This window comes from Balaenoptera physalus (genome assembly GCF_965194825.1).
Source record: "Balaenoptera physalus genome assembly, chromosome: 7".
In the NCBI taxonomy this organism is placed as follows: Eukaryota; Metazoa; Chordata; class Mammalia; order Artiodactyla; family Balaenopteridae; genus Balaenoptera; species Balaenoptera physalus.
Genome location: NC_138886.1, coordinates 20,726,886 through 20,835,890, shown reverse-complemented (window position 1 = coordinate 20,835,890; position 109,005 = coordinate 20,726,886). Strand labels below are relative to the sequence as shown.

The 109,005-nt window shown below is 41.4% G+C and overlaps 3 protein-coding genes across 19 annotated transcripts; 2 read left to right on the top strand and 1 right to left on the bottom strand.

Annotated features, from left to right (window-relative positions):
* The first annotated feature begins 3,973 nt into the window (after positions 1–3,973).
* SLC31A2 (solute carrier family 31 member 2) lies at positions 3,974–13,916 on the top strand. Of its 2 annotated transcripts, XM_082469246.1 has the most exons (5): positions 4,022–4,090; positions 5,143–5,341; positions 7,928–7,994; positions 10,900–11,089; positions 12,183–13,916. In XM_082469246.1, the coding sequence occupies exons 3-5, from the start codon at positions 7,928–7,930 to the stop codon at positions 12,349–12,351; spliced, it is 426 nt and encodes a 141-aa protein (XP_082325372.1). In that variant the 5' UTR covers positions 4,022–4,090; positions 5,143–5,341; the 3' UTR covers positions 12,352–13,916. The 2 variants fall into 2 exon arrangements, with proteins under 2 accessions (XP_082325371.1, XP_082325372.1); XM_082469245.1 differs by lacking the exon at positions 5,143–5,341 and having other exon boundaries at positions 3,974–4,090.
* Positions 13,917–15,612: 1,696 nt separating this feature from the next.
* Positions 15,613–77,346, bottom strand: FKBP15 (FKBP prolyl isomerase family member 15). 12 transcript variants are annotated; one of them, XM_082469126.1, is made up of 28 exons: positions 77,215–77,346; positions 68,706–68,821; positions 63,858–63,942; positions 63,342–63,411; positions 59,832–59,906; positions 59,257–59,355; positions 57,560–57,709; positions 56,602–56,670; positions 55,132–55,278; positions 52,530–52,672; positions 51,989–52,046; positions 40,514–40,621; positions 37,704–37,806; positions 37,112–37,218; positions 35,533–35,647; positions 34,027–34,136; positions 33,611–33,718; positions 32,992–33,086; positions 32,035–32,137; positions 28,478–28,649; positions 26,427–26,590; positions 22,900–23,091; positions 21,998–22,150; positions 20,886–21,026; positions 20,160–20,267; positions 19,204–19,847; positions 17,710–17,806; positions 15,613–16,253 (listed from the first exon to the last, which is right to left on the bottom strand). In XM_082469126.1, exons 1-28 carry the CDS (start codon positions 77,265–77,267, stop codon positions 16,176–16,178), a joined length of 3,663 nt encoding a protein of 1,220 aa, XP_082325252.1. In that variant the 5' UTR covers positions 77,268–77,346; the 3' UTR covers positions 15,613–16,175. The 12 variants fall into 12 exon arrangements, with proteins under 12 accessions (XP_082325252.1, XP_082325243.1, XP_082325245.1 ...); XM_082469117.1 differs by having other exon boundaries at positions 20,886–21,014; positions 26,427–26,563; XM_082469119.1 differs by having other exon boundaries at positions 20,886–21,014; positions 22,900–23,055; positions 26,427–26,563.
* Positions 77,266–107,803, top strand: SLC31A1 (solute carrier family 31 member 1). Of its 5 annotated transcripts, XM_082469248.1 has the most exons (7): positions 77,563–77,705; positions 80,225–80,342; positions 81,751–81,795; positions 100,719–100,882; positions 101,390–101,462; positions 102,832–103,000; positions 104,481–107,803. In XM_082469248.1, exons 4-7 carry the CDS (start codon positions 100,751–100,753, stop codon positions 104,680–104,682), a joined length of 576 nt encoding a protein of 191 aa, XP_082325374.1. In that variant the 5' UTR covers positions 77,563–77,705; positions 80,225–80,342; positions 81,751–81,795; positions 100,719–100,750; the 3' UTR covers positions 104,683–107,803. The 5 variants fall into 5 exon arrangements, with proteins under 5 accessions (XP_082325377.1, XP_082325373.1, XP_082325374.1 ...); XM_082469251.1 differs by lacking the exons at positions 77,563–77,705; positions 80,225–80,342; positions 81,751–81,795 and adding an exon at positions 77,266–77,386; XM_082469247.1 differs by lacking the exons at positions 80,225–80,342; positions 81,751–81,795 and having other exon boundaries at positions 77,548–77,705.
* The last annotated feature ends 1,202 nt before the right edge of the window (positions 107,804–109,005 follow it).

Genomic DNA, 109,005 nt, shown 5'->3' with positions numbered 1-109,005 from the left:
CACTCTCATGGAAATAAAACCATCACATCTCAGAGGCTGCCTCTGTTACTGCCACTTCCTTCCTCTGAAGCAATGAAGCACAGAGCGTGTGCCTGCTGGGGTTCATTCACTCATTCAACGATTGTTAATGGACAGTCTGTGTTGTGACATGAACTATTTAAGGGACTGGGAGTGCCTTCTTGAATAAAAACACAGAAATCCCTGTTTTCCTTGAACTTCCATATGAGTGCAGAGAAAGGAAGAATGAATAACCAAATTAAACAGGATGCTACACAGTGATGCATACCATGGAAAAACAACAAAGGAGAGTAAGCAGGGCGAAGGATACAAGAGGGATTGTAGTTTTAAATCAGGTGGTCAGGGTAGACCTCACTAAGAGAGTGACATTTGGGAAAGAAAAGGGAAACTGCAGGGAGAAAAACATACATTAAAAACACTTTGGGGCTTCCCTGGTGGCGCAGTGGTTGAGAATCTGCCTGCCAATGCAGGGGACACGGGTTCGAGCCCTGGTCTGGGAAGATCCCACATGCCGTGGAGCAACTGGGCCCGTGAGCCACAACTACTGAGCCTGAGTGTCTGGAGCCTCTGCTCCGCAACAAGAGAGGCCGCGATAGTGAGAGGCCCGCGCACCGCGATGAAGAGTGGCCCCCGCTCGCCGCAACTGGAGAAAGCCCTCGCACAGAAACGAAGACCCAACACAGCCAAAAATAAACATAATAAATAAATAATAAATAAAAATTAAAAAAAAACAAAAAACAAAAAACACTTTGGTGATTCTCTGTCCCAGAATAAGTTCCTCACTTTACACATGGCCTTCAGGTTGTCAGTGGCCTGGCTCCTGCTTTTCCCAACCTCACAAAGTCCATGCCACACACACACACACACACACACACACACACACACACACACACACTCTGTCTCCACACTCTGATCAGCCTCTGATGTGCATACTCTTCCTGTGCCACACACACCAGATGCATAATGCTGTGTTATGTATTATGTATGTATTATACATTATGCTACTCATAGCATAAATATAAAATAGTAGAGGTTTGGAACTTCCCTGGTGTTCCAGTGGTTAGGGCTCCACGCTTCCAATGTAGGGGGTGCGGGTTCGATCCCTGGTCGGGGAGGTAGGGATGCCACGCGGCACAGCCACCCCACACAAAAAAATAAATAAATAAAATAAAAAAGTAAAATAAAATAAAATAAAACAAAATAAAATAAAGTAAAATAAAATACTAGAGGTTTGTGGAAGAATGAGAGAGGTTAGCTGAATGGAGCTACATGGAAAACATGCAAAAATCCTAGCCATAGAGTGTTTAACCCCAAACTCAAGCTCACTTATAACTGCAGATCATCAGCATGTGAAGGGGCAGTTAGAGGTCATCCATTCCAGAGAGGCCCAGAGAGGGATAGCGGTGCCCATGGGGTCATACGGCCTTATCTGTGCACCAAGGCCAGATATTCTGCACAAGTAATATTTTGTGCATATAGGCTTTTCATGAGACCTCAAGTTCCGCTACTGAGCCTCAAAAGGAGAAATGACTAGTTGGATTTCCCCTCCACCAACCGACCACGCATGAGCTGAGCACCCAATTTAAAGGGCCCCTGGCTGATCTCTGTGGCACCTGAGGCAGCACCATCTTTTCTGGCTGGGGATTCTGTTCTGTCCCAGGGCTCTGGGTGTGCACTGGAAAGACAAGGGCAGACTCTGTTGCTCCTCGGGAGGAGGGGAGTCTACAGGTTGTCAAGTACGGAATCTGGAAAGAATCTCTTGCCATGGACCAAGGCTTGGCCATCTGTGGTGTTATCTTATGAGCTGGGATTCTGTTCTCTGCCTGGGAGCCAGAGGAGGGGAGTCTCTGGTGGCTCAGAAAGAAAAGGGGCACTTTAGAACTTTAGGACTGTTAGAATCGTAACACACACGAGGAAGTGAGAACAAGTGTGAAGGTCATCGGATTGTAACAAAGCCAACAAAAATAGTAAATGAATAAAGCTTTGTTGAAAATCCTTTGATGGGGGTTGGGGGAGTGGGGGAGTGCATAGTGTGAAGGTCAAGTCTTCTTATTTCTGTTGCCCAGGTAAGACCCAGAGGGGTGAGAAATTACACCCAAATCACCAAGCCCTTGGAGTCCAGATGCTTCAAGAATACGTCTTCTCCCCATTGCTTTCTCCATGGAGCCTGGCACATCCCTGACAGCAGCGGCCCTCCCTCCCAGACCTCCTCACAGTGCTGGCCCTGTACTCTTTCCCTGAGGCTGCCCCAATCCCTGATTTCCCTCAACCCTCACTGTCTTTCAGATTGAGGCCCTTAGAAGCTGTGTGACCTTGAGCAAGTGGCTTGACCGTTGAAGTGGCTTCCTCTCTTAGTGTTGTTGAACCCAAGTTCGTGTGCCTGACGCACAGTGAGGCCAAACAAACCAAAACGTCGGAGTTTGGAGCAGACATAAGTTTATTGCAGGGCCGAGCAAGAAGAACAGGGCAACTCATGCTCAAAAGACCCAAAATACCCGATGGGCTTCTGGGAAGCAGTTTTAAAGGCAAGGTGAGGGAGGGGCATCGCAGGGTGTGTGATCAGCTGGTGCACAGTTCTCTGATTGGTTGATGGTGAGGTAACAGGTTGGTGTCACAGGGGTCAACATTATTAATCCTCAGGCTCCAGTGGGTCTGGGGGTTACATGCTCATGATCATCTAGTAGTTAACTTCTACCGTTTGGTGGGGTTTTAGCATCTGTAAAACAACTCAGGAAATTTGCATCAGATACTGTTATCTAGGTACTCAGGGAGGAATTAAAAAGACTCTGTGACTGGCACATGGCTGATTTACTGTTTAAATTCTTACCTGTTTCTCCTGGCCCAACTGCTATTTTTGTCACTACATGTTCACCCTTTCAATCACTAATTCTTGAGTCAGGGGAGGCTTAGGAGACTACAGCTTTTCTACAAAGAAGAGGCAGGCAGAGGACATGCTGGGAAGGGTCTGTCCCGGGAAGGCCCCATAGGGTCCTGCTCAGTTACGACAGAACAGAAATATTTGCTGCTAACGATGACAATGGCTACCATTTTTTGAGCAAGCTCCCACTGCCAGGTTCTATGCTCATAATTTAACACACAAGACTTCATTTAAGCCTTACAATACCTCTATGACATAGATTCTACTATTCTTTCCATTTTACTGACTGACCAGGAAACCAAGGCTCAAAATATAAAGCCATTTGCTGGAGGTCCCATAGCCAGTTCTTGCTGGCTCAGGATTTGAACTGAGGTCACATCCAGGTTCAATGTCTGCTAGTAAGGTTCAAGGTCTCTGGAAAGGTTTCTCTAAGAAGCCACTTTCCTCATAGAAGGACTGGAAAAGAGTTCTTCTAAATATATTTAGGATACTAAATATATTTTAAATTAAATACTGTTAAAAGTCCCTCATCCCCTATAAAACTTCCCCCAAAAAACTGGATGGGTGAAATGGAAAAACAATACAGAAAAATAGAAATACCAATAAGAAAAAAGTTTCCCATCCTAGTAATCAAAGCAATACAAATTAAATTTACAACCGTGTATTGCTTTTCACTTATCAGATTGGAAAAGAAAAAAAAGAAGAAGAAGAATGGCTACATTAAAAGCCTAGGGCATAATTTCTTTAATTTATTTCTAATTTGTTTCTATTAAGTCCATAGGATGGACTCTTCAATATATAACTCAACATGTGTTAAGCTTCGCACGGTTTATTATAACAAGCAACAAATCTTTTTATGATAATTGCGAAGACAAGTCAAGTGCAAAACAGAAAGGGGCCAAACGGAAGGCAGGAGGGAGTCCGCTGTGCTGGCGGCTCTGGCCCAGCGACTCGCTTGGCATGGGACCTGGGGCTAGGCAGGGGGTCCGGCACGTGGGTGCGCCCGAGGACGCGCTGAGTGGGGCGCGCCGTGGGGACCACAACTCCCAGGCGCCCGCGCGCGACTGGCCCCGACCACGTGACCGCGCGGCCTCTGCTGCGATCCCGGCGGCTGCGGGCGGGACTTGGAGCCCGGAGACCCGAGCGAGCAGACGCGGCCCCGGAGCCCGGCCGCCAAGCCTGCTCACCATGGCGGTGAGTCCGGGCGTCGCCGAGAGGAGCGGACGCGGGGTGGGCGCTGGGGCGGGGTCCCAGGAGCAGCCGACCTCTGGCATCCCGAGGTGCCCGCCGCCCCTGGCTGAGGGCTGGTGAGGGGGTGTGTTGGCAGCCTTGTCAACAGCGGGAACAGGGCTGGGGGCACGTGAGAGGCAGAGCCGGCCGCGTTTTTGGGGTTTCCTTTTTATTTGTCCCTCCTGCTGGGAGCCAGTCCGGCTCGACGAGCAGTCATTACGCGCAGCCGTGGGGCGGCTGAGGGTCGGGGCGCGGTGGGTGAAGGCGGAGTCGAGGGTCCCCTGCTTTGGGCGCAGTGACTTGGGAGAGATTCTGGGAAGGCTCCCACGAAGAGGGAATGCCCGGAGCATTTCAGCCTGAGGCCGGGCGCGCACACCCCCCCGGGCCGGTTCCCTGTTTTGGCAAGTTCGTGGTCTGATTCTTTTGGGGAAAAAAAAAACCAGACCCAGCTGCTTTCCATCCTCCCTACACTTGGGTTAGAAATAGCGTTTCAGATAAACTAGTTTTCTTGGTAGAGTTCACCTGGGCTGGAGAGAATGACAGCTTGCAAACCTCTTTGGTCTTTGAATAAATCATATACGCAATTTTCTTCATCCCATGGAGAATGTCGTAGAATTGAAGATTCAGGAAGCCAACGCAGGTCATTTAGTCAAACGCACACACCCACCTCCTGCCGGTCCTCTAAAAGGGGAAACGGATGGGAAAAGCTTATGTGAAAAGTTACCCAGGGACTTCCCTGGTGGTCCAGTGGTTGAGACTCTGCGCTTCCAATGCGGAGGACGTGGGTTCCGTCCCTGGTCGGGGAACTGAGATCCCACATACCACTCTGCGCGGCCAAATAATTAAAAAAAAAAAAAAAAAAAAAATTCCCTAGTCAGCGGCAGGACAGCGACCTTAATCTTCCCCTAAACTCTTCGGGTTGTAACTGAGGGCACTTTTCTCAAAAGTGTAAGTAACCCCAAATGAGAAAATAAAGAAGAAAGCAAGTCCCACGATTGCTGTCTTCTTCACCACAGCCCCTCCCTAGCAGGGTGGGGCCCTGAACAAGGCGCAGATAACTCAGCTACTGGAGGCCCGGATTTATCCTAAGCAGGGAAACAGAATGAGAGGCCCGCCCCTTGCATATCTGACCATGGGACTATTTAACTGAAAACTGCAGCTCCAAGTCAGGGTGTGCTGATTTGAATCTTTGTCTGCTGTGAAAAGGCAAGAGAGGTGAGTCTTTGTCCCTTCCTGGCTACTTACTCCCCAGTGGGGTGGACACTCTATATGGACACTTTCAGCTTGGAAATGCTGGACTGTCCGTCTTCCCCTAGCTGCCTCCTGCTTCTCCTTCTTCAGAAGATGTCCTAGCCACCTGCCTCACCGGATAGGTTAGGTGTCCCCCAGGGGTCTTCATTCCCAGTACCCCAGCTGGCTCCCCTGTGCCTCTCCCCCTTGCTGAATACATACACCCCGCTGTAATATCTGTTCACTCCCTCTCCCCTAACAGATGTTAGCTCCTTGGGGGCCAAGGACTTGTCTCCTTTATCTCTCTATCTCCAGCACCTGCACCCCCAGCACAGCAATGCTTATTGATTGAATTAATTGTACTGTTTGGCGGGTGTTCAGGTCTATTGCAAAAACTGTTTGGGGCCCCAGAGATAGCTGGCCCAGGACCAAGGATGACAGAAGGAACCCAGTTATGGAACCTCTCTGGTTAATTAGCCACAGGGGACATTCCAGTCATGTCAACTGCTTTATCAGGTGAACTCAGAGAAGGGGTAGGCGCCTTTAGGCGCCACACCTCCCTCCACCCCACCTGCAGAGATGGTGCCAGAGGCTTCTGAAATTGAATGAGCGCAATTCCAGTATAAATGGAATTTCACAGGATTATTTGTACCCGTTTGTTTTTGCATATTAATCTTTTGTGAACATTTTGCCACCTCAACTGATATTCTCTTTGAAATCTTAACACGGGATGTCTCTGGGTAGTAGGACTCAAAATGATTTTTACTTTCTTTTTGGTATTGTTTCAGCTTTCTACATTGAGCAAGTACCACTTTCATACTAGGGAGATAAAAAGCTATTTTTATTTTAAAATTATTCAACATGATTTTTAAAAGACTTCCATTTTCCATTTTCGTCTTATGAGGTCTTGGACAAATCCATTCCCCTCTTGGGACTCCTTTTCCCCATCTGCAAATGAGAAGGGGTTAGAAAGGGACTAGAATTGGACCAGATCAATGTTTTCCACACTGAATTTCAGCAGAGCTCACACGTCTCTCCCCTCTTCACCCAGTGCCCTGCGTTTTATATAGTGGAGTTACAAGGAAGATTTTATTTGCTGGTGTTCCGTGGAAAAAAAGTGAAAACCAGGGGACTAACAGTTCTCTGAGAAAATAATTAAGTCCTGGAGATATAATGTAACAGCATGGTGACTAGTTAATAATACTGTATATTTGAAAGTTGCTGAGAGTAGATCTTCAAAGTTTTCATCACAAGGAAGAAAAATTGTAACTGTCTTGATGGATGTTAACTAGACTTCTTGTGGTGATCATTTTGCAATATATACATATATCGAATCATGTTGTACACCTGAAACTAATATGTTATTTGTCAATTATATCTTAATTAAAAAAAAACTTTCTGAGGACACTTCTAGCTCTGGCGTTTGAGGATTCTAATATTTGGCCATTGTCTTTGAAGACAAAGGCTTCCACCAACTGATCCCAACTCAGCCAGGATCTCCTCAGCTGGGTGAGCACTGACAGTGTTTCTAGAGCTGCTTCTGCTGGCTGAGGTCTTACCCTGTGACAAGAGGGAAACTTCCGTTCCTTGAGAGGGTGAACTAACTGATTGATCTCTCTGGCTTTAATCTTGCCAAACATAGTCATTAAGCCTGATGCGGGCATTTAGAATCATCATTCAGTTCCCATCTTGTTCTCCTTTCTTGGTCACTGAGAGGCAGCATAGATGGATAGGGCTTTGGCATCTAACTAGGCTCGAGTTTGAATCCCAGTTCTGCAAACTTGTTAGCTTTGTTACCTTCAGCAAATTACTTTTCAGAGCCTGGTTCTCCGTTTTCCTTCCTGTAAGCTGGGTCTAATTGGCCCTGTCACACAGAAGACTGTGGTGAAATGAGATAATATATGAAAAGCCCTTGATGCTACCCTGAACACAGGGTGGACCAGCTGCTTTTCGAGAAGAGCCTTCAGACAGGTGCTGTGTGCTCATTGCTTCTACCTTCATTCTTTCTATAAGACTGTGCGTTCATCAAGGGCAGAGACATTAACCTTTGTCCATAATGTTGGGCACACAATTGGGCTCAGCAAATGTTTAGTGAATTTCAAGTGAACAGGTGGGCGGTACAGACTGAAGACAGCTGTCCCTGGGCCCTTCCATGATAAACACTGCTGGAGCAGAACAGCTGGGGCCCAGGGGGTAAGAAGAGGCAGTCATTCCTCAGCCTAGTGCTTCTCCCATTGGCTTTGGAGGGCACAGGGGAGTCATCTCAGCATGACCTGAGAGCACTGTGACCCAGTTGGCCCAGTGAGGATGGGGAACTCCCCACCAACACCTTACTTCTACCTGGAACAGGGCCAACTCAACTGTAGCTGTACTGCTGACCCACTGTGGGACCCTGGGCAAGTCCCTGCCTTGTCTGGCCTCATTTGGCCCTGATGACCCCTAATGGCCCTTCCAGCACTTAAGTCCAGTGACCTCATTTTCCTGGGCCTTTACAAGAGGTTGCTGGAGAGCATTAGGGAACACAATTTCCACTGCCCTAAGCCCCCTGTGATGCAATCCCTTCTCTTTCAGATGCATTTCATCTTCTCAGATGAGGTAGTGCTTCTCTTTGATTTCTGGAGTGTCCACAGTCCTGCAGGTAAGAATTGGGAAGCCTTGTACCTCCAGGCAGTGGGAACCTGGGTTCTCGTTATTGTTATTCTCGGTGGACATTTTAGCGAGCCTGACTCCTCTTGCATAAACATTGAGCGGGAACTTTGCATTTATAATTCCATTTGGAACCACTGCCCTTCAGATTGCAAAGGGTTCTGTTATCTCACTGATGCTCACAAAGGCCCAGAGAGAGGCTAGGGGGTGCAGCTTTCCCCTCTATTACAGGGGAGGGAACTGAAGCCCAGAGAGGGGAAAAGACTCATCCAGGGTCACACAGAGTAAGCATCAGAGCCAGAACTAGATCAAGGCCTCTTGTTACCTCTTAGCACCTCCCTTATACAGGGTTCACTGTCCAGCATCAGATCAGAAGCCCAGAGCAGCTGCTGCAGCCGTTGACCTCAAATGAGAAGAGTATTCCTTTAACTTGAAAAGGCAGAGTCGGGCACTAATTCATGATGGAGTTATATTTCCACTTAAGTACTTGCATTTTAAAAATAGACTGGTGAGATGAGAGCTTTCACTCCCATGATCCAGTTGTCTCTGTTAGGAGCCCACATCTCCCATTTGCCCATTCTCTCCAATCCTTCTATCTCTTTCTAGCTCTTTATACTTTCTCCTCCTATATACCTTTAGACCCGATTCATATTTGTGTTCTTCCACCTGTCGCCATTTTTACTTTCTGGTTTTATAATCTCTGCTGGCAACCTATGGATGGAAATTGCATTGATCACAATATTCAGTACACATCAGCCACCTACCAGGATCTCTCTGAAACCTGGGAATGGACTATGAAAGGCATTGTAACATAGTAGAAGGAACACAGGCATTAGAAACAGAGTAGGATATGTTATTTCCTAGCTGAGTAGCTTTATTCAGTTACTTAGTGCATTGAAGTCTGTTATTACATCTGTTAATAGAAATAATACATGTTTCTCAAAAGTTATTTGGAAATAGTATATGTGATTTTGTTAACTATAGCTTGCTAGGCAAATTGTAAAATACAAGTGACTACAAGAGGACTGTTCTTAGATCAGTGATAGTGGCAAAGGCAAAGATTATGAATAATCCAATTCTACACAGCTGAGGTCCATTTAAAACAATTTTAAAGACTGCAGTGTTTTGGAAGTGTCAATTCTTAGTTCTTAATTTATTCATTCAATAAATTTTGTTGAGTACCTTCAAAAAAATAAAATAAATAAAAATAGACTGGAAGCAGCCCAAATGTCCATCATTGCAGATACTGATCAAATAAATTATGGCCCTCCCTACAATGTGTTACCATTCCAGTAATCTACTGTGGGGTAGACCTAGTGGCTTAAAACAACAGCAGTCATTTTATTATTCTTTCTCAAGGTTCTGAGTTGACTGGGCTCAGCTAAGCAGGCCTCACTCAAAGTCTCTCATGCAGGTATAATCAGACAGTGGCTGGAACTGGAGTCATCTTGAAGAGTTACTCTCATGTCCACTGATTGATGCTGGTTGTTAGCTGGGACTCTCAGCAGGGGTTGTTAGCTGAGGTCCTTGTGGCAGGGCGGCTAGGTTCCAAGAGTGAATGAGTGTCCCAAGAGAAAAAGGTAGGGGAGAAAAAAAAGAGAGAGAACAAGGTAAAAAAAAAAAAAAAAAAAAAAAAGAACTCATGCCTAGTTTTTAAGACCTAGCCTTGGAAATCAGAGAACATCACTTCCATCTTTACTGCTTGAGGCAGTCACAGAGGTCTTCTCAGGCTAAACGGGAGGGAACGTGGACCACACCACTTGATGGCAGGAGTGTTGACACTGTAGGATGAGCATGTGGGGTAAGATATAGTGAGGTAGCCATCTTTGGAGAATCTAATCTATCACAGATGTTATGAAGCCAGAGAAATAAGGTAGATCTGTGTGAACTAAGGGGAACCCATGCACAATGTACAGTTGGATGACAGTGTCAGATGCTGAAGAGTATGCACAGATAGGGTGCTGTCATTTAGACAAAGGTTTATATATACATTGAGTATCCCTGGAAAGCTATATACACAGAGGCTGCTTTAGACAGGGGCATTGGGGTTTTGGGAGACTAGGTTGGGAAGAATACTTATTTTCACTGTATACCCTTTTGTACTGTTTGAATTTGTACCATGTGCATGCAATTACCTGTAATTTTATATTTCAAAAACCTGCATCTTTTGCAGATGATTTCCTCCTGGAGGCCCCCCAAAATACTATAGCTGGACCATTTAGTATCCCTCCACTTGTAAAAGAGAAGTAGCAATTAACAGTTAATTTTACACAGCAGTTCTAGTAAGCACTTAATGTTTTCTGTAAAATAGCTGATTGGTTTTTTCCCACTATTACGAAAGTAGTACACAGTAGAAACTTAGGGAAGTTCGGTGAACAGAAAATGAAAAACTGTATCCTAATTTGCTGAGATAATTATGACTCCTTCATCGTATCTCCTTCCTCCCAGACTTTTCTGTATATGCACACGTAAACAGGAACTTGCTATGCATGCTCCTCGATTAACAAGAAGTCAGCACAGAGACTTGGGCTGCCTGCTGGGGCGCAGCTGGGGCAGCGGGGCACAGATGGCTTCTCCCCCCACCAAGCCCCTCACCATGCCCCCGCCGATCCCCCCGCCCCCACCGGCCCCTGGCTTTGCCGGGCAGCTTCTCTTTCTGATCTCAAAGCCACACTCCAGTAGGCCACCCCCATCAAGAAAGGGCTGGAGGGGGAGAGGGACAGGAAGTTCTGAGCCCAGCAAGGGTGGGGAAGATGAGAGAGGGAGGGAGAAGGAATGGATTCAGAGTGGCTGGGGGAGGTGCCCTTTTGCCTCCTGTGCCAGGTCCCCGGGGAAGCTGCCAGAAGAGGAGCAGTGCTTGCCTGGCTGGGCCTCTGTAACTCAGCCTCCTTTGACAGGCATGGCCCTTTCGGTGTTGGTCATCTTGCTCCTGGCTGTGTTGTATGAAGGCATCAAGGTTGGCAAAGCCAGGCTGCTCCACCAGGCCCTGATGAGCCTGTCCATCTCCACCAGCCAGCAGCTCATCGAAGAGACAGACCAGAATTCTTCAAGCTCAGACCCACCCCCAGTCAGCAGAACCCACCTCAGGTAACAGGCTCAGGACGGCGGGGGTTGGGAGGGGGGAGGGCAGAGTCCTCACATTCACCCTGAGAGCTAGCCTGGGCCCACAGGGCACTTAGCCCCACTTCCCAGAAAGGAAATTGAGGCCCAGGGAAGGACCAGGACTTGCTGAAGTGCTTACGGTTAGTAAGTAGTGACGTGAACTAGAGCCCAGGTCTCCTAATGCCCAGGCTGGAGCTCTCTGAACGGCCACATGGGAGGCTCCAATCTTCAGGACTCTGGTGCAGGCCTCAGTCTAGCAACAGCGGTGTCCACCCAGCCCTCCCCCAAATCTCAGCAGGCTTCCTTAGGTCACTAAGGCTTCCAAACCCAAGATGGGACCTGTGGCTGTCCCCACACAAATGATAAGAATCGCTGTCAGCAACGTATCCAGCTTGGTGGCGGTGGGGGGGGGGGGGGCGGCTTCTCTCTCCTTTCTTCCCTTCCTGTTCTGATAGGACAGCCACTTAGGATCCCCTTTCTGCCCTCTCTGCAGCTCCAGCTGTGCTTAATGGGCCTGCCTGTTTCTTACATGAGTGCCTCAAATAGTTGTGACAACCCCGCTGCAAGGGAGGTATTTTCATACCTGTTTTACTTATATATGTTTTACTGATGAGGAAATTTAAGTTCAAATAGGTTAAGACATTTGTGCTAAGCCACAGTTAGTAAGTGGCAGAGCTAGGAACTAATCTGTCAACAAAGTCCATGCTCTTTCCATTGTAATACTGCCTCTCACAGTAGATTCAGGAAAAAAAAAATCTGCCTTACTGATGATTTTGTATTATCCCTTGTCAGATGTGACAGATTACATATCTCATTTTTCCTTTTTGCCCTGGATACCAGGAAGCTCAGAGCCAAATGTGGTGGAGAAGTGATTATCCTAAACTCCTTGTACAGGTCCCTCTTCCCCTCTCAATCACTGGTTTCTGATATGTCTCTTTAAAAAGAAATCTCTCCTGGGTTAAGCATACAAATTATAAATAAGCTAGTCCTGTAACTCAGTTGCTCTTTCTACTCCCTGACACCAACTCCTAGCTTCCAGCTCATTACCAACATTAACTTGGCTCTCCTTTTAATCTAGGTGGTTCTTGTGTCACTTCGGCCAGTCTCTACTTCATGTCGCTCAGGTGGTCATCGGCTACTTCGTGATGCTGGCTGTTATGTCCTACAACACCTGGATTTTCTTCGGCGTGGTCCTGGGCTCAGGTGTGGGCTACTACCTAGCCTATCCACTTCTCAGCATGACTTAGCTGGTGACAGCTGTGCAGGCTCTGGGGCCTGGAGAGAGCTGGGGCCCCTCCTTCCAGACATTGAACTTCCAGCCCCACGTCTCCTTTTTCTTCTGTTGGCTGTTCTCACGGCATCCCCAGCTCCTGGACACTTTCAGCTGAAGCCAGCACTTGCTCCCTGGAGTTCAGGGGCCACTGCAGCTCCTCAGCCAGGCTGCAGAGGGCCCAGGCATAGTCTTTCTGTGCCTTAAGAAGGGTGCTGTGACCAGAGGGTGGATGGAGAGACCAGAACCCGGGGGGCAGGTTTCATGATGATGGCAGCATCTGCTGGGACCTGTCTCCCTTTCTTGGCGGGAGAGTGACAGCAGACTAAAGGCAGAGAAGCAGGACTGTCAGCAAGGCTTTGACCTATCCTCCAAATAGAGTGAGCTCCTCCCATCAGACAGCACTGCCTGCAGGAAGATGATACTATAATGGCTTTAGGTGTCAGGGAGCTCTTCATGGCCTTAATGCCCCCCTCTTATCCTGATCCTCCTTCTATGCAAAACCAAGAACTGCACTGAATAACATTCAATACAAATGTTCTTTATTTATTATTGCTCACCCATAATGATCTGGTAGGGAAACATGATTCATCCATTTAAAATACTGAGTAAGCCACAGTGGGTACTGACTGAAGATGCAATAAGCAGTCAAACCAAAGGATTACACTAGTAGAGTTAGGTGGGGCTCTTCAGATATTTGAACCTTTTCACTTTAAAGAAAAGGAAAGAATAGACCCAGGGAGAGAAAATCACTGCTGTATACTGTAATGTCTACACTCAAGTACCTCATGGGCTAGATGAAAGATGGTCTGAAGCTTTGAGAATTTAAAAAATATATTTTAATAAATATATATTTTTAAATAGTCTGTGACTGTTTTTCTGTTTCTCCTCATTCACACAGCAAGCTCATGTAACCCTGATAACAAATGCAGGAGCTGAGTGGGGCCAGTGGAGCTGGTAGTGCTGGCAGTAGGGCTGTCCAAGGACTGAGTCTGTCTGTCTGCTAAGAGGACAACTCTGTGCTCAGCGAAACCCAGTCCTGAAACACCATTCCCTCAGGCAGACACCCCCAGTGCCAGCCTAGTCAACAAACCATTCTCTTGTGCATGTAACAGACATTGATGGTGAACCTGCTATGAGAAAAATAGTTGTCACATGGACTATAAACGCCCATGTCAGCACAATTATTAGCACCTTCTCTCCCTGAGGGCAGAAGCAAAAATATATCAAAACCACTTTTAAAAATTTACAATAAGAAGTAGCTGTAACAGAAAGTATAGCATGTGACGCCTTCAGTATTGATCAGTGCATTCTCCCCACATAAGCAGGGAGTTAGTTAGAAAGCTGCTCAGCGTCACAACAAGTATAAGATTTCTTGTCTTGCTGATGGAGGCTCCGGCATCCACTTATGTGTCCTGACCAGCTAAGGTTCCACCCCTGCCCTGGGGCACTGCTGAGATAAGACTTTCCATAGGTGACCAGCAACCTCTTCAGTTTGAGTCTCTTTATTTTTATTTTTAAAAATAAATTTATTTAATTTTGGCTGCGTTGGGTCTTTGTTGCTGTGTGCCGGCTTTCTCTAGTTGTAGTGAGCAGGGGCTGCTCTTCGCTGCGGGTGTGCGGGCTTCTCGTTGCAGTGGCTTCTCTTGTTGCAGAGCACGGGCTCTAGGCGCACGGGCTTCAGTAGTTGCGCCCGCGCTTAGTTGCTCCGCGGCATGTGGGATCTTCCCGGACCAGGGCTCAAACCCATGTTCCCTGCGTTGGCAGGTGGAGTCTTAACAACTGCGCCACCAGGGAAGTCCCTGATAGTCTCTTTAAATGTGGTTATACATCTGAGGCTTTCACAGCATGAAGGGCTTTTTAAAAAAATCTATGCTCTAGAGAAATGGACTATATGGTCAAGTTAAGTAGGCACTTCAACGTTCTTCAGAGCCAAATCACAAAAGGTGGTATTTTCTCTACTTGAATTTTTTTTTTTTTTAATTAAACACCTATATAGTGCATATTATGTGCCAGGCAGTGTTCTAAGCACTTTACAATATTAACTCATTTAATCCCCACAATAAGGTAGAAACTATTTCTGTCCTTGTCTTACAGATGAGGAAGCTTAGGCACACAGAAGTTAAATAAAGTCGCCCAGCTAATAAGCGGCAGAGCTAGGATGCAGAGCCAGGCAGCCTGGCCTGCAGTCTGTTCATCAACTCAGATGAGGGTTGAGGCTGAGAGAGTAACTGGCTACGGCAGTGGAGACCGAAAAGTCTACGCTGTTTACCCTAATGGGGCAGCAATTCTGTTTCAGGAGAGCTGGGGTGAGGCCCAGGAGCCTATATTTCTGAGAAACATCACTGCCCTCCTCCCTCAATCCAAGATGAATGCTGCTGGGGTGGCCAAAAGCCCTGGCTCTGGAATCCAATGACCAGGATTTGAATTCTTGTTCTGCTGCTTACTAGCTATGTAACTTTGGACAGGTTACTTTATCTCTCTAAGCCTCAGTCTCTCCTCTATAAAACAAGAACAGTGTCTCCTGCAAGGGTTGCTGGGGGTGAGACAGTCTGGGTAAAGTACTCCACAACAGTGCCTATTTGTTGAACAACAAAGTTTAGTAAATGGTAGTTTTTACTGCCTCCCAGGCCCACAAATGGGAGACAGGCTCAAACCTGTCATCAAAAAGGATGATATCAGATCAGATGGAGTGGAATTCAGGTTCCTATCTTATAAACATTTTAAATCAGGGAACATTTTTATTAAAATTATTCTCCTTTTTGAAGACTGGCTGCATGGTCTTTAGAAAATCCTGGAATAAGTAAAATGACCACAGATATTTTCTCACTATTCCCTACATTAGTCCTGGGCCTAAACTCAGAGGAAATGGAAGCTGCTCTCAAAGCGAAGACTCAATCTCTCAGGTGCCATCATGGATGACAAGAGAACACAGGGACCCTCCCACCTTCTCTGCATGGCTTCCTAGGGTGTAGGACTACACCTGCAGGAGCCAGTGGATGACAGGACTGGTCCTCAGACAACCCTGCTGCCCTGAGCCTTAGAGTAGCTGGGATGAGCTGGGATAGCAGAGTGGTGACCTTCTATGAAAGCCTAAAAGTTCCAAGGTTAAGTACCAAAGGGAACATGTCACAATGCTTTCACGCATGTTAACAAACCCAGATCTGTTACAACTCCTACCCTTAGATTCCCAGAGAGCACAGACTGCCCTCAGAACCAAATTCGATTTCATCCTGAGTCAAGTTTCACTGCAAACATTTATTTTAGTTTTGTTAATTTCAAATATTCATTGACCTCTTATATCAGCTTTAAGGCAGAGAAAAGATATATGTCCCAGGACTGCAGGCAAGGCTGTTAACTGAACCAGGTTTAGATGGTATACTCCACCCTCGGTTCTACCAGGGAGACCTCACCCCAGGTGACAGTCCTGTTGCTGGGACACAGTTGAGTACTGAGAGGCAGATCAGTCTGAGAGTTCAGAGAATAAAAAGCTTGGGAGTGGGCAGGGCTCTCGTAGGGACTGGCTGAAGGGGAGCCCCCCGGCCCTTCTTCCATGGGGGACTCTGAGGCAGGACCATGGCGGGCTGCTGACAACCCCAGCGTTCTGCAGACAGGTTCACACTCTGCTTCACCTGGCCAGGCGGGGGCTCGGAAATTGGCTAACTCAGATATCTGAACTACTGTCCTCAGGATGCTCACCTTCACCTCACCTTGTGGCTCGTCTAAACCCAGGGCTGGCTGTGCAAAATCATGCTTAGGGAAAGGTTGGTAGAGAAACCTTTGCACCAGTTTCCTGGGTCTTCATCCCAGCCAGTCAATGTCATCGTCATCATCATCATCTCCAAAAAGGGGTGTTGGGGGCGGGCGTCCCTTCATGCTCTGACAAAACAGGAAAGAGTAGTCAGTCCTCACTTGTCCCTGCACCAGATGGACTTCCCGCCTGGGCAAGGTGAAGCGACCAGCATCTGTTCCCGGCTCCAGGTTGGAAAGGAGGTTGCTGGTTAGGGTTTTACTGGAAGGACTAACCCTGAGGCCAGCGAACCGTAGGCTTCCAGAAATGCTGAGACAAGCAGTCAGAGAAGGGAGGCAATCTTTCAACACAGAGACAAGAAGACCAACTTTGTTTGGCTAATTTTGTCATTTATTTGAGAAACATGTGTACTGATTGGACAGGTCTCCTCTCATGTGGTAACTTACACATTTAGTGTCAGAAAAGAAGGGTCGAAGGGGAAAGTGGGAGTAGGATGAAACAGAGAAGCAGAGCAGCCCGCAGGGAAGAGGACGCAGGAGGATGAAGGGAAGCAGGGAAGAATACAATCACATTTGAAAAAACGACGCTGTGGCCTGAGGCGGTCTGTCTGACTCTGGATGCGGCCCCACCATCTGAGAGAGAGTTGAGCTTAGAGGCTTGGCCACACGACCAAGTGGAGAATCCCGAGATGAAGAAACCCCAGGAACACAGGGCCAGAGCCTCCTACCCCTGGTCTCCCTCCCTCCCTCACACCCTCCAATCAGGTAGGAGGATAAGGGGGATTAGCAGGCCTCTGAGGAAACTCTACCCACTTCTCATGACTTGAGCCCCTGGCCTTTTTCTTCCGGGTTGGCAGGGAACAGGTCCCATGGGGGCAGCGGGGATTGATGCTGGACATAGGCACACTGAGTGTCCTCTACCAAGGTACCTTCTGCTCTGGTGGCCTTCCCTTTGGATGGTCCTGTGAAGACTGATCATGGGCCAGAGTAGTTCCCAAGAAGTGAGGCTACGCTATCAGGGCTTAACCCATTTTCCGCCCAGGGATGTTGTGACAAAACAAGGCAGCTGATTGGAAAGCAGGCTGATGAAGCAGAAAATGCTTAGAAACAGGTGGTCTTAGTAGGAGCCTGGGGTTGTAGTCCTAGCTCTGCCATTAACTCGCTCTGTGGCTTTAGGTAAATCATCCTTCTGAGCCTCAGTCTGTTTATGAATGAGGATGCCAGACAAGAAGATCATCAACGTCCTTTCCAATTCTAAAATATAATCCCTTAGCAGAGCTGAGGAAACCTGAGGCTTTAGCACTCTAATACAGGACTAAGCAGCCCAACTTTCTTTACTTAAAGTAGAAACCACTGCTGCATGAATGGAGACTGTGGTCCTTTGTCAAGAATAAAGTGGTACCTGACCATCCCCACCATGCTTACAGAGCTGCCCCCTCCCAACCCCAAGCCTGCTCCCACAGGGCCCTGAGCACAGAGCCCAGGGAGAGGGCCACCAACAGACTCCATTCCTCTTCTCACAGCCAGCAGGGAAGGGCCCCCAGGGAGCAGTGTGAGGACCTGGCAGCGCCTGGGACTTCCTTACCACCTCGTCTTCATCCTCCTCCTCAGCCTGTGCTTTGGGCCTCGGAACTTTCAGAGCTGTCCCTTTAAACAGTTCATCCTCTTCATCCTCAGAGAGACTGAAAGAAAAATCAGGAAAATCAAGTCATAGCAAAACGTTGTTTCTGCTCCAGGCTACAATGCCCACAGGCTCTGGGGTAAGAATGCAACAGAATCCTGGGGTAATCACCCAGGAATTCCTCCCTCTCCACACTGGCCTCCCAGCACTCTTGACTTCCTCCATAACCTACAGAGTGATCTTTTTTTTTTTTATAATTTTAAAATAGATTTATTTATTTTTATTATTTATTTTTGGCTGTAGTGGGTTTTCGTTGCGGCACGCAGGCTTCTCATTGGGGTGGCTTCTCTTGCTGCAGAGCACAGGCTTTACGGGTGCGGGCTTCAGTAGTTGTGGCATGCGGGCTCAGTGGTTGTGGCTCTTGGGCTTAGTTGCTCCGTGGCATGTGGGATCTTCCTGGACCAGGGCTCGAAACTGTCCCCTGCACTGGCAGGTGGATTCTTAACCACTGCGCCACCAGGGAAGTCCCCAGAGTGATCTTTTATAGCCAGTAAATCAGACCACGGCACCCTTCTGCTTAAATCCCTTTAATAGCTTTTCACTGCACTTAAAGTCCAAACTTCTAACAGTGACAACAAAATCTCACATGACTTGGCTCCTACTGAGTTTTCCAACCTCAGCATAACACCACTCTCCTCCCACTCACTGTGCCTTCTTCCTTGATTGTGTCATGTCCCTCCTACCGCAGGGCCTTGCACGTGCTGTTCTTGCTTTCTGCAAATGCTTCTTCCCACTCTTGGCAGGGAAGGCTTCTATCCATCCTTCAGGTCTCAGCTTAAATGTTACCTTCTCAGAATCCTTCCCTAATCACTCTACCTAAAGTAGAATAATTCCTTCTAATCACTCTATCTAAAGTAGAATAAGCCCCTCTTATCACTCTGATGTAGAATAACTCCCCCTTTATTCTCTATTAGACACCCTGTGTTTTTTTTTTTATGAAGCATGTCATGCATTTATAACATACAGTTGACCCTTGAAGAATACAGGTTTGAACTGTGCAGGCCCACTTATATGTAGACTTTTTTCAATGAATATATACTAAAGTACTACATGACCCACAGTTGGCTGAATCTGGGGATGAGCCAACTATAAAGTTACACACAGAGGGTCAGCACCCTTCACCCCTGCGCTGTTCGAGCTCAACTGTGTAAGAGTCTGTCTGTCTTGTCCACCAGACTGTAAGCTCCTCAGCTCAGGAACAACTCTGCCTTGCCTCCCACACTACCACAGTGCCTGCCACAGAGCCTGTTACGAATAGATGTATGAATGAATGAATGAATGAACGAGTAAGTGAATCGGCCAGCCAGGCTTTGAGGATGAGTCACCAGCCCTGGAAAAACCAGAGACAACCTCCACACGCAGCCGCCTTGTTCCTGCAACTCTGCCCAGGGGACACACCTGGGATGCTGAGAACGGTGTTCGGATCCAGGCACTGCTCCTACGGCCGCAGACGCTGCCTCTGTGCCGTGCGGCTCCTGGGAGGGAGCAGCGGAGCTAGTGCCATCCTCGTCTTTCTGGAGCTCTGGAGCCTGAGGCTCTCCTCCTGGACTTTCAGGCCCCACAGCCAGCGGGTCCACCTTCTCGGGGTCTGAAGTCAGGGGCAGTCTCGTGGAGCTCTCTTGCTCCCCGACACAGGCATCTCCCAGTGGGCTGGCTGCCAGCGCCTCCTCACCCTCAGAGTCCACAGTCACAGGGCCTGGAGGCGCAGGGGGAATTGAAGCTGGGGGCCCCAGGGCTCTTCGGGAGGGGAGGCAAGCCGGTTCTTTTATCTCTGAGTGCGCCTCTGCTTCCGAGGGCTCCCCTTCCCTTCTCTGTGCATCATCCTGGGGAGCGGGGAGGGCCTGAGGAGGCAGTGGGGCAGCTTTCTGGACCACCTGCTCTGACGGCACCATGGCGGGCTCCCGCCTCTCCCTGTTCAAGGGTGCCTGAGACTGTCCGGAAGCACTCTGAGGTCGCTCCTCTTCTTCTTCCTCTTCCTCTTCTTCATTGCTGCTCTCTCCCTTCTCTCGCTCGTGTTGGTTTAACAGCCGAAGAGTCACCATCTGTTCAAAAGCCAAGAAAGAGGAGAGGATCACTGACCGGAAACAGAGGCATTCCTAGGCACTCCTAGTTCTCCTATTAACACAATTGGTCATCTAGTTCAAGTGACTTTGTTTTTCAGTTAGTTTTTTCCGTTCAAATGACTTTGTTTCTTCCTCTCAAAGGAGGCTGTCCTTATCTGTGCAGGTAAGTCATTCCAGGCATCCTAGTTACTGATGAACAGCCTTGAATCATTTTTTTTACTCAGGATCCCTTAGACAGTACTTAAGCAAGAAGATACCCATCTCAGTGAAACAATCGAGAGCCAGCTGTACCTTGATAGTGTTCATGATGGTCCCCAGAATGGTCCTGCCATTGTAAGACTCCTCCAGCTCAAACTCTCCCCGCAAGGACTGAAACACCTGGTTCATGATCTTCTTGACCTGCATGACGACATGAAGAGAGAAAAACAGTATCAAAATGTACACTGCCAAAATCAAGCGACTAAGGGATGCATGTAACTTCCAGAGAGAGGTTGGAAGGCTAAAATGAAGCCCTCTTAGAACTCTACAGTGGGACACAGCTGGTCAATGACTGAGACACCTAAGGCTGTCACTGTGGAGGGGACAATGTTAAATAATGAGCAGCACTTGAGAGGAGGGCTGTGAAGGATGGGTAAGCTGTGGCCTGTGTGCCCAAGACTGCTCAAAGACCATTCACTGCTGCTTTCCTCTCACCGTGGCCACCGCTAGAGCTGTCATGGGCTACGAGGATTAGTGGCTAGAAGATGCTGGGCACACTTCCCAGTCCTCTCCTGTGATTTAGAAACATTTCCCTTATCTGTCAAAACCTCAGGATAAGGCCCTTTGGGGGTTGCCACCAAAGAGATAGGTTCCAATGGGTTAACTGTGACTTAAGTCAGGTAAGTGGGAGATCGATAAAGTTAGGAAAAAAGCTAACAACACAACAAACTGACAAACAAAAGTTCTTTCTGAACGCCTGATGTGCACATTTAATCCCCTGACACGACATGGCTCACTTCTCCGAAATCTCCAGCTCACCTTCTCTGAGGGGTCAGCGGCAGCAGCAGCAGCTTCAACCCCAGACATCTGGGACTTGCTCTCCAGGTCCTTGATGCGCTGTGCATTTTGCTCTGTCAGGGCTGTGACTTGGGCCTGGAGGGCTAAACACTGCAAAACAGACTGCAGCTGAGGCCTTGGAACCTGGACTTCCAGGTGAAGGTCAGGAAACCCAGGAGGAAGAGACCCATCCTAAGCTTCAAGTGTCAACCTCACATCGGTCTGCTGACATCCACATCCTCCGCCCCCGCCCACAGGCCTGCTGACTCAGGGCACTCCATTTCCTCATCACTCAATCTCAACTCACAACTTCATCTCCTCTTTACCAACAAGGTCACTAGCCTTGTTCCTAATCAGGTCAAGAATAAAATAAAAAGGCGGGGGGTAGTGGTGGCAGGGTCTGATAACCCTAGTCACACAGACATATGAACAGTGGACGTTAGAAGCAACCTATTCACCTACAAGATTGCCTTCCTCATCTCTGAGTCAGATTTTCAACTGGGTACTTTAAGAAACTGACCTCCAGATATGAGGACTTCGGTGCTAAGCCATCCCTCTCTCTCTCTCGTTTTTATGCCAGATGATCCCACCACACCTGTGCTCCAGCCCACCTCAGGGCCTCTGCCCAGAGCCTCTGCCGCCTTCCCCACCTGACCGAAGCTCCTTGTCCTTCTTGGCTCTGCTCCCCTAGGCACTTCCTCTTCTGGGTCTCACAGCATTTAATGCTTATCTCTGTTCCTCAGTCTCCTTTTCTTGATTGTGAGATTCTTGAGGAGAGTTCTTTGTAAGCCCTTTCCCTAACACAGTGTCTGGAACCCAACCGGCACTCAATAAATATTTTCTTAATAAATGAAGGATCAGATTATAATGGAAAACACGTTCCAGATCATAAATGCTGCTTTTTCTTTTTCTAGGTCACTGACCTGTCATCCCAAATGAGTATGTGAAAGATTACTGATAAACTGCAGAGCTAAACAAGTCTGATTCTGTTTTCAAGCTATTAACATCTTTCAGGTACAAAAGGATCTGCAAGACTTGAACAACCTGTTTGCCTCAAATTAACAGGGCTGTCTAAGCCCAGGGAAAACACCCACCTTCTCCTCAAGATGGAGCAGCTTCTGCTGCCTGGCATCTCTCTGTGCACACGCCTCCTGGTACTGCTGCAGGTGTTCATTCTTGGCAGAGGCCAACAGATGTTCACACTTGGCTTCCCACTGGGTCTGCAGCTCAGCCTGTACTAGAGACAGCTGCCAAGAGAAAGTAATCCCCGTATGCTGGGGGGTCTAGTCACATCTAAGGAAGCCCGTCTTCAACAAGGCAAAAACAATTAGCTAAGAGCCCAGATTTAGCAAGGAAACAACTGTTTGGAAGACCTTGGTTGCTAGGACTCTACAAGGTACTCCAACCAGGTAAAGGTGTGACTGTCTAGAGAGGTCCCAGGAAGCCAGGGCCCTAGTATCATCATACTTTTCAGGATCTGGGCCCTTAAACTTTATGGGTTCAGAAGAAACTTATTTTTGTCCAAATTCCCATAGGTGATCAAATTGAGGGCACCAATTCACTCTAATTAAAGAACATACAAACATGAATTTAGGAACTTACAAAAAGAAAGGCTGCTGTCAAATGGACTAGAGATCCAGCTGTGTCCTGCCACTATCCCTGGTTTGCCTGCCTAATTACCTAAATAAGTCCCTTCTTTTCAAGGACGATAATGTGCCTGAAGGATGGTGTCTGGTGGGTGAGGACGTTGGCCTTATGTTTGGAATGTTTTTATAAAGACTTTTTTCCTTCATGTTTTACTTATAGTAAAATTCTCACTAAGCTTTAAAAAAGGAAGAAGATTCTCCATTCGATTCCTGGCTCTTCTTCCACCTTTGTCCAAAGTTAGACCATCAACTACGAGAAATCTCATCCTAAAGGATAAAGAAGAAACTAGAAACTTTTCTGAGTCCTCATGCCGTCCTTTTATTTCCAAAGTGCTTCAGCTTCCCATTACCTGCTCTGCAGCTGCTTGGTCCGTGGACACCCGAGCCTTTTTCAAGAGCTGTCGAAGTTTGTCCAGTTCCTCCTGGTGTGATTTACGAATTTCATCTATCTCCTCCTCAGCCTGACAGCGCTCTTGAGCTGACTTCTTTTTCCTTTCTGAGAGGTTCTTAGGAACAAGAGAACCATCATCAGCTCCAGTTGTCTGATAGAGGATAAATGGAGATGGCGATGGTTGGTGGTGGTAGTTATTAACGTCACTGGGTCCTTACTTCGTTTCTGGAAACAATTCATTTTTTCAATTTAATTTCCCCTATATATTTAACATTCTTGGCTACTGGCAGAAAAAAATTGTGACACGAAGAAGGAAAACAAGAAGAGCTTTATCTACCATTCTACGAAGAGATGGGGAATATCTTAACAGTGGTTAGGGTACAGGGAAGTAGATACTTTCACAATCTACTGGTAGGAAAATCACAATCCTGTGAAAGGACCTTCAAAATACGCACACACACCCAGAATTTACACAAATTATAATTTAAGGAAGCAATAGATCATGTTCATAAAGATAATGTGCTACAAGGATGGTCACTGCAGTAGTATCTAGAACAATGAAAAACTGAAACAGCCCCCCAAATCAGAAAGAACTGGTTTTTAAAAAACCTGATAAAATCATAGAAGAAACTGAAAATATAGACCAAGATTTATCCCCTAAAAAGGCACTAGGCCAAAAGGACTTTACTAGAGTTTTATTAAAACCTCAGAAAGGTTGTTCTTTTCATATTTAAACTGTTTCAGAGCATAGAAAAAGACAGAACTGTTCCCAATCCATTCAGTGGGGCTAGTATTACCCTGATATTAAATTTATAAAACATCAAAAGATACTATTAAATAAAGTTAAAAAACAGCAAACTAGAAAAATATTTGTAACATCTATGACTGACAAAGGATTAGCACCTTTAATAGTGTTTCTAAATCAAACTAATATTACAATAGATAAAATAGCAAAGGACATTAAAAAGAATTCACAGAAGAAATACAAATAGGCATTAAATATATGAAAGCTTTAATACTACCAAAAACATATATTAAGACAAGATAGTATATTTCACCTATCAGACTATAAAGATTAGAAAAATTGATACGTGCAGAGTTGGAAAAAGTATGGAGAAATGGGCTTGTTCACACGGTGCTGGAAATGCAAGCTAACAAACTCTTCAAGCATAATCTGGCAATATTTATTTCAAAAATTTAGATGTTAAGCATTCTTCTCTGATGCAGCAATTCTAATTCGAGTGATCCATTTTATGGAAATGCTCAAACGAATTTGCAAAAATAGTTATATAGTACAAAGATGTCCACAACAGCAATGCTTGAAATAGTGAAAAAAGGGAAACATAAATATCCATCAACAGGTGAATAGTTAAATAAACTATGGTACAGCCTCACAGTAGACTACTATGTAGTAGTTATAAAGAATGAAAATTAAAAATTAAAGACCTAAATGTAAGACCGGACACTATAAAACTCTTAGAGGAAAACATAAGAAGAACACTCTTTGACATAAATCACAGATCTTTTTTGACCCAACTCCTAGAGTAATGGAAATTAAAACAAAAATAAACAAATGGGACCTGATTAAACTTAAAAGCTTTCGCACAGCAAAGAAAACCATAAACAAGATGAAAAGACAACACTCAGAATGGGAGAAAATATTTGCAAATGAAGCAATTGACAAGGGATTAATCTCCAAAATATACAAACAGCTCATGCACCTCAATATCAAAAAAACAAACAAGCCAATCAAAAAATGGGCAGAAGACCTAAATAGACATTTCTCCAAAGAAGACATACAGATGGCCAACAGGCACATGAAAAGACGCTTAACATCACAAATAATCAGAGAAATGCAGATCAAAACTACAATGAGGTATCATCTCACACTGGTCAGAATGGCCATTATCAAAAAATCTACAAACAATAAATGTTGGAGAGGGTGTTCAGAAAAGGAACCTTCTTGCACTGTTGGTGGGAATGTAAATTGATACAGCCACTATGGAGGTTCTTTAGAAAACTAAAAATAGAACTACCATACGACCCAGGAATCTCACTACTGGGCATATACCCTGAGAAAATGATAATTCAAAAAAGACACATGCACCCCAATGTTCACAGCAGCACTATTTACAATAGCCAGGACGTGGAAGCAACCTAAACGTCCAATGACAGATGAATGGATAAAGAAGATGTGGTACATATATACAATGGAATATTACTCAGTCATAAAAAGGAATGAAATTGGGTCATTTGCAGATACGTGGATGGACCTAGAGACTGTCATAAAGAGTGAAGTAAGTCAGAAAGAGAAAAACAAATACTGTATATTAACGTATATATGTGGAATCTAGAAAAATGGTACAGATGAACCTATTTTCAGGGCAGGAATAGAGATGCAGATGCAGAGAACAGCCATGTGGACACAGGGCTGGGGGAGTGGGTGGGAGATTGGGACTGACATATATACACTACCATGTGTAAAGTGGATAGCTAGTGGGAACCTGCTGTATAGCACAGGGAGCTCAGCTCGGTGCTCTGTGGTGAACTAGACGGGTGGGATGGGGGTGGGTGGTGGGAGGTCCAGGAGGGAGGGGGTATATGTACACATACAGCTGATTCACTTCCTGTACAGCAGAAACTAACACACCACTGTAAAGCAACTATACCCCAATTTAAATAAATAAATAAATAAAAATAAAAATAATCAACACTGCAAAAAAAAAAAAAGAATGAGGAAGTTCTCATTCTTATTAGTATAATGGCCACAATACAACTTTTTTTTTAAAGTATTAAATATGATCCCAGGGGCTTCCCTGGTGGTGCAGTGGTTAAGAATCCGCTTGCCAGTGCAGGGGACACAGGTTCAAGCCCTGGTCCAGGAAGATCCCACATGCCACGGAGCAACTAAGCCCGTGCACCACAACTACTGAGCCTGCACTCTAGAGCCCGCAATCCACAACTACCGAGCCCACATGCCTAGAGCCCGTGCTCCGCAACAAGAGAAGCCACCGCAATGAGAAGCCCGCGCACCGCAATGAGGAGTAGCCCCCACTCGCCACAACTAGAGAAAGCCTGCGCACAGCAACAAAGACCCAACGCAGCCAAAAATAAAAAATTAATTAATTAATATAAATAAATAAATAAATAAATACAATCTCATTACTGTTAAAAATGTTATCAGCATACATATATGGATGTACATTTATTTTATACATACATGTATATATGTATGTGTGTGCATATATTATATACACAGAAAACAATCTGGAAGAATAATCATATATCTTTTATAGTTGTTGCCTCTAGTGTATGAGAGGGGGAAAAGATAAATTTTATTTTTTATTTTATACTTTTCTGTATTATTTGTATTTGTTACAATGAGCACATGCAACTGTAATTTTTCAAAGGAAAATAAAAATGTTTATTAAACAGCTAACCCTGGCCACTTGGGCCCAACCGAGAAACTTCAGATGTAGAACTTACCTTTTCCAGAGACTCCTTCTCAGCTCGAAGGTCAGTCAGCTCCTCCTCCAAGGACGTCACCCTGAGTTCCAGTTGTCTCCGGCTTTGCTTTTCACTCTTGAATTTGGACTGTGCTTGCTCAGAGGTTTCTTGGAGCTCTGGGATATGACAGCACAGAGACTTGGCTGCAGAACCAGAGCTGCAGTGGGTTGTATGGCATCCCAGCACCGCCTTCAAAGCTGCATTCCATCATCTCCCAACACTACCACACGAGCCTCTTCCACTCACTTCCTCCAGCATCACCTCACTGACCAAGAGCAGGTTTATAAAGCCATAAACTGACTCCCCCATCCATCCATATTTATCTCTGCACCTACATGTCACGTTCGACACATACGAAATGGAAGAGAAATGTTCCAAGTGGTCAGAGACCACCTTTGGAATATTACCACTCCCACAATTCCATTTCAGTCACCATCTCAACACACTGGACTCAACACATTGAGATCTTTGTTTAGTAGTGGTCCAGGCCCTTTCTCACTGCCTGGGTAAGATATTCTCAACTCTCTTGGTAGCTGGGACATTCTACCAAGAGTCTGCTTTCAAAACATTCCTTCTCAAATAAAGCTATTTGGAATATTTCTTAAAAATGTAATGCATCAAACAACAAGGTCCTACTGTATAATATAGAGAACTACATTCAATATCCTATGATGAACCATAATGGAAAAGAATATTAAAAAAAGAATCTATATATATGTATAACTGAATCACTTTGCTATACAGTAGTAATTAACACAACATTGTAATCAACTATACATCAATAAAAAATAATAATAAAAAAATTAAAATGTAATGCATCAAAATTAATTTTGTTGGAAAACTTTTGAGATCCTTATGGTGCCCTTAAGGTAACTGTCACAGGGCACCACAAAAACAGGAAAGAGGATATCTGTATGACATTCAAGTCTAAGATTTTCCCTCAAGTGCGCCCAAGTGATGCTCTAAAAAGGAAGGGATTTATCTTCAAGGTATCACTTCACCAACTGACATCAGTGTTTTTTAGCTTTCTTTTTGGGCAAGTTAATTTTGCTTTTTCCTAACTCTGCTGCTATTCCAGCCACACCCCACCCACTGGTCCCATCTGTGCTTTCCACATGTCTTTATACAAAGTGGTGGATGAATCAACATGCCAGTCTCCACAAATCTGCTTTTCAAGTCACCATGTCTTGAGCAGCACCACTGTGCCAGGCACTAAACTAATACTAAGGGAAGGACTTTACAAAGATGAGCAAGACACCATCCTTGCCCTTGAGAGGCTTGCATTCTAGAAGGGAAAACACATATAAGTAGTGCTGATCAAAGGCTATCTCTGATAATGGGCATAATAATGCACTCGGAGATGAAGGATTTTAAAGGAGATCAAATATTCTAGGAAAGAAAAAGGGAAAGTTTCTGAAAGAGGCAGTTTTTGGAGAGAACTGGAGGCAAATCTTGGCGATGGTGGGCACACCAAGTCCAGAGAATAGCATGGATAAAAAGCAAGGCAAGAAATACAGGATGTGTTGAAGCAGCAGGCTGGCTAGTATGTCCAGAGCTACGTTGAATTGGGCAACATACAGGAAATAAGCCAAGGTGGAGGGGCCTTGTGTGCCAGGCTGAAGGACTGCAATCCATGCTCTAGGAAAGAGGCAACTGCAGCAGGAAGCACCTGCTTCTTAAGCTTCTACTGAGTCACAAGTTAAAGGAACCCTTCAGTTAGATTAGTCAGTCACAAGTTAGATTAACTCTTCAAGGCCTATGAGGCCAATCCTAAGTACCAAGGATACTCAACACTCGCCCAAACAAAGCAGAACTGTGGCCACTGATCAACTCTAAATGGAAAGTCAGTTCTTCTGTTGTCCTTTATGCCAAACAATCATGTAATAGGTTTATACTGGTTCACCTTAACCTTTGGCTCTGTCCTTCACAAACTTCATTAGCATTATGCCAAATGGACTGGGAGGAAGGAAACAGTATAATTCTTTATGTTTACATTGTCAAAATCCCAGCCCCCCCCAGCAAGGGCATACCTGAGAGCTCTGCCTGCAGTTTGGCGAGTTGGCCCCTAAGGAGATCCGCCTCCTTCATGCTTTCTGTCAGCTGTACCTGCAGCTCCGTTTCTTTCTTTTGGTGGGCGGTCATTTTCAGGTGTAGATGAGAGACCTGTGCAGTGGCTGCTGCTAACTCTTCCGTCACCTTGGCCTGAACAGTAACAAAGTACGATGTCACTTTAAACATGGTGATGGCCCAACCTCACATACTCTGTGCTGGCTGAACTGGTAAGAAGATAGCTAAGGCCACCTTCAACCTGAATTAAGCCCACATCAAGCCCTCAAATGTGCCAGGTCTCTGACTCAGGAATGCCCTTGCAAAACTTGGTCCTTAGGAAATACTATGCAAGAACACAAAAATTTTGCTACAAGGATGACTGATGCAGCACTGTTTATAGTTGCCAAACAATGGAAACACAAAATAATTTAAAAAATGAGCTTAAGCAAATTGATATATCTATCCTGTATGCAACTATTAAGAATAGTGTTATGAAAAAATACTCAGTGGCTTGGTATACAGTCACCACCTATTGTTAAATCTCACCAATCTGATACATGAGAAATGGTATTCCTGCCATTTTCTAAGTTTCCTATAATGAACAAGCATTTTTTTTTAACAAGAAAAGGGTATTTTAAATTTTAAATTGAATGCCTTTGATGGCAATCCACTTCTCAGTCTACAACTTCTCCCTAGCACTACTGTACTAATATTGGGTTGGCCAAAGAGTTCACTTGGGAACGAACTCTTTGGTCAACCCACAGTAGTACTATAAAGATCGGTCACGTGAGAGTAACTGCTTTGTGGGTTCTTTGAAGAACAGTGGTAATAAAAGAAAGGAACACTCCAACTTCTTTGACTGCTCAATGCATTTTAAATGGTGCTCTGTACTGGCCAAACAGGAGCTAAATATTCTCAAGTAACATCCGATGAAGTCAAAAAGACCACCCTGGAAAACTGTCTACAGATATTCTGTTTATGAAGGGCGATGATGAAAATGATAATTAAAAGGATGGTCAATGAAAAGGAATGGTAAACAAATGACAAATATTACATTCATTTCACCTGAATTGATGTGCTCCTGTAAAAAATAGGAGAAATCAGATGACAGGAAAGGCAGTGAGTGACTGCTCCGCTGGTTTTGATTTTTGGGCAGCAGTGTATTTACGGGGTTGGACCATCTCTCCTATACTATTAAACTACTACTACCATTACTCCTCCTATACCACTATACTTTACATGCATTCTTACTGCTGTCTACTTTCTTATTATCACTTGTCCCTTCTTAGGGTATTCACTGCGCCTACCTCAGTTTTAAACATTTATTCCAAAGCCTTAATCAGTTTTCTAGCTTACATTTAAAATCTGATATTTTGGCTCTCTTAAAGGTGGGGGAAATAAAACAAATTGTATACAAAATAAAAAGAAATAAGCTATGAATGAGTATCTGAGTGTACACTGGCAAAGGCTCTCTCCTTGACCACACTTCAAGTTAGGCTCCTCTAAGCCCATGACCTTGTTCTCCCCTCCTGTCTTTGGCCAGACCAGCCCAGTTTTAGCAAGAATCCCTGCTAAGTCAGTTTAGAGTGAATCTCTACCCTTGATATCTGATCAAAGTTCTCCATCCCAACCTTTGCTGTCTAAGTCCTTGGCCTGTCGTTAGCAAGAATCCCCCTACCCAGGATGTCTCCTCTTAGTAATTTTCCATCCACTGACCCCCCTCACTCTGCTCCTTGGCTGTAAATTCCCCACTTGCCCTCTTGCCCTTAACTGTATTTGGAGTTGAGCTCAACATTTCTTCCCTATTGCAATAGTCTTTTTATTTTATTTATTTTTTTTGCCACACCGTGTGGCTTGCGGGATCTCAGTTTCCCAACCAGGGATTGAACCCAGGCCACAGCAGTGAAAGTCCGGAATCCTAACCACTAAGCCACCAGGGAACTCCCATCTATTGGAATAGTCTTGAATAAAATCTTCCTTACTGTTATAATAAGTGTCAGAATAAATTTTTTAGTAACATGTGACCTTTAGAGTGAGCTCTAAGGTACTTATTTTTGCTGTTCAGCAGGCTTAGGTTTTCATCTGTTAAACTCAGAGGACAATGACAGTTTGGACTTCCAGACAGAAGAGGAGTTTTCACCTGCCGTAAGTAGAATCAAAGTTTTACTCACTGTCCTGCCTCAACTGGCCTAACAGAAACTGAACTAACACAACGCTCAGAGGGCTTTGCATCTATCGTGGCTCCAGAGTTCACTGATATCAGAGGGAAGACCACTTGCACAGGGCCTTGCAGCAGCTAAGACCACTGGAGGAGATGAATTCCAGAGGAGAGGCAGTGGGGCGGATGGTCACTCTCACCAAAGAACAAGCAGAGTGGAAAATCACTCAAAAGCTCTTATCTCAAGTTATAAAGTGCATTCCATTCAATTTTCATGTTTTCAAAAAACTTCAAATACAAAATATAAAACACTTCTTAAATCTGAGAAAATAACAGATGAAAGGGTTACGATCTCCCAGCTGATGAGGGGGAGCCCAAACAAGAAGAAACTCATTTCAGAAAAACAGTGTCACTGGAGAAAAGACAGGAGGAGTGGGGCTTCCAAATCAGTCATCTCAACCCAAGACCCACAACAGTCTTCCTTCCTTATAGCTACTTCAGAAACAGGTCAAAATACCTAATTCTGAACTGACTGAAGTCAAACAGCAATGCTTTAAAATGCTTTGGCAGGGCTTCCCTGGTGGCGCAGTGGTTGAGAATCTGCCTGCCAATGCAGGGAACACGGGTTCGAGCCCTGGTCTGGGAAGATCCCACATGCCGCAGAGCGACTAGGCCCGTGAGCCACAATTGCTGAGCCTGCGCATCTGGAGCCTGTGCTCCGCAACAAGAGAGGCCGCGACAGTGAGAGGCCCGCGCACCGCGATGAAGAGTGGCCCCCGCTTGCCACGGCTGGAGAAAGCCCTCGCACAGAAATGAAGACCCAACACAGCCATAAATATAATTAATTAATTAATTAATTAAAAAAAAAAAGAGTAATGAGAAAATAAAGAGAAAAAAAAAAAAAAGAGTGGCCCCTGCTTGCCGCAACTAGAGAAAGCCCTCGCACAGAAACGAAGACCCAACACAGCCATAAATAAATAAATAAATAAATAAATAAAAAATTTAAAATGCTTTGGCAGACACAGATGAAGGAGCAAACTAAACAATCTCAAACTTCACAACAGATATTTGTTATGTGGCATAACAGAAATCGTCTGTTGATTTTTTCAGCAGAATAGGATTAGTTTCTAATAAACTGTATAATCCTCACCTTAACCAGATTACTAACATCAGTGATTATTTTTGAGTCAACTTATTGTAATACATTTATACAACAGAAATGTGGATGTTGGATATATTAAAAATCTGTTGGAAGATTTCTAGTTCTCTTCTCAATGATGGCAAAAATTCTGCTGAAAAGCAAACTGGTAAGGACGTACAGAGGACACTCCTTGGCTCTACACATCCTGACTTGGGCTTTTCTCTCCCCAGTTACTTTACCTTCTCTTGCTCAGCATGCAAAACTCTTGCCTGTGTGTTTTCTGTGGCAGTCTGAAGTGAGTTGTTCCTCTTCTCCATCATCAGGTTACTCTGCTCAACATACCTGTGAAATAAACAGGGAAAAAGAAAACATTTATCAAGCACTCAATGCATACCAGGTATAACCCAATGTATCAATACATTCAGTCGTTAGAGCATTGCTCTATACCTTCATCAGGAACAATCTGAAAGCATTTTGTTTTCTGAAGATCTGCAGTAACCAAGTTTGGAGGCAGGAACCTGGGCCTGGGTGAATTGCTTTTAATTTGCAGAATGAAGAGGAGAGGAATTTGAACATGTGTGGTGAGGGGAAATAAGAGAGGAAAGAGACAGGAGTATGAAGGCTGCAAGGAGGGAAGAAAAGAAAGCCACTCCCCTTCCCCTTTCCATGTGGGAGACAAGAGACACTGGAGAAGAGAAATATGGGAGGATGATATTTTAAAGTGAAATGCTATATGCTGTAACATGTTCCCCTGACCCCTCCCCACACAAAAAATTTTCAGAAGGATCTAGAAAAATTATACAATGCTTGGGTTTTATATGGAAATCAGTGAAGTTCTGGTTGATAAAATAAGAGTCAGCCCACACAGAAGAGAGAAGAGTTGACATCAGGAGTTTTCTAGGCACTAACACTGCTTTTACAGATGAGGAAACTAGAGCCGGCGGGAATAAATAAAATGCCCGAAGCCACACAACAAATGAGGAGCAGAGCCAGGATTCAAACACAGGTGTGCATTACATCACAGCCTCCTGAAATCCCGCTCAATCAACAAGCAGTAATTCACATGACAGGCAGGAAACAGAAAAGAGCAGAAATACACATAAACTTCTGTAAACAAACATGCTTATTTAACTTGGGTATTTACAAACTAAACCCTTTTTTGTCCATCCTAGCCAGTGCCCCGTACCTGTCATTACCTCTGATTTCGTTCAATTAGTTCACTAATCTTGTCATTCTGTTCTTCTATCCGACTGCTCTTTTCAAGGATCTCTTGCTTCAATCTTTCATTTTCCTAATTCGAAATATATGATGTTTAACTTAAGTTTTTTAAGAGAAAAGCACCAGATAAAAGGGAATCAACTTGAACTGACAGGTGATACTGTTACATATCTGAGAGAAAAATCTAGAACTTATGTCCACATAAATATAATACTTAAAACAATGTATCAAATTCTACCTGATGGATACAAATCACTACATCCAATAGACTAAATGTATAAATGGCTATAAAATGAAGCAGAAACTTTGGAATATGGTCAAAAAAGAAATGTTTCCTTCTGATAATAGAGTGATAAGTCACTTGGAGTAATTAAGCCATAATGGATTTTCCAGAATTTCCCAACTCCGTGTAGCATTTGTCACATGCTCTTATTCCTGGAGTGGAGGTTTCAAACAGTAGTACATCTCCAGAGAGAGCAGGGGCAAGATCTCCAGGCTGAGTGCTCCGTTCTTTTTTTTTGTTAAATGATATTCTTTTTTTTTTATTAGTTATCTATTTTATACATATTAGAGTGCTCTGTTCTTGATCCCTCTCACCTGAATAATTCGTTGAATATTGCTCATAATCATGCTTGTTTCCATTGTCACCGACATGCTAGGAATGAGCAGGGAATTGCCAGTGCTACGTTTCTGTAACTCTTCAACCTACAAAAGGAGTGTCAGAAAGACTTTTCATGAAATTTTTAAAAGGAGAAATACAATTTACCCAAGGTCTGACTACTTTTTTGAGGGGGTTAATAAGTTTCTGAGACAATCTCCAATGTAAGCAGGAGTTTTCTTCTGCTAACTGGATCCCCAAATAAAACGAACCTTCTAGGGAAATAACTACTAACTACTATGAGTACAGGAAACCAGGAAGAGTTTACCTATAGCCCTGGTTGCTCCCTGTTTGTATCCCCTCTTTATACCCCCACTTTCAGCACAGCCCCTTAGTCATGAGATGACTCAGTCACCTTAGTCATGAGATGATCCATTTTATCAGCCACTTTGCTGACTGCCATTCGAATTTCAGTGTTATGCTGCCGGGCTTCAGTCATGAGAAATGAAGCCATGTCACCTGATCCTGAACAGACATAAGCCAAAAAGAAACTTATGAAACTGTAGCAGAGGATACTGTATGAGGAAAAGCCAACAGCTCTATCAGCAGAGGAAAAAAAGAAACGAACATTTCCAAATACTGGAAAATGCTGTAGGTGATTTACACTGTCAGGAGAAGATGGAGAGGGGTTAAAGGCAAAATGCTCCAAAGCTAACAATAACTAGCTATCCTCCTGCAAAATGCATCAAGTGATACAGTCTGGTTCAAGGGCACAAGTAGTGCACTAGCAACTCAGATTGCTTCTCCATTCACCCAACTGCATGCCAGGTATTGGACCAGGTACCAAGGATACAGCAAGGAATGAAACACGGTTCCTGCCCTTGGCAAGGTCAGTCTGGTGAGGAGACTCACGTGTAAACAGATCATTATAACAGAGTGTTGTAAGTGCAAAGAATGAACCATGTACGAGGTTACAAGGTACAAAAGAAGCACAGAGAAAAGCAAGATTAACTCTTTGGTGACACACGTATACAGTTATGTCTCTGGAAGGAGAGGAGAGAGGGATGGTACCAGGAAGGCTTCACAGAGGAGATAACAGATTCAATGGTTTCCCAGATGGAGAAGGGCAGGGCCTCCAGACAAAGGATGCACTCAGGAAACCCTTACCACTCCAGGACCACAAATTTCACTGTGGGATATACTTGCTTCTTCCTACCACTGTCCTAATACCCAAAGTGATTACTGTACAAAAGACAAGCTGCAGAACAAGAAGGCAGGATACCACCCCAGCTGTGTGCATTTTATTTTGCTTTGTTTTTTACACTAGGCAACCACACTTGCACACGTATACAAGATATCTGAAAAGTTACCCAAGTGACTGTTTCCTAAGGTCAGGGGGGTTTAATGATGGAAAACAGTAACTTCACTTCACACCTTTTTGTGTTGTTTGACCTTTTTATAAAAGTATATTCTTTTCACAACTTTAAAATTTTAACAAAATAGCTTTCATCTGAGATACTGAACAGTCATCATGTTTTCTCCCAATTTCCTCCAATGTTTTACTCTTTTACTATTAACTATGAACTCTACAGAGCAACTCTGAGAGAGGAATTAAAAAGGGCTGGCAGGAGAAAATGCAAGAAACAAAACACAGAAAGTGGCCATGAGGGTTTTTGTGGGGATGATGTAAATGTTCTAAAGCTGGATTATGGTGATAGTTGCACAACTCCGTAAACATACTAAAAAAACCCATTGAATTGTACACTTAAAACGAGTGAATTTCATGGTATGTAAGTCATACCTCAACTAACTTGTTTAAAAAAAAGACAAGAAAAAAAGGGCAGAGATCTACTGGAGTCAAAATGAAAAAGGGATGGGAGGGAGGAAAGCACAGCAAGAGCAGAAGATGAGAAACTCCTACCTTGAAAATGAGGAGACTGAGAGAGCGGTGCGGGGTACAAGGGCCGAACGGGCTGCAGCTGGGAAGCAACAGCTGGTGCCTGAGGATAAGCGTAGGCTTGCATACCTGTATAGGGCTGAGAAAATGCCAAGTTACAGATGGCTCATAAAACCATCATATCTCTGTTTTCTGCTTAATTTGTCTTGGATGGAATAAAGTAGATAAACTGGAAGGAGACTCAAACTTATTGAAGCTGAAGATGTATGAGACCAGGGTTTGATATTGGGTAATAATTGCAGCAGGAGAGTCATGTATGTAATCCAGTGATGCCTGGTCACTAAAGTCATACCTAGAGAGTGAGGGAAGCATGTCTCAGGTCACTCCCCAGTCCTCTTGTGATGATTTAATTAAGTAGGAACTCATCCCTCGGCCATTGGGCCTATTGATGGTCTAAAAAATTTTAAAACTAAGCAAACGATGTTTGGCTTCATTAAGGTAAAAGAAGAGGTGTTCACTGCGATTCCAAACTAAAGCCACCAGTTTCCAAAGGATGCCTCTCCCCTTCTAGATTCTGATGCTTATCTGCATGACCAAGAGCTCTCATTTTCCTCTGAGCCTCAGCCACCTCAACTATAAAATGAAATAATAATACCATTTCTTAGGGTTGTTGTGTGGATTAAATGAAGCGATATATAGGTAAAGTTCCTAACAGCTGGTAAGTAAGTGCCTGGAAGACAATAAATGCTCAATAAACAGCAGCTATCATTTTAGTGATGATGGTTATTCTTCCTTGAATTAAGGAAATCCAGCTCATTTCCAGGGATTGGTATAACCACCCATCCATTACTAAAAAAGAATCTTAGTCTATAGGCTATAACTCTCCATTAGGTCCATTCAGGAGTGGGGAGAGGGCCAGGTAGGACTTTTCTCAATTCTGATACACCCCTTCCTAATGGGGCATAGCTTGGCCACCATCACTCTGATCCCTCTATCAAGAATCACCAAGGAAGTGAGGGAGTGAAGTCTTAACCATCAAATGTGTCAGGGCAAAAGAAAGAGTCCACTGTCCAGGCAAACAGTCAGCAGAGGCAGACAGGCTGTTGCCACTGCCTTCTGTGAAAACAGAAAAAAACCTACTTTTAAGAGCTCACTTTTGGAGGATAACTAGACAAAGAGTTCAGCTGTATTTTCATACAGCCTCCATCCACTGACCCTCCACCACAGCCGTTCTGCTGAGTGGAGTGCGGAATCTTGGCCTATCAGCTGTTTGACAGAAGAGAGCACAGAAGACTTGAATCTATAGCCCTCAATTAGACATGTGTGAAAAGGAAAACAAGCAAACATTGCTTGGGCTTTTACTATGTACCAGGCCTTGTGCCAGGTGCTTTGCTTGTTCTTGCACGAAATCTTTACAACCACCTATAAGGTAGATAATCCTTTGCTTGTTTGGACATGAGAAAGTAGGGGTTCAGGAAGGAGAAAAATTATAAACTCTGTGAGGAACTGGTACAGTACAAATCGTGCAAGAAGAAGAAAAGAGACGGACGAGAACCATAATCAATGATAGCTTATAACTGATATGGTTTAAAAATGTCATTACCTGAAAGGACTGGGCGTTTCCAGATACAGCTGCGTGGGAATCATGAGATGCAACTTGCATCAAGGCAGCAGACGGTGTTTGGAGCCCAGAAACAGATGGCTGAGGTGCTAAGATAAAGCAAGAAGTTTTCACTGTTATCCATCCCTTGCTTCTTGGTACAAGTCTGGACTATCACCTTTCACACCATCACCCTTCAGACTTGACCACTTCTCTCACTTAGGCTCCTAAAATCAGCTCTACTGGAGTCTCAGCAATGGGCTAGTGGAAGGAAATTGGGCATGCTCAGGTGCACGTGACTCAGACCTACGATGCCATCAGCTGACAGAAAGTGCAGAGTTACACACAGGGAGATGGCTCATTAGCTGAGTACCGGTTTCCAAAACTGACAATGCAACACAGCAGAAGACACAGCAAGCAGACCAACTACATCTCCAGGTCTGAAAATGCCCTACCCAGGGACAAACTGACAAGTTTTATACTCTAGTTCAGTTCTCAATACTAAAACAATGCAGCCTAACATTTTAAGGAACAATGATGACAACTTCGGTACCGACCCAATTCAAGGTCACAGAGCCTCAGAGACGTTCCTTACCTTGTGAGGTCATCTGTGGTAGCACTGGATGGGCTGGCTGAAGAGAGGGCTGGATGGACGGAGTCACCACAGGCTGCCCAGCTCCTCGAAGACCATTCACGTCCTGCAACAGCATGAGCATTTTGGTTACTGTGTCTATGGGTCCTTAATTGAAGACTGAGGGTGACTGTCCACCCTAAACCTGCTTACAACCAGTGCTTTTAGGCAAAGAAGAGGAAGGAAAGGCAAGCAGAAAGGCAAGAGTTTAAGGTATGGGCTATGGGAAGAAAGCACTCTATTATATACTGGAGTAGGATCCCTTCTCCCTGTAAATTGTATCAAATAATCATAGTTAATTTCCAGTATAAGTTGTTGATGTTATTTTGTCTGAAGCAGCTAGAGTGACTGCTCCCCATAATGTATCATTTTGCAAACCAGCAGCTAGCTACCTTAAGACTGACCTAGTCTGTTTCCAAAGAATTAGGGCCCCTTACAAGGAAACCCAGGGAATAATGCAGCCTTTCTCTTCTGCCAAATAATATACACAGACCTCAAGGTACTCACAGGAAATCAGATAGAGTAGGATTCACTGTGCCTCACTACGATGCTGTTTTTGACAATATAGTTTTAGAGTGTTTTCCCCTCATTCTTTCTCTTCATAAAAGCAAAGCAATGTTGGTCCCTACTATAATTCTAAACAAAGTTAACATCTTCCTGATTCATTCAAGGAAAAGAAAAACTTGAGGCACAATATACAGTGACTGTGATCTGCTATGCTACAGTTCAAGGGCTGAAATCTCTTTGACATTCTTTTACTTCAGAACTTCCTCTTGTTTTCCAATATTCTCAGAAATGTATTATGCATTTCTGGAAAAGCATCCCAGTTTTACATCATTACATAAATCAACCTAAATGTCTAACAACAGAGTAAAAGGAATCATGATAAATCAATGTAACAGAGCACTGGGTTATCTTTAAAGGTGATAAAGCTTTGTTTTATTTATTTACTTTTTTTATATTACTGATATTAACATAAATGTTCATGATATAACATTAAGTTAAAAAATCAGATTATGAAACAACATATAAAGAATGTCCTTTTTGTTAAATATGTTTCTTCTTTTTAATTTATATTACTCTACAATGAATAATTAGCACCTAGAAATTTTAATAATATTATCTTATCCAAATTTCATTTCCAGAAACCAGATAAAAATCAATCCTATAACAGGTCCCAGAAATCCTATCTTCCTTTAAAATGTTAAATCTACACAGAGCTTTTCCATGAAGAAATAAAACAAAATTGTGAAAAAACAAAAGCCTATTTTGAAAATTTTTTTCCTCAAAAGCATCACGCTTGCTTTGTTTTACATCAATATCAAAGAATCCTAAAAATTAATCACTGTTAAGTGTTTCAACTCAGTTGAGAAAGAATTATTTTATTCAATAAGGAACTAACCAATGGGAAAAGAACTTAGTTGGAATTAAGTTACTTCTCACCATTCACCAAATTCCAGATGGATTAAATATGAAATAATAGATCTAAACATATAATAATAAATATTTTTAAAAGACGTGTGATGTTTACAGTATCTGAAAGTGGGAAGGCTTTCTAAGCATAATGTCAAAAGCAAAAAACAAAGGGAAAAATTGATCGATCTGATGGCAATAAAATTTTTGAACTTCAAAAAAACCATGCCGGGCTTCCCTGGTGGCGCAGTGGTTGAGAACCCGCCTGCCAATGCAGGGGACATGGGTTTCAGCCCTGGTCTGGGAAGATCCCACATGCCGCGGAGCAACTGGGCCCGTGAGCCACAACTACTGAGCCTGCGCGTCTGGAGCCTGTGCTCCGCAACAAAGAGGCCGCGACAGTGAGAGGCCCGTGCACCGCGATGAAGAGTGGCCCCCGCTTGCCGCAACTAAAGAAAGCCCTCGCACAGAAACGAAGACCCAACACAGCCAAAAAAAAAAAAAAAAAAAAAAAAAAAAAATCATGCCACAGGGGACTTCCCTGGTGGTCCAGTGGTTAAGAATCCACCTTCCAATGCAGGGGACATGGGTTTGATCCCTGGTCGGGGAACTAAGATCCCACATGCCGTGGGGCAACTAAGCCTGTGCGCCCCGACTGCTGAGCCCACGCGCTCCAACTACTGAGCCTACGCGCTCTGGAGCCCGCGCCACAACTAGAGAGAAGCCTGTGCGCTGAAATGAGAGATCCCGCACGCCGCAACTAAGACCCAACGCAGTCAAAAAAAAATTAATTAAAAAAAAAATCATGCCACATACAAAGCCAAAAGATACAACAGTGGTTTTTTTTGGCTGCACCTCATGGCTTGTGGGATCTTAGTTCCCCAACCAGGGATTGAACCCGTGCCCTTGGCAGTGAAAGTGCTGAGTCCTAACCACTGGACTGCCAGGGAATTCCTACAACAGTGTGATCTCCATATTAAATTACATCAGTGGAAAAATCAACATTTCTCAAGAGAATCTAAACATTCAATCAACAAATATGAATTCGTTCTTTTATGGGTCGGGCATCGTGCTGCCTAAAGGCTGATGTTTGCTGACAACAGGGATTCTAGTAGAAAGCTAAATTAACTACTTAAAACTGCCCAGTTCTTGTGGCAGATATACAGAATTGCTTCCATTTCTCAGGGGAAGTGATAATTACAGCAGAAACACATGTACCAATACCAACCTGTATCATTTTGAATATAAGCTCTCTAAATAATGATTCTGGGTTAGAGGCAGAAAAAGCAATAATTTCAGTTAAAAGAACAGAAGACAGCAACATCTGCACTATTCATTCTAAGACAGCCAGTGGGACATACTTCAATTTCTGAATCATTGGAATCCAGCTGTGGTGGAAGAATGGGCAGCATGGGCTGGCCCATTTTAGCCATCCGAGAGATCAACTTGGCCTTGACTGTATCAGGATTCTAAAAAGAGAGGAAAGTCACAAAAATCACTGTAATCAAGGTTCATTACCGTCAGTCAACTCTACGTCTTTTGGCTCTTATATCAAATCTTTCAGTAAGTTCCCCCTGCCTTATCTATTCGAAACTATCTTCTAGAAAATGAGAATTAAAGATTTCTTGCCTAGACGCATACATGGGTCACAATTAATAACAGTAGGAAAAATAATTCCCTATATGTTGGAATGGACAAAGTGGTTTCATCTGTATTCCTTCACTGCAATCAAGTCTCCCTACCAGGCATAAGTATTCTCATTTTACAGATAAAAAAACTAAAGTATAGATTAAGGGAGGGAGGCATTTTAGATAATAGTAACCTCTCAAAAGCCCAAGAGCAACTCAGCAGATAAATATTCAGAAGAGATTTAGGGCGAAAAGAGAACAGGAGCTCTGTGTTCTAAATTCAGGTTCATTTAACACTGACTTGGCACCGATGACATACTAGTCCCTGAGCTAGACACCTCTGTATGCATTAACTGGTTCAAAGTGCAGCCTTCAGAGCAGAGTGTATACTCCTAAGGGTGCACAAGATGATCTAATGAGTGTAAAAAGAAATGACCATAACCTCTATTTTAAAATTATTTTTAAGCTACAGTAAACATCAGACATTAAACTTGTTTACAGGGATGGAGAGTACTTTATGTATATAATTTGTAAACAGACATATACTGAGAGGGTGTATCATTTTTTCTTAACTAATGGAGACACAATCAAAAAAAGTTGGGTCTATCAAAAGAGGACTAGTTAGATAAACCAATATTCACACAATGGAATCTTGAGATCTAAAGATAAAAAAAAATGAGGAAGCTTTCTATATACTAACATAGAAAGATACTGTTATTATAAAAAGGCAGATAATATATATAATATGCTATTTTTTTGTGAAGGAGGGAGAATAAAATATACATTCCTATTTGCTTACATCTGCATAAAGAAACATTGAATACATAAGAAACTAATAAAAGCAGTTACCCAAGGTTGGGGATGAGATAATATAGGGTACATGGGGGCAGAGGTAGGAATGAGTCTTCTCAATGTATATCTTGCTATATTGTTTTGCTAACTGTGCCATATGAATGCAATTACCTATTCAAAACAAAAAATAAAAACTTAAATGTAAAAAGAACAAAAAGATGGTTAATTTTATATTCTGTTAACTTTGCCTCAAAAAACAAAACTGTAAAAAAAGAAAAGAAAGAAAAAAAAAGGTTGGAGAGCACTAGTCTACCAAAAGTTACTGAAGCTTAGAAATAGGTGACAAAAGTAGCTGTGTCTCGAGACTACAAAAGAACTAATACTGAACAATTGTGGCTATTCAAAGATCTGAGATTATAAACTGTTTTTCAATTTTCTTGATTCTCTGGCTTAACCTTCTGGGTTTAGATCACTTTTTACACATATCAGATTAATTATTTGCTTAATTAATTCCTGCTTTGGACTGAATATAAGCAAGTAAACTAGTGTTGGAGAGAAATTAATCATCAATTTCACTCCATACAATTATCCTGTTTCCCAATGTGGCAGGTGAAAGCCACAGAGCTTTAGAACTTGAAGCACTTCAGCTATCATCTCATCCACATGTAGCAAACTCAGATGCCTTCACGGACCAGGCAGAGCAGCAGCAAACACAGTGTACATCCTCCTAAAGGTCTTCAAATCCAAACTTTACCACAACAGTATGCTAGTCTTCTCATGTTACAGTTGGGGAAACACAGAGGCCCAGAAACCTGATAGAAGTCAACTAATTGGTGAATTAGTGTAGAATTCCTCTGAGAGAATGAAAGTATGAAGATATGTAGCATTAGCAGTAATTATGATAACGGAGCTAATGTTAATTGAGCTCTTACAATATGCCAGACACAATACTAAAAACTCTATAGGCATCATTTCATTTAAACCTCATAAAAATCTCGAGAGATTACTGAAGACAAGCTCTATGTAGGCTTTGAGCTTAGTGCTTTATAAACGTATCACAAGAACACTTAGAGGGGCTGTGAGAATTATTTCCATTTTTTTGTTTTTTATTTATTTTTTTAATAGATCTTTATTGGAGTATAATTGCTTCACAATACTGTGTTACTTTCTGTTGTACACCAAAGTGAATCAGCCATATGCATACATATGTCCCCATATCCCCTCCCTCGAGACTCCCTCCCATCCTCCCTATCCCACCCCTCTAGGTCATGGCAAAGCACCGAGCTGATCTCCCTGTGCTATGCTTCTGCTTCCCACTAGCTAATTATTTTACATTTGGTAGTGTATATATGCTGATGCTACTCTCACTTTGCCCCAGCTTTCCCATTCCACCCCGTGTCCTCAAGTCCATTCTCTATGTCTACATCTTTATTCCTGCCCTGCAACTAGGTTCATCAGTACCATTTTTTTTTTTTTAGATTCCATGTATATGCGTTAGCATATGGTATGTGTTTTTCTCTTTCTGACTTACTTCACTATGTATAACAGACTCTAGGTCCATCCACCTCACTACAAATAATTCAGTTTCCTTTTTTTATGGCTGAGTAATATTCCATTGTATATATGTGCCATATCTTCTTTATCCATTCATCTGTTGACGGACACTTAGGTTGCTTCCATGTCCTGGCTATTGTAAATAGAGCTGCAATGAATACTGTGGTACATGACTCTTCTTGAATTATGGTTTTCTCAGGGTATATGCCCAGTAGTGGGATTGCTGGGTCATATGGTAGTTCTATTTTTAGTTTTTTAAGGAACCTCCATACTGTTTTCCATAGTGGTTGTATCAATTTAGATTCCCACCAACAGTGCAGGAGGGTTCCCTTTTCACCACACCCTTTCCAGCATTTATTGTTTCTAGATTTTTTTGATAATGGCCATTCTGACCGGCGTGAGGTGATACCTCATTGTAGTTCTGATTTGCATTTCTCTAATAATTAGTGATGTTGAGCATCTTTTAATGTGCCTCTTGCCCATCTGTATGTATTCCTTGGTGAAATGTCTATTTAGGTCTTCTGTCCATTTTTTAATTGGATTGTGTATGGTGTTACGTAGTGTTCTAATTTCATTCTTTTACATGTAGCTGTCCAGTTTTCCCAGCACCACTTATTGAAGAGGCTGTCTTGGGCTTCCCTGGTGGCGCAGTGGTTGAGAATCTGCCTGCCAATGCAGGGGACACGGGTTCGAGCCCTGGTCCGGGAAGATCCCACATGCCACGGAGCAACTGGGCCCGTGAGCCACAATTACTGAGCCTGCGCGTCTGGAGCCTGTGCTCCGCAACAAGAGAGGCCGCGACAGTGAGAGGCCCGCGCACCGCGATGAAGAGTGGCCCCCGCTCGCCGCAACTAGAGAAAGCCCTCGCACAGAAACGAAGACCCAACACAGCCATAAATTAATTAATTAATTAATTTTAAAAAAAATATTAAAAAAAAAAAAAAGAGGCTGTCTTTTCTCCATTGTATGTTCTTGCCTCCTTTGTCGTAAATTAGGTGACCATATGTGCATGGGTTTATCTCTGGGCATTCTATCCTGTACCACTGATCTATATTTCTGTTTTTGTGCCAGTACCATACTGTCTTGATTACTGTAGCTTTGTAGTATAGTTTGAAGTTAGGGAACCTGATTCCTCCAACTCCGTTTTTCTTTCTCAAGATTGCTTTGGCTATTCGGGGTCTTTTGTGTTTCCATATGAATTGTAAAATTTTTTGTTCTAATTCTGTGAAGAATGGCATTGGTAGTTTGACATGGATTGCATTGAATCTATACATTGCTTTGGGTAGTATAGTCATTTTCACAATATTGATTCTTCCAATCCAAGAACATGGTATATTTCTCCATCTGTTTATGTCATCTTTGATTTCTTTCATCAGTGTTTTATAGTTTTCTGAGTACAAGTCTTTTGCCTCCTTAGGCAGGTTTATTCCTAGGTATTTTATTCTTTTTGTTGCAATGGTAAATGGGAGTGTTTCCTTAATTTCTCTTTCTGATTTTTTGTTGTTAGTGTATAAGAATGCCAGAGGGGGAGATTAACCAAGATGGCGGAGTAGAAGGACTTGCTCTCACTCCCTCTTGCGAGAGCACCAGAATCAAAACTGGCTGCTGGACAATCATTGACAGGAAGACCCTGGACTTCACCAAGGAGGATACCCCACGTCCAAGGACAGAGGAGAAGCCACAGTGAGACGGTAGGAGGGGCGCAATCAGAGTAAAATCAAATCCCATAACTGCTGGGTGGGTGACTCACAGACTGGCGAACACTTATACCACAGAAGTCCACCCACTGGAGTGAAGGTTCTGAGCCCCGCGTCAGGCTTCCCAACCTGGGGGTCCGGCTACGGGAGGAGGAATTCCTAGAGAATCAGACCTTGAAGCCTAGTGGGAATTGATTGCAGGACTTTGACAGGACTGGGGGAAACAGAGACCACACTCTTGGAGGGCACACACAAAGTAATGTGTGCATCGGGACTCAGGGGAAGGAGCAGTGACCCTGGGGGAGACTGAACCAGACCTACCTGATGGTGTTGGGGTGTCTCCTGCAGAGGCGAGTGGTGACTCTGTTTCACCGTGGGGATAAGGACACTGGCAGCCGAGGTTCTGGGAAGTTCTCCTTGGCGTGAGCCCTCCCAGAGTCTGCCATTAACCCCACCAAAGAGCACGGGTAGGCTCCAGTGTTGGGTTGCCTCAGGCAAAACAACCAACAGGGAGGGAACCCAGCCCCACCCATCAACAGTCAAATGGATTAAGGTTTTACTGAGCTCTGACCGCCACAGCAACAGGGAGGGAACCCAGCCCTACCCATCAACAATCAAGTGGATTAAGGTTTTACTGAGCTCTGACCGCCACAGCAACAGTCAGCTCTACCCACCACCAGAGCCTCCCATCAAGCCTCTTAGATAGCCTCAACCACCAGAGGGCAGACAACAGAAGCAAGAAAAACTACAATCCTGCAGCCTGTGGACCAAAAACCACAGTTACAGAAAGATAGAGAAGATGAAAAGGCAGAGAGCTATGTACCAGATGAAGGAACAAGAAAAAACCCCAGAAAAACAACTAAATGAAGTGGAGATAGGCAACCTTCCAGAGAAAGAATTCAGAATAATGATAGTGAAGATGATCCAGGACCTCGGAATAAGAATGGAGGCAAAGATTGAGAAGATGCAAGAAATGATTAACAAAGACCTAGAAGAATTAAAGAACAAACAGAGATGACCAATACAATAACTGAAATGAAAACTACACTAGAAGGAATCAATAGCAGAATAACTGAGGCAGAAGAACGGATAAGTGACCTGGAAGACAGAATGGTGGAATTCACTGCTGCGGAACAGACTAAAGAAAAAAGAATGAAAAGAAATGAAGACAGCCTAAGAGACCTCTGGGACAACATTAAACACAACAACATTCGCATTATAGGGGTCCCAGAAGGAGAAGAGAGAGAGAAAGGACCAGAGAAAATATTTGAAGAGATTATAGTCGAAAACTTCCCTAACATGGGAAAGGAAATAGCCACCCAAGTCCAGGAAGCGCAGAGAGTCCCATACAGAATAAACCCAAGGAGAAACACGCCGAGACACATAGTAATCAAAGTGGCAAAAATTAAAGACAAAGAAAAATTATTGAAAGCAGCAAGGGAAAAACGACAAATAACATACAAGGGAACTCCCATAAGGTTAACAGCTGATTTCTCAGCATCAACTCTGCAAGCCAGAAGGGAGTGGCATGATATACTTAAAGTGATGAAAGGGAAGAACCTACAACCAAGATTACTCTACCCGGCAAGGATCTCATTTAGATTTGATGGAGAAATCAAAAGCTTTACAGACAAGCAAAAGCTAAGAGAATTCAGCACCACCAAACCAGCTCTACAACAAATGCTAAAGGAACTTCTCTAAGTGGGAAACACAAGAGAAGAAAAGGACCTACAAAAACAAACCCAAAACAATTAAGAAAATGGTCATAGGAACATACATATCGATAATTACCTTAAACGTGAATGGATTAAACGCCCCAACCAAAAGACATAGACTGGCGGAATGGATACAAAAACAAGACCCATATATATGCCGTCTACAAGAGACCCACTTTAGACCTAGGGACACATACAGACTGAAAGTGAGGGGATGGAAAAAGATATTCCATGCAAATGGAAATCAAAAGAAAGCTGGAGTAGCTATACTCATATCAGATAAAATAGACTTTAAAATAAAGAATGTTACAAGAGACAAGGAAGGACACTACATAATGATCCAGGGGTCAATCCAAGAAGAAGATATAACAATTATAAATATATATGCACCCAACATAGGAGCACCTCAATACATAAGGCAACTGCTAACAACTATAAAAGAGGAAATCGACAGTAACACAATAATAGTGGGGGACTTTAACACTTCACTTACACCAATGGACAGATCATCCAAAATGAAAATAAATAAGGAAACAGAAGCTTTAAATGACACAATAGACCAGATAGATTTAATTGATATATATAGGACATTCCATCCAAAAACAGCAGATTACACGTTCTTCTCAAGTGCGCACGGAACATTCTCCAGGATAGATCACATCTTGGGTCACAAATCAAGCCTCAGTAAATTTAAGAAAATTGAAATCATACCAAGCATCTTTTCTGACCACAACGCTATGAGATTAGAAATGAATTACAGGGAAAAAAACGTAAAAAACACAAACACATGGAGGCTAAACAATACGTTACTAAATAACCAAGAGATCACTGAAGAAATCAAAGAGGAAATAAAAAAATACCTAGAGACAAATGACAATGAAAACACGACGACCCAAAACCTATGGGATGCAGCAAAAGTGGTTCTAAGAGGGAAGTTTATAGCTATACAAGCCTACCTAAAGAAACAAGAAAAATCTCAAGTAAACAATCTAACCTTACACCTAACGAAACTAGAGAAAGAAGAACAAACAAAACCCAAAGTTAGCAGAAGGAAAGAAATCATAAAGATCAGAGCAGAAATAAATGAAATAGAAACAAAGAAAACAATAGCAAAGATCAATAAAACTAAAAGTTGGTTCTTTGAGAAGATAAACAAAATTGATAAGCCATTAGCCAGACTCATCAAGAAAAAGAGGGAGAGGACTCAAATCAATAAAATCAGAAATGAAAAAGGAGAAGTTACAACAGACACCGCAGAAATACAAAGCATCCTAAGAGACTACTATAAGCAACTTTATGCCAATAAAATGGACAACCTGGAAGAAATGGACAAATTCTTAGAAAGGTATAACCTTCCAAGACTGAATCAGGAAGAAACAGAAAATATGAACAGACCAATCACAAGTAATGAAATTGAAACTGTGATTAAAAATCTTCCAACAAACAAAAGTCCAGGACCAGATGGCTTCACAGGTGAATTCTATCAAACATTTAGAGAAGAGCTAACATCCATCCTTCTCAAACTCTTCCAAAAAGTTGCAGAGGAAGGAACACTCCCAAACTCATTCTATGAGGCCACCATCACCCTGATACCAAAACCAGACAAAGACACTACAAAAAAAGAAAATTACAGACCAATATCACTGAGGAATATAGATGCAAAAATCCTCAACAAAATACTAGCAAACAGAATCCAACAACACATTAAAAGGATCATACACCATGATCAAGTGGGATTTATCCCAGGGATGCAAGGATTCTTCAATATACGCAAATCAATCAATGGGATACACCATATTAACAAATTGAAGAATAAAAACCATATGATCATCTCAATAGATGCAGAAAAAGCTTTTGACAAAATTCAACACCCATTCCTGATAAAAACTCTCCAGAAAGTGGGCATAGAGGGAACCTACCTCAACATAATAAAGGCCATATACGACAAACCCACAGCAAACATCATTCTCAATGGTGAAAAACTGAAAGCATTTCCTCTAAGATCAGGAACGAGACAAGGATGTCCACTCTCACCACTATTATTCAACATAGTTCTGGAAGTCCTAGCCACGGCAATCAGAGAAGAAAAAGAAATAAAAGGAATACAAATTGGAAAAGAGGAAGTAAAACTGTCACTGTTTGCGGATGACATGATACTATACATAGAGAATCCTAAAACTGCCACCAGAAAACTGCTAGAGCTAATTAATGAATATGGTAAAGTTGCAGGATACAAAATTAATGCACAGAAATCTCTTGCATTCCTATACACTAATGATGAAAAATCTGAAAGAGAAATTATGGAAACACTCCCATTTACCATTGCAACAAAAAGAATAAAATACCTAGGAATAAACCTACCTAAGGAGACAAAAGACCTGTATACCGAAAACTATAAGACACTGATGAAAGAAATTAAAGATGATACCAACAGATGGAGAGATATACCATGTTCTTGGATTGGAAGAATCAACATTGTGAAAATGAGTATACTACCCAAAGCAATCTACAGATTCAATGCAATCCCTATCAAATTACCAATGGCATTTTTTACGGAGCTAGAACAAATCATCTTAAAATTTGTATGGAGACACAAAAGACCCCAAATAGCCAAAGCAGTCTTGAGGCAAAAAAATGGAGCTGGAGGAATCAGACTCCCTGACTTCAGACTATACTACAAAGCTACAGTAATCAAGACAATATGGTACTGGCACAAAAACAGAAACACAGATCAATGGAACAAGATAGAAAGCCCAGAGATTAACCCACGCACCTATGGTCAACTAATCTATGACAAAGGAGGCAAAGATATACAATGGAGAAAAGACAGTCTCTTCAATAAGTGGTGCTGGGAAAACTGGACAGCTACATGTAAAAGAATGAAATTAGAATACTCCCTAACACCATACACAAAAATAAACTCAAAATGGATTAGAGACCTAAATATAAGACTGGACACTATAAAACTCTTAGAGGAAAACATAGGAAGAACACTCTTTGACATAAATCACAGCAAGATCTTTTTTGATCCACCTCCTAGAGTAATGGAAATAAAAAGAAAAATAAACAAGTGGGACCTAATGAAACTTCAAAGCTTTTGCACAGCAAAGGAAACCATAAACAAGACGAAAAGATAACCCTCAGAATGGGAGAAAATATTTGCAAACGAATCAACGGACAAAGGATTAATCTCCAAAATATATAAACAGCTCATTCAGCTCAATATCAAAGAAACAAACACCCCAATCCAAAAATGGGCAGAAGACCTAAATAGACATTTCTCCAAAGAAGACATACAGACGGCCACGAAGCACATGAAAAGATGCTCAACATCACTAATTATTAGAGAAATGCAAATCAAAACTACAATGAGGTATCACCTCACTCCTGTTAGAATGGGCATCATCAGAAAATCTACAAACAACAAATGCTGGAGAGGGTGTGGAGAAAAGGGAACCCTCTTGCACTGTTGGTGGGAATGTAAATTGATACAGCCACTATGGAGAACAATATGGAGGTTCCTTAAAAAACTAAAAATAGAATTACCATATGACCCAGCAATCCCACTACTGGGCATATACCCAGAGAAAACCGTAATTCAAAAAGACACATGCACCCGAATGTTCATTGCAGCACTATTTACAATAGCCAGGTCATGGAAGCAACCTAAATGCCCATCAACAGACGAATGCATAAAGAAGATGTGGTACATATATACAATGGAATATTACTCAGCCATAAAAAGGAACGAAATTGAGTCATTTGTTGAGACGTGGATGGATCTAGAGACTGTCATACAGAGTGAAGTAAGTCAGAAAGAGAAAAACAAATATCATATATTAATGCATGTATGTGGAACCTAGAAAAATGGTACAGATGAGCCAGTTTGCAGGGCAGAAGTTGAGACACAGATGTAGAGAATGGACATATGGACACCAAGGGGGGAAAACTGCGGTGAGGTGGGGATGGTGGTGTGCTGAATTGGGCGATTGGGATTGACATGTATACATTGATGTGTATAAAATTGATGCCTAATAAGAACCTGCAGTACAAAAAAACAAACAAAACAACTAATACTAAACTTTCATTGGGTTATTTGTATGGAAATATGTTAATATAAATGTTTCAGACATTACATGAAATTTCTAAAAATATTATATTTGTATTTGTATGGAAATATGTATGGAAATATGTTAATATAAATGTTTCAGACATTACATGAAATTTCTAAAAATCTTATATGTTCTGGTATAATGTTATAAGTCATAATCCTAGTTATTACTTTAAAATGTATATCTCAGAAATAACTAATTTTCTTGTCAACTGCATTATTATGAACTTTCATCAAATCTTTTACCGTGGTCATTTTTAAGTCTTTTGTCATTTACAGACAGTTCTGGGTGTACTCTGATGATTTTGCAAATATGTTCCTATAAAAGGGTTTCATCTTCAAGAAATTCATGGAAAAGACTCTGATAAGTACAGGTTTCTGGTAACTGACTGTACTGCTGAACTGAATGAATAAGCATTTTCAGAACTCTGATGAAAAACTGATGAACTCATAAAAGTGCTAACAAAAGATCAAGATGAAAAAAAAACAACAATTAATTACATGGGACTGAGTGAACTGATGAGGATGAGTATAATTTTTGTGACTTTCTGTCTGAATTAAAAAAAAAAAAAAAAATCCCACAAGGACTCAGAGGCAAAGAATATACAAATCAATTTTCACTGCAAAGTAAAGGAGCTGTTACAGTGGAGGATTACTGGACTGAATGTCAATATTATGACATAGTATGAGTGTGTTTCATGTTTGGTAATTGCAATCATTGTTGCTTTTGTTGTGGTCATCCATGTACAATGCTTGGTGTCAGTCTATTTATGTCTTGTAAAAATAAAATACAGTGTGTGTGTGTGGAATAAAAAAAAAAAAAAAAAAAAAAGAATGCCAGAGGTTTCTGTGCATTAATTTTGTATCCTGCAACCTTACCAAATTCATTGATTAGTTCTAGTAGTTTTCTGGTGGCATCTTTAGGATTTTCTATGTATAGTATCGTGTCATCTGCAAACAGTGACAGTTTTACTTCTTTTCCAGTCTGTATTCCTTTTATTTCTTTTTCTTCTCTGATTGCCGTGGCTAGGACTTCCAAAACTATGTTGAATAAGAGAGGCGAGGGTGGACATATGAAGAAGCTGAAGACCAGAGAAGTCAGATAATTTCCTCAAAGCCACATGCTTATAAGAATAAAGATTTGAATCCAAGTCTGTCGATGCAGAAGCCCAAGCTAATTTATACTGACTCTCAAGTAAGGGAAAATGAATAAAGTAACCACTGATTTCTAGCCTAAATCAACATTTTTCAACATTTTTTTTTCTCTAACCTACTATACCCTAGGCACATGAAACCCTTCTAGCCAACTGGGGATGAGGAGATAGACTTATATACTCACTGTATTTACTGTAAGCTGTTCACTGAGGGAGTTAGATTTGGAACGAAGAACTGACTCCCTGAAAGCAAATAAGACATATCCTGAGATAAAAACAAAATCCATAATCACGAGTCTAGATTATACTGTATAAACAAATTGTTTTTTAAAATGTTTGCCAATTTAATTGCTGTAAAACAGAGTTTTAACTCTTCTTTAGTTTGTATAATTTCTGAAAGCTAGTGAAGATGGACAATTTTCCATTCAAATGCTTATTATTTACATTTCTTTCCTTGGATATATATTTTGTGTTTATGCCTTCTGCCCGATTTTCTTCCAGAGTTTGGCAGGTATTCTTTTATATCTAAGTTAGTGCTTTTATACAGTATGAATATTAATCCTTTGTCAGAAAATCTGATGCAATTACTTTCCCCATTTCCCTCATCCCATTTTTTCCCAATTATTTAAAATTATTTTAGTTTTCAACTATACCCCTATTTCTGAACCCCTCTAAGAATCATTTACATGGACAATAAAAGAGCTTTATACAACTCCAGTATCTTACCGTGATTTGAAAGGAACAGATGTGGACGGTGACACAACAGGATCAGCAGAGAGGTTGTCAGCACCAGGTATGGGTGAAGGGGCTGCAGAATCCCGGGAACTAACACTGTGCCCATCAGAGCCGGAATCTCTAGCAAATTTGACCTAGGGAAAGATCAACCACAGACGGAACAGGTTAATAGACCACAAAAAAAGGCATGCTTCCCCCTCCATTCTCCTTTCATTTTACTTATTCTTCATTATACACGTCATTACCTATTCACTGTAGGCAAATCAGAAAATGTAGATAAGCCAAAAGAGAAAAAAAGGTAACAATCACCTGCAATTCAACCACTAAGCAATAACGTTGTTAGAATCTTGGATGTAATATTTCACACTTATATTATCTGTGTGTGTGTGTAAGTGTGTGTTTTATAACAATGGGGCCATACTGTTTTGTACCCTGCTTTGCTCACTCACTGATATATTAACATATTTCCACATTAACTAAATTATTAATCGACAACATCCTTTTTAACTACTGAAGAGTATGTCTACGTGTCATGCCCTTAACTGCTATCATCTACAGGAAAAAGTCTCCAAAGGATTTTGGGAACACAAGTCACAAATATCTATGTTATCATAAAATATATTTCACCAATTCCTAGTTGTTGGATATTCAATTTATTTCTAATTTTTTCTATACAAACAATACTTCTAAGAATAGCTTTATCTCTCTTCACACATAATCATTTCCAAAATACAAATTCCCAGAAGTGAAACTGTTAGATAAAAGGTATGCTTATTTTTAAAACTTTTGATATATACCATTAAATTTCACACCGTAAAGGGTGAACTACTTTATACTCCGTAAGTAGTATATAAATCTTTCTTAACACTCTTGTCACATTGGGTATTATTGTTCTGTATCAGCCTTGTCAGGTTTTTTTTTTTTTTGGCCACGTCTCACGGCTTGCGGGATCTCTGTTCCCCGACCAGAGCCACGGCAGTGAAAGCCAGAATCCTAACCACTAGGCCAGCAGGGAACTCCCCCAGCCTTGTCAGTTTAATAATCAATTTGTAATTCTTTGATTATTGGTAAAATAGGGTATTTTTTTCTTATGTTTACAAAATGTCAGTCTTAATGGATTCAAAATGGTTTGTTATCTATTACCACCCTTGACTTCCTCAAACTCAAAGGAAAATTGAGAAAGAATATAAAAGCTGTGAAAAAGGCAGCTGGAAGCAAGTCAGTCAAAGAGGGCTGGAATGCCGACCAGAGATAAGGGTGTCCAATTAGGAAAGAGTCATTGATAAAGAATGCATATCCTTTGTTGCAGCAGGAATAATCACCACAATGAGGATGGTCATAATATTTATTTGCATTGTACTTTATAGTCACAAACATTATCACATTCAGACCTAATAATCACAGTATAAAGCAGAGTCTTTTTTTTTTGGTGGGGGGGGAGGGGGAACATTAATTAACCGCAATTTGTTACAAACTTTATTATAGAAATTATTCTTGATAAAATTTTTAAATGGTACAAAGGATAGAATGTAAAAAAGTAGAAGTTTCTGAACTCCATTTCCATTCTCCAGAGAAAATCATTTCATTTCTTTTAATGCCTCCAGAAATTTTATATGAATATATAGGCATATACATATATTCATTTGTATACACACACACACACAAACACAAGATCATACTACCCATACTGTTTTTTGTTTGTTTGTTTGTTTGAATTTATTTTTGGCTACATCAGGTCTTAGTTGTGGCATGCAGGATCTTCACTGAGGCATGTGGGATCTTTCGCTGCGGGACGCAGCCTCTTTGTTGTGTGCGCAGTCTTCTCCCTAGTCTTGGCGTGTGGGTTTTCTCTAGTTGTGGAGTGCGGGTTCCAGGGTGCGTGGGCTCTGTAGTTTGCGGCACACGGGCTCTCTCATGGCACGGGAGCTCAGTAGTCATGGCACACGGGCTTAGTTGCCCCCTGGCATGTGGGATCTTAGTTCCCTGACCAGGGATCAAACCCGCGTCCCCTGCATTGTAAGGCGGATTCTTTACCACTGGACCACCAGGGAAGTCCCCCCATACTGTTTAGCAACTTGCTTCTTTCACTTAAAAATAGATTTTGGATATTCTTTAAGAACTACATAGAAGTCCACTCTATGAAGAACCATAATTTAACCAGTCTCATAATAATAGACACTTAAGCTGTTTCCAGTTTTTTACTATCACAAACAACGTGGCAGAGGGAGGAAACTATGTATCTATCTCTATTTATCTATCTATATACAGGTATCTTTGCACTCTTATGTAAACATATTGATAGCATACACTTGTAGCCAAAGCATTACTAAATCAAAAGGTGTGAACATTGGGCAGGAATCACTATTTTACAGATAAAATAAAAAGAAGGTTAGTGTAGAGAAGTGACTATGAATACAGAGCCAAGAAGGACATAAACCTTGGCCTTTAGATTCCAAAGCTGTTGTTCTTTCCAACTATACCATTTCTACTTAAAAAAAAAAAAGATCTTCAGAATCTTTTCCGACACATTTATTCATTTTACTTAACTAGCAAAAAGGACTCATCAAACACAACACAACACAATTTCACTCACCCGCCTAATCTCCACCTCGAACACCAGGATCGAGTCTGTTGATGGAGTCCATCCTATTACCCCTTCAGAGCCAGCAGCGCAGGCTGGAGGGATGATAAGCAACCGCTTCCCTCCTTTTTTCATGCCCACCATTCCATCCTCCCAGCTCTTTAGGAATCAGAGAAGAGGAAAAGCTCATCAGATACAAACCTTTTCATACGACAAAACAAAGTACAGGATCATCGGGTTTATATTCCCCCCTCCCCACTGGTTATAAGAACATCTAGAATACTGCTTCTCAATTCACTTGTAAAAGCCAGCATATCCGGGGCTGTATGAAATACACTTACCTTAGATGATAAGAGAAATTGGAACAGAAGAATGGCATTAAAATAGAAATAAAAGCTATCACTTAGTAAACACATTTTTCTAAGTACTTTGCTAAGTGCTTTACTTCCATTATGTTGTTTAATCTCTAAAATAACTTCATAAGGTTAGTAGCAATATCTCCATTTTACAGAAGAGAAAATTGAGGCTTAAGGAGGTTAAGTAATTAGCCCAAGATCAGTTAGTAAATTGTTAAGCCAAGATTTCAACACTAGATGAGTCTAACTTTAAGGGTCATGCCCCAAATGCTATGATCTACAGGAAAAAGTTTCCAAAGGATTCTGGGAAAAGGAGTCATAAACAAAGCTATGGAGAAAACCATTCTGCCACATGGATAAATGAGTACTTCACAATGCATCAGTATGTCCTGACACAATGATACCCCACATGTGTAAAATACTCTTTTTTTTTTTTAATATTTATTTATTTGGCTGCGCCAGGTCCTAATTGCAGCACATGGGATCTTTGTTGCCACGTGCTGGATCTTTAGTTGTGGCATGCAGGCTCTTAGTTGCAGCATGCGGGATCTAGTTCCCTGACCAGGGATTGAACCCAGGGCCCCTGCATTGGGAGTGTGGAGTCTTGACCACTGGACCACCAGGGAAGTCCCTAAAATACTCTTTACTTTATAAAATACTTCCACAGTTGCTGACGAAGAAATTCACAACATGAACCCAGGTCCTCAGACTCCAATCCCAGTGTTCCTCCTGCTATGTTGTACTTGCTTCCCACCATGATTTAAAGCATCCCAGACAGATCAGAATCACCCATTACGATACACTTCTAGAAGAAACAGTTTCACCTCTTTCTCAATTAGGCGATAGGAAGAATTTAATAGTTCCCTCAGAACCACAGGATGAAAAATAAAATGTAGGGACTAGAGAAAAGAAATGTACCCTTCTTCAATATATTGTCTCACAGGTAAAAATTTCCCAAATGTAGGTAACGTAGCACATTTTTCTCTTCCTATTTTTTTAACCAAGCCTTTCCAGATTCTCCAAAAATATACCCAGGTTAGAAATTTTACAAAATTCACTCTAAATTAAGCCCACTGCAACTGATAAACCCATATATAATAAGAACACAGTTAAGCCTTTATTTTACCTTGATGACTTTTCCTGATCCTAATTTCAGGCGAAGCAGCTTATCTTTGTTAGCAGTGGAGTCAAAAACCTGAAAGTTGATCAAAATAAACAAGATTAGCCAGTTTCAAAAATAATAATAATCATTATGATATTCAACTTAATACACACCAGCACAGTACTTCTGAAATAGGTAATGTCAAATAGACTGGAAAAATACTTCTTAAAAGACCTGAAAAGAAGAGACCACATCATGGCTAAAGGTGTTATCACACTGAATATCTCTGAGGCAAGGATTTTCCAGGTTTAGAAAAAAATAAACTTCTCCTACCAAGTGTTTAAAAATATTTTCATCTATAAAGAATTTTCAAATAAATTATCTCATTTGATGCCAACAGCCATCCTGCCAAGAAAGCAGTGTGAGCACCACTAAGCTCCATTCACAGGAAAAAAAAATTAAGAGCTTAAATGACTCGAGAAGGTCAAGTTAGGATAAAATTGGGACCTGAATCCACATTTTTTGGACTCATAGTCGAAAGCTCTTTCTATCATACCACACTACTTTTGAGGGCTTAATAATATAAAAACAAAACAAGCCCAATCTATTCACAGTATCTAGTATAAGAAAAACGGAGAAACAACTGTGAGGAAAGTCTAAAAAGTTTTAAGACCTAATCCCATAAGAATATATTCAAGTTTAAAACTGGTATAGGAAGAGACATACATATGAACAATTACCAAAAATGATACTTGCAAAACTGGTTTCCTTTCTCTAAGTAGAAGAGACATAGTGGCACTGAGCAGATTTTATACATTAGCATTTCATGGCTATGCCCCAAAAGCAGTTGTAGAGACTAAAGCAGGGCTCCTAAAAGATTTCTATTTGCCAAAAGCAGCAATTCATAGTAATAATACCTTACATTTGAATAGCTCTCATGCTATTTAAATTACAAAAGAACTTGCAGGGTACATTTTCTTACCTGGCCCAGTCCGTGATTCTGAAAGAGCCAGCTGGTATAGGCCAATTCCAAAGAATCACCAACTTCTACAGCAGGGCCTTCTACTACAATAAGGTCCTGTGACAGCACTGAATCCAGGGAAGAGGTGCTGTTGCACTTGGCGATGCATACCTGTGCGATGAAATCAAAGCAGCATAAACTTACTTTAAGCTCAGTAAGTACTCACTCAGTTATTGCTAATGTTCTTTTCCAAACAGTGGCACCCACTAGCAAAACAGATAACATGTTTAGAAGTAAACCATTCCAAAGTCAGTAATCTTGCCAGGAATCAAAGTGCCTAAGAAGTATGGTTTTGGAGTCAGACTGTCTGGGTACAGATCTGGGCACTGCCACTTATTAACTTGTGACCTCAGCCAAATAACTTAACTCCTGTGAACCTTATTTCAGAGGTTTTTTGTAAGATGGAGATAAAAGCTTTGCATATTTCCTAGGGTAGTTATGAAGACTGAGCTAATACAAGTAGAGTACTTGGCACAGTGCCTGGCAAATAACAGTAAGTACACAATAAGCATTAGCTATCATTACTATACTGATTTACTGCTTCAGTGTTTGGGAACCTATGAAAGCTAGGGGAGCCTCTAAAAAATTTCAAAATGCATTTCTAAAGACAATAAAATAAAGGCCCTTTACAAAACCATGCTGTATTCCCAGACTCCATCTCTCTACCACCTACAGATTTACCCATATTATCTTAGCACAGATCCTAGGCAAGGAAGTCAGATACATCTTTATGAATAATTTTTCTATAGTCAATGTTTAAACATACTATACTTTAGAAACTTGCTACTCATTTTCTTTAAAAAAGTTTCATTATCGCAATCACATAAATGCTAACTAAAACAATGAGAAGTCATTTTTTATCAAGCAAATAAGACTAAGAAGGAAAAAAGATAGTAATTCTAAATGTTGGCAAAGGCATAGAGAGAGAACTGACAGGGATGTAAAATAGTACAATCTCTCTGAAAAGCAGTGTGCCAAAGTGTATACAGAACCTAAAAATATATGGACCCTTTGATTCAATCTTTCACTTCTTCTAGCCTAAGGAAATAATCAGAGGGGAAAAAAAAGACAGATTTGTACACAAAGATGCTCACTACAGTATCATTTATCTCAGAGACTGAAAATAATCTAACTGCCTAAAAGTAAGGGAATGATTAAATAAATTAAGGAACATTCATGTTATGCAGCTTTCAAATGTTTCTAAATAATTTTTCATGAGGTGGGGAAAGATGCATTTTACATCATTAAATAAAATAAGCAAGAACTCTTTAAGGACTATAACTACTTATGTAACTTATGAATAGAAAAAAAAAGAAACGTAACATATTAACAGTGATTACTTTGGGTAGTAAGATTATGAATTTTTTTTTTTAAATGCTTTTCTAAATTTTCTATAATGACCATGAAATAACTTTAAAAAATTCTCTTAAACCACTATTTTAAAAAGATAGTTGTGTTTATTCCTTAAGATAATTTATGAAGTGGAAAGTGTTTTAAAGATGTAAGTTTACATTTAGTCTTTTTTTTTTCTCCTTAAAGTCTCATTTTCAAGCAATTTCAATAAGTATTCTTATTATTTCCCTAAAATACAGTAAGCTCAACTGATGAATTTAGCGTTTTTTTTTAATGCTTGTCACTAAAAAATATATAGATATTACCTGTTTATTGAACTCCACAGCAGCCTTTTCAGACTCAAACATGATGGACCAGTTTTGTCTCTGGTCATCATAAAAGGTGCTATAGTTATTGGGCCGAACCTGGGAAAAGGAGAAATGTTGGGATAACTCAACTGCAGGCAGCATAGCAGATAAATCTGGCTGCCTAAGCTCATGTAGAAGGGCCTTGACTCAGGTGGACCCAAAGAGAGCTATCAGGGAACTTTCTTCTTCCCTCCCACCCTCCACCAATCACCCCTTAGTCCACATTCCCAGAAGGCAGCCAAGAGACCTTTCCAAGAGGTTCTGTTAAGATATCCACTCTGGGGAATTCCCTGGCAGTTCAGTGGTTAGGACTTGGTGCTCTCACTGCTGGGGCCCCGGGTTTAATCCCTGGTCGGGGAGCTAAGATCCCCGCAAGCCACAAGGCACAGCCCAAAAAAGAAAAAAATAAAAAGCTATCCACTCTGCTCTCCAGAGCGGAAGTAGTGGATCTAATTCCCACCAGGTATGCACAGATCAATCTCTCCTATAAACCAATCCCAAAGGATTGATGATTCCAATACAGGAAGCCTTACCATTAGCTCAAAGTTCAGATGAATCCTGGCAACAGTAACTGGCTGTTGCTGACTGATATAAAGAAGAATCCTATACTGTACTCAAGCAAAGATGGGCAGGAAAAAAAGAGAGAACAGAAATTAAAAGACAATACAAAATCAGCAGTAAGATGTCAGGAGTCATGCTTCATACAGGTCAAAACTCAGTTCATCCCTTAAAGCTTAGAGTTTAAATTACATCTTCTCACCATCCACTTTAATCTTTTCTCATTTTGACCCTACTCTTTACTATAATTATCTATGTCTTTATTTTGTTGGTGTTTTTATTTGTATGAGGGGTGACTGAGATATACAAATGGCCAACAGGTACATGAAAAGATGTTCAACATCATTAGGCATTAGGGTAATGCAAATTAAAACCACTATAAGGTACCACTTCACACTTATTAGAACGGCTATAAAAAAAAAGGAAAAATAATAAAGTGTTGGCAGGGTAGTAGAGAAACTGGAACCCTCATATATTGCTTGTGGGAATGTAAAACAGTATGGATGCTGTAGAAACAGTCTGGCGGTTCCTCAAAAAGCTAAACAAGGAATTACCATATGACAAAGCAATTTCACTCCCAGTATACACACCAAAGAACTGAAAACAGGGACTCAAACATACACTTATACATCAATGTTCACTGCCTGTTATTCACAATAGTCAAAAAGTGGAAACAACCAAGTGTCCATCAAATGATGAATAGATAAATTAAATGTGTTATATACATACAATAGAATATTATTCAGCCATAAAAAAATAATGAAGTTCTGATACATGCTACAACATGGATGAATCTTGAGAAAACACTCTGCTAAGTGAAATAAGCCAGACAAACATTGTATGATTCCACTTATATGAAATACCTGGGGTAGGCAAATTCATAGAGATAGAAAGTAGATTAGAGGTTACCAGAGAATAAGGGAAGGGGGATGGGGAGTTATTGCTTCATGATTACAGATTTTCTGTTTGGGGTGACAAAAAAGTGGAAATAGTGGTGATGGTTGCTCAATACTGTGAACGTAATTTATGCAACTGAACTGTACACTTAAAAATGGTTAAAATGGCACATTTTATGTCTCCTATATATTTACTATACACACACATACACACACACACACACACACAGAAATTAAAATTCAACCCCAGAAGGGAGGGAGGGACTGACTATGGGGGCTCATATATAATCTTGCACCAGAAAGGGCTCTCTTTACCCTATGTGAAGCAGATAGAGTGAGGAGCTAATCTTATAGACTGAGCTGGTCAGGAAAGGATCACAGATTTATTAAGAGTTGGTCCATTTCTGGTTGTCCCTACTCTCGAGCACTATCTTCGTAGGCTTTTGATTAAGAGTCTGGAAGGTCTCTGACTCCTCAGTCTTGACTTTTCTGCCCATCAGAGATTCTGAGCTGAGATTCTTTAGCCTCCTCCCCATGAAGTTCAAAATCTAGCAAATGTATTGAGAGGAAGGTTGTTGCTTTCCCACCCTACAGTAGGATTTTATCTCCTATGCCCCACAAGATTGCAGAAGTTTCCCTCTGCCTTTCTGGCACAGCCCTTGGACTTCCACACCACCCCCAAACTCATTAAATGTCCCATGGGGAAAAACTGATCTTGTGTTTGGAGCTCCTCTAGTTTTTACCAATGTCTCCTTCCCCCAGTTCTCTCTCTCTGTTTGGGACATACCTGATGTTTAGTCTACTCCTTAGCATCAGCAAAGGTCCCAAGGGAAGGAAACACTCAGCTCATTGGCTCTTTCCTCTCAAAATTTTAGTTCATCTAGTCCTCATAATTTCCATAGCTCTCTAATGAATTTTAAAATATAATTTTTGCAATTTATCTGTCTTTTTATAATTGTCACAGTAGGAATGTTGCCTGTCACAAAAAGCTACATCCTATCTGGAGGTGAAAGTGATGAAGTCCCAATACCAGATTTTTGAAATCCAATGGCAATTAATTCATCTATTAATGAATTAATAGATCTAGATAATAATCAACAACGGCTGCTAACATAACAAAATGAGAGACAATCAGACATTATTTACCTCCCAATGGGAGAATGAAAGAGATTTAAGGAACATAGTAACCAACTACAATGCATGGACCTTATTAGATTAAAACAAACTTTTAAAAAAAAGGGAGAGAGAGATAATCAGGGAAATTTGAATGCTAACTGGTAGTGAATAAGATCAAAGAATTATTGTAGGTTTTGTTCAGGTGCGATAATGGCGTAATGGTTGTGTTTTTAAAAAACACATGTATGAGTATGTAGAGATACATACTAAAATATTTATAGCTAAAATTGTATGCTGGAGATTTATTCAAAATAATCTGAGCAGGGGAAGAAGAAAAACAGGCTGCAGTTGAGATGAAACAAGATTAATAACTGCTAGAGTCTGGTAATGGGTATCTGGGTGTTTGTTATTCTAGACCCACTATTTTTATAGGTGTTTCCAAATTTCCAAAATTAAGCTTTTTGTTCGTTTGTTTTTAATACAAATGAGTGTTGTCCATTATGTTAGTTACCCTGAACAGGTCATCTTCTGTCTCTGTGTCTCAGAGTCTCTGAGGTGCATGGACTCCATGTTACCTGGACTTCTGAAATTCTATTATTTTTTTTTTAATAGATTTATTTTATTTATTTGTTTGTTTGTTTGTTTACTTTTTGGCTGCGTTGGGTCTTCATTGCTATGCACGGGCTTTCTCTAGTTGCAGCGAGCGGGGGCTACTCTTTGTTGCAGTGCAAGGGCTTCTCATTGCAGTGGCTTCTCTTGTTGCGGAGCACAGGCTCTAGGCGTGCGGGCTTCAGTAGTTGTGGCTTGTGGGCTCTAGAGCATGGGCTCAGTAGTTGCGGCGCATGGGCTTAGTTGCTCCACGGCATGTGGGATCTTCCCGGACCGGGGCTCGAACCCATGTCCCCTGCATTGGCAGGCGGATTCTTAACCACTGGGCCACCAGGGAAGCCCTTTATTATTTCTTATGCGTATTTCAACAATGTTCAAAACCTTCTGGAGCAGAATTTGAAGCTAGACACAACCCACACAAGGAAATCAGTCTCCGCACTTCTATCCACATCTTTTTGACTCAAACCAATATTTTGCTGTGTGATCGACTACCCAACTCATCAAACTTTCAAAGGATAAACGGTGGTCATGCTCTAAGTGGTACACTAAATGTTGTTCACTACCTAAAAAAAGGATGTCCTCGGTAAATGGTTTACTCTGAAACTCTCCAAATTCTTAAGCTAGATCCATTTCACATAGGTCAAACTTAATGATTTTGAGCGGTTGAATTTGTTTTAATGCAAAACAGTAAGCAAAATGTGACTATAAATGTTATTATATACCTAACATTAAAAATTCACGTTCAGTACAAACAATCAATCTAATCCTCTGATATGTAAGATATCAGACAAGTCCCGATAAAAACCAGCTCACTGATATGATTTGGGACACTTGAATATACATAAGACAAGGAGGCAATCTTACCTCTCTGGCTGTGTGATTTCCCAGGACTGCAGCACCAAATTTGCCCTGCTTTACATATTGACCATTTGTGCTATAGACGCAAGAAAAACAGGTATTAATACTTCCTTCAACTAAGTAGAACCAGCTTTCTTTTCTGCCATATAAAGTGGGGAATCTAGTCATTCAGCCTCTAGAAAGGGACAGAGGTGAGCAGTTTATAATTTAAAGCTCATATACAACTTCTTTACTCTTTCAACATCTACTATTCATGATATCTCAGTGGAGTGGCTTTCTTTGAGCGCTTAAAAAGGCAGTTGTTGAGGGTATAAGCAGTTCCTAGAGAGAGCACAAGATAATGGCTCTTCAAAGTTTTGTGTGCAAAATTCTCCAAATGAAACATTAAAAAGCATTACTGATACTTGTCTATGGCAGGACTGAGTAGCCATTTTGCAATGAACCGAAAGGCTTACTGCAAAAAGCAGGAGCTTAACCCACACACCCACCAACTTTATAAAGTGTTCCTTCTCCGCTACTTACTAGCGATATGCATGGACTGCTGTTGCAACCAATACTGTGGAAGTGCCTGCTGTGGCGGGTGCTGTTTTTGGTGTCGCCTGATTTCCTGAAGACGAAGAGATGAAGCAGAAAACAAAGCTGTCATTCATTTCTTGCTTGAAACTGATTTTTAACCATTAAAGCAGCTTCAAAATTCTTCTTTAGCCTTGCAGTTAGTGTTACAATGCTTTCATGACCATTGTCCTCATTTGATCCACAAAATGGCCCTATGGCCATGTCTGGGGATGAGGAAACTGAGGCTCTAAGCCCCCAAGTGCCTTGCACAATGACAGTAGCAAGCCTAGGACTAGAACCCAGGATTCTGGCTCCACTCCAAACAAGTCTTTGGGCTGGAAGACAAGCACTGTCTAGAAAGCAAGGTCACATTCCATCTTCCTTTTCTCCTTCCAATATTCTGACAGCTATAATAAATAAAAATGAAGTTGTTTCCCCTTCCCTTACTTCTGGGGTAGAAAACTTATGATATTCAGATTACATCCATTACTTTACTTTCACAGTGGTATAAAGTAACACTAACATTTAAAAATAATGTATTTAGAGTAAATCACATATTCACACTCACCACATGAATCTGTTGAGAACACAGGCATGGCCATAGCAACCAAGAACTTATTTTCAGAAGTATCCTTGTTTGATTCTTTTTGTTGTTATTAAAAACAAGACAACAGGCCCAAAATGGAGTCACTTAGGATAAGACCCACCCCACCAAACAGAGATTCAACATAATTACAGTTCTGGCTCCCCCAGAAATGGAATCTTAAACCAGAATGATCTGATCAGCACTAGTTAGGTAATCTGTTTGATAGACCTCTGCTATCTCCTAAAGGAAAGTAACCTTGCAATAAGCAACCCACTTTTTTGCCTAGTGTTACACTAGACTCCCCCTTCTGCCTGGTTCCTGCTCCCTTCTGCCTATAAAAGACTTTCATTTTGTCAGAGCCCCTATCTACTAGATTGGATGCTGCTCAATTCGTGAATCGCTGAAGATAGCCAATAAGATCTTTAAAATATACTCAGTTGAATTTTGTTAACAGTATTGAAATACCTTTTTCTGGTTATAGAATACATGTACAACTGTAGAAAACTTAGCAAATACAGAAACACATAAAAAAAATGACTTATAATCTCACCACCCCAAAATAAACATTAATAATATGATGTATTTATTCCTAGTCCTTTTTCTATACACATAAACTTTCCAGCTTTTTCATCTTTTTTAAAGAAAATTAATGATTTGACAATCTCCTTTTTTCACTTAGTGTAAGCATTTCCTTATACTTTTCAAAACAGTCTCCGAAACACAAAATAGTCCTAAAAACACTTTTTGATGGTTAAATACTATGCTGACTCTACTAGAATTCATCCAATTTCCTATTGTTTGACATTTCTTTGGGCTGTTTCCAATTTTTCTCTATGATAAATAACACTATGATGAGCATCCTTAAAACGCACATTTTTGTATGCACCTCTTATTACTTTCTTAGAATTAATTCCCAAAAATGGAATTATGGCATGCAAGAGTGTGAAAATTTTTGAGGTTTTGTTACAACCTGCCCAAATGCCCTTGAGAAATGCCATTACCAGTTTACACTCCCACCAGCAGTATGAGTAGGCCAGCTTTGCATCCCTGCCAGCAGGAGGAGATAATCTTTCTAAATCTTTACCAATGGGATACGGGTGGCATTAGGGAAAGGGGAATGCCACCTCACTGTTGTTTTCATTTGCATTTATTGATTACAGGGAAGGAGAAATTTAACATTTTCTATAGATTTGTACTGGCCATTTACTTTGTTTTATTTTGATGAATCACCCATTTTATGTTGTTGGCTTATTTTCCTAGTCTGGGTTGTTCTTGTTTTCCTTATTCTTTTGTAAAAACCTACAACATAGTTTTAAATTCAATCAGTACTTTCCAGTTGGATGTAATGCTACAATAAAACTTTCCTCCTGAGAAGCAGTGAATACCAAAAAAAGGAGGAACTAAGGCCTCAGTTATCAGGCCAAGTCTGAAACACAGAAAAATTACTGTCTCCCCAAGGTCAGCCTAGCATCCTCCTTCAGGTTAGTTCAACTTTTCCCAGTACACTCTCATCTCCCTACTTAACGCCCTTGCTCATGGGTTTGCTAGAGGGATAAGTGAGTCAGATGCCACAATCATGTGATCTTCTCATTGGTTAAGCATTTCTTCCCCTCGGAAATCAGTATTGTACAGATTCTTGAATTCCCTGCCCGTGAGGACTGCTTTTAATATGTGTTTTCAAATCTTTTTTTTTTCCCAAGGAAAGTTTTCTTGAATTATAGTTTTAGGTGCCTGTTTTCCCCATTTTTTTTTTTTTAATTCTTCAGGGAATATACATATGTATATTCCACGTTGGAAGTTCTTTGCTATCTTCAATATTGGCCACTTTCCTTTCAAAACTTTTTATCTCTTAAATTTTTTAATTCTTATTTTAAAAATGTCCTCCTGTTAACCTTCTATTTCTCTTAAGGCATAATCTGTTGTGCTTATTCATTCTTGTGTTCCTTCTAGTTTAGTCTTCATTTCTGAAATAATTTTTCTGACATCTCTAATTCTTGCCTAAGTCCTGTCACTTACTTCTGAGATTTTAAAATTCTCACTTATGTTCTCATTTCATGTCTTATGTTATTTTCTTAATGGTAATAGGTGGTTGTAGTTTTGATCTATTCAGTAAGAAACATTCTCACAGACTAGAGCTCTCACTGTAGGGATACTATTCTGTTCCTTGCTCTTATAATAACTTTGCATGGAGTTTGACTCTGATACTTTTCTATTGTTCACTTTTATGTGAAATTTGCTTTTCTGAACTTTTAGACAGAGGCATGGCTCAGGGTGGCTTTCCTAACTTCATGGAACCCACTCTTCTGTTGCCATACAGAGTTCAAAAAAGTGGGAAGAGGGGGCCTCCTCCTGAGACTTCCTGATTCTATTCTAGAGCTACTTTTATCTGGATCTTTTCTTCTTCACTTTCAATATCCCGATCCTCCTTCATTTTAATTCCACTCTCAGCAGGTCCTACTCAGGGTGGGGACCTCTCCTGGAAGGTCACCATAGTGGATGAGTTTCAACACTTCATAGGAGCAAGACTGCTCCTGTTCTAGTCACCATCATCAACCCCTTGTACTTACCCGTAACTAAAATGGGCAAAATGCTTTGCAGTTCCAGCTTGGCCTGCCACATTTCCCATGAACACCTGTTGGCTACTTTGGGTTCGTCCATTCTCAGATTTAAATATTCTCCCATTGCTTCCTTGTTTTCTCCCATGCAATGTTGACACCATGCAAGCCTTGTGTCCATACCTGCTTGTATTGGGGGGGTTCATGAGGATACCTTTTCAATTGGTTTTATTGGAAATATTATCCAAGGTTTGCCCAGTTGCTCTGTTTTTCTAGAGATCTGAAGAGATTCAAGAACTATGCTGCAGCCACCTCCTTCCCCAAAAAGACTCGTTAAATAAATACTCTTTGAACACAGAGCGTCTCCTGTATTGCAAGTTTTTACTTTATTTGTAAATGCCTACATAAGACAGTAGTATAGGTAATTTTTAAGTTGAAATGCCTCTATAATTCCCCTTTAAAAGTATAATTAACTCATAGTTGTTGTTTTCTAATTTTAAAAAGCAAGTTACTTCATTGGGTGGGGACTGAGATTGTTTGTTTTTATCCACATTCATTAACTCAACCACTTTAAACTGAGTTAGAAGTACACTGCTGAGAAGAGATGTGCCACAGGAAACGTAAAAGCATAGCCTGCTAGAAATCTGGCCAGGTTATGGCTTGGAGAACAGGGCCAGCAATCCACAGCAAAGCTGCCAAAAGTGACAGGTAAGACTTAGAGCAGGGGTCAGCAAACACTGTATGTAAAGGGCCAAACAGTAAATATTTCAGGCTATGGGCCATACAGTATCTGTTGCAACTGTTCGACTCTAAATATCCTAACAACATCCTCAGTGTTGGCATTGCGCCTAGCATGTAAAAGACATTCAATACTTTCTTCTTCATTCAACAAATATTTAATTTAATGTCCCTTACCACCTGTTCTGCTCTGGGCTATTTCTATCAGTCCCTCACTCCTCTTCAGATTCTTACACAAAGACAGCAAAGTGCAGAGGATGGCAGGCAAGCTTTGGAGTGAGTCAGATCAGAGTTCAAATTTCAACTCTGTCACTTACTGCTGTCTGACCTTAACCATGTGCCTAAACCTCTCTGGGCCTCTAAAATGGTGGTAGTCTCACCTATTTCACAGAATTGTTGTGAGAATTAAACAAGACAATCTAGGTGAAGCACCTGAGACCAAACACATAGCAGGTATTTTAGAAATATTAGTCCCCCCTTTTCTCCTTTCGTTCAACAAATTTTCATTCAATATGTCTTGTGTTCATCCTGATGAAATGTTCAGGAGATACAGCATTGAGTATCATTCTCTAGTTGGGAAAAATTCACTGTCAGCATACATCTAACCCACCCAGGTGAAAGATGGGAAAAGCAGCTCTTCCTTCTTTCCAAAATATTGGACGGTGCCTATGTAGAGCACCCTGGGCAAAGTTTTGGAGAGTGGTGTCCACATGGGGCAGAAGAGCTTGCCTGTGACCTTCCTCCATCAGTTTCCAGAAAACAGCATACTACCTAGCCGCCGGAATTCAGGATCTCAGAGCTCAGAGCAGCATGCACCTCACTGGTGGTGAGCTTGGCCAGACTGATCAAGGAGGGATGACCTGCCATGTCACTTTTAGAAGGTTGTTTATCATTCCAACTAACCTGTCAGGGGCCAATCCTAACCTCTTAACTTACCTGTTGGTGCTGTTCCCTGGCCTTTCTTAGGCTGCTTTGGGGCTGTGTAGTGGAAGAATTCATTTCCATGGCCAGCAGCTGCCTGATCCAGTCCGAAAAGAGAGGCCAATCTGGTACTGTTAGTAGAAAATGAAAATGACATTTCATTTGACATATCTCAAACCTGGAATCATTATAAAAGCTGCTCATGCTCCAACCTCAAACAAATACCTCCTTGACTATATATCCCACCACTCAATATCAGAAGCGGCAACTAAGTCTCTTTGAAATCAAGATTGTATCTCTGATATGAACAGCATCAAATGACCTTGCCCATCCACAGGACTTTGGTCAAGGCATCTCTTCTTTCTGGACCTCAGTTTCTGCATCTGTAAATTAAGGTGATTAGTCCAGGTGCTCTCTATGGTCTCTTCAAACTGTACATTCTTGCCTTTAGCAAGTCATAGTTTCCTATTTTTCACTAGTTTATTACATTGAAGTAAAACTGTATTACAGGGAATTCCCTGGTGGTCCAGTGGTTAGGACCCCATGCTTTCAAAAAATAAAAAAGAAAGAAAGAAAGAAAGAAAATCACCACCTTTAAAAAAAAAAAAACCATATTACAAACTTACTGCATCATAGTCCCATATATGATTTCATCTTTTATCTTTCTCAGCAGAACCATTCTTTTATCATCCCTTGTGATGAATCTTATGAACTATTCCACTGAAACTGCTCTTACTAAAATCACCAACAACCTCTTTGTTAATAAACAGTTTATCGGTCCTTATCTTATCTGGCTTTCATGCTGCCTTTTTACACTGTCAACTAACTTGTTCTTCTTTAAACAAACTCTTCTTCTGACTTCTGTGGGGATACCTGCAGGGGTGGGAGGAGGGACCAGCCCAAATAAGACATCAATAAATGTTAATGGGATCCCTCTCTTATTGTCTTTCCATCTCTCTGGCTCCTCATTTAACTCCTTGGATTCTTCTACTATTGCCCAACCTTTAAATATCCATGTCCCCAAGATTTCATACTCTCTCTCCCTTGGCAATCTAATTTATTTACCTTGATATCAGTGCTATCCAAATTCTGATGGTGCTCAAATCTGTATTCCTAGCCCAGAATTTGTTCCTGAGTGCAGACAACACAGATATCCCACAGGGAACACAAATGCAACATGTCCAAACCAGAACTCATATCTTCCAATGCCCACTGCCAATGCCCACTGCCCAGCAAAACCTGTTCTTACTCTTGTGCTCCCTCTCTTGATGAATGACATTTTGTGTCAGGATCCTCAAGACTGCCCCCAGGCTCAGTGATTTGCTAGAAGGACTCACTGGACTTACCATACAGTTATAGCATGATATATAATATACATATATATATATATACATATAATATATATATACTCAGGGCTAAGGTCTATTACAAGGAAATGATACACACCAAAATCAGCAAAGGAAAAAGGCACACTGGAGCAAAGTCCAGAGGAAACCAGGAACAAAATTCCAGGAGTCCTCTTCCAGTGGAGTAACACGGGACATGTTACATTCCTCCAGCAATAAGTTGTAACAACATGTGTGAGAGTGGTCTGCCAGGAAAGCTCATTAGACACTCAGTGCCCAAGGTTTTTGACTGTGGGCTAGTCACATAGAAACCTTCTAACATGTACCAAAATTCTAGACTCCCAGAAGGAAGACAAGATTCAGTAATAAACCATATCGTCTATACAAACAGTTTAGGCACAGTGAGCCGCTCTTAGCATTTGTGGAAAGCTGTAGTGTGGGGAACTGTTTACCAATCGAGTTTACAGCTGCCAGCCAACCCTGTAAGCAAGACTTTCTAACGATAACAGTCTCAGGTCTACTATGTTAACCCTTTTCTGGAAACATCCACAACCAAAACTGAAATCTGGGCATCGATCTTGACTTTTCTTTCCCCTGGTGTTCATGACCAATCCTCAAAGTCCATTTGATCTTACTTGCTATTTCTCGAACTCATTCACTTCTCCCCAGCCTCACTGCCACTTGCCTACTTCAGACCACCATCACATCTACAGAGCTTGAATTCCTGCAGCCACCTCCTGTCTCATCTCCCTGCCCTGGTCGTGTCTGCTTCTTATCCATCCTTCCCACTGCACCCACAGTGACCTTTCTCAAAACCAAATTTGACCAAGTCTCTTTCCTCCTTAAAACTCTCAATGACACCTCAATATTACCAAGATAAAAGTCCAAACTCCATAAGACAGTTTTACAAGCCCCTTCAAGACCGCAACTCTCCTTACCTCCCCAGCTTCCTATCTGACCATTTCTCATCTCCAACTGCGTGCTACAGTCACACTGTGAAACTTTTAATTTCTCATATAAGGCAAGATCTTTCTAATCTCCAGCCTTTGGATATGCTGTTGTCTCTGACTGAAACATTCTTCCCCTGGAAGCTGACCCTTAATCTCAAAGTCTCGGTTAGGTGATCTTCCTTGGGGCTCCCACAGAACTCTATACTTCATTCATTCAAGAAATATGCATCAGACACTGTGTTAAGTGCTGGGTATACATTGGTGAGCAAAACTCGGTTCTGTTTTCAAGTAGCTTACATACTCTAACAAGGGAATTAGGTATATACTATATAATTGCAAACTATAACATGAGATATATAACAAGCAGCTGTTATATGGAGTTACACTCCATAGAGATTAATAAAACTTATTCAGTCTTTATCATCTAACATGGTAATTGGTTACTGTTAAATACTGAAACATCCCAACAACTTTTTTTGGTCTTTTTTCCCTGATAATTTTAATGTATAATACATACTAGCATTTTGCAAAATAAATTTAATATGATTTGAAACTATTACCTAGTTTTCTCAAGGTAGTGTTGAGTTTCCTGTAAATGGGGCCAACAATGCCTACTTTAAAGGACTAAGAGGTTTAAATGATATTGCAATTGTAGACAGCAGTGCTGGCCTACAATAAGACATCAACAAATGCTAATGAAATTTAGAAAAGACCATGAGTTCTCCTTTTACCCAGGGCAATCTGAGCAGATTCCCTAAAACAATAAGATTCTAGGAATTTGAGCAATGCCTTTAACCTTGTGAAAAATTTACAAAGCTTAGAACCTAGTTAAGATTAACAGATTATGCACAAATCATTGATAAGAAAGAATGTCCTTGGTAGCTTCAGTAAACTATGGGTATTGGATTTGCGGTTTTAATTTTGCAGGTGCGTTTTTTTTTTTTTTTTCAATGTAAAGACAAAACTGTTGTAGGTAAACTAAGTTTCCACAGATGCCCCAAAGGCCAGCCAATTGATGATTGCAAAATCAATCCAAAAGCCAGGTCAACCTAATTATCTTTCAGATTAATTCTACTTTCTATTAATTTTTTAAAATGAACTCTACACAGTCTTAGGGGCATAGGTTTTTTGTAAATTATTACACTTTCCACTTCTGAAGTGTTTTCAAATGTACACATCTCCCTAACTATGTTAGCAAGAATGAGCTTGCTAACTCTGGACTTTAGTCTCTAAGTTTATAATTCATAGGAAAAGTCATTCCAGCATTAATCACATTTAAAAAATAAATGTTGGACTTACCTGGTGGCACAGTGGTTGGGAGTCTGCCTGCCAATGCAGGGGACACGGGTTCGATCCCTGGTCCAGGAAGATCCCACATGCCGCGAAGCAACTGAGCCCGTGTGCCACAACTACTGAGCCTGCGCACTAGAGGCTGCGAGCCAGAACTACTGAAGCCCGCGTGCCCTAGAGCCTGCACCCTGCAACTACTGAGCCCATGCGCCGCAACTACTGAAGACCTCACGCTCTAGGGCCTGTGTGCCGCAACTACTGAGCCTGCAACTACTGAAGCACACATGCCTAAAGCCTGTGTTCCACAACAACAGACGGCACCACAATGAGAAGCCCATGCACTGCAACGAAGAGTAGTCCCCGCTTGCCGCAACTAGAGAAAGCCTGTGCACAGCAACGATGACCCAACACAGCCAAAAAATAAAAAAGATTTGTTTAATTTTAAAAATTTAAAAACTAAAAAATAAATGTTAGCCTGTGCATTTAGTTATCAAAATCTTATCTAACCTTAATTTTATACTCCTTTTCTTTTCTCATTAAAAACAGTAATACAGGGCTTCCCTGGTGGCGCAGTGGTTAAGAATCTGCCTGCCAATGCAGGGGACACGGGTTCGAGCCCTGGTCTGGGAAGATCCCACATGCCGCAGAGCAAATGGGCCCATGAGCCACAACTACTGAGCCTGCGCGTCTGGAGCCTGTGCTCCGCAACGGGAGAGGTCGCAACAGTGAGAGGCCCGCGCACCGTGATGAAGAGTGGCCCCCACTCGCCGCAACTGGAGAAAGCCCTCGCACAGAAACGAAGACCCAACACAGCCAAATATAAATAAATTAATTAAAACAAAACAAAACAAAAAAAACCCCCAGTAATACAGGACTTCTCTGGTGGTGCAGTGGTTAAGAAACTGCCTGCCAGTGCAGGGGACACGGGTTCAAGCCCTCGTCTGGGAAGATCCCACATGCTGCAGAGCAACTAAGCCCATGCACCACAACTACTGAACCTGTGCTCTAGAGCCCGCGAGCCACAACTACGGAGCCCGCATGCCACAACTACTGAAGCCCGCGAGCCTAGAGCCCACGCTCCGCAACAAGAGAAGCCACCGCAATGAGAAGCCCGCACACCGCAACGAAGAGTAGCCCCTGCTCACCACAACTAGAGAAAGCCCACGTGCAGCAACGAAGACCCACGCAGCCAAAAATAAAAAACCAAACAACAAAACAGTAATACATGCATTTATGATGTATCAGTGTATTTTAATAAACGGGGACTCTTTCCGTTGTTCAAGTACTTCTTTTCCAAACTGTGTTATCAAACATTTACTTCTATAATAATAATAAGGCATACAGGCAGTCTGGTGGAAATCTGCTTGCCTGATTTCAAATCTAGGTTCTTCTACTTTTTAGCCGTTTGACCTTGAGCAACTTTCCTCTCTCAGCCTTAATTTCCCATTTGTAAAATGAGTATAATATTAGTAAAAACTGCCTCAGAGAGTAGTAGAAAGAAATTAATACAATACTGTATATATAGTACTTAGTACAGTACCTTGCACAGAGTAAGTACACAATATGTTTTATACACACGTGTACACATCCTATTACCTTAAAATGTTGATTCAACTCAGATACCTCTAGAAGGAAGAAACCATGCTTGATCAGTGCACAAACTGACCTCCAACTATAAGCTGATATTAGCATAAATACAAACTACAGGATTGGGAAAAGTCTCAAAGATCACCTAGAGCAACCCCATTATTTAATAGACTGGGGAATGGAGAGTCAAGGATGGTAAGTGACTTGTCCATAAAGTCACACTCCTAACTGGGGGCAGAATCAACATCAGAATCTAGGCTTTTCTGTATCTTTTACAGAACTTGAAAATGCTTTCTGATGATCAGTTCCAGATTTCTTTTTTCTACCTCTACACTGGTGATTTATCATCATTATGCTAATCAGATTTGCCTACATATAACTTTCTTTTTTTTTTTTTTTTTTGCAGCGCCGCATGGCATGTGGGATCTTAGTTCCCCAACCAGGGATCGAACCCATGCCCCCTGCGTTGGAAGCAGGGAGTCTTAACCACTGGACCACCAGGGAAGTCCCTGCCTAGATATAACTTTTATATAATCTACAACACAAGTATATACATTACTGGCCCCTTAAGAATGCTTTTTGATTATCATTATTGGATTGTTTTATTCTACTACTAAACTGGAAGCTTCTTAGGGGCAGGAACTGTTCCTTATTCCTATCTGTATTAGCTGAAGCCAAGTACCATACACTTAGTAGGCATTCACATATTTCTTCATTTCAAAGTCTCAATGGAAAGAAAGGGCTAAGACCAAAAAAAAAACAAAAAAAAACCCCACAAACCTCCTGATTACCACTTTACTATTGCTAGGTTAACCATGGACCAAGAGGCCTGGAAATTTGGAACACAGATTATCAATCATCTAGACAGCCATCCTAGGCACTAATACTCTCACTTCTATTAGGCTTGACTATCTTAAGTGGAATCAAGTAAGTCACACATTTAAGTCAAGATACTTAAAAAATAATAATCAAGTAATATTTACAGTAAATTACAGTTGTACAAGAGGAACTGAGAAGCAGCCGCAGTACTCACAGTCATATGTTTTACTTCCTTAGAGAAAACTGACAAAGGAATAGCTGAATCAGGGAATGTTGGTGAAACTTTCTGTATTCTCAATCTTAAACTTGATTTAGTTTTTCTGGTTATTACTGGGAACAAAAATAAGTTAACCTGTATAACTTTGTTTACTAAGCCTTTTATCATTCAATTAGCTGTTGTCTGTGTTTAGGAGTACAGTCTCCTGCCTAGAACTAGTTTCTCAGGTCATGGAGGAGCCTGCAAAGGAAATCAGCATAGCTGAGCCACCAAGAACTTATCTCAGGCCAGGAACCTGGAGAAGAGCACATGACTGTGGTTATCCACCCAGGAATTTTCAGTCAGCAGTGTACTGCTTGTTGCATCAAAGCTGGAAGCCCTAAACTCTACTCAAGATTCTTTAATAACCTATATGGAAAAAGAATCTGAAAAAGAATGGAGATATATATATGGATAATTGAAACACTTTGCTGTACACCTGAAACTAACACAACATTGTAAATCAACTATACTCCAATATAAAATAAAAATTAAATTAAAAATAAAGTTGGGAGCCCTAACATTCATTTACAGACTTCCCTCAAAGACTTTCACCTAGTGAAGAATGTGAATTTAAAGTATATCTTGTGGGCTTCCCTGATGGCGCAGTGGTTAAGAATCCGCCTCCCAATGAAAGGGACACGGGTTCGAGCCCTGGTCCGGGAAGATCTTACATGCCACGGAGCAACTAAGCCCTTGTGCCACAACTACTGAGCCTGAGCTCTAGAGCCCGCGAGCCACAACTACTGAGAAAGGCCGCGCTCCGCAACAAGAGTAGCCCCCGCTTGCCGCAACTACAGAAAGCCCGCGCGCACCAACGAAGACCCAACACAGCCAAAAATAAATAAATAAATAAATTTATTAAAAATAAATAAAGTATATTTTGTAAACTTTCAAAAGGCACAGCCATTTACAAAACAGTTTGCCTGAAAAAACATTAATTCAAATGGCTGACTACATAGTCAACAGCAACAGGCTGGATGTGTGGAAATAGTGAATGTTTTGGGTGGAGTAGGGAAAAAAGGAACCAAAGCACTGCTTAACTCTAAAATAATTGAGCAACTGAAAGAACTCAAGGGGGAACTAAGTGGATGGAGGACATCCAAAGTGAGGGTAGGGGTGGAACAGGGCAGTGAGAGTGAAAAAAGGACTCAGGATGGCTAATGTAGAGCTGATCACAGTGTAAGTCAAAAGATCCTATTTAAGACCAAAAGAGAGCCAGTGTCGTTTTAGGTCAATCACGTACTGGTCTCTCCACCAGGACTAGAAGCAACCTGAGACCAGAGAGAGCAGCTTAATCATTTTTGTAACCCCGAAGTATTTAGTAGTATGAGGAGTATATATTGGTGTATTCATCATTCTTCAGTACATTCTTAAATTGGTTAAACAGATGTTCAATGAAAGACTCTGCAAGGATCAGAACTTGGCAGCTCACAAGTTTGAAGGGAGTCAAGCTGTTTACCGACACAACACAAGGGAAAAGGCTAAATTGATTAGTGGAAGAGAGAAAGCCCTGCCTCTTGAAGACCTGTACCCCAGGCTAGTTTATATAGTGACTGGGGACAGGGGACAGCAACTGCAGTTTCTTACACTGGTTTTAAGCTTTACAGTGCAATTTCACAGTCATTATTCACTCAGTAGGCACCTCCTGAGCACTCACTATGTGCCAGGAACCATGCCGAGCGCAGAACACTATGAACAACGTAAACAGTTCTTGTCTTGTCAGGGCTCAAAATCTAGTAGGTTCTGTGTACAAAGATAAAGGTAAACACACCTAGTTGTGGGAATAAGTAAGAGAAAGCAATTTATTCTGCCTGGGGCCGTGGGAGAAAGGAAAGCACCAAAAAAGTGATATCCGAGCTAGGCCTTGAAGGATGCTGAAGCTGACGCACCAGCGCCAATTCTGAAGTGTCACCGCCTTGTCCACGGAGAAGAGAAAGTCTCATATAGGCACCAGCTGACTCAAAAACTCTGAGACAGGTTATTTTCATCAATAATCACCCCCATTTCACAGAAGGAGAAACTGTGACCCCGAAAGCAAAAGTCGAACCCCAGGGTCCTACCGCGCGTCAGGGGAGATGCCAGGTCCAGAATCCAGGTGGACAGACGCAGCACAGCGTCGAGCTCTGCCTGGATTCTGAGACCTGTGGAGCACCGGAATGTGGCAAGGCTCTGGACCCGGAAGTTGGGAAGAGGTCTGATAAGAGAGCGGCCCCTCCAACCGAATGGCCAGGATCTCTCAGCCACGCCCTCTGCCCCACGCGTGTGTCACTCACCCGCCGCTAGGCGAGAGGAAGTCGGTGTCGTCTTCGTCGCCCGCACCGAACATCGCGCCGCCTTTCGCCCCGCTTCTGGAAGGAAGTCGGAGGGTTTCCAGAGCCTTTCACCGCCGACGTCGTAAAACGCCGCCGCGCCGTGCTGTTTTCCGGCAGGACGAACTCTCGCACGGTGACTCGGCCAGGAGGAGACTAGGTTCTGGAGAAGGTGGAGCAAAGGCAAATGAGAGGACCTGGAGGGGGAGGCACGTCGCGTGACGAAAGGCTTCTCCGGCCCTCAGAGGCGGCGAGACGCACAGGCGCTCCGAAGCCCTGCGCGGCGATTGGCCAGAGAGGCAGGGGGCGGGGCAGGGGCGGGAATCGGCGCTTCGGTGGCGGTCTTGGACACGTCGAGAGGGTCAGAAGTGGAGGGGGCTTCTGAAGAGTCCTGGGGGTGTGACAGAATAAGGTTCTGAGAGGGAGGCGCCGGTGGCGGGACTCGATCTGGGAAGGTAAGGCCTCTCCCGCCCCTCTCGCAACCCTGGCACGAGCACAGTTCTTTCCCCTCCGAGACGAGGACCTCCGCGCCACTCTTCTCAGCTCGGCGAAAGGAAAAAGGGCCCGGGACTGGAGGTCTGGAGACCTGAGCTTTCGGCCCGGCCCCCATAGTGACATAACCGGAGTAACCTTGGGGCAAGGTATTCCGTGCCTCAGTTTCCTCGTCTGTAAAACCAGCCTGATTCCCTCTGCCGCTTGTCCCCTGTGGCCGCCCTCGCTATTTATTCAACGGGTTATTTGTCCAGTGCTACCGTGTGCCGACTGGTCAAGAAGCTTTAAGACCTCAGAGGTCATCGAATTCAATCCCGGTCTTCTCATAATCCCAGACTTTACAGGTAGGGAAAGAGAGGAACTAAGCACTTGGATGACTAGTCCGAGGTCACACAGAGTAAAGGGCAGCCTGGGGCTGGATCCCTAGTCTCTTGATTCGGGAATTAGCAGGCTGCCGGGTCAACAAGAACCTTCCCAGTCCTTAAGTACTGTATTCTCTCACAGAGTGGTTATTGCTCCACTGTGGCATACATCTGGAGAGAGTTCCCTCCCTAGAGTCCACCTATGCAGGTGATCAGGAGAGCTGGAATGTTCTGGGGGTGGGTGATGGAAAGGAGGAAACTTCAGAAGCTGAAAACCCCCCAGCACCAACCTTGGCCTGGGTTTTGCTTAGTCTTCTTGGCACAGACCTAAGACAACATCAATTGCTGTCGACTTCTCTGCCTCCGGTTTCCACCCTCTCTGTATCTTATATATGCATTTCTTTGGTTAACCTGTGGTCATTCTTGGAACAATCTCGGGGTAGGCCTGGCTTAGCGGAGGTGTGGATAAGCAGATCATGTCCCACTGTAGCTTCTGTTTCCGTAGATCTCAGGAGTGCTTTCACTCTGGGCTTCTCCTCTCAATCAGATTAGTACAACAGGTGTCCCTTACCTGAATGTTTTAATCTGTTAGCATGAAATCAAAGTGAAGTGGTTGGTAGCTCCTTCTCAGAGATTTTATACCTCTTGGCACTTGCCTTGTTCTGCTTCTTATTATAGTTTGTGTGCTTCTACTAAATTGTAAGCTCCTCAAGGACGATGACAGTTTTATTAATCTTGGTGTCTCCTGTGTCACAGAGCACTATGCCTTCTTGCCCGTAATGGGTCCTCATTAATTCTTTGTTAGACCAAGTAGTGGAATTCATCCTTGTTTCCTTATTCCTTAATTTATTCCCTTAGGATATTTTTTTCCGTGCGACCCAGAGAGTCCAGCAATGGCTCTTGCCTTTTATAGGTAGCGTCCAGAAAGATAAAAATGCCGTACTAGCTGTGAACTGTCTGTGTTGCTTAGTCTCTTGTGTCAGTTGAAGATGATTTTCCTATTGTTTAAAGCTCTAGGGGAGAGGAAAGAGAAATAGGATAGCTAAAAATATTATATGTAGGTCTAATTTTTGTTAGCAGAGTATTCCTCTGTTAAACTGAAGGATAGGGCTGTTGTCTGCTTCCTGTGTTTATTTTACAGATTAAGATGGTTAAAGCAGTGAAGGCTGACAGTGTTAAAGCAATGATGCAACTGGAATCTAAGCGCTGGAACTGGAACCCTTTGTGGTAGCTCTCTGTTAAATGTGAGCTTGGCAACTCTCAGGAAAAAAAAAAAAAAAAGAATAAGCTGCATAAGTAACAGCTCTTTCTTACCCCTCTCCCCAGTACTGGTCATTGTCATTCCAGCACCACAACATCTGAATAGTGCTTTTTAAAAATGCTAAAGGGGGGAAAAATGCTAAAGGGAATCATTGAGCACTTATTTTGCATTCTTGAGTTGGGGGTGTTTTTATCCAGGGTGTTTAAGTCGCCTTTCTAGATAGGCTGGAATCCTAAAATCTGGATCAGCCTTTTTGGTGATGGAAACACCACAAATATGGGTGCCCAGATCGCCACTGTGGGACACAGCTGCTGGTTCTGATTGGCAGTATGAGGAAGGGGAAGATAGTGGTGAGGCTTCCTCAGTCTTCCAGGTTTTGAACTGCAGGATTGAGTGTACCTAAAAAGCCACTGTCTTCCTGAAGTAGAATACTGGACTAGGAATCAGGAAACCTGAATTCCTGTCCCAGCCCTTCTAACTCGCTCTGAGCTTGGGCCAGGCTCCCTAAACACTCCCAGTTATCTATCAAATAGTACTGCTGGGAGGTAAAGAGGCACAACCCTGTCTCAAGTTTAAATAAAGCATTTTTGTTTGTCTTGCTTAAGTATACAGCTTTTAGATGTGTTTATAAAATGTATTGACCCCCTGAAGATTAACCAGAAAGCATCAATTTTAACAATTCCTTGAATTATCAGCAATTTTGCTACAATTTAGATGACAATTTTTATATACAGGTACACCTATATTAATCTGTTCTGGTGGATGCATTTTAAAATTAATAGTTTAAAATTATAACCAAGTTAGATCTTAGGTGTGGTGTTAAGGATGTGAATTGAACGTAGGTTTGGGGGGGGTATAGTGTTCTTTTTGTTCAGTCACTGAAACAGAAGAACGTCAGAACACAATTCAAGAAACATCACCTGAAAACCTGCTATGTGTACACGCTGTGCTGGGTGTTGCCTGGGATGAGAAAATGAGTAAGTCAACGTTCCTGCCCTCAAAGTGCTTATAGTTGAATAATGGCGATAATTGAAGTATACAAACAGCCATAATAGAAGATATAGCAAAGTAAGTCTCATAAGTAGAAATTAATGATTGTAGGGTATCAGAGGAAGAAGAGATCAAATCTACATAGTTTGGAGGAAGGTGTGGGTTAGATAGTGGGCTTTGAAGATGAGTGGGATTCCAAGTGGAAGTAAGGAAGTAAGGCTTTCCAGGTTGAAGGGAAAAGTTAACTGAAAAAAAGTAAGTGAAAGCAGGGAATCATACAGATATTAGTTACCCGTAGATCTTAAACATTTTATTTTAACTTAAAACTTAAACATCTTTTTGCCATTCTTTTGACATAAGCGTTTTCTTGGAGTGTGGGTCTCAGGGATCTGCAAACTACAGTGTGAGGGCTAAATCTTGTCCTAGCCTGCTGCCTGTTTCTGTAAATAAAGTTTTATTGGAACACAGCCTTGCTCACTTGTTTATGTATTATCTGTGGCTACTTTCACATACAAGGTGGAGTGGAGTATAGTTATGTGTATCTTTATCTAGTCTTTCCTAAGCTTTCAACTTGTATAGCATAGTAGTTAAATCTCTGGAGCCAAATTGTTTTGCCACTTTTGAGTTGTATAGGCCTTGGGCATGTTGTTCAGTCTCCTCCTTTGTGAAATAGGGACAATAATAGTATCTAGTTCCCAGGGCTCTTATGAAGATTATGTGAGTTAATTCACGTAAAACACTTAGAACAGTGCCTGGCAGGTAGTAAGTACTCAGTTAATATTAGCTGCTGCTGTTGTTTTCCTCTTCACATTTATACTTCATTGCTTTATATAATACTTTATTAAATTATATATTTAGAATAATAAACACAATTGGCATAAATTGTTTTGTGAATAAACAGAACTGACACCCTCAATAAGCACATAATTTCACTGAGAGGGAGAGCAGAAGTGTTGCTCCCATGATACTGGAGAATAGCCTAGCTGATGTGTGATCAGTTAAATTGGTTAAGAGAGTTCTGTGCAATAGTTTGCTAATAGTTTACTGTTGTCTTAAACAGTATACATAGGGAAATAGTGGATTAAAGTTGAAAAGGAGACCAGGGCCATATTTGTCAAATACCTTGAAGGCCAAGCTAACAAGTTTGTACTTAGCCCAGTAGGAAATGGAATTTTTTATTTTAAATGACCTCAATCCAGTTTTCCTTTTGATTATAATCTCAGTTTTGAACTGAGAAAAATAAATGTTCTAGACTGAATGTGAATAAAATGAAATGACTTCTCTAAAGGTAACAATTTATACCATACTCTTAAGAGTCTCTGATTCTTAAGTCTGTTCCTCTCCTTGTTCCAGTTTGCCTCTGCTATTGATTCTTCTTTTTGCCTTCCTCACCAGACATGCCACAAAAGAGAAAAAGATGACATAGTTATCACTGAAAAAGTAAGTGTTTACAGCAACAAGATGACTTCAACTAGTGGAAGATGTCCGATAAGTCAATAACCAGGCAGCACCCAGATAACTCTGCCATTTAAAGTTGGCAAGCCAGGCATGGTTGGGGAAAAGGGAGGGAAGAGAGAGGGCAGGTTGCTGATTGATGCCTGCACTCCCACATGCAGCTTTTAGCATAAAAAAGCCATTAAAAAAATCAAAAGTTTTCTGTAGTTTGTGACTAAGTATGAGAAGTCAGCAAGGGTCTGATTCTTAATCCATTAAAGTGAGCAGTTTATGCCAAAAGAAATCTTAGAGTAGGCACTGGGAAGGAAATGCTTTTGAAGTTCCATTGCTTTGAGTAATATCATTTCATGATTTAGGTAACATCCCCAAGCAGGGGGGGGGCCCATCCTTAGGAATACAAAGCCCTGCAGAGAAGGAAAGGGTTGAGAAGGGTCCACCCTACCTCTTTTCCTTTGCACAAAGGCCCTAGGCTTTTGTATACAACCTGCTTTTATAGGCTGAGGACATTGTGCAATACAGCATAATGAGATAGAAACCTGCATTACAAAAGTAAATAAGAGAAATGATTTGGGGAGAACACATAAAGAGCAAAACTCTAGCAACCAGTAAAACGTTAGTGGGACCTTTTTTTAGCCAGTTTGAGTCTTTCCCTAAATAGGTAGTCGAGTTATTATAGAACTATACAGTGTTTGTATAATTTTGAAGCAGTTTAGAGCATCTAGAATGTATTCGTTCAGTTTATGAAATGAAAGAAGAGGAATGCTGCTAACTGTACCTGCAGGCACCCATGCCTCTCTCCTACCTTTTCTAATGGCTTTTTTTCAGTTCCCACACAACCCTGTGCATAATCTATATCTTAGTATATCTCATACTGTATTTTAATTATTTGTATATATCCCTTCTCCATCAGACTGCGCTTCTTGAGGATAGGGTTTCATCATAGTACCTTCACTCAGTAGGTACACAATAAATTTGAATGAATGAACGAACAAATGAATGAATGAATGAATGAATGAAGAGACCTAGTTCCCCAGGTCACACAGATAATAAGCCCCTAGAGCCAGATATAGAACCCAGGTCTCCTGATTCCTAGCCCAGTACTTTTCTACTATGCCATGCAGCCTCTATCTGAGGTTTTGAACAACTTTTCTCTCAGAGGGAGGGAGGAGTAAAAAAGGAAAAGGTAAAATGTTTTCTAGTTTCTGCCTCACACCAAATTAATTCCCAGCATTCTCCACAGGCAAACCAACAACACTGTGATCTAGACAATTGAAATCCTGTGTAATATAACTAAATGGAACGTTTAGCAAGGGGGACCTTTGTCTGCCTTTGATTATAACAAAGAGGCATTTAAAACAATGCTTTGCCAACCTATACATATCTGACTAGCTAGTGTTCTTTAAATCAGGCTATAAGAGTCTTTGTGTTTTAAGTGACATGAAAATGAGCCCTATGTGTGACTTGGACGTCTCATTTCAGAGATTAATTTTGTCCTCTAATGAGAAAGCAAGCTACCATTAATAATATCTCATATTTACTGTACCTTAGAATTAGGAAGTATTTTGACATATTTTATTTGATCCTCACAACCTGTGAGATTGGCAGGGTGGATATTTTTATATCCATTTTGTAATAAATGAACTAGTACATGTTGAGTTCAGGCGATTTGCTTAATGTCACATAGCTAATGTATGGCAAACTTATGTCTATAGTTCAGAGTCTCTGATGCCTAGTCCAGGGCTGTCTCTACTCTTATCACACTTTTTATAAAACACTCAGATCTTTACATAAATCATACTTAAGCATTCATGGTTAGCATGGTGGAAATGTGTCAAGACTACAAAAGGATCCAGTAAGAGGGTTATGAAAGGGTGCATCTCGGGATTGCTTTATTCAAGGATGTGGCTTAGCCAACAACAAAAGGTATCAGAGAAGTAGAGTATAGTAACTGGGAGATCCACTCCCCAATGGACTTAGGCCCTTCTATCATTGCATAACTAAAAGACCTTTTCAGTTTGTTTGTTTGACATATCAAATTTGAGTTGTCCTATTCGGACCAGGCAAATAAAAGCTTTTCCAAAGGCCTTTGTGAAGAATGTAGTTGTACATTTGATCTTCTTTGTACAGAAAGGTGAGAGTGGGCAAGAGAAACAGGAGCTTCTATATTATTTGCCACTAAAACAGGATATATAAAGCTCAGAAACCCCTCCTACTTAGCTGCTTCCCTACAAACTATCTGGAGAAATGGGAGTGTTGGGGAAAGTAGCTAGCCTAGTGTTACAGAAGCAACGTACGAGAAGCAGATGTTATAGGTTCAGTTGACTAAAGAGTATATTAGCATCATTATTCAATGACCTAGGCCTCAGTTTCCCCATCTGTAAAATAAAGGAGTTGGACTTGATAATTTAATTTTTTAGTAGGAAATATATTCACATGGTTCACAATTCAAAAAGTACACAAGGATATGTAGTGAAAAATGTTGCTTCTAATCCAACCCACATCTGACCAGTTGCCTTCCTAGGGATCACGATGTTACTACCTTCTTATTCCCCCACGCCCAGAGGTAGTATGGGTGTTTACAAATAATATGTATATACTTTTTTCCCTTTCAAAACTTTTTACAAATGATAGCATATAGTGCCCCTTATTTTTTCATCTCATAAGCTACCCTGGAGATCATTATCAGTATACAAAGAGCTTCCTCATTCTTGTTTATGGCTGCAAAGTAGTCCACAGCACATCTTATAATGTATATATTTTCATTGCAAGATGGCGCTTTGAGCATATCTCGTTTCCTTCTCAAAATCCTAATGAAATGACTTTAGAAATACAAAAATAAGAAAAAGTATGATATTGTGATTTATAATGAATATATATTTGGTCTTCATCCCATTTCTGGCTCAGAGCTAACACCCTTGGAATTTCCTAAGTGACTAGAGCTATAAAGGTGTCTTTTGTTAATAAGGTGACTTCTCTGAGGATGGGGGCTAGTTGCCTGTGAAGCCAACCAAAGTGACTAGAGGGTTGGAACTTTCAGCCCCTGACTTCCTGGGAGAAGGGAGGGGCTGGAGATTGAGTTTAATCAACAGTGGCCAAATTGAATCAATCATGCCCATGTAATGAAGCCTCCATAAAAACCCAAAAGGACAGGGTTCCGAGAGCTTCTGGTTTGGGGAACCAGGACGCTTCCACGTGCCACCATGCCGGCCCCAACCTACAAGGACAGAAGCTCCTTTGTCCAGGACCTCACTATATATATCTCTTCATCTGGCTGTTGATTTGTCTCCTTTAATATACTTTGTAATAAATCAGTAATCTAGTGGGTAAATGGATTTCCTTAGTTCTGTGAGCCACTCTAGCAAGTTTGTAGAACTCAAGGAGAAGGGATTGTGGGAGCCTCTGATTTATAGCCAGCGGATCACAAGCACAGGCTTGCAACTGGCATCTGAAGTGAAGAGCAGTCTTGTAGGACTGGGTCCTAAATCTGTGTAATCTGATGCTATCTCTGAGAAGATAGTGTCAGAATTGAGTTGAATTGTAGGACACCCAGCTGGTGTTGGAGAATTGTTTGGCAGTGGGGAAACCACCCATAAAAAAAGTATCCTTTATCATTAGAAAACAGAGAGAAAGAAGCCTGAAACTTCGAGACATTTCAAAGAATATAAATGCAGATTGGAATCAAATTGAAACAAATTACTGACCACCTGATTCATTATAGGTGAAGAACATCCCTTCCTGTGAAGTGAAGTGGATAGAGTTCACTAGCACACTCTGAAAACTCCTAAAATGAGAAAAGCAAAGGTTAGAAAGAAAGGTTAGCTATGGAGCAATGGGCGAAGGACAAATCAAAGGATTTGGGGGATTATACCTATGCCAAGTTTAGAAAGAACAGTAGATTAAGAAGTAACAATAATGACTATTTATCGAGGGCATGATGATTTATCGAGGGCTTACTGTGTTTAGGCACTGTGCTAAGTTGGTGTTTAAATGCACACTGTCACGAGGTAGGTGCTACTGTCATCCCTATATTAGAGGAGACTAACTTACCCTCTTAACCACTATGCTGTTGCCTCAGTGAACTCTTCGTAACAATCCTGTGAGGGAGGCTACTTTTATTACCTGATTTTAGAGCTGAGGCCCAAAGATATTAAGTAATTTGCCCAAGGGCCCACAACCAGTAGGTCCAGTTTTACCAGTTAGAGAATAACTTGCATACTTGGAAAACCGCCATAATAAAGAAAGAGAAAATATCTCTTCTGCCCACAGCTTCCTCCTCATGTTTTTTTTTGTTTGTTTGTTTTTAGTGGCCTATTCAGGATCTCTAACGGAACTCCCATTCTCAGAAATGCAGGAGTTGATGGTTAGGGACAGGCCCTGGAGTGCTCAGCTGGGAACAAATCTTAACTTCATTAATCATGTTGGGAACTATATACAACATTTTCTTCACACAGAAGGTTTTTTGTTGTCTTATTAGTCAGCAATAAAGTCTGTTTTTCTGATAGTTCAATTCCTGTATTTCACAACTAATCTAGAAAAATAGAACTGTAGAAGATATATAACTTCCCCTTCATCTGGAACTCAGATTTTATTCACACAGTGGGTGAAAGAAACCTCTCTCAAATCCCAAAGATGAGCCATTTGTTATTAAATTTAGTGTTAGCCCAGAAAGTTCTTTTATTAGTAGGTGGTGGTGTGTGTAAATTCTAAGTGAGACTGGGCAAGCTTTGTGCCCTTTTGGAATATCAGAATAAACAAATGTTTTATTTTAGTTCCTGGTTGAATCTTGACTTTCTTTCTTTTGTTTTTTTTTTTAGCTCCCTCTTCTTAAACATACAGTCATTAGAGCCTGTGTACTATATCTGTGTTGTACATCTCTGTAATTCAGAACTTTGGTTCTCAAATTTTAGAGCGCATCAGAATTGTCTATATATCTGGATATATACCTAGAGTCTGAGACCCCATTCCCTGAGAGGAGATTCAGTAGTCTGGAGTGGGGTCCGTAATTTTCAGTTTTAGCCAAACATCTCAAATAATTCTGATTCAGGCGGTCCTTGGACCATACTTTGAGAAACCCTTGAGTTAGGAGGGAAGCAATTAACATTTATTATTTACTATGTATGTTATTAATGTGCCAGTCGCTTTCATATGTATTTTTACATTTGATGTTCAAAAAAATTGTAAGACTTTATTAACCCAGGTTTATGTGTATGTATTATCCCCACAAAGTTTTAGTAACTTGTTCTGAGCTCCAAAGACGGCATTGCATTATGACAGTCAGCAGTCTGACTCCAAGAACCAGGAGGGCTGTTGCTCTTAGTATTTCTGCTTTAGGTATTTCTCAGAAGAGATGATTGTATAAGATTGGTGAATTGGAAAATATTAGAAAGTGATATGAACAGTCTGTTAAGTTAAAGCCACTGAAATGTTGGAATGTCTAAAGCATATCATCTAATATTCAGAATGTTCCTAGAAAAGACAAGTATGCATTTGTTCTTCTTTGAAACGATATTATACACACCTAAACTTTTCTAATTGAAATAGGCCCTAAAGATGAGTTATTCTATTTCTTCACTAAGGAAATTGTGACCATAAAGATTAAATTGCTTAATGTAATGGAAACACCCGGGCTAGAACCCGGGTCTTACTTTCTTTCAAGTTGTAATAATTATAAAGGTTAAGGTAGGCTACAACCCATACGTTGCCTGAGAATTACTCAGAAGACTATTGAATCAATGGTTGAGAGTGATGACTCTTTGTGACATTCACCATTTGAAAGGTCACACAGAGGCATAATAATTAAAGGTGTTCTGGTATTTTAAAGGAGTAGAATAAATGGTGACTTTTTTTTAACGGTGACATTTTTATGAGTTATTCTTTAAAAGTTCTGTTTCTGACACTGAAAATATATAGTAGAATGGCATTTGGGGCATTTGTGAATTTTAATGGAATGCTGAAATGTGGCCTGGAGCTCAGGCTATGTGGAAGTCCATTCTCACTTAGAGCTACAGAGGCAGAGCAGCCAAGAATACTGCAGGTAATAGTTTTAACACAAATTGTAGGCCATAGCATGGTGTAAAGTGTTGCAAGACACAACTACTCTGGAGGTAGATAACTAGATTTAGCTCCTCCTGGACAATTTAATGGGGTTTATAGACTTGACAAGGCCCTTGGATAACTTGATCTTTGTTTACCCCAAATGTAGGGAATATTCACTTGTGCCTCCCAATAGAAATAGGTCTACATTTCTTTCTAAGCTCCCTAAAAACTATAACTCTGTTTCCTTATCTCAATTTTTCAGAATTGCCCCCATAAAGTAAAATAGCTACCTTTGTGTTAAGAGACAGGGACGCAAATAGTTGGGTAGAAGTACAACGATACAAGTAATAGGTCACCGGACTTGAGGTCAGAATCTGGATTCTAATTGCAGACTGCCTCGAGACTGACTGACACGTGACCTTGGCTAGTCAGTTAACCTCGTGTACCTCAATTTTCCAGCTGTAAAATAAGTAGCCGTTCTTGTTTAATCCAGGCCTGTCCTTCATGTGGAGTTAGGTCTAGAAACATACTACATTGTGGTAGCTCAGCAGAAAAACCTGAGAACATGCCAGAAAAGAAAATGAAGTTACCATTGGGCCCAGACTTAAAATCATTCACTCAACAAATATTTATTGAATACAAACGTAAAAGGTGTATTAGATTGCACATAGCCTAACGTAGGCCTTACTATGCATTCCATAAACAAGATGTGAGTAGTTTTCTTCAGCCTTGTTTTTGAGCACTCATAGAACATAATAATAACAACTCACAGAGTAATAATAATGCTTTTATGTATGTTATATGGTCTTTTTTTCTCTCTCAGTATTTCTTCCCATTCATTATCTTATTTGAATCATACAATAACCCTAAAGGAGAACAGGACAGATGTTATCTCATTTCCCTGAGTTTAGGATGAGAGGCTAAAACTCAGAGATCATTAGTGGCTCGCAAAGAAGTAGGGTGATTCTGCCCCCCAGGGGATGTTTGGCAAAGTCTGGAGACATTTTGGATTGTCACACATGGGACAGTGCTACTGTCATTCAGTGAGTAATGGCTAGGGATACTTACTGTTAAACATCCTACAGTGCACAGGACAGCTCATACAGCAAAGAGTTATTCAGCCCCAAATGTCAATAAGGCTAAAATTGAGAAACTGACATTGGTGTTTTATCCAAAAGAATACAAAGTGATAGAGTTGGATGAACCAGAATCCAGATCTTGGACTTAGTCTAGTATATTCTCCACTGCCCTTAGCATTAAAAACTTCAGTCACATAAATTCTGGATTTATTGCTAATGTTTCGTGGAGGTGTGAGTGAAAAGTGGGGTTTGTCATATATCACTGTTAAAGGTTTCCATGTATAGTACAGATTGTATAATCCAATAAAAATCTACTAAACACTTGCTGTGTGTCTTACAGTCTGCTGTCCATGTCCCACAGGGAGCTTAGTCTACCTTCATCATATTTTTTAACTTACTGAGCAACTACCAAATTTGAGTAATTTACCCAAATGGTATTGAAATCTGGATATGGCCCCTTTAGCAGCCTCTATGCATAGTACCTACTGCCAACCTAAAGACTCATGGGACTTTTATAGGAAATGTCACCAAGATACTCAGAGAGAAATTAGCAGAGCCAGGATTTGGATCTTATCTGACTCCAAACTCATGCTCTTAACAATATTCAGTAAGCTTAACTCTCTCCTACAAAAGGTGATGTGTGACTTTAGAAGCTCTTACAACCCAGGATGGTCCTTGTAGAATATCCTTCAGTTTTGCCCCTCAAACCATTAAATAACCCAGAAATCAGAAGGTTCTTCTAATCCTTCTAAAGTTTTAACAGATGTCTTTCTGGATTCTGGCAAATTAATGGATTATGGCCCATGGCTCTGTAAGGATTTTTTTTTTTCCATCTGTGAATGCCTCACAGAAAACTTGAGCAGGAAATATTATTAGGGAAGAACAAATAAAGGCCAGTTATTCTACACAGCAAAGTATTCTGTTAAAATATAAATCTGGTCACATCACTCCCCTGCTTATTACGCCTAAATAGCTTCCAGTTGCCCTTGGAATAAAATTTAGTCTCCTTTTAATGACCTATAAGGCCTTCTTCAGTATACCCCTTCTGCCTCTTTCTTCAACCTCATTGGCCTCTCTTCTCACTCAATGTGTTCTATTCATACTGACCTTGAATGACTTTGATTCTTTTCTTGCCTCAAGGGTGCTATTCTCTGCCCTTCTACCCAACTCCAGTAATTTATCAGTCTGTCTAAATGTTACCTCCTTAGAGAGGGCTTCTCTCTTCTCTCTCCACCTAACCCCCTCCATCTAAATTAGTTCTTTTACTGTTATTCTATCACAGTACCATGTTTACTTCCTTCATATTACTTATCACAATTTCTAATTATATATACGTATACATATTTATTTGTTTCCATATTTAATGAGGATTCCTCCTCTAGAGTAGGTTCCGCAAAGGCAAGAATCTTGTCTTCTGCAGCTGGCTCCTTGTAAGTAGATATGAAACCTACATGGGTTTTGTAAGAATTAAATACATTTTGAGTGAGTGAATATTTGTCCAGTGTTCTTCCAGGTGCAGTAAGGAGGTATAAATTAGTTACTTGCCCTCTAAGAACTTGCTGTGTATATATGGTATTTTTTATCTCGTATTTTAAGAACTGTAAGTCAAATTTTCCATAAGAGAAGATTGCTAGAAAAATTCAGAAAAGAGAGAGAGATTTCTTCTGTCAAGAATTCAAGGAAAACCTCATAGGAGAGGTGGCATTTTAACTCAGCCTTAAAGAATGAACTAGATTGTAAACTCAAAAGCAGGGGCCGTATTTTAACTTTATCCTACTTCTGACACATTTTCAGTGCACTGTAAATGTTGAATAAATAATGATAGGATTTGCTCATATTCAGAAAATGGGGGGGGGGGGTACTACAGAGAATGACACGGCCAAAAAGGCATACAAGTGTCAAAGTACTAAATTTATTCAGGAAAATTGAGTAAATCAATTTCAGTGGAATATTTGAATGTGAAGAGGGTGAGATTGGGATAAGGCTGGAAAGTAAATCTGTAACAGAGACATAAATGTCATGTAGTGAACATAAAATAAGTGTATCAATATGAGAAGTTGGAGGTGAAGATACTTATGTGTCTCTTTGCAGAGAGATTAGTTTCTGGGAGTACAACCTAAAATGCAAATTACAGCTTGAGAAATACATGCAAATGGTATCTGGACACTAGTTTAGGTGGGAGTACTGGTTCTATTATCAACACCATCACCAAAAACTAGCAAAATGCAGGCTCCTATGAACCATCTCCTGTACTTGGCTTGGCTGGAAAGAGAGTGTTTGTTTCCTTATATTTCTGTAAGGGAAACATCCCAAGGGATGTGTTTGTGTTTTTTATGTTTTTTTCCCTGTAATTCTAATCTCATAGCTTGTGGTCAGAAAAGATGCTTGATATGATTTCAATTTTCTTAAATTTACTGAGGCTTGATTTGTGACCCAAGATGTGATCTATCCTGGAGAATGTTCCGTGTGCACTTGAGAAGAAAGTGTAATCCTGCTGTTTTTGGATGGAATGTCCTATAAATATCAATTAAATCTATCTGGTCTATAGTGTCATTTAAAGCTTGTGTTTCCTTATTAATTTTCTGTTTGGATGATCTGTCCATTGGTGTAAGTGAGGTGTTAATGTCCCCCACTATTATTGTGTTACTGTCGATTTCCTCTTTCATAGCTGTTAGCAGTTGCCTTATGTATTGAGGTGCTCCTGTGTTGGGTGCATTTATAATTGTTACATCTTCTTCTTGGATTGATCCCTTGATCATCATGTCGTGTCCTTCCTTGTCTCTTGTAACATTCTTTATTTTAAAGTCTATTTTATCTGATATGAGTATTGCTGCTCCAGCTTTCTTTTGATTTCCATTTGCATGGAATATCTTTTTCCATCCCCTCACTTTCAGTCTGTATGTGTCCCTAGGTCTGAAGTGGGTCTCTTGTAGACAGCATATATATGGGTCTTGTTTTTGTATCCATTCAGCAAGCCTGTGTCTTTTGGTTGGAGCATTTAATCCATTCACGTTTAAGGTAATTATCAATATGTATGTTCCTATTACCATTTTCTTAATTGTTATGGGTTTGTTTTTGTAGGTCCTTTCCTTCTCTTGTGTTTCCCACTTAGAGAAGTTCCTTTAGCATTTGTTGTAGAGCTGGTTTGGTGGTGCTGAATTCTCTTAGCTTTTGCTTGTCTGTAAAGCTTTTGATTTCTCTGTTGAACCTCAATGACATCCTTGCTGGGTAGAGTATTCTTGGTTGTAGGTTCTTCCCTTTCATCACTTTAAATATATTGTACCACTTCCTTCTGGCTTGCACAGTTTCTGCTGAGAAATAAGCTGTTAACCTTATGGGAGTTCCCTTGTATGTTATTTGTCGTTTTTCCCTTGTTGCTTTCCATAATTTTTCTTTGTCTTTAATTTTTGCCACTTTGATTACTATGTGTCTCGGTGTGTTTCTCCTTGGGTTTATCCTGCCTGGGACTCTGCAATTCCTGGACTTGGGTGGCTATTTCCTTTCCCATGTTAGGGAAGTTTTTGACTATAATCTCTTCAAATATTTTCTCTGGTCCTTTCTCTCTCTCTTCTCCTTCTGGGACCCCTATAATGCAAATGTTGTTGCATTTAATGTTGTCCCAGAGGTCTCTTAGGCTGTCTTCATTTCTTTTCATTCTTTTTTCTTTATTCTGTTCCGCAGTAGTGAATTCCACCATTTTGTCTTCCAGGTCATTTATCCGTTCTTCTGCCTCAGTTATCCTGCTATTGATTCCTTCTAGTGTATTTTTCATTTCAGTTATTGTATTGTTCATCTCTGTTTGTTCTTTAAAATTCTTCTCGGTGTCTGTTCTTTAATTCTTCTAGGTCTTTGTTAAACATTTCTTGCATCTTCTCGATCTTTGCCTCCATTCTTTTTCCGAGGTCCTGGATCATCTTCACTATCATTATTCTGAATTCTTTTTCTGGAAGGTTGCCTATCTCCACTTCATTTAGTTGTTTTTCTGGGGTTTTATCTTGTTCCTTCATCTGGTACATAGCCCTCTGCCTTTTCATCTTGTCTATCTTTCTGTGAATGTGGTTTTTGTTCACAGGCTGCAGGATTGTAGTTCTTCTTCCTTCTGTTGTCTGCCGTCTGGTGGATGAGGCTATCCAAGAGGCTTGTGCAAGTTTCCTGATGGGAGAGCCTGGTGATGGGTAGAGCTGGCTGTTGCTCTGGTGGGCAGAGCTCAGTAAAACTTTAATCTGTTTGTCTGCTGATGGGTGGGGCTGGGTTCCCTCCCTGTTGGTTGTTTGGCCTGAGGCAACCGAACACTGGAGCCTACCCGGGCTCTTTGGTGGGGCTAATGGCGGACTCTGGGAAGGCTCACGCCAAGGAGTACTTCCCAGAACTTCTGCTGCCAGTGTCCTTGTCCTCATGGTGAGCCACAGCCACCCCTTGCCTCTGCAGGAGACCCTCCAACACTAGCAGGTAGGTCTGGTTCAGTCTCCCCCGGGGTCACTGCTCCTTCCCCTGGGTTCCGATGCACACACTACTTTGTGTGTGCCCTCCAAGAGTGGAGTCTCTGTTTCCCCTAGTCCTGTCGAAGTCCTGCAATCAAATCCCACTAGCCTTCAAAGTCTGATTCTGTAGGAATTCCTTCTCCCGTTGCCGGACCCCCAGGTTGGGAAGCCTGATGTGGGGCTCAGAACCTTCACTCCAGTGGGTGGACTTCTGTGGTATAAGTGTTCTCCAGTTTGTGAGTCACCCACCCAGCGGTTATGAGATTTGATTTTATTGTGATTGCGCCCCTCCTACCGTCTCATTGTGGCTTCTCCTTTGTCTTTGGATGTCAGGTATCTTTTTTGGTGAGTTCCAGTGTCTTCCAGTCGATGATTGTTCAGCAGTCAGTTGTGATTCCGGTGCTCTCACAAGAGGGAGTGACGTCCTTCTACTCCGCCATCTTGAACCAATCCTCCTGTTTCTTATATTGTAGTAGCCTGGTCCATTCATGTTTGCCTGGAAGGCATAGATGATTTAGAGATTGGAAAGTGGGTATTTAAAAAATTAAGTTTGTCCTTAGCATGCTTCTTCTTGAGAATGATAGCCCTCCATTATTATATAGCTGTATAATTCTCCATGTAATCAATTCCTCCAAACAGGCTTCTCATCTCCTTTGCTCAGCCTGAGCAGCTTAATAAGGTGGAGTGGACATATGGAAAGATAAAATTTATGGTAGAAGGGGGTGACCTTGAACCAGTATTCGGAAGCAAAGCCTTTCTTCGTCTTATTCTGATTAGAATCGAATCACAGGTTTGCTTTCTGTCTTTTCTGTGGATAGTTAGAAAGAGATTCTCAGGGCAGCTCCTGAGTTATTGTCTTTTTTACTAAAATAGGTATTCTTAGCCAAGAACTTCTGTGTAAAAGAGCTACTCTCACTAATTTATAGCTGCTCTTTTATTCTTCTAAAAACTTGTCAGTCCATGGAGCATTTCTTGTTTGCCTAGATCACTGGCCATTCATAAATGAAGGCCCTTTAAGTTTTAAGTGTAACTGTTTGAAGTAGTTTTCCCCTTTATGTCTCTGGCAGTTGGTTACTTTTGATGCATCCCATTAGTCTGATGTATGAGTAATACAGACATAGACTCTGCTTATTACTTGAATATGTAGACTGTGCATAGGTTGGTTTCTTTCCACAAAAAGTGCTTTCAAGGAATCCTGCAACTGGTTTATTATCTTTGCTATTTTTATTTCTCTTGCCTGATAAACAGTCATTTGTTCTTATGTTCCCTTAAGGTCATTATTACTGAGACCTTTTCAAGGGCAAGCATGGTAGCCAGGCTTAGATGACAAGATGGCTTTGGCCTAAAATGGCTTCTCTTATATCAAAAAGCTATATCTGGCTCTTTTCTCCGGGGACTCCCTACACTATTTGCTTACAGTAGAGCTCGTTTTGGTATATGGTGAAGAAAGAGAAAATAATATTGAAATCTGCAAGTAATCACTAAATTAATTCTTTGCCAGGTCTATCAACATCTTTCTCATCTCAACCCAACCACTGACACAAAGAAAAGCAAGTGAGAATTTGTTGTTGTTGTAGATGATCCCTTGGAATTATTTTTATTATCAACAAAGGCACAAAGTTAGAAGAGAAAATGGTAGCCTTAGTTTTATTGAAGGATTTTTAAAAGGATAAAATCTAAGTTTTCTTTCTTTCTTTTTTACTTTTTTGGTGGTAGTGGTAGTGATGGTGGTGGGGTTTTGGCAGTTATTCTCCAGAGTTCTGTCTTTATAAACCTGTGATTGTAGCAAGTGCCCTATCAACTCCTATCACCTGCCAAATATAGTCTGGGGAGAATTGTGTGTGTTTGATTTTTAAGGTCTTTTCCATTTCCTTTTTTCTTATTGGCCTGACTTATCTTCTCACTACCTCTACTGCCTCATTTTACTGAACTGATATGGCAGAAGTTTGGGAGTCAAAAGTTTTTGCCAGTTCTGGCTAGAACCTGTGTAAACCTATGATTTACTCAGCCTGATACCTTTTGGAAATGAAACTGGTGTAAGTATCCTTATGATTACTGCACCTCAAGAAGGACACAGGCCAAGGAAAGGCAGCTAAAATATCCAAAGCATGGTGTGGTTATATTCAAACAATTATGACCACTTTTCTGCCAGTCAATTTGGAGTAAGAATGTGAGGCCAGGGCCTAGAGGATGAGTGGAACAACATCATAGCCATCAACGGGAAGGGTCTTCCCCATATATATTCATCAAATTGTATTTCCCTTCCCTGGGAACTACTACATTTTTTTCTAAACAACTCCAGTGTATTGGCCTGGAATGCCAAGTTATGGAGAGGCACCTAAGCCCTATTTGTTATTGTATTATATCAAAGTCTCCCCTTTATTCCTGCATCTCTTTTACCACCTCCCTCCCCCAAAGAACAACATAAGTGCAGAATTCATAAAGCCATAGGAAAATTTCAAAGTTCACCTATAGAGGCACTTGAAACAAAGCCAGAGCCATATCTCAGAATATCTGCTGGCCCCATACAGGTCATAAAAAGGCAGGATTAGTCCAGTGAAACTTGTTGCTTGATCACATGAACATAGCCCATAAGCATGAACCCCTGTTTATGGTAGTATATTATCTTTGACCTTGAATTTCCCCTATCTGTGCTTGCCAGAAGCTTGTGTCATCAATCATAAATAATGACTACAGAAAGCAGAAGAGTGACTAGACAGATTTCCCTTTGTTTAATGTTTTTACAAATCCAAAAAGGAACATGACCCTAATCATTTTTTTTTAAATATTTATTTATTTATTTATTTATTTGGTTGCGCCAGGTCCTAGTTGCATCAGGCAGGCTCCTTAGTTGCAGCACGTGGGCTCCTTAGTTGTGGCTCACTTGCTCCTTAGTTGTGGCATGCGAACTCTTAGTTGTGGCATGCATGTGAGATCCAGTTCCCTGACCAGGGATCAAACCCGGGCCCCCTGCATTGGGAGCACAGAGTCTTATCCACTGCGTCACCAGGGAAGTCCCGACCCTAATCATTTTAAGAATAAAAACTTTCTTCCTTATCATTGAAGTCAGGAAAGACTGGAGGCAGTCTCCAAAAGAATTATCTGAGACTCCAGATTACATCTGTCTGAGCTGGAGGAGAGGGCCCATGTGGCAGATGTATGGCCACTTCTGTGTAGTCTTTTTGTGGGGTCTGATCTCCATAGTCGCTATGGATTATTGTTTCTTATTCATCATTGTGCAATACCGGCAAAATAAAAGAGAATTTGAAGTTTAGACTAAACCTGTTAGAAGTAAGGTCAGTGCTAAGACTCAGAATGGGTATCAGAATTTAGCCTTCTTGCTAATTCCCTAACTTCTGTCTATAAATTGATATTTATTTTTCTAGAGATGCTAGATTTTGCAAAGAATCTGGCCCTCTAGTTAAGCTTTACAATGCGTGTGTTGGGGGGGAGTGTTGGCAGGAACAGAGGAAACTTCTTTTTCATGATCCTCAGAAGTAGACTGAGAAGGAATTAGACCCTTGAATACAAGGAAGTTTTGAAACCTATTTTTATAAATACTGCACCATACTTATTAAATGGAGGAAAGCGGAAGGCAGAAAGAAGTGCAAAGCTATATGACATTCAATGTAGAATGTGCCATTTCATTTTCCACATCTAATAGTATTCAGGGCAATACAAACAAGTTGGCATACAGCCAACTTCAAGTACCCAGCTGAAGATAAATGTTCCCTAAAAACTGAATAGTGTAAAGCCTTCCTGAGAAATAAACTTCTCACCTATTTCGTATGAACAGATTTCCATAGAAACTCATACTTGATTTTTTTCTATAGCCAATTCCTAGACCATTTGTCTTCTATTTCCTTAAAAATCAAAGAAGTTTTCTATGCTAGAAGAAGGAGCTATTATGAACTATCCACATGTGTTGATAGTCACTTTGTGGTCTCAGGAGACAGGATAGGCAGAAAGGGGCTTGAAAGTGGTCTTGGCTGGCATACTCTGCAGGAGAGAAGCTAACAGAAAACTGACATTTGCCTAGGATTCTGTTATAAGAAATCCATTGTTGGGAATTCTCTGGCGGTCCAACGGTTAGGACTCCTTGCTTCCACTGTAGGGGGCCCAGGTTCAATCCCTGGTCAAGGAACTAAGATCCCGCAAGCCGCATGGCAGCGGCCAAAAAAAAAAAAAAAATTAAGATAAAGGCTTTTTGTTTTTTGTTTTGTTTTGTTTTTGCTGCAGGGCATGCAGGATCTTAGTTCCCTGACCAGGGATCGCACCAGTGCCCCGTGCAGTGGAAGCACGGAATCTTAACCACTGGACCGCCGATTTAAAAAAAAAAAAAAAAAACAAAGAAGAAAGAAATCCATTGTCCATCGGCAATGAAAGGAAATAGATTCTATTCCTGCTCTATTTCCTAGTATATTTCAATGTGAAATGTGTCCTACAAGATGACACTTCAAAATAGGTGCATACTTTGAAAGGCATTCTTGAGATTCAGGCATATGAATTACTGGGTCACTGATATGTCTGAAGAGATATGATTACGGGTCTTCACTGAGCAGGTGTCTCTGATTGGTAATGAGGTGCCTGAACAATTAGGAACCTTGGGTCTTCAAAAAAACCTGTTGATGGGAAGACTCTATAAAAGTTTATCAGGGAAATCAAGGGTACAAATCTTAAGTAGTTTCTGGTGCTATGTTCTTGCTTTTTAAATTGGCCTTTGCGTTTCATCTTATGCCCCAAAATGAAAATTATGACTGTTCAGTTTCCCCTTCTAGCTTTTAGCCTTGAAGCTCCATGAGGAAAGAGTCTATGTCTGGTTCATCTCTGTATGTCCCTCAGTCTCTTACACCAAAAGGCACTCCACCAATATTCACTGAATCAAAGGCCAGGATTCATGTTGATAACATGAAATGAAATTATCCTTTATGGTTTTCTTATGATATAATCATTTTCTAGACCCTTATTAGAAGAGAACAAAATTTGTGACTTCTACTCTTTATGAGGATGTGCTATCAATTTCCTTGGCAGGCAAAAGGCTTTTCATTCTTATTTCACTTCATTTGCTTGGTTCAACATCATAATTTATGATCACTCAGATACCACTGATCTCTCCATCCTACTATGTTTCTTTATCTGAAAACTGCTGTCCTCTTACCATTTGTTCCATCATTGAAACTTTTTGTGTGCTCTCACTTGTTGATTATTTTTGTGTGTATTCTTTTTTTTTTGCTGTTCGCTATAAGACCTTTGTGGACAAAAATCTTATGATGTCTCTCTTTGTACCTCCAATCTAGTCCCTTTATGGCAATGGTATTAATGATACCAGCTTGTCCAGCTCCCCAATTATGAAGTAATAAAGTGTCTGGCATGAAAGTTATTTAAATTCAGAGTTGAATTTTGATTATCGGTAACTGATGCTTTGCCTTTTCATTTGCTGGAAATAAGAACCTATTTTTTTTAATTAATTAATTTATTTATACGTTGGCTGCATTGGGTCTTTGTTGCTGCGCACGGGCTTTCTTTTTAGTTGCAGGGAGTGCGGGCTTCTCATTGCGGTGGCTTCTCTCATTGCTGAGCACTGGCTCTAGGCATGCAGGCTTCACAACTAGGCATGCCACAACTTCAGTAGTTGTGGCACTCGGGCTCAGTAGTTGTGGCTCGTGGGCTCTAGAGCGCAGGCTCAGTGGTTGTGGCGCACGGGCTTAGTTGCTCTGCGGCATGTGGGATCTTCCCGGACCGGGGCTCGAACCCATGTCCCCTGCATTGGCAGGCGGATTCTTAACCACTGCACCACCAGGGAAGTCCCAATTAAGAACCTATTTTTTAAGCTTGCTGTCATAGAATCATAGGATAGGAGTTGAAGAGGGGAAAATAGATGGCTGAATATTTGTGCTTTTGATTAGACATCCAAGACTCCTTGAATCTGTATAAATTTCCTATCTAAAGTATGCCTCTTTTCAACCTCTTAGTAATACTACCATATTACCCTGTTTCTTTCCATCACAGCACTAATCGCCCCATGAAAGTGTTCTGTTTACTTTATTGTTTCTCCATCCTGTACCGTGTTTGTCTTATTCACTGTTGAATTACTGGCACTTAGCTCAGAGTTTGGTGCCTGTAAGAGCTTGATAATAAGAGGCACACTTAGGCTCATGAACATGAATACCTACTTGGAATTTCTAAAGCATTCTTTCCTCCACAAACTGGAGTTGAGGGACACTAAGAGAATCCACCAACACCTCCCTCGCCACCTTCCTCAACTCCCCACTCCCCACCCCAGCTACAGGAGTTTTTGCTCCTTGGATTATGTCTCAGATGGACTTTTGCAGTAAAATAGTGAAGTGGTAGTAAAGACACAAGACTGAATGTGCAGGTTGTCTAGACTTAATTTAATAGCGAATATCCAATTTATACCTTGTTTTCAGTGTTCTCAGCTCTAATGCCCTGCTGGGATTGATACTGTATCTAAATTCAGAGCACACTGCTTGCCTAGGGCAGCAATAGACCTTTTCTTCTAATTTAAATTAGCTGAAGGCTGGTTGTCCTATATGTGAAAATGTATTCTTAATATCCTGATTGAACACAGGCCATCCAATTAGGTGAATTATCTTGAAATACTTGCTTTTTATCTACTGACATTTATGATTAGAAAAGCAGTTAAATTTCATTAATGGCATCAATTTGTCCATTATTACAAATTGTTTCCTGCAACCCGAAGAAGATACTTTTCTTCTCCTTATCTCATATTTAAATTTGAATATACATTGAACATATCTAGTAAAGGAACAATTCTGCAGAATAAGAGTTAGGTTTCTGATAATGTATAACTGATTCACTTTGCTGTACAGCAGAAACTAACACAACATTGTAAAGCAACTATACTCCAATAAAAATTAATTTAAAAAAAAAAGAGTTAGGTTTCTGAAACCCTACGTGCAAATCCCTTTTGCCGCAGTCTCCAGAGGTGATCCCTATTAGTACAGTTACTTCTCTTTCCATCTGTAGATTATAAAAAATAATTCTGAGTAAAGAGGCTAGGAGAGCATGTATTCACTGGCTGAAATCCCACATAGACAAAGTATTTATCAAGAATCAAGATTTGGGGACTTCCCTGGTGGTCCAGTGGTTAGGACTCCGTGCTTACACTGCAGGGGGCACAGGTTCGATCCCTGGTCAGGCAACTAAGATCCTGCATGCCGTGTGGCTTGGCCAAAAAAAAAAAAGGACAAGATAAAACATCATGAAGATTTGTTTTAAAAATCAAGATTTTGTATTTTTAATTATTATATATAATTCTTTTTCTTAAAAGAATCTTCTGCTGACTCAACTTTTCCCGGAAAAATGGGCCATTTCCACCACATGGGGATGAGCATGGGGATGAGCAGTGGGGACGACAACAGTACCATGGCACCTTCTCACCATCACCCGACCTCTTCAGCCTCCCACTCCCATGATCACATGATGATGATGATGGTAAGTGCCACAGGAGAGGCAGCCCAGGCCCTTTCCCACCCACTTGGGGAATAGAAATAATCGAACTTTAGGACTGGAAGATGATTATCTTTAAAGATCAACTTACCAATGAGAAAAAACTAAGGTAGACTTAGAGAAGTCAAGTGATTTGCCCAAGATTATGTGGCAGGTTAGTTTCAGAGCCACACCAGAACCAAGATTTCTATGGTTCTTTCTTCAGTATTCCTTTCTGTCAAAATTGACCTTTTTCTGGATTAAGTTCTGGTCTTTTACACTTTGTGTAGAAAAGAGAAAAAGACAAACGTTGATGGTGGGGACAAAGGAGAGTACATGTGGAGAAGTGCCTGTGGTAATACTATACTATAATGAGGGAGAAAGCCTCCCACTTCAGTGAATGCCTCTTATTACCCAGAACTGCTACTTTTAAATGTTCTAAGCTTCTTGACCTGAAATTCTCATGTAGAAGCTTCAGTTGTTTCTAATTGACACGTTTTGGTTTCCTGGCAGCCTATGACCTTCTACTTTGGCTTTAAGAACGTTGAACTATTGTTCTCTGGTTTGGTGATCAATACAGCTGGAGGTGAGTAAGCCATCAGGTTTTGTTTGAAGGTGACACTCACATGAGAGACAGTGACAAAGAATCTGGAAACCCAACACCTCTTCCTGCCATAATTACTGAGTCATTATGGTTATGATCGTAATCACCTTGCTTCCTATTTCCTACCTGGAAGGTAAGGATACACGGTGCTTATTTTGGTCCTACAGTAAACCTCCCTTAAATAGCATGTGTATGTTTTAGAATTTCTGAAACATAATTTAGATACCAGTAGGAGTCTTTTGCAGACCATTTCCTTTCATCTTTTTCCAGAATGTTTCCGTGTTTGATAAATTATTGATCTTGGATATAAGACTACAGTCGAAGTTCAAATGACATAAAAAGCATTATATATATACATACCACAAAATAACCCTAGCTTGAAAACTATTAATCAAGTACAATCCTTCCAGTTTACAGATAAATTAAGCTTCAGATAGTGAAATGATTAGCCCTAAATCACATAAAGTTAGTATGTCAGAGCTAGGACAGGGACCTAGGGCTTCTATTCCTGCCTAATCCAGTGCTCTTTCCAGCTTACCAAACTGGTATACATCATTCCCGACTCTTGGCCCATCTTAGGGGCAGTCCTAGTTTTGGGGTAGCTAATCGCCCATTTTTTGTGTGTCTATAATGTTGAGTTGGTGTGCCTTAAATTCAAATTGCACAAGTTCAGTAGTCAGGTGGACCACTTCAGGTACAAGATAAATCTTTGGACCCACAAAATCTATTTGTTTTGGGAAGAAGGGAAGCATTTAATTCAGGTAGTATGTTAAATCAGTTTTCACTACATTCATATTGTTACCAATGCTTCACAGTGTGAAAGACTTAGATTGAAATGCCCATTCAAGAAATTGTCAGCACTTTAAAATAAGTTGTTTTATTCCTCTTTTGCGTATTCTACATTGTGTGTTTCAGTGTGACAAGGTAATTTAATGACATCAAGCAGCCAGACCAAAAGGTTATTGTTGTTCATTTTTTTGTATCTTAATCAGAAAATAAGTATGATCTGCAGTGGAGGCAGTAGTCCTCACTAATACCATCTTAGTTCTTCTCTTCCATCTGTATGATTGAAGAGGTAACAATATAACATACTCTGAAATTAAGAGTAGAGAGTAGCGGTTTTTCAAAATTCCCTGGCAGTCCAGTGGTTAGGACTCGGTGCTTTCACTGCCGTGGGCCAAGTTTCAATCCCTGGTCGGGGAACTAAGACCCCGCAAGCCAAGTGGCATAACCCAAAAAAAAAAAAAAAAAGAGTAGCAGTTTTTCTCTGTTGTCTTTCTAGCTTGGAGAGCACACCAGCTAATGATTTTGCATGTTTGACATTACCGCCATCTTTTCCCTCCCTACTTAGAAATGGCTGGAGCTTTTGTGGCAGTGTTTTTACTAGCCATGTTCTACGAAGGACTCAAGATAGCCCGAGAGGGCCTCCTGCGCAAGTCACAAGTCAGCATTCGGTACAATTCCATGCCTGTCCCAGGACCAAATGGAACCATCCTTATGGAGACCCACAAAACTGTTGGGTAAGAAGATTGAACAGATCCAGATGGAAGTTCTGGAGAGCTGAATTAGCTAAATAGGAAAGCAGCTATTTTATTAGCAACAGCCCTCTTCTTGAGTTAATGATTCTATATGACCTTGATCAAAACTGTTTTTGGAGGCTTGGGGTTGTGGGTCATTAGCAGGCCAAAAGAGGAATGATAGGAACCCTTCTGCTAATATGAACATTTATTCCAAATTTTAAGTATTGGTCACTTTAGAAGAAGGAAAAGAATCCATATTTTAACATATTAGCCAAAATAATAATAAACAAATTAAGAAATTTCAGGTCAGGGTATAGAATGGCAGAATCCAATTCATTCCTTTCTATAAAAAGTTGTATCTGCCCAGCTCTAGTCTCATTTTGTTACAATGTAAGACTGTACTAATGCCTGTATTCCACCTAAGAAAGTATATGGATGACCATTTGTTTTTCCCACAGATTGGCAAATGCTTAAGATTTAGTTAGAATAGAAATGTAGGTCTTAAAGCTAAACTGGAATTCAAGGAATCCTATAGACCAATGTCCTGCTCTCAAGTAAGCACAACATTATTTATTCCAATTGTACCAGTGATTGGGCTTATTGAGGGCCAAACATTGTGACTTAACTAAGGTGAGAGAACTAGTAAGTGACAAAGGGGATCAACAGCCAGGTCTCCTGATCCCTAATTAAAAACTTTCTACCGTACCACCCAACCCTCAATTCTATTTCCAATTTTTTTTTTTGGCTGCGTTGGGTCTTCGTTGCTCCACGCTGGCTTTCTCTAGTTGCGGCGAGCAGGGGCTACTCTTTGTTGCGGTGTGCGGGCTTCTCATTGCAGAGGCTTCTCTTGTTGCGGAGCACGGGCTCTAGGCGCTCGGGTTTCAGTAGTTGCAGCACGCGGGCTCAGTAGTTGCAGCACACGGGGCCTAGAGCATGCAGGCTCCAGTAGTTGTGGCGTGCAGGCTCAGTAGTTGCAGCACACGAGCTTAGTTGCTCCACGGCATGTGGGATCTTCCTGGACCAGGGCTTGAACCCGTGTCCCCTACACTGGCAGGTGGATTCTTAACCACTGCGCCACCAGGGAAGTCCTCTATTTCCAATTTTTTAGAGTATGAACTCTGCAAAGGTGGAAGGCCTGAGAAAGTTCAGGCAAATTAGTATGGGAGGGTGTGGGTCATCCCTTTCGGTATCCAAGGTGGAGGTAAGTCAGCTTACTCCTCCTGAAGAGCATTCCTCCTGCTGCCATATAATCATATCTGGCCGATGCTTATTAACCTCACAACCCTATCATGTTTCATTTCCAAGGACAATAAACAACCTGCAGAGACACAAGTACCCGTGAGTTGCAAGGGTGGCTGTGAGAGAGTCCAGCTCAAGCTGAGCTCATGACTACAACTGTTGCCCCTTTCTCCTGATCTGCATGCAGAGCTGCCTGAACACTCCTGGGGCCCTGACTGTTGTGTCCCTGTTTACTCTCCAGGCAACAGATGCTGAGCTTTCCTCACCTTCTGCAAACAGTGCTGCACATCATCCAGGTGGTCATCAGCTACTTCCTCATGCTCATCTTCATGACCTACAACGGGTACCTCTGCATTGCTGTAGCGGCAGGGGCTGGCATGGGGTACTTTCTCTTCAGCTGGAAGAAGGCAGTAGTAGTGGACATCACGGAACATTGCCATTAACGTCTAACTCTATGGTGTGGCCTTATCGATTGCAGTGGAAAGCAGTTCAAGACTGGAAGACAGGCCAATCTTCTCTTCTTGCTCCTTATCTCCTTACACACACACACACACACACACACACACACGCCTGCTCAACAGAGGTTTAGCTTACAGTCTCTGAGCTAAAGTGGTAACCTCCCTGCCTTTTTTCCCTAATGAGCTGAGTTTCCCATTTCTCTTGAGATGAAGCCACCCATGAGATGTCCTCTCCTCCCCCATTGTCTTAGATCCAAGTTATATGTTCTTATCTAATCCAGGTAGCTTTCTGTTCGATGGCTTGATCACTTGCTTCCTTTTTTAGTCTTCTGTTCTTATTTTTTTTTAACATTTTGCGAATTTGGTGGGTTTTTCCTGAGTCAGTGATGGAAATGGATTAACTTTAGCCAGGATTGATGGCAGGTGAGGAAAAGTCTTGCCCAGCTAAGCCCAGAACCCAAACTTAACATTTAAAAATATGTTCTAGTCTTTGGACTCAATGAGTGGGAGACAGATTGTGCCTTTCCCTAGGTGTGACATGTTGCACTGAAATCTCTGTAGTGGGTAGAGAGGTGGTTTGAGACTGTATAAATACAGGCCCAGACCTTGCAGAGTGTGCATTCTTGGGGGGGCTGACTCATCAACTTGTGTTCCCACTTAACATTTTGATTAGAATGAACTTGTCAATCAAAAAAAAAAAGATGACAATCAATTTGAGAAAATAGGTATTTTAAAATGAAACCATTGACATTTTACTTTGACTTGGTACCTTCGTATGTCACAGCTGAAGTAAGAGTTTAAATAATTTTCTCCCATTATTGTTTTCATGTGTCTGCCTCTAAACCAGTGGTTTTCAAACTTTAGCATGCATCAGAATCACCTGGAGAGCTTGTTAAAGCCCTGATTGCTGGGCCTCGACCCAGAGCCCCCAAATTCGTAGTTTTAACAAGCTCCCAGGTGATGCTCCTACTGATGATCAGGGGACCACACTTTGAGCATCTCTGCTTTAAACTGAGGGAGTATCGCCTGGTGGGTGAGCTACCTGGTACTGGGTACAGGAATTTGACTTGCTATTAGTTGGTGGTGTTTCTGGGCTTAACTCATGTACTAAATGCTGCTGGTCAATACTTAATCATTCCACAAACATTTATTCAGCCCCAACTGTGTTTTTGTGCCCAGGCACACAAGCACAAAGGGCTGTAGCCAAAGTAACTTTTATTAGCATGTATGAAATCACTAGTCCTTATTCTTAAAGATCTGTAATTTCTTGGAAGTGGCTTGAAGGTTGAGAATCTTTGATCTGCAATGTAAATCAGCCAGTCGTGGGTTGGAAGGGCAAAAGCCCAGCCCTCTCTTTGGAGAAGCCTAGGGTGTGGTCGGCTGATGGGCCGACATCCATGCCCACACCAGCCAGATCCTCACTCTCTGCATGACCATCTTTGTTACTTTCGGGGGGACTTAATTAGATCACAAGTGGCCAAAAATACTTTCCTCAGTAAGAATCACATTGGATTTTTATTCTGTTGTTAGTCTACGCCACAGTCTTGTTCCCAGTCCAACCTACCTCTGTAAAGTGACTCTTCTTGTGCTGGTCTATTAAATCCTGCCCTCCTTGGTGCTAGACTCCAGTTGTGCCTCAGGGCAGGAGAGACAAAACACAGCTATCCTGTTGGCCTCTTGTGGTTTTGAAGTTTGTACTTTCTCTGTTGGTGCCAGTTAAATACTGGAGGGCGAGAAATGTGTACTTCCGTGGCTTTGAACCAAGAGAGGGTTATGAGCTTACTGGATAGAGGTTAAAATCTAAGAACCAACATTTAGAGTTTTATGTTTTTCTCTCATTCCAACCCCTTGTAGTGCTGATACTTAGCGTAAGTAAAGGGAATGACAGGTACTGATAAAAATCCAACATTAAGGTACAAATAGCCTGTTATTGCCTCAGAAGCCAAGGAATAATAAAACCCTGAGAAATCAATGTTTAGTAGTGACCCGGGTACTCTCTAGAAATCTTGACATGATCTGTTATAAAATACCCTTTCAGGAACAGGACCTTATCAGTAAGGTAAGAAAAATCAAGGCCAGTTTAGACAAAATGCTGTGAATTTCAAACTCTCAGAGAGAAACATCAGTTTGGGACAAGTCTTCGGGTATTCAAGATAGAGTCTCATGAAAAACCTGAATTCTAGCGATCTTGAGCTAGGTTGCCAAAGGAAGAAACTAGCGAGGAAAAAAAAAGTAACGCTTAAATTCTATCTTTCTTGAGCTCTTGGATTGTGATAATATAATGATCTTGTTGACTTTCATTTCTGTAACCCTGTTCATTTAGAATTTAGTGCCTGACTTCTTTGTTCCTTTTGAATCCAAGTTTCTCTTCCTCCTGTTCACAACTATTAGAAGCTGTATCCCCATATCTTTGGCCCCTTATTCTGCTCTCCTTTTCCCTTTCTTTCAGTCTTTTATCCCATCTGTCTGGTTTATTAAATCTCCCTCACCCTCCTGATGCAGTGGATAATGCTGTGCAGTAGATGTGGATATAGATACCAACCAGAAGTTGTAAAACTTGATAGAGACCCTAAGCACACTTTGAGGAGCAATTGTCCCACTGGAATTTCTATAAGGCTGAGTAAGGGGCTACCTGGTACCATCCACAAAGTTACAACATCTTAGGTGCCGTCTCCAATCTATGCTGGAAGAACACTCAGCCCCACACTGCCCACAAACAGAGTCCTCTCTGTGCACCAGGGAATTAGAGATGAAGGTTTCTTCACTACTTCTATGGTGGGGTTGTCTGGAATTCCCTTTTAGGCTGTGGGGTACTGGTTTTGGGTTCTAGCCACAGGGGTTCCTTGTAGAAGCTGGAAAGGGAGTTAGCAGGGAGTACACTTTCATGTCACTTAATGTTGATCCTGCCCTCTCCAGCTGCTTCCTTCAGAAGATACACCTAAAGATACAGAGTCCGCATTTCATATAATGCCTTAATCATTGGGTCTACAATTAATGTTGACTGTTTTAGATTGTAAGCTCCTGGAGGGCAGTATTGCTGTAGTAGGAATGTTTTAACAGTGTCATGTGCAAAAGAACAAATAAATATTTTGATTTTGTGATTCTATGCCTGTCTTCTACCCAGAGTGATATCAGAATAAGTGGTCTCATCATTGTCCACAGGGAGTCTGGTCATTAGCATCGGTTTTTAAGATGTCCATCTTTTAGGTGGCGTGATCCCTTTATGTTTTCATCTCACTCTCCTCCTTCTCTCCTACTTTACATGACAAGCCTTGTACATGCCAGAAGATCTACATGACCTTTTGCACAGGAGACAGGGTCTTCATGAAGCTGCAGTATCTCAGTATACCAAGGGTTCCTGAATTTAAAAGCGAACTTGTCATATCATAATCGCTTCCCTGTGTTTATGCTGTCAGGCGAGAGGCTAGGAGTTGGCCCTGCCTGTCCGCTTTGTGCCAGAATGGTGGTGTTTTGTGCCTTTCCTGTTGGCCCCCAGATGGGCATCTTGCCATTCAGCACCACTTCTAGACTGTAGTGTGACGAGCATGGGCTTTGGAGTCAGGTACACCTGGCTTTGACTCCTAGCTCCACCACTTACTAGAAGTGTGACCTTAGGCAAGTTATTTTAATAACCCCTAAGCCTTAGTTTTCTCATTTATAAAAAGGCAATAATGGTACCTATTTGAATTAATCTCCTGATTATTGTCACTCCAGCTTTCAGGAAAATGAAAGGTACGTGCTTCTGGCTGCAGTTGGTATCTCTTCACAAGCACTTGACCATCTTCTTGGGTTTGGGCAACCCAGAAATGAACACTAGGACCTAAGAAATAAAGAATCGATACATGTGATTTCAGTGGTGTCAAAAAAGATTTACAGGGAATTCCCTGGTGGTCCAGTGGTTAGGACTCTGTGCTTCCACTGCAGGGGGCACGGGTTCGATCTCTGGTTGGGGAACTAAGATCCCACGTGCCGCGTGGCGCGGCCAAAAAAATAAAAAGATTTATAGCTGCTCAGATTTATTACTAATCTGGTAATTGCCTCATTCTTTATAAATAAAATAGCATGGATATTTCCTGAGAACTGAAACAGCAACCTCTCACTCTACCCTGAGGGAGTGAGACCTACTAGTGGGAGACCAGGAAAGCAGTGTAGCAAGGAGGTTTAGAAGCGCAGGTTCAAAAATCATTCTGCCCAGGTTCAAATCTCAGCTCTATCCCTTAACAGCTGAGAATTAGTTTTGCCTTTATAAAATTAGGTTAAAGTACTCACCTCGTAAGAGCTAAAGATTAAATGAGATAATCTAAAAAA

Bases quoted from the DNA above. Each gene is read 5' to 3' on its own strand.
- SLC31A2 (XM_082469245.1), top strand. The intron at 7,995-10,899 runs GTAAGAATTGGG...CTCCTTTGACAG, and splicing joins GAGTGTCCACAGTCCTGCAG to GCATGGCCCTTTCGGTGTTG. The intron at 11,090-12,182 runs GTAACAGGCTCA...CTTTTAATCTAG, and splicing joins GTCAGCAGAACCCACCTCAG to GTGGTTCTTGTGTCACTTCG.
- FKBP15 (XM_082469116.1), bottom strand. From the start codon at position 77,267: ATGTTCGGTGCGGGCGACGAAGACGACACCGACTTCCTCTCGCCTAGC. The intron at 63,943-68,705 runs GTAAGTTAAGAG...CTTCGTCTTCAG, and splicing joins CCAGGGAACAGCACCAACAG to GAAATCAGGCGACACCAAAA. The intron at 56,671-57,559 runs GTAAGAAAATGT...ATCAACTTTCAG, and splicing joins AGAATCACGGACTGGGCCAG to GTTTTTGACTCCACTGCTAA.
- SLC31A1 (XM_082469251.1), top strand. From the start codon at position 100,751: ATGGGCCATTTCCACCACATGGGGATGAGCATGGGGATGAGCAGTGGG. The intron at 101,463-102,831 runs GTGAGTAAGCCA...CTCCCTACTTAG, and splicing joins GGTGATCAATACAGCTGGAG to AAATGGCTGGAGCTTTTGTG. The intron at 103,001-104,480 runs GTAAGAAGATTG...TTTACTCTCCAG, and splicing joins GAGACCCACAAAACTGTTGG to GCAACAGATGCTGAGCTTTC.